The 121,308-nt window shown below is 36.5% G+C and overlaps 8 protein-coding genes and 1 pseudogene across 16 annotated transcripts; 3 read left to right on the top strand and 6 right to left on the bottom strand.

The window, feature by feature from the left end:
• The first annotated feature begins 2,952 nt into the window (after positions 1-2,952).
• On the top strand, positions 2,953-6,538 carry LOC119991083 (ABC transporter G family member 15-like). 2 transcript variants are annotated; one of them, XM_038837284.1, is made up of 9 exons: positions 2,953-3,570; positions 3,770-3,849; positions 3,932-4,393; positions 4,473-4,580; positions 4,684-5,178; positions 5,253-5,394; positions 5,485-5,525; positions 5,603-5,710; positions 5,870-6,538. In XM_038837284.1, exons 1-9 carry the CDS (start codon positions 3,354-3,356, stop codon positions 6,152-6,154), a joined length of 1,938 nt encoding a protein of 645 aa, XP_038693212.1. In that variant the 5' UTR covers positions 2,953-3,353; the 3' UTR covers positions 6,155-6,538. The 2 variants fall into 2 exon arrangements, with proteins under 2 accessions (XP_038693212.1, XP_038693205.1); XM_038837277.1 differs by having other exon boundaries at positions 2,955-3,570; positions 5,253-5,525.
• A 9,046-nt stretch (positions 6,539-15,584) lies between these two features.
• Positions 15,585-18,564, top strand: LOC119991093 (ABC transporter G family member 15-like). 2 transcript variants are annotated; one of them, XM_038837306.1, is made up of 9 exons: positions 15,585-15,825; positions 15,921-16,000; positions 16,083-16,544; positions 16,624-16,731; positions 16,837-16,968; positions 17,048-17,332; positions 17,407-17,679; positions 17,755-17,862; positions 18,035-18,564. In XM_038837306.1, exons 1-9 carry the CDS (start codon positions 15,609-15,611, stop codon positions 18,314-18,316), a joined length of 1,947 nt encoding a protein of 648 aa, XP_038693234.1. In that variant the 5' UTR covers positions 15,585-15,608; the 3' UTR covers positions 18,317-18,564. The 2 variants fall into 2 exon arrangements, with proteins under 2 accessions (XP_038693234.1, XP_038693225.1); XM_038837297.1 differs by having other exon boundaries at positions 16,624-16,746.
• Positions 18,565-18,774: 210 nt separating this feature from the next.
• On the bottom strand, positions 18,775-25,732 carry LOC119991102 (annotated as a pseudogene).
• Positions 25,733-27,697: 1,965 nt separating this feature from the next.
• On the top strand, positions 27,698-29,905 carry LOC119985163 (heat stress transcription factor B-3). Its single transcript, XM_038829368.1, has 2 exons — positions 27,698-28,364; positions 29,183-29,905. The coding sequence occupies exons 1-2, from the start codon at positions 28,119-28,121 to the stop codon at positions 29,654-29,656; spliced, it is 720 nt and encodes a 239-aa protein (XP_038685296.1). The 5' UTR covers positions 27,698-28,118; the 3' UTR covers positions 29,657-29,905.
• On the bottom strand, positions 28,187-71,165 carry LOC119985128 (ABC transporter A family member 1). 4 transcript variants are annotated; one of them, XM_038829319.1, is made up of 41 exons: positions 70,861-71,165; positions 70,257-70,336; positions 69,782-69,950; positions 69,271-69,353; positions 67,522-67,738; positions 66,678-66,907; positions 66,499-66,559; positions 66,245-66,331; positions 58,949-59,181; positions 58,731-58,845; positions 58,549-58,638; positions 57,560-57,780; positions 57,366-57,478; positions 56,029-56,135; positions 55,019-55,081; positions 48,261-48,347; positions 47,409-47,507; positions 47,154-47,338; positions 45,608-45,662; positions 45,420-45,491; positions 44,359-45,063; positions 44,027-44,205; positions 41,429-41,639; positions 40,949-41,032; positions 39,810-39,851; positions 39,624-39,720; positions 38,200-38,327; positions 38,010-38,114; positions 37,572-37,718; positions 36,261-36,521; positions 36,025-36,160; positions 35,595-35,674; positions 35,376-35,483; positions 34,823-34,973; positions 33,863-33,999; positions 33,699-33,773; positions 33,273-33,564; positions 32,401-32,534; positions 31,874-31,932; positions 31,665-31,767; positions 28,187-28,324 (listed from the first exon to the last, which is right to left on the bottom strand). In XM_038829319.1, the coding sequence occupies exons 1-40, from the start codon at positions 70,945-70,947 to the stop codon at positions 31,686-31,688; spliced, it is 5,667 nt and encodes a 1,888-aa protein (XP_038685247.1). In that variant the 5' UTR covers positions 70,948-71,165; the 3' UTR covers positions 28,187-28,324; positions 31,665-31,685. The 4 variants fall into 4 exon arrangements, with proteins under 4 accessions (XP_038685247.1, XP_038685237.1, XP_038685255.1 ...); XM_038829309.1 differs by lacking the exon at positions 28,187-28,324 and having other exon boundaries at positions 31,427-31,767; XM_038829327.1 differs by lacking the exon at positions 28,187-28,324 and having other exon boundaries at positions 31,427-31,767; positions 69,782-69,955; positions 70,861-70,921.
• A 2,389-nt stretch (positions 71,166-73,554) lies between these two features.
• LOC119992461 (AP2-like ethylene-responsive transcription factor At2g41710) lies at positions 73,555-77,295 on the bottom strand. The gene is made up of 9 exons (XM_038839161.1): positions 76,692-77,295; positions 76,143-76,225; positions 75,987-75,995; positions 75,798-75,886; positions 75,517-75,590; positions 75,392-75,442; positions 74,955-75,016; positions 74,081-74,706; positions 73,555-73,789 (listed from the first exon to the last, which is right to left on the bottom strand). The coding sequence occupies exons 1-9, from the start codon at positions 76,916-76,918 to the stop codon at positions 73,736-73,738; spliced, it is 1,275 nt and encodes a 424-aa protein (XP_038695089.1). The 5' UTR covers positions 76,919-77,295; the 3' UTR covers positions 73,555-73,735.
• A 154-nt stretch (positions 77,296-77,449) lies between these two features.
• Positions 77,450-84,404, bottom strand: LOC119992449 (pentatricopeptide repeat-containing protein At2g41720). 2 transcript variants are annotated; one of them, XM_038839139.1, is made up of 13 exons: positions 84,019-84,404; positions 83,290-83,462; positions 83,036-83,141; positions 81,083-82,192; positions 80,884-80,989; positions 80,539-80,743; positions 79,958-80,090; positions 79,667-79,771; positions 79,470-79,590; positions 78,822-79,039; positions 78,143-78,318; positions 77,913-78,017; positions 77,450-77,807 (listed from the first exon to the last, which is right to left on the bottom strand). In XM_038839139.1, exons 1-10 carry the CDS (start codon positions 84,361-84,363, stop codon positions 78,927-78,929), a joined length of 2,517 nt encoding a protein of 838 aa, XP_038695067.1. In that variant the 5' UTR covers positions 84,364-84,404; the 3' UTR covers positions 77,450-77,807; positions 77,913-78,017; positions 78,143-78,318; positions 78,822-78,926. The 2 variants fall into 2 exon arrangements, with proteins under 2 accessions (XP_038695067.1, XP_038695077.1); XM_038839149.1 differs by lacking the exons at positions 77,913-78,017; positions 78,822-79,039.
• Positions 84,405-85,078: 674 nt separating this feature from the next.
• LOC119995013 (RRP12-like protein) lies at positions 85,079-97,667 on the bottom strand. Of its 3 annotated transcripts, none has more exons than XM_038841370.1 (18): positions 97,082-97,667; positions 96,257-96,803; positions 95,816-96,067; positions 95,061-95,152; positions 94,435-94,645; positions 93,134-93,315; positions 92,419-92,640; positions 91,745-91,929; positions 91,091-91,184; positions 90,949-91,005; positions 90,643-90,795; positions 89,927-89,995; positions 89,048-89,161; positions 88,107-88,268; positions 87,874-88,002; positions 87,675-87,776; positions 86,118-86,197; positions 85,079-86,029 (listed from the first exon to the last, which is right to left on the bottom strand). In XM_038841370.1, the coding sequence occupies exons 1-18, from the start codon at positions 97,613-97,615 to the stop codon at positions 85,663-85,665; spliced, it is 3,552 nt and encodes a 1,183-aa protein (XP_038697298.1). In that variant the 5' UTR covers positions 97,616-97,667; the 3' UTR covers positions 85,079-85,662. The 3 variants fall into 3 exon arrangements, with proteins under 3 accessions (XP_038697298.1, XP_038697299.1, XP_038697300.1); XM_038841371.1 differs by having other exon boundaries at positions 90,661-90,795; XM_038841372.1 differs by having other exon boundaries at positions 93,134-93,291.
• A 13,324-nt stretch (positions 97,668-110,991) lies between these two features.
• LOC119985610 (protein MOS2-like) lies at positions 110,992-111,722 on the bottom strand. The gene has a single exon (XM_038829898.1). It carries the CDS (start codon positions 111,720-111,722, stop codon positions 111,156-111,158), a length of 567 nt encoding a protein of 188 aa, XP_038685826.1. The 3' UTR covers positions 110,992-111,155.
• Positions 111,723-121,308: the final 9,586 nt, after the last annotated feature.

Here is a 121,308-nt window from a genome sequence, read left to right as displayed (position 1 = left end):
AATTTGTTTGAAAAAATTAATTAACTAACAAACATTGCCCAAATAACATCTATATATATATATATCCAAGCAAAGAAAAGGCATTGTCTGGTAATATTTGATAGAGCACAAAATTAGGGATCCTGTAGTCACATCATATTCACTAGAGTCAATCGTATCTCCTTCATTGTAGTCACAAATTGATTCATATATAATTCAGTTTCCTATCCAGGGGCTGATTCAAGACAATTCTCATACAAATCTTCTAGTATTAAGTGTGCAATAATCTCCTGATGCATACTCCCAACCAAGGCCCAGCCCGCACCCAATACACACATGGGCCGGCTGTAACCAAGGCCCGGGGCCCAGTCCTCTCGAGGGCTGGCCCGAAAACCTTGGCTGGAAGATTAAGGTTCCCCTCGTGTATATATAGCACTTCACCAAGACCCATCTGCCCGATGTGGGATAAGAGAACCTGCAGCCTCACTGCATCAATTCCCCCCCTCCCCCAAGAGAACACGTGTCCCACGTGTGGCACCCCACCCCGTGGACCCACATGCACCCGCACCGTCAGCATGGGCACCCGCTCCGATACCAAATTGATGCATACTCCCAACCAAGGCCCAGCCCGCACCCAATACACACATGGGCCGGCTGTAACCAAGGCCCGGGGCCCAGTCCTCTCGAGGGCTGGCCCGAAAACCTTGGCTGGAAGATTAAGGTTCCCCTCGCGCATATATAGCACTTCACCAAACCCCATCTGCCCGATGTGAGATAAGGGAACCTGCAGCCTCACTGCATCAATTCCCCTTCAATTGTATGTTTAGTAGTAGTCTTGGCTTAACCTCTACCTGTCTTAACACTTGTTCTTTCTAATTACAACTACATAGACTTTGTTCTAACAAGGACAAGCACCCTATCCAAGTCACTCACCCCTAAGAATGCTCGGCATCAGAGTAATATAGTTTATATACTACTTTTAGAAAATAATTAATATTAATTATAAATAAATATAATTAATAATAAAATTTTACAATTAAGAAAAATTGATAATCATATAGTAACCCAATCAAACGATTTCTCTCATTATTGTGTCGTTTTTAGTCTCCATTTTAGTTACTTGCATTACTTTATAGATATTGATGCGAGGAAGTGATTTTGAGGTAAGCTAATAAAAATTAATATTATTTTGAGACGCATTAAAAACTTTTTGCAGGGATTGGGGTCAGCCCCTGGAATTTTTTTTAGAGTTACAACAGTACAACTCTTTGAGATAATATTTTCGATAAATATTCATCTTGATATTTAGTTTCATAAAGTAACTTAAAAAATTAACATAAATAAATAAATATATATTAATAATAATACAAATTTCATTTTAACGAGACGAGCACAAGTAGTCTTTCACTTCAAATAGCCAAGTCTAATTATATGGTTTATTAATGTTAGTTGTGCGGAGTTTTCATCTGGATAGATGTTAGAGGGTGAATTAGTTTCATATTAAATGGTTGAAATCTAAGTATATTATCTTATTACAAAATGTAGTTAAACTCCCACGACGAGCTGAAACACGTGATGTTGGAGACTATAAGAAAATACAATGCATTAAGTTAGGAAAAAGTTATTTTCATTCAATATTTTTTTCATCATCCAATTATTGTCAACAAGTGTGAGAGACCTTTGAGTGTATATAAATGCTTGAGTTTATTTAATTTTATATGTATATATAAAGACCGAGGAATTCTCATATGCACACTTAAATTGCACACTTAAAATACACACTTATATTTTCACCATTAATTTGAAATATGTGAGACCCTTATGTTTTCACTATTGATTTAACACCCTTAAAAATTGATGCGTATTTTAAATGCACAATTTAAGTGTGCATAGAAGAATTTCTGTACAAAGACCCGTCGCATATTTTGGGTTGGACTTGTGGCAACTTTAACTGGCCTCAAAATATTGGACTGACCCAAATGTCAAGTGCAATTTTAAAAATAAATAAATAAAATTGCATTGGGTAGTTGTTCCAGTACTATTTTGGACGACCAAATTGGTTTGGTCTCAACTTGGATCAGGCCCATGTAAATTGGACAACTTTCCATAAGGACAAATATGGACCACAACCCTGGGCACATCTCATCTCGCATGATCTCAAGGTCAAGGTCAAGGACTGGGTCTGCAGCGGCAACTCTCTCTTGTCATCGTCACCACGTCACAAACCAGCGTCGCAAATCGCTACCCACATGCCTCTTAACCACGGCACATCTCCCTACCATCTAAACCACGGCACTCAATAACCCCCACCAAAATCGAATGGCCGGTTCTTCGGAGGTTGTGTGGGTGACGCAATTACAATACTTTTTATCTTATGGAGATGACTCTAAAATAAATTAGCTAGTCGGAGTGCTCCAGATATTTTTATGCTTGAAAATAACTTACGTCTACCGACCACTCAACTTGAATTCCTCAAAATCAACATCCACCCAACTCTCCTTCTACTTGCTACCATACATTTGTTCTTAAAACGTACTCATTCCGTCCCAATTTGTCTATCATCATTTGAAAATCCAATTTCATAAGATATGATTTAATGTAATTTAACTATACAAAATAAAAATATTATTCCAAATTTGTCTTTATTTATGACAGTACTTTTTCCCCCCCTTAAAACAAGGGTAATTTTGAAATATATCAATAAAATTGTTAATTAATGAAGAAAAATAAGGCTAGTTTTGAGACCGACAATACTAGAGATCCCCAAAAATCCCCCAAATGTATGTGACATTAAAATAATCATTGATTAAAAACACACATGTAGAACCCACTTCACATCGAACACTCCACATTAAATGAGGGTATTTTGGAGGTCAGTTTTTGAGGATTATCCCTTTGAGACAGTCCAAAATAGAAAGAATGACAATTAAAATGAGATGGGGGGATTTCACATAGGAGAACTTCCTTCATTCATACTCTATTAACACAGTACAAAAGAAAACCAGAAGAGAACAAGGTTAATATCTCTCTCTAATCTATTACACTGCCAACAGGCACAACTACAAACACTTGATAAAATAAAATATAACCACATGACATGCAGATGCAGTAAACAATTTGAGTTAAAACACGACTTAGTCAAACAAGACCATGTCAACACAAACAACACAAGCATATAATACCTGCTTTACGTCTCATCCCCAACAATAACACTGTTTGTAAACAAGGGCGGACCTACTTGGAGAATTGCCCACCCTCGAAAAAAAAAAAAAGCCTGAAATTCTTTTTAGCCTTTTAGCCAAGTCTTTTGCCCACCCTCCAGTCCAATTCTTGCCCGCTCTGATAAGCTATTTGATCAAACTTTATCAGTGAAGATGGAGAACTGGAGAGGCAATGAGAGTAGTGATTATCGTGGTGACCTGGTTAGGGGAAAGAAAGTGAAATATTTAGTGTGGGAGGATGTAACAGTGATGGATGGTTCATCAAACAAGTTGCTCAGTGGACTTAGTGGGTATGCACAAGCTGATCGAATCATGGCCATCATGGGTCCTTCTGGCTCAGGCAAATCTACCCTACTTGATGCTTTGGCTGGTAGCTCTCTCTCTCAAACATACAAAACAACATACAAAACAAACTAAAATAGAAGAGATCACCGCCTTTACTTGATATATATACACAAATATATACATATACATACACACACACACATATATATCAGAAGAGTTTGCATGCATGGTTGTGTGCCACTTTCCTATTTTACATCTTTTCTGTTGTTCTTTTCCTGCAACAGGAAGGCTCTCTGGAAATCTCTGGATTACTGGGAATGTTCTATTGGATGGGAGAAAGAGGAGAAAACATGACAGAGACATTGTAAGTAGAGATAAATCCAATCTCCTTCAAGAGCCCTAATTTGCAAATCTTGTATTTTAATGTGTTTCTTGGATATTATCAGTCTTGTGTCACTCAAGAAGAAGTCTTCTTGGGAACTCTCACAGTCAAAGAAACCCTAACTTACTCTGCTCATTTGAGCCTTCCTTCCACAATGACTATGAAGGAGAGGAACAAGGTTGTTGAAGATACCATAACCAAGATGGGTCTTGAATACTGTGCTGATACTAGGATTGGAAATCGGAGTTCCAGAGGCATAAGCAGTGGGGAGAAGAGGAGGCTGAGCATAAGTGTCCAGATACTAAAGCGGCCGCGAGTCTTGTTCCTGGATGAACCCACGAGTGGCCTGGACAGTGCTGCAGCTTTCTTTGTGATTTGTACTCTCAGAAACATTGCTTGCAATGGAACGATCGTCGTTTGCTCCATTCATCAACCGAGCACCGATGTCTTCCAACTGTTCGATGATTTGCTTCTCCTGGCAAGTGGAGAAACTGTGTATTTGGGGGAGGCAGAGGCAGCTCTAGAGGTATAAATAAAACCACATTTTTCTAACACAAGTTTCTGAAGTTTGCTTCTGAACATTTAGTCTGATAATTCAACAACAGTTCTTTGCAGAAGCAGGGTTTCCTTGTCCGAGAAGAAGAGATCCGCCTGATCATTTCCTTCGATGTATTACATCAGACTTCAACAAAATAGTTGCAACTCTGAAGCAAGTAAACAGAGACACTGTGCTGTTTCTACCTCAAAAGCTACTACAATTTCCTGTCAAGAGCTAAAATTTCTCACTTCCTGATTAAGCAATCAAATCTCTTGCAGGGCGCTCCGAGCACATCAGATACTTCACAGCCTATGACAACAGCAGAGATCAAAGCAATACTGATAGATAAATACAAGTTTTCCAAGAATGCTCCAGATGCAAGAAAAATTATTCAACAAATATATATCACTGTATGCAATAAAATCATTTTCTCCCATTTCAAGATGTCAATTAATAACTCGAATCAATCAAAGTTGATAACCTTGCAGGAAGAAGATGACAGTGAATCAAACAATATTAGCTACCCCAGCTGGTGCAGACAGCTATGGACATTGACATGCCGTTCTTTCATGAACATGTCAAGAGATATTGGGTACTATTGGTTACGCATTGCTTTCTATGTACTCGTAGCGATATGTGCAGGGACTTTGGAGTTTGACGTAGGGACAGGAAGCCATGCACCCGCTTCGAGAGGGAAGTGCTACGGGTTTATCTTCGGCATCATGATCTGCTTATCAATTGGGGGATTACCATTCTTCACAGAGGAAATAAGGGTACAATTCTATAACTGCTAAGAGCTTCCCTATTTCACCTCTCCATGTTCTGAAACTTTTTGCTCAAAATCCAGGTTTTCACTCGCGAAAGGTTTTCCGGGGACTATGGAGAGGCTGTCTATGTAGTATCCCACTTCATCTCATCATTGCCTTTCGTGGTTGCCATATCTCTCTCTTCAGCAACAATACTTAACTATATGGTGAAGTTCCATCCAGGTTTCTCTCACTACTTGTATTTCTGTATTGTTTTCTTCTGCTGCGTTGCCATTACAGAGGCCTGTAATTTGGTAATAGCTGCACTAACAGACAACCCTCTAGTGGCACCTGGAATTTCAGCCAGCTACGGTGTAAGCATACTATTCCCTTGGTTTTCTCCATCCCTAAAATCAAACAAACTGACACGTTTCTCTTCTTGTCAATGTAGGTTTTCATGATAATGGCATCTAATGTTTTCAGACCAGTTTCTGAACTTCCTAAGATATTTTGGCGCTACCCAGTTTCATACATCAGCTATACCCAATGGGCAATACAGGTAAAGACTTTTATCTGATTCAGCTCACCAAACTCTCAATAGATATTCTCTGTCTAGTTGACAAGTTTAATAACTAGCAAAGCAAAAGAGATTAAAATCTGCCTAATCCCACAAATATTGACATCTGAGGGCGAGACTCTGTTCAACATCTGATAACAGGGTCAATTCAAGAATGACATGATTGGACTTCAATTCGACCCGCCAGTGCCTGGACAACCAAAGCTTCTAGGGGAAACAATTCTCCAGAATTTCATGGGGATTAACCCAAATATTTCAAAGTGGTGGGATGTCACGGCTCTCTTAGCTGAGATAATATGCTACAAATTACTCTTCTACATGGCACTACGGTACAAGGAAAGGGTGTCATCACTATTTCATAGCTTATGTGCCAAGAAAACTATCCTCCTACAACCTGCTCAAAGACCTTCCTCCAGTAGGGAGTGAATCACCTTCTCATTGGGATGCCATGCTAGAAACCGGGCATATTTAATTAAATTAAACCACATTCACTAGAATTGGAGCAATTCAGTTCATTCACTATCAAATCACTAGCCCAACTAAGAAAACATCATGTAGACACTACTACTGCAAATTGCAGTTGCAACACGGTTCAGGAATAGCATATGTATGTTGCCTGCCTTATCATCCAATTTCGGAGGAGGCAGTTTCCATAAAATAAATCTCAACACAGGCATCTATGCAGTTAAGCCACAGTTCCACAAGTAACACAATGATAAGTCCTTAAAAGATTTTTTTTTCTTCATATTCTATATTATATACCGGACCATAAGATCTCAAAAAACTGCATATTGGATGTAGAAAAAAAAATCAAACTTAATTCCAACAAAAGAAAAATCAATAGTTTGTCAACCATAAAATGATTTTAAATAAAGAAGGCATTAGGCATGGCTGCAAATTATTTTACAATGCATCCTTGGAGAAACCAGGCATACTTAATAAATTTTAAACTCAAATCAGTAGAATTGGAGCAATTTAGTTCATCTACAATGAAAATCACACTACTCCAGCGAGTTTCAGTTGCAGCACAGTTCAGGAATAGCATATGTATGTTGCCTTACCATCCAATTTTGAAGAAGGCATTTTCCATAAAATAAACCGCAATAGGCATCTGTGCAGTTAGGTTTGAAGATATACCCTTCTGCAAGTGCAATGCTAACGCAGCTTAATAGGAAAAACTACTCGAGAACTGTGAAACAGAAGCACTGAGAGACAACCAACAGTGTTAAGTATAATTGATATGAATCGTGGAAGAAAGGTTATTCTTCTGGTTCTAGGGTTGGTTGATGTTCGATCTGTGCAAAAGATGGAAGTTTCCTCGAATATTAATACTTGGTGTTGGGCTTCATTTTAGTTGGATCTTTTCCTTCTTGCTGGGCTTCCTTTCTTTTGAGTCCAACTCTCATTTGGGTCTTTTAAAGCCCACTTGCCTTTTATATGAATTAGATTAAATATTTGTATATTATTCAAATTTACTTTTACTGGTCATACACGGTTGCCTTGCCTCTGTACTGTTCTTGTATATAAACTTGTCCTTTGCCACCTGCTGGCTAGCTAGTAAGTGAATATATTCAATGTTCATTTGCTTTCTCTTTCTCTCTTCATCTTCTCTCTTCTCATCTTCGTTGCTTCAAACCTGTAAAACAGCTTCAATCATCAAATTATATAATACAGCACCACAAATAACACAATAATAAGTCCTTACAAGATTTCCATATATCGTCCAGATCATAATAAGATCACAAAAAGCTGCATAATTGTCTTCATCTTCTTCTCATGCTCTCTTATTAGTTGAAATGTTCTTTGTAGTAACTCATCACTAAAACACACTCGACTGTGAAGAGATTCAATCAATCGCCCATGCTTGAATCCAAGTTGCTTGATATCACAAGAAGAAGAAAATGTATAATGTATTGCGGCAATAGTTGTATAAAAACTTCATACATGAACACGGTTATACCTTGTAGAGATGGGCAAATATAAACTTATTGGGAAGGGAAGGGAAGGAATTTCTCTCTAAAGTTTTGGAGATAAGAAAAACATAAAATGGGTTTTATGAAACAAAAACAATGAAAACTGTCGTAAATATGTTTTCAGACTTTTGTTCTCTAAGAACAAAATATTTGATTTTGTTTTTTTTAATGAAAAAACTATAAGTACATGTAATCAAATATGTTTGTATGTGTGATTGATTTCAGAAAACCAAAAAAAATAAAAATTGTGGGAGAAAAATCGAAAAGGCCCTTGAACTTTGAGCACTTGGTCGATTGAGTCCATAAACTTCATTTCGAATCAAACAAGTTCCTGAACTATTATGAAGAGTAGCCGTTAGCCCTGACTCGCATTTATCATCCAAAATCGCTGATGTGGCATATTTTCTTTGACGTGGCACAATAATTAAAAAAAAACATGAAATGATATGGAAAATGTGAAATGTGACTCAGGGCTAACAGAGGGTATTCATCAAAGTTCAAGGGTTTGTTTGATCTGAAATGAAGTTCAAGAACTCAATCGACCTAATGATCAAAGTTTAGAGACCTTTTTCTATTCTTCTCCGTCTGATATAAGCTGAAAGTGCATCTAAAATAATATGAATATATGATGTTAAAGGTATTGATTAGGTATTTTATGACAAGAATTATTTCTTATAGTTTCTTATTTGGTGTTCAAATATGCACGAGCATATCACAGAATAAGTATTTCTATTATAATTATTCAATAAAAGACAAAACATGATCTTCCAACTATAGATCCTGTCAATTCTACATTCTTTAAATAAACATTCATTTATGGATGAGACATCGCCATGTTCACAATGAATCCAAGAAAATTGACCTCCATTGTCAAGAATCAGTTTGATGGGCACCAAAGAAGTTCTTTGGTTGATTTTGGTGATGTTTACTTATACCAAATCCATTTAGCATCTCTTGGAGTGGTGCACAAAGAGAGGAGGCCTGTTTTTCATTTGAGTTGTTGAGTTCCTTCTACAATCTACAAAGAGAGGAATCCTTTTTTTTTTCTTCTATGGTCTGCATTATAACCATTTTAGGAATGTACAAGAGTTTCATTGAATCATGATCACTTGTACAAGGGATTCTTTGACCCATTTTATGAAGTAAAAGGGCTTAAATGTATCGATTTTTCAAGTGGAATCCATGTTAGCAATACTATTAATATGTTTAACAGCAAGAACGTGGACGACAAATGTGAACTAGGGCTAACGACTTCTCTTTATAATAGTTCAGAGGCTTGTTTGGCTCAATCGACTTAGTGATTAAAGTTTAGGGGTCGTTTCGATTATTCTCTCTAAAAATTGCCAAACAAGCTAAAAGATGAGACAAAAGGCCAATTTTTTTGGCTTGGGCTTATGGTTTTTGGGCCTAGCATCCTCAAAATTTTGGTGGGCTAACTGACATTTTGGGCTTGGCTAATTTTTTTTGAGTATTAATTATGTAGAAAATTTTATTAACACATCAAAAAAATACTATCTTTACACCTTTTTTAGACATTATAAATTTACACCAAAAAAATTATAAGTCCACCCAGAAAATTATAATGAAAAGATCACTTTACCTTTACCCTTGATTTGTATAATATTAGAAATATTATTGTTAAGTTTACACGCACATTGTCTCTCTAACGCTCAATTCAATCTAATCCTCTCTTACCGATTTCACCATTGCCGTGACGATTGCTCTCACCGATTCTACCAAACAGATGTTGAGCAAGAAAGATCATGAATAAGCAATTTATGAGGGATCCCAGTGAAACGTCTTGGGATATAGTTAACAAGAAATTCAAAGAGATCGTCGCTGCTCATTGTCGGAGGGGAAACCGGAAAGTTTGAGCTTGTTGAGCAACTAAAATTCTTGACAAAGGTTGCTAAGACCCCTGCACAGAAGCTGGAGATTCTTTTTAGTGTTATTTCTGTTTCTATGCAGTTTGATGTTAATTTGGGTCGTAGCGGACACATGCCAATCAATGTGTGGAAGAAGTGTGTCCACAATATGCTTGTTATACTTGACATTCTGAACGTATATCCTAACATGGTGGTGGATGACATGGTGTAACCAGATGAGAATGAAACTCAGAAGGGGGCCGACTATGATGGGTAGAACCCATTATGTTTGACAAAGATATATCCCCATCCCCTTGGATTTTTCCTCCTCCCCCAGCTGCCCCTCTCAATTTTAATGCTTGAAAATAACGTACGTCTACCCACCACTCAACTTCAAATATAGCTTTGAATGGTTAGGCTACAGAATGTGCATGTGTTAATGTCTTTGTATAGTCAATTTATAGTTGAGTTCGTTTATATCACTTCTTATTTATAGTAAATTTATGCGTTAACACCTCTTAATGCGTTCATCTACCTACCTACCTTCTTAATCTCGTGGAGTTGAAACTGAAGAAAAAGATTTCATTGGAACCTACCCTTCTTGTTATGGTGGTTGGTGTTCCAAATGGGAAATCGGCTCTAATTAACTCAATCCATCAAATTGCATTCTCTCGCTTTCCTGGTAAGATGCTTCTACTTTGTCCAAAGACTCTCATGCTAAGCCTTTTATTTGGTGATGTAATACCCGGATTTTGTCCGAATCATTTTTTAATGAGTATTTTTCATGCGTGCATATATATTATTTAGTGTGTTCGACTCAATTTCTCTTAATCAATTTGATTATAAATCCAACTCCAAATCCAAATCTAAAGCTCAATTAATTGTAAACAAGCCCTACTCTCAAATAAGTCCAATCCATAGCCCAACCAACTTTAAACCTAACTATTAACCCAATCTATTTTGTCATATCCAAATGCCAACAAATTTAACCCAATACCTAATTAGTCCACAAAGTCCAAGAGCTCACAAGCTCATGACCCATAACCCAAGCCCCACAACCTAAATAAACTCTAAAAAATTTCTTAATATGATAATTTTATCTACACACCATTAAAATACTAACTTTACACCATTTTTAAAATTTTTATATTTTACATAAATATCCTTGTTTAAAATGACATATTGAGCTTTAACTAAAAATCAAAAATAAATTTATATATACATATTAAATTAGAAATTACTAAGGTTACACCAAAATTCTAATTTGATTCAAACTCAATTACTGCAAAACAAAGTTTATCTCATCCACTCTAATACAGATAGAGGAGAACAATCCAACATGAAACATTTTCAAAAAGAAGAAAATTAAACTTGCCCCAAAATATGGATCTTTGATACGTAAGTCAATACCTTTTAGTGATATGTTCCGCCTTGATGTTGAGAGTAATCTTTCATCAAGTCCATGGGAGTCATCTTGTGCCCAGGATTGGAATTCATTGATGATCCATTACTAGTCGGATTTTGTGAGTTGGGCATCACTAATTGGATTGATTTGTTTTGTGTTCACCGAGCACAATTCTTGCAAGCGCCTTCTATGTCAAGTGCTGGTGCTTCTACTGCTTCTCACTCCCTTGACGTTCGCTTTCACCAAGGTATACAATCTCAACAATCTCCGCTCCAATTGGGATGAGATTAAGGAGATTAGTTTGATTAAATCCTCAGTTTGCCAAATAACTAGATCCAACAATAGTACCAAGAGTAGTCATCTTTCTTATGCGCAATCCAATTCTTGCAAACCACCCGTTGATTGTTGATTTCTCTACAAGAGTGACACATTCTGGATCAGAAATCAAATTCAGGTCCGATGGTGAATAATATAATTAGTAGCGACTGCAACAAATGGAGCAATATATGATGAGCAGACCAAGCAGTGCTATGACGATATCAAGGAGGATTGGATTGTTCTCGCCGCAGCTCTTAGATTTCTCCTCCTCATATGGTCGTCGTCATGCTTTATGATAATATAAGTCCTCTAAATTATTTGAAATCCAATTATTTTACATTCATACCATAACCTAACCCAGAATAACAGTGGTTTGATGGAAAAATATTAACAGTGAGAGGGGAAGGAGAATTGTGGGTGGGTTATGTGTAAACTTAACAATATTCTTCTTAATATTATACAAATCAAGGGTATTTTGGTACATTCATCAAAATTTTGTGTGTAAACTTATAAATTTTTGGTATAAACTTATAATGCTTTAAAAATGGTGTTGAGCAAATATTAAAATGGCGTAAAGTTAATATTTTAGTGGTGTGTAGATAAAATTTCTGTTCTTAATATAAGAAATAAAGGGTTAGGGATTTCGGGGACAAATTAGAGGATATAGGGAGAGGCGGCAGTAAGGAGCAAAGGGAGGAAAGAGGGAACAAAAAAGAGACAAGTGGAGAACGATAGCGACAAGCAAGAAAAAAGAGAGAGGTGGGTTGGACGAAAGAAAGAGAGAGGAGGAAAAGAGAGTGAGTCTTGTGAGTGAAAGAGGAGAAGGAGAGAGAACTACTGGTGATAGACAAGAGAAAAATGGGAGGGGATTGTTGGTGAGAGACAAAAAGAAGAAACAAAAGAGAGAGTGGGGAGGCGTGAGAGAAAGAGAAGAAGAAAAGAAAGAGAGGAGTTGGTCTTCAGGTAGAGGAGTAAGAAAGAACAGAGGAGGAAAAAGAGAGGAAAAAGAGAGGAAAAGGAAAAGAAAAAGAAAAGAATTGACTCAAGGTACTCCATCAAAGAAACAAGCACACCTCCCATAAACTACATTTCTTTCTCTAGCTTCCTATTTTCACATTTACATTTTGATCTTGAGTATATTGGTTTCTTCGTTTTGGCTGTTGTGTTCGTTCTTGGGGCTCTCCTCCTTCATGGGGTTTTTGTTCCCCGTATAGGTGTGAAGTCTGCCAATAACAATAAGGTCCCCGAACTCTCAAGCTCTTTCCTTCTTGGAATTTTGTCCCCGCTAAGAGCTTCAATTTGGAGTTGGGTTTGTCGGAAGGTTGAAATATTTTGTGCTCTCTCTTTCATGGGATTCTGCCCCGTATACGAAAAATACCACCACCACCTTTGATATATGGGTTTATTTTATTTTGTGCTAATATTTGTTTTTCTTGATTTTGTTTTATTTTGGGCTAACACTTGATTTGTATTTGTTTTTAGTTTAAAAAATCGGAATAGTTGCCATTCGAAACAAAAATGATTTTTACCACCCACTCAAGAAAATGACTTTAATTCAAATGATTATTGTGAAATTAAAAAATAGGACATAAAAAAATACATTTTTATAAAAGTTTTGCAAACTTCTTCTTCATGGTATTCTGTACCCGCACAAGACAAGTTCATAAAAAATAAATTTTTGAAAGTGACTTTTACAAAATTTTGTAAATTTCTTCTTTGTGGTATTCTGTACCCGCACAGGAGGAGTTTTTAAAAAGTAAATTTTCAAAAATACTTTTGGTTGAATTTTTGTAAGCTTCTCTCTCGTGGTATTCTGTACCCTTACGGAAGAAGTTTTCGAAAATCAATTTTAAAGGAAAAAAAAATTAGCTCTTGTCCAAGTGTTGGTAACCATGTGAACGAGTGTTGTGGGGTGCTCATGAACATCCAAGCAAGGCTATGAAACAGGCTTACAACCGGGCAAGGAGACTCAAGATTAAGGAAGCCCAAGCTGCTAATTCAAGCAATAGAAGTCAGGCCCAGTTCGGTCCTGAATCAGCAACAGTAATTGTTACAGATTCAGCACCAGTCAAGGAGAAGTCTACAACCATTATAACTGACAACCCTATCATTAAGGAGAAGACAGTTGAATTCAAGAGATATTGGGACCAATAAGGGATTAGTATCCCGATAGTTATTATTGCATGGGCTATTTATGGAGCTCTAATTGTAAGCTACAGAAAATATTATCAAATCAATACAAATGAGATTTATTCTCAAACTCTCAGTCTGCTTCATCATCTTGAGGAGGTGAACTCAACCCAAATAGGTTCAAGGGTTCATCAGGTGCTAACATCTTCCTCACACTCAATCGACCACCGAACTCAATTTTTGTAATCGTATACCAGTATTTTAAAATGTGACCAATTGCACCTCTAAAACAATTGGTGAAGACTTCATTTTCTTTTGTAAATCCGTCAGCGTCACGATTCCGGTTACGAATCGTGATTTTCTTAAGATTTAAAATAATGCTTTAGTTATCCCTTGTTTTCAATGTCATTCCATTGTTTCTAATGTCAGACTCATGGTTTCCTTTTATTTAAAACAAATGCTTCAGTTATTCATTTGTTTTCAATGTCATTCCATTATTTTTAATGTGAAACATATCGTTATTCCATTTTATTTAAAACAATGTTTTATGTTAGGACTTTTTTCACTTTGCAAAAAATCTTTTCGTGAAATCTTATTTACAACGCAATGCTTTGAAAACCAGTTCTTTTTACAGCATTTTCCAATTTCAATTTTGCCCAATCATTTGCTGAGTCAGTTTGCCACATAGATTTAAGAAAAGTTGGAATATCTAGCACTAATGAACCGTTTTTAGGATGGTTAGCCATCACTGCTACTTCTTCACACAGAAATTAACTTGTCTTCTTCTCCCTAATCCACCCATGAGAACTACTTGCATTCTCTCTCAGTGGTGGAACCTAAATACCTAATAGGGTGGCTATCATAAATGTTCTCTCATCTTGCAAAATTCACCTGTCTGGTCATCATCACCACAACCTACTCACAAACCAGCATAGTAAATCGCCACCCACATGCATCTTAACCATGGCATATCTCCAATTACAGCCGTGATCTCCCTACCATCTTGACCACGGTACCAAATAACCGACGAAAATCGAATGGTCGATTATGACCGAATCTTTTAGATGAGCAACATATCATCGGTTTTTACATATGAAAAAAAATTGAAAATTCGGCCGGAGTGAAAATATTGGCAAAAATCGATCAAAACCGACCGTTGACAACCTTGCTACATGGTTTTTTTTCAAAATGGTTCAACAAAGAAATTTGGTGGAAACAACATTTGTTTTTATTAGTTTACTCTCTTCGGAGGTTGTGGGTGACACAATTACAAGACTTTTGATCTTATGGAAATGACTCTGACTCTAGTCAGAGTCCTCAATAATAGAATCCAGATTTCATTAATGTTTGACAAAGATGTATGTTCCCATATAAAATGGACATAGATCTAACTCTCCTTCTAATTGGTACACACGAATAGGAAATGACTCTGACTCTAGTCAGAGTCCTCAATAATGGAATCCAGATTTCATTAATGTTTGACAAAGATGTATGTTCCCATATAAAATGAACATAGATCTAACTCTCCTTCTAATTGCTACACACATTCGTTCTTAAACACTACTATTGTGGATGGGATGACCCACAAGTTGTTGACAATATTATTAGTTGACAATATTACATGAAAAGTCGTCCTCATTCAACCAACTATTCATTTTCAACAATATTGTTAGTCGTTAGTCACATATTTTTATAATTAATATGAAGTGTTGTAACGATCCATCGTGGAAGGGTCTACGAAATAACTAAACTAACTTCAACTATCTCAAAGTATTCAAAATCATTTATTTCAACCCAAAACTACATTAAGTCAACTAATAATCAATAAGTAACAAAAATTATGTCTCTACAAAAATTTTAATGCGAAAGCCGAAATGAGAAAACCCATAGAAACACACGACTCATAACCTTAAAGGATCCTAGTATCCATGAATAATTTGACCAACTTCAACTCGGTCATCCATTTTTCAAACGTTTCAAGTTGAATATCAAAATTTTCAATTTATTCCAACTTCGTCACTTGGACATAAAATCCCTACTTAGTTTTGTCCATCCTGCGTCCGCCCCTGTTTGAAATGAATATGAACGTACATGAATGATACACGTCATCTTCTTATTTGTAAGTTGTTAATATTATAGCACACAACACGTATTATATATATGGTGATGATCAAACTTTATCAGTGAAGATGGAGAACTGGAGAGGCTTCGAGAGTAGTGATGATGGTGGTGGCCTGGTTAGGGGAAAGAAAGTAAACTATTTGGTGTGGGAGGATGTAACAGTGATGGATGGTTCATCAAACAAGTTGCTAAGTGGACTTAGTGGGTATGCACAAACTGATCGAATCATGGCCATAATGGGTCCTTCTGGCTCAGGCAAATCTACCCTACTTGATGCTTTCGCTGGTAGCTCTCTCTCTCTCTGTCAGAAGAGTTTTCATGCATGGTTGTGTGCCACTTTTCTATTTCACAACTTTTCTTTTCTTCTTTTCCTGCAACAGGAAGGCTCTCTGGAAATCTCTGGATTACTGGGAATGTTCTATTGGATGGGAGAAAGAGGAGAAAAAATGACACAGATATTGTAAGTAGAGATAAATCCAATATCCTTCAAGAACCCTAATTTGCAAATCTTGTACTTTAATGTGTTTCTTGGATATTATCAGTCTTATGTCACTCAACAAGATGTCTTCTTGGGAACTCTCACAGTCAAAGAAACCCTAACTTACTCTGCCCATCTGAGGCTTCCTTCCACAATGACAATGAAGGAGAGGAACAAGGTTGTTGAAGATACCATAACCAAGATGGGTCTTGAATACTGTGCTGATACTAGGATTGGAAACTGGAGTTCCAGAGGCATAAGCAGTGGCGAGAAGAGGAGGCTGAGCATAAGTGTCCACATACTAACGCGGCCGCGAGTCTTGTTCCTGGATGAACCCACCACTGGCCTGGACAGTGCTGCAGCTTTCTTTGTGATTTGTACTCTGAGAAACATTGCTTGCGATGGAACTATCGTCGTTTGCTCCATTCATCAACCGAGCATCGATGTCTTCCAACTGTTTGATGATTTGTTTCTCCTGGCAAGTGGAGAAACTGTGTATTTGGGGGAGGCAGAGGCAGCTCTAGAGGTATAAATAAAACCACATTTTTCTAACACAAGTTTCTGAAGTTTGCTTCTGAACATCTAATCTGTTAAATCAACAACAGTTCTTTGCAGAAGCAGGGTTTCCTTGTCCGGTAAAAAGAGATCCTGCTGATCATTTCCTTCGATGTATAACATCCCACTTCAACAAAATAATTGCAACTCTGAAGCAAGTAAACAAAGATACTGTGCTGTGTTTCTACCTCAAAAGCTACTAAAACTTCCTGTCAAGAGCTAAAGGTTCTCACTTCCTGATTAATCAATCAAATCTCTTGCAGGGCGGTCCGAGCACATCAGATACTTCACAGCCTATGACAACAGCAGAGATCAAAGCAATACTGATAGATAACTACAAGTTTTCCAAGAATGCAACAGATGCAAGAAAAATGATTCAACAAATATATATCACTGTATGCAATAAAATCATTTTCACCCATTTTGAAGATGTCAATTAATAACTCGAATCATTCAAAGTTGATAACCTTGCAGGAAGAAGATGACAGTGAATCAAACAATATTAGCTACCCCAGCTGGTGGAGACAGCTATGGACATTGACATGCCGTTCTTCCATGAACATGTCAAGAGATATTGGGTACTATTGGTTACGTATGGCTTTCTATGTACTCGTATCGATATCTGCAGGGACTTTGGAGTTTGACGTAGGGACAGGAAGCCAAGCACTTGCTTCGAGAGGGAGGAGCTGCGGGTTTATCTTCGGCATCATGATCTGCTTATCAATTGGGGGATTACCATTCTTCACAGAGGAAATAAGGGTACAATTCTATAACTGCCAAGAGCTGCTCTATTTCACCTCTCCATCTTCTGAAACTTTTTGCTGAAAATCCAGGTTTTCACTCGCGAAAGGTTTTCCGGGGACTATGGAGAGGCTGTCTATGTAGTATCCAACTTCATCTCATCATTGCCTTTCGTGGTTGCCATATCTCTCTCTTCAGCAACAATACTAAACTATATGGTGAAGTTTCATCCAGGTTTCTCTCACTACTTGTATTTCTGTATCGTTCTCTTCTGCAGCATTGCCATTACAGAGGCCTGTAATTTGGTAATTGCTGCACTAATACACAATCCTCTATTGGCAGCCGGAATTTCAGCCAGCTATGGTGTAAGTAAACTATTCCCCTGGTTTTCTCCATCCCTAAAATCAACCAAACTGACATGTCTCTTCTTGTCAATGTAGGCTTTCATGATGATGGCATCTAATGTTTTCAGACCAGTTTCTGAACTTCCTAAGATATTTTGGCGCTACCCAGTTTCATACATCAGCCATACCCAATGGGCAGTACAGGTAAAGGCTTTTATCTGATTCAGCTCACCAAACTCTCAATAGATATTCTCTGTCTGGTTGACAAGTTTTTGAACACTAAATAATGACTAGCAAAGCAAAAGAGATTAAAATCTGCCTAATCCCACAAATATTGACATCTGAGGGTGAGACTCTGTTCAACATCTGATAACAGGGTCAGTTCAAGAATGACATGATTGGACTTCAATTCGACCCTCCAGTGCCTGGACTACCAAAGCTTCAAGGGGAAACAATTCTCCAGAATTCCTTGGGGATTAACCCAAATATTTCAAAGTGGTGGGATGTCATGGCTCTCTTAGCTGAGATAATATGCTACAAATTACTCTTCTACATGGCACTACGGTACAAGGAAAGGGTGTCATCACTATTTCATAGCTTATGTGCCAAGAAAACTATCCTACAACCTGCTCAAAGACCTTCCTCCAGTAGGGAGTGAATCACCTTCTCATTGGGATGCCATGCTAGAAACCGGGCATATTTAATTAAATTAAACTAAATTCACTAGAATTGGAGCAATTCAGTTCATTCACTATCAAATCACTAGATCATTCACTATCAAATCACTAGAATTGGAGCAATTCAGTTCATTCACTATCAAATCATAGCATATGTATGTTGCCTTATCATCCAATTTTGGAGGAGACAGTTTCAATAAAATAAATGCAACACAGGCATCTGTGTACTAAATTTTGGACAAGTTGTCATACCAGTCACCCTTGTGAAGTGCAATACTACTAATGCAGCTTTATTGGAATGACTACTCAAGTAATGTAACATAAGCACTGAGAGACAACCTACAGCACCACAAATAACACAACAATAAGTCCTTACAATATTTCCATCGTCTAGATTATAAACAGATCATAAGATGATAAGATCACAAAAAACTGCATATTGGACGAAGAAAAAAGGCTGAACTTCATTCCAACGGAAGAAAAACCAAGGTTTTGTCAACCATAAAGGTGTTTTACATAAAGAAGGTCTAGGCATGGCTGCAAATTATTTTACATTCATCCTTGGAGAAGAATTACACAGTTGAACTCTGCCTTCTAAAAGAGATGATAAAAATGCAAAAAAAGAAAAAGCAATTTGACTGTAAATTCAGTTGGATTTCTGCATGTACAATTCAGCTGATACAGGATTTCATTGACAAAAAAGAAGGTATTGTTGTACTAACCAATACATAATGAACAAGAATCACAGCCTGACAGCCCTCTGCCAAACAAGGATCTACCGTAATCTCATTTGTTTGCTTCAATGAAATCTCTATACTCTTTCTTCATTTTTACCCCCGACACAGTCCTGCATGTCAAGAAAAATAGAATTTACTGTGCTCATATTCATAATAGCAGCCATTGATGCACAAATACATATGTAGACATACAAGCGTACAAGAACATATTATTATGAAAGATGAGACAAAGAATAATTTCCCCTGAATCTCCAACCAATACCTTAGAAGTCATTAAACAATTTAAAAACACATGTTACACATTTCAAACAGCTAGTGAAGAGAAGATGTTTCCCCAAACCAGCAAGAGGAAGAGAAAACAAAGGAAAATATAAATATGCATGCCCAGGAACAATGAGACAGGAGACTAGAAATTAGCTAACCTAAGCATCTCCTTATTCTTGAAAAATTGCACACATGGTGTACCCATAATTCCTGCTGCTTCAGCTATTTCAGGATCTTCCTCAATATCAATCTCCACAAAATGTACATTTTGATCAAATTCATCTATCACCTGCAAATAAAAAACAGGTATCATAGGCTCAGCGATATAGCGAATTCAACAGAATTAATACTTGGATACAAAAATGTTATAGTATGCGAAGACGGATAGACAATATAGCCAATTGATGAAAATCTCCACCTGAACATTAAAAACAATTCGTAATCCACTTGTTCAACTGAAGCATACACTTAAAACTTAAACTTCAATGCTTTAAAACAAATCTTAATAATCAACGTAAGCTTATCAAAATAATGCAAATGGTATTTGTGAAATCTGACAAAAAAAATGTAATATCTATTTCAACTTCTTGCGAATAGTACTTTCAGAAGAAACCACAACACGTGGGTTTGTAGTAGATTTCAACACTTACTTTCATCACAGCAACATCTGGAAAAAAATTCCAGAAAAGTAATTAGATGCATGGATGTGTCTCAACAGGATATAGAAACTGTATAAAATAACCTTAGAAGAACTAAAATAAAATAAGAAACATATATATTAGCAATCACATTATGATGATGAGATGTTTGCCCAACAAGTTGGAAGCATACCTTGCTAAGAATCGGCTTCAAAGTCCGACATACCCACAAGTTGGGGCTGTATACAGGACACATAAAAGCCTTGGACTCTCGTGGTATAATTTTCGTAGGGCATACTGAACAGGAGTAAAAAGTTAAAGTGGTTTTGAGCTACATATATAATTAAAATCAAAGGCATAAAAGAGATGCCAAGACATGATTGATAAGATGCTAGTATCTCCAGGGAACACAAACCTGGCCCCTGTGCTTTGTTAGTGTGATGTCAAAGCCCTCTTTCACATCCCTGTCCATAAGGTCCTTTTTAACCTCCTCAGCTTTAGGCTGTCAAATTCATGTCCACAAAGGTAAAATTAGTCCAGAATTAAATGCCCAATTATGTATAATTGTATATCTCCATGAAAATAAAATGAAGCAGAATTAACACAGCTCATGAATTTATGGTACTAACTTTGAATTCTCTTGCTTGAAAAAAAAAATTGGATTCACATGACTTCATTAACAATTGGAGATAAAAATATTTAACTTCGGCTGACACCTTTATCCGAAAAGATTTAGCTGAAGAAAAATTCTATCTTCAGAAAGTAATAAGACAGTAAATAAAGGGAAAATGAAAACATAACTAGAGTAGCATGAACTTCAGTTCGGAACATTCCAAGAAAACATATTCTTTTGAATGGCAAAAGAATTTATTTAGAAGGGCCAAGGGGGCTCACCAATTAGAAATAATATGTGCAAAAAATATTTCGTGTGAAAACATATAATTCACTTGCACAATTGTTGTTAGAAAATGCATTATGCGGAAAATTGAGCCATTACCTCTTTCTTATAATGTTTTCAAATGTAATTAGACAGGACTTGCTTGCTTTGCATTATAAAACAATTAATTGGATAATGGATATATATGGTGCCCTATGCCCCTATTCACCATTCTTGTGATTCGATGAAAGCAAAAGATAAACCTTGTTATTTGTTAAACAGTGATATATGCACATGGTATGGAGTTCAATGACAATCTACCCAGGAAAACTAGGATCAGAAAGCAAATTATGAGGTAATATATCTTCATAAGAAAGTACAGCAGATGACCTCATTAGAAAGTTGCATAAATTGTGATACACTATTTACTTTGGGGATTCAGAAGGATTTTATCAAAGGAGCACCATGAGGGGGCAATTCAGGAAACAATTACAGGACTAGCAAACTACTGCCGTCAAAGAAATTTCTGTAAGAATCAATGAATATCAGGTGATACTCAACGAGGAGATTATTTCTCACAAGGTATCTCTCAACTGATGCAATACATCCTGATCCAGCTGCAGTTATGGCCTGCCTCCACTCATGGTCCTAATCAAATAAGAGAAAACTGAGTATCATCAAACTAATCATCATGAGTCATACTAAACAAAATACAATGACAAATCAAAAGGCGGTTCCGGTTTATGCAAAATAACTACCCCTGTCCCTAGGGGGTGACTTGGTACATAATATCTTTAGACTTCATTGATCATTCAGGTCACGAAGAAAAGTATTCACACTTCCACATAATGGTCCTCGGTTTTCCAGCCTAAACCTCAAGCTTTAATACTACGTAATCTCATTGATCTCTCGATGGGATATGACCATAGATAGCAAGACCCAATGTCATTGAGTTCATAAATATGCACATGTAATGTAAGATAGTCACGGTGATTCAGTTATTAGTATTATTTAAAGTTTAATGAGCCAGTTCATTTACCAGAATCCAGTTCCACAGTGCTTGTAAAAACTCGTATCCATTTCATCAGAAGAAAACTCATGAATCTTTGGTACCATTAATTCCAACAACACATCTAATCTTTCTGCTCCAGTAACAAGTATCATAACCATTTTTGATTTGTAGTATCCGACTGATGCACTTAAAAAGAAATTTCCCAAAAAGTCTCCCATTTCTTATTTAAGAAATTTCTATTTTCTATAAATTCCCAACAGTTAATTTACTTTTCAGCATTACTCATCTGGGCATGCATGTCTAACAACTTTAAAGAGAGAAGGCGAGAAATGTATTTCATCACCTCAAATAATAAATTCAGTAAGAGTTCTGAAAGAGACATGTGAGAGGCATAATGACAATGAACCCTTTGAGTCAAAATCAAGGAGGCATAAATGAACCTTGAAATATACAAGACAAAAAGAGTACTGATCCTGGAACCAAAAAAAAACTTGACAGGATTACCTACACATCTCCAGCAGCAAATACACCTTCCACAGAAGTTCTTGACGAACCGTCTTGAACCAGCACGTAGCCTGAGCTGTCCAGTTCAACTTGACCTTCCAACAACTCACTATTTGGTGAATGTCCTATACCGTAAAATAATCCCTTCGCCTCAAGCACCGATTCCTCACTAGTATCAACTTTTCTAAAAAAAATACCAGACATCTGGTCTTTGGTATTGCTAACCACATCCACAGTCTCTGTATTGAAGTGCACGGTGATAATGGGATTGTTGTACACTCTGAAACATTCGTGATAATTAACCTGTTAAACAAACATTCAGGGAGTTGAAAACTCGACATACAAATTGTTTATTAGCATATAACTCATCGCCATCAAAACAGCCAAATAGAAAATACAAGAATTCAACCACCATGAAGCAAACTTTCACACACATTACAGAAACTTACAATTAAAAATCATGAGAATGTGAATAAGGAGTGTTCACCTTCAGAAGAACAACATAAAGAAAACTTCCTTGCAACTCACCTATCTTGCATTGGCTTGGATGCCCTTAGTTGGTCCCTGCGTACTAATAAATGAACATGACGATCATATTTAGTTAAATATATCGCTTCCTCCGTTGCTGTATCACCTCCTCCAACCACAGCAAGAACTTGTCCCTTAAACAGTGGAGATGCTCCATCACATATTGCACAAGCACTAATTCCTCTACTCCAAAATTCATCTTCACGGGGTATTCTGAGCCTTCTTGCAGTAGCTCCTGTGGCAAAAATCAGAATGTGGCACTGAACCTGAACAGAAGTTGAGCAATAAAAAGATGAATAGACACTATTAATATGATATACAGGCTGAAACGCAAATACACTTTATGGCCAGCATGTGACAATGTCCGACATAAACACAGACTGGATATAGTCACATCATTTCCATTAAATCTCGATCATAACCTTGTAAACAGACATACAAATGCATTTAGAGCTTTAACGAGGCAAAACAAATCGTTTCTAATTTCAAAACATTGCAAGCAAAGATTTTACTGTTTCAACCGAAGTGCAAAACTTACAGTAGAATTATGTACAGTTATAGAACTAAGAACCTGGATGCCTCATATAAAAAAAAGAAGATAAGTTTTGAGTTCCAATAAGTCAGTCCAGAATCAGCTGACAGGATATTCATATGGCTCTGGCATATCATACCAAATAAACTTGTTTGCACCACAAAAGTGAATCAATGGATTTCAAGTCAATTGGCATTTCAAGGGGAAAAAACATTGCAACATGCTTCAACATCTGCACAATAGCAATCACAAAACCATATATCACCTTACGCTCACTACTCTGCACCGTAAATGGTTTATTTCTAACATCAATATGCTCTACATCTTCTTGGAACAGTTCCACTCCCCAACGTTCAGCTTGCCGCCGCATCCTAGTCAACACAAAAAATCAAAATTCTATCATACAATTTAATTTGAATCATTGATCGCTAGACATATTTACACAAACGATTTAGTAGAGAACAGTTCATTCCTCATTTCCGTTACCTATCCATCAAATCTGGACCAGTTATTCCATCAGGGAATCCGGGGAAATTCTCCACTTCAGTGTTAGTCATCAGCTGGCCCCCAGGAACGCCACCTACTTGATACCCTTCAAACACTATAGGCTTCAAATTAGCACGAGCTGAATATATTGCAGCCGTATACCCAGCAGGACCAGAACCTACAATTACTACATTCTCAACTCCTTTAACTGAAAAAATAAAAAGGTAAAATAATTAGTTAGATCTTCTAAACAACATTTTTTTCTTCCTCAAAAAAAAAAAAAGAAACTAAAGGCCAAATTTAAAATCCATCTATGATCTAACACATTAACAGCATCAAAGAAAAATGATAAGGAAACAAAACCCAAATTCCAAATTCCCTTGTATAAAAAGAGACTGCTCAGCTTAACACCTAACAAAAGCTAAAGGCACTCGGTGAAAAAACTTGAATGATAGAATAGAACAAATATAACATATTCGCATAAACGAGCTAATGTACATATGACAAACAATATGAATTGCTATTTTCATATCAATAAGTTGATAAGTTGGCGAGAAAGATAGTTCCATTACTTATAAGTCTTGTAAATTGCATTTCCTGATTCTGGGATTGGAAAGCTTTTCTATGTTTATGGACTTGTATTATAACCATTGAAAGTCAAAAAATTATATATAATGTGACTATTCTACAAAAAAAAGTTTTATTTTAGTTCAAAATGATTCAGAGCTTTCTACTAAATTGGATTGATTGCCTATGCTTTCTTCCCCTGTTAATGAATTATAAAACGCGGAACAAAAAACGATTGAACTTCCCCGGGATGTTTGTCAATTGCATGAATATAATAAACCTATACATGTCTACTAATTAAAGTTGCATCATTTCAAACAAAATAATGTATTTTCCTTCCATCTCCTTGATATGTTCGTAACAGACTCTGTCTCTCTACCTCGGTAGGTCTCTCTCAACTTCTCTCTCCTTGCAGCTGAACGACATCCCCCTAACCACTCAACCTCTCCATCCACCTACTTTATCTGTTATACATGTGCGGTTATATGTAAACATTGCAGTCATATATTAGTATACATTAGGTGCCAATGTAGTTCGGTCATTGGCAATACAAATGGCGGAAGCACCTGATGTCTGATGAAAGTTCCCTTTACCCACCACCAAACTGGAGATACACATTGGTTATATATACATACAGGCGAACTTATGTATAGTATAGTGTAGCTTGTCTCACTCAATTGGCTCAACTTGAATTAAACAATGAGTTGTTCCACAATAATCCACGGCGCCCCATAAACCTTTAATTAGTAATTACTCGAGCTGATTAATACACAACAAAAATAATTCGGTAACTAAACAAGCTTAGGTAAATATGAGTAACAGTGAAATTAAGCTATAGTTTACCAGCATTTCTAAAAAACATTCCAAACTCATAATTTCAAAACCAAAACTTATTTACTACAAACAGCCACTAAACTATAATTAGATAAGAAAAAGAAACTCCTCGAATTCACCGCTATTTACGTACATAGAGGCGTAAAATTCATGTGGGAACGCTTGTTTGGCGACTACCTGACGGCGACGAGGGCTCCTGGGAAGAGACGGCTCTGATGGGACGGCGACTAGAGTGATGAATAGTCAGGAAGCGTCGGCTAGTGGATAAGCCTTTGAAGACGATGAGAGAGTGGAGAGAAGGCGGAGTTGGAGGAGGAGATGATAGAGTGGATATGCAGACTCGGTGAGTCGGAACGGGGACGATTCCGAGTCCTATCTTGGGAGCGGAAGCCATTTCGTATGATGAAAAACTGCTGGATTGCACCGTGAATTATGGCCGTTTTTTAACATACTCATAGGTATAGGGGTGCAACGTGTACCGCCCCACAGGGTGGCCCGCAGCTGAGGTGGGCCGGGCCGCGAGGAAGGAGTGTACTGGGCAGGGCCTTGCTGACACAGCCCCAAATGGTTGGGCCGGTTTGACAGAGCTAGGGGGCTCACTTCATTTATTCACTTTGATTGATATAAGTAATAAGATAGGGCATCTTTCATTTAATTATGCCAGTGAAATGGTGAAGAAAGAGTTATGAAAGATGTCCTGATATAATTTACAAAATTAGCTAGGAGGAGAGATTATTAGCCAAATCTAAAAGCACAGTTAGCCAAATCTAAAAGAATAAGGTCACATTCAATAATTAGAGTTAAAGAGAGAAGATGATCAACATTATTAACTCAACATTTGATTACAATACAAATTAACCTCACTTCACCTATTTAAAATATGCACTTGCTAATTAATCATGGAAAAACAATTATTTTTATTCTATTTAATTAATTTATTACTAATGAACTTGGTCGTTGTACCGAACCCTAAACTAAAAATCTTAAATATATATAAAAAAATGTTAGAGATCTCAGTCATTTCAATAATTCATCTTGTCCCTCAATTGATGTAAGTATAAGCGTCCATAAAACTTGATGATTAAATCAGTCATTGAGTGGGATCCCCGTCACTTTTGAATATATATATATATATTGTAACATAAGTAGATGTAATAAAATTCCTTCACCAAGGCGAGTACTTATTACACACTATATATGTGTAATTCGTTTCACACTATCATAATTGTAATTGGTTCCTCAAATTGAAAACAAAATTGACAAAATGCTTGGTTGGTGAAGAGTGACAAATCAAGCACACATTTCTGACTTCTTCATTAATGTTGAAAAAAAAAACACACGCATGAACAAAAATTAAAATCAAAAGTCAAAGAAATCTCAGCCCATGAATCTGCTTTATAGTGAAAAAAAACCAAACAAAGCTAGGACTTAGTGATTTTTATCAACTGTTAGGTTAAAAACTGTTTCCTTAATACATATATAAGTGTTTTATTTGCAAGTCAAAAATGTTTGTGTAAAAAGGATTTTTGATTGAGAAACTAGATGCCACACAAAGTCAAGATAGTGGATTGCATCCTTGAATAACTACGAGAGATTCATATCAGGAGAGATGTATGAAAGATTTATACATAATTATATAAAACGAAATATAAGGAATAATAACTAATAACAATGTGAAAAGATATTCCACATAAAGTGGTCAATTTTTCTTTTATTTTCATAGGGGAAAAAAATAGTATCATTTGGAGAATTATTATTTGATTGATTAAAAATTAATTATGATACAATGACAGGAGTTGATGATGAATTGATGATTGACAAATACTCATGAATAATTAAAAAAATTTTAGAATAAGACAAAATTCCAAATGTCAAGGTCAATCTCGACTGCTACTGTTTCTACCTACAATAATACATAAAAAGTCCATGTAAACAAATTTTCAAATGAAGGAATTAATCTATATATATAGACACACACACATAACATGTATGTAATAGTGGGCTTGTATAGTATAAATTTTGATGAATAAATTTTTTTAGTCCGATAGAGAATTCATGTTACGACTTTAAGATAGTCTTATTTAACTGTATTAATGCAAGATCTTGATACTCTAATTAAATATTTTTTTGACCACCAAGATTGTTTGAGCCAAGTAAACCAAAAACATGAAAAAAATAATATTACATTACATACAAATTGCCACTGCAAGAACAGTAATAGTATAGTTAATTTTATTTATAGCACAATTGAATAGAAGTTGCATTGTTGTTCATTGACCGCCAACCCTATAACCAATGAAGAATTTACGTCACACTATATATATATAAGTATATATTTGCATGTAATAGTATATGGATTTACCAAAATTACACAAACGATAATGAATTTAATACAAGTAGTATGCTACTGCTGTTGTTCATTGACCAATTAAAACCTAGCCAACCATGAAAATAATCTATTGTTCTAATGTTAGTCCAGAAAATCTTATATCACACACACACACACACCTATGTTGACATATATGTACATGCATACACACACACACACACATGTGTGTGTGTATATATATATGCCCAATTAGTTTCTACATACGTTTCAACCATTTCTTTCTCTTGGAAGTCTAAGAGAGAGAAGGGCTTGAATATATTTCTCATGAACTGTGGAGTCGTATTGGGTTTCTATTGTTGGGGTTGGGAGTTCTTAACTGCTCTTCTTCTCTTCTCTTCTCTTCTCCACTCCTTTACTTAATTAGTAATTAAAAAAAAAATTTCACACACTACTCTTTTTCTCTTTTTCTTTCAATATGGAGTTCTCTACTGAGTGCCATGAAAAGGGTTTGTTAGAGTATGCAAGAAAATCAACACCACCACCATTTTTATTGAAGACATACATGCTCGTGGAAGATCCGGCGTCGGACGAGGTGATATCGTGGAACGAGGAGGGGACGGGGTTCGTGGTGTGGCAGCCGGCGGAGTTTGCCAGAGATCTCCTCCCAAAACTCTTCAAGCACTGCAATTTCTCAAGCTTTGTTAGGCAACTCAACACCTATGTATGTATATAAATACATCTTAAGCCTGCATCATCATATGTGTTTAATTATTTGTAGTTTAAATTTGTTCCTTTATTTTATGTTCTAAATTCTATGAGTCTTGTCTCCTGCCACTATCAATCTTCATACTTGAAAACTTGGTCAAGCTTACTTAATTAACTTCTTGTTGTGGGTTAAAAGTTTTGATTTTTGGGTTCTTGATATCAATTAATGATGATAAAGGTATAGAGGTAGCTTGTCCAATTACCTAACTAAGAAGAGTCTTTTTCCATTCTTTGGTTATGCATGGAAAGAGACAAATAAAATGACAACAATTTAAAATTTAAAAGATAGTCAAGTTTGTATTTTAATTAAGTACAAGTCAAATAAATTTTGTTGAAAATTTAATTAAAAGATACATGTTGGGTTAAATTCAGTCTAACATGGTGCGTGAAATTCAACCCCATCAAACTCATGAGATGATAGGCATGTATATCTATACATAATTAAAATGAAATAATCATTTAAAATGGAATTCAACTCCATCTAATTTCCACCGATGTGTCTCTAATACAAGGACATACATATACATATACATATATATATATATACACACACACACACACACACACACACACACAAACGCACTCACATGTACACAATAAAAAGCAATTAAAAATACTTTTGATGGATCGATTGGATTCATGATTATTTAAAGATTGATAATTTGATGAAATTGTTTGGTTCATGACAAGGAGAAATACCAAAAAAAAGGAAATCATGATTCATATATATATGAAGTCCCTTGAACACTATTTTCTTTGTTCATGTTATTGTAGGGTTTTCGTAAGGTGGCAACAAGTCGATGGGAGTTTTCAAACGACAAGTTTCAAAAGAACAAAAGAGATCAACTATCTCTAATCCGACGAAGAAAAGCATGGTCCAACAAACCCAACAAGTCCACACCACTACTACTACAACAACAACAACAACAACAACTAGACCCTGATCAAGAAGATCATCAAGAGTTCAATATTGTTGTTGATGAAGAACAAAGGTCATCTTCATCGACTTCAAATTCCTCATCCTCTGAATTCACGACGCTTGTCGACGAGAACAAGCGTCTCAAGATGGAAAATGGGTTGCTAAACAATGAGCTTAGTAGCATGAGAAACAAGAGCAAACAGCTTCTTGATTTGGTTACTAAGTATGCTAATCATTTGGACAAAAATCATGATCATGAAGATGATTATGATGAGAGGCCTAAGTTGTTTGGAGTAAGATTGGACGTTGAAGGGGAGAGGAAGAGATAGAGAGAGTTCATGATATTATTAGTGAAAATGAATCATGCAAGCTCTTTACCATCTCAATCATGCAAATAATCATCAAGACACAATAAATTTAATTACTTGTACGTATTTGTAGAATAAGTACTAAAGGGAGCTCCCTGAAATGAATATTGTAGCTTCTCTCTACACATACATATATGTATGTATAGAAGAGAGAGAAGGTACAATGTTCATGTGTAAACAAATGAAAACCGGCCTAGCTATTTTCACCTATATTTTTGCTTCTTTCATCCCCTTATCACATCATGATTGTGAAATAGCAAGACCCTTGGGGTACTCATCAATGGTACCGACCTACAGACTAGCCATGTCACGTCATGATGTGGTCATGATGTGGCAAGGGGGTAAAGAAGTAAAAATGGGGGTGAAAATAACAATACCTAATGAAAACCCACACAAATGTACACACTAATATTGAGTATGCATGTTTTCTTCAAAAGGTGACAAGTAGGATGTGAAATGATATCCGTTTGTACTTTGTTCAATAATTATGAAAACTTGATCTGAAAATTTCTACTTTCGTTGGTAAACTATTTTATGCTTACAGTTGAGGAGTGTTTTAGGCTTTTAATTGGAGTACTACTTAATAACATTACTTCCTAACACATTTTGTGGGTCATACTCATACCTAAAAACCTAAATTTTTGGACTAATAGTAGGGGAATTAATCAGTCGCATTGTAATTATAATGTTGAAACTCGACCAATTCTTCAAATTCAATCACAAAATACTTTGCAAGATATTTCAAAAAGTCAAGGTTTTCATGATACATGTGACACGTACACATGGTAGAGTCGAGTGACTGACTACCCATATGGTGGCATTTGAACAATCAGAAGAATACGGAAGTTCTTTTGGATAAAGCAGATTGAATGGAAAAAAAAATCAAAGACAACAACCTCCTACAAGATCATCCCACTTTGTCTTGAAGCTCCATCTCTACCCCACATATGAACCATTTTATATGTATAGAGACAATATCGGATTCTAATATGGATTCTTCTCTATTGTTTAGAGGTTAGATGAATACAGAGACAAAAAAATTCAAGTTTGAGATGTCATTACATGGAAAACCAAAGCCAAAATATGTTATCCGGTTTCAAAAAAGAACTACAATTGCAGAATAAAATTATATGTAGGGTTTGTATGTGTATGTATATGCATGCACACATCAGATTGCATCTTAGCCAATTAAGTTATGTTCATTCAAATAGAAAGTCTACACATGGTAAGGTGACAATGACCACTCTGCATGGGGAAGTCAAAAGTGTAGAAGTGGATTATGTTGAACGAAAGTTGCATAGGACTACCCTAATTCGGGAAGGTGACTGAACATTATAGGTAGTGTATATATGGAGCCATCTTTGGACTGATGAATAGTTAATGTTTGAACACTCAAAAAGAAATTGAAGACTTCCTAGACTAAAATACGAGTTACTAAGACTTCTGAGTCTCACCTTTCCTAATTTTTCCTCTTACCTCTTTATTATAAAACTCTCTTTTTTCTTCTTCCTTTCTGTCATTCCATGGTAGGATTTTCATCTCGCCTATGGATTTAGAAGATCAGCATGTGGTTCCATTTGATGCTAATCTAGATTTCTACTTTCATTAAGATTGATTGTAAACTTAATTAGGTGATAAGGGGTTTAAAGAACCACTGAATTTTTATTTTTATTTTCATTTCCTGTACATACACGTTATGTTATTGATTCGTTTATGTTCTTACTTGCATGCTTCAATAATTTCTTCTAATTTCATTTTCCCAATTTGTCAATGAGTACACCAGGAACAGAGTATTTTAATAAGAAACACTTAGCGTGAAAAGGTAGCAAAAGAGTTCTTTATTCTACAATTTGACTTGTAGGTATGTATATTTACTCTCCATATATATAAAAATGGCCTCAGGAACTTTCGAAAGGAATAGAATCAATCTTTTCAGAAGATAAAAAGAAGAGAGTTCCAGATAGCGTACAAGAACAAAATGGTGACGCCCTCACGGATTGGCCGCGAAATGGTTAAATATGGTTTCCAGGGTTGCCTGGCTAATACTGTATTCTGCTATTCCCAGTTGACTCCTGAATGAAAGATTGCCAAGAACACTGGTTAGTTTGATACGGAGAGAAAGGAAAGAGAAGGAAAAACAAAAACTAGCAAGGATAGGAAGGTGTTGATATACTCGACCTGTTTCGTTCAAGGTGTCCAAAGACATCTGCGAGAGAGAGGCCTTCTCCGTAGGGCAACTGCAACAAAAAACATGGTCATTCCCAAAGTGAACTTTGGAACATTGTACTGAAGGAATGAACTCACTCCAACAAATAATCAAGACAACTCCCCAGTCTCCCCGTCCTTCCGGGTAAAGAAAAAACAGATGTACCACTTCCCCTCACATATACATTTGGATTAGATTAACCAGTTCAGGCATACGTATCATAAAATAAGATGAACATTCTTTTGTTTCTCAAGAGATCTGCACCTGTCACGCTTCAGTGTTGCCAGAGTAGAGGCAAACAAAATCAAAGATAGATTAAAATATCGATTAGGGCATGACATAGATAGAATCTTCAAAGTAATACCAAGAGTAATTATCCGCGAATCATGCCCCTTAAAGTAATACTCGAAAACTCAGAGAAAATCAACACATATATGCACACATTCCTCTCTCTCTGTCCCAAAATGCAGAACATAGATTAGAGGATTATAAATCTTACCTGATATTTGACACTCAACCCATTGCACCCTTGGAATGTTGTGCCGGGAAATGAAGATACAACAAATGAATCAATGGTCAAAAATTTCTCTTTGGATAACCACCATTCTGAAAATATTGGCAGAGGTATCCCACCTAGGCAAACTCAAACAATAAGCCAAAGAGAAAGATGACACTTTCAATAAAGGCTAAGCTATCAGCAGAAACAACAAATGAGAAGAAAAAAAAGATAGCATTCCACAAGCATAAACGAAGTATGAGACTTAGAAGCAATTATTACATAAATGAATATCAAAGCTCCAGCAAGAGATCAACAAAGCACATGTATGAAATAACCATATCCTATGAAAATGGTATATGTTAAGCATTGCATTGATCACAAGAAAACACGTAAAACTTTCCCACTCTCTTAACATATCCACAGAACGTATGTATGCATCAGTCTTTAAATATAACAGAGACAAGGAAACCACAAACAAGGATGCTGCTTTTTCATTAAGATCAGGAGGGCCAGGTTGGCCCAAAAAAAATTCACTGTTCCAGACAATGACTTTCCATCATGAACAAGCTCCAACTATGAGAGTATCATGATGCATTGTCATGCTAAGCACAATGAAAAAAACCCTGCTTATTAAAAATGTAACAAATATGAGAGTCTAGAAACACAATCAAAAGGTGATATAACAAGTTAAAAATAATGTAAAAAGAAATGCACAAACAAGCTTCATAAGGAAAGCATGAGCGTGTGATCACTCCACACATGTACATCCCAATGTCAACAGTGCATACACAATAACTATCGTATTACCAATAACATGAAAGTTCTAAGAGTCATTACCAAAAGTTGAAAACAAAGATCAATATTATCATTACCATCTCGAAACAACTGTTCAAACAGAAATCCGTCGGATACGTGACTTGGAGATAGAAGTCTTTTTACTCTCTCTTCATTGCCAAGCCATCGACCAATAATAATGATCATTTCTTGAGACAACCTGATCTCGGCTGCTGATGCACCCTCAGAAGTAATGGAATCAATTCCCCCAATGCAAACTTCAAGATCGTCGAGCAAGCTTCTTGAATGAGGGGGAAAGTGAAAAAGCCTCTCTTGAATGATTTGACACAGGTTTTCTAGATCTACAGAGCTAACTTCAGTTGGTTTTACCTGAGTAAAGGGAAAAGATACTTGAGTTTGATCATTCACTCAAATAGACCTATACTACCTCTCTCAACAAGCCCTGGCTATTCCACGAATGAATTTACATTCATTATTAAATTTAAATACAAGTAATACAATACCTCCAGCTCAAGATGATTCGCAAAGCGTGTTTTTAAATGCTGAGGACTTCCGATGCATCTTAAATGGCCTCCAACCTACATTTTGAACAAGGCCAGGGGAGAGAAATCTCCGTCAGTGTTCACTAATAGGTGTCTAAAACTTGTGGGGTCAAAGTGATGAATACCATTATTCCAATTCGTGTGCACAGTGCCTGAGCTTCATTCATGCTGTGTGTTGTTAGAATAACTGCTGTCTTTCCTTGTCTAATTGATAAACGGGAAATCACTTCCCATATGAATCGTTTTCCTATAGGATCCATACCTAGAAATAGAAATAATTAGTAGCTTTATGTCAAAACACATAGCATGGAAATATAGTATGCTGTCTTCTTTCTCTCAGCACATTTCACACAATATCATGAAATCCGTAAAGCTGGAAAAAAGTAGATGATCTACTTAGGCATTGTTGAAAATCTACAAAATCTCGGGATGTAAGAAATGAAAATTTAGTTTTTACTTTCACCAGTCACTATACAGATGAGCATTATTCTCAAATTGTGCAGTGATAATAATAGATGTCCCAAAATTCAAGTGAAGCAGAGAAAAATTTAATAATGCAACTTCCATTCATGTAAATTTATTTTGATAATCATAGAAAAGTTGTGCAGGCAACCTTGCTTTGTGGCCATTGTGTTAATTCAAACCGATAATACATCATAATCATGGAAGAAGTTGCGACACCACAAGGAAAGTGGGAGAGAACAACACCGTGATGGTGGTAGCAAAATTAGGATGGCAGTGTAAGTTAGGATGATGGTGATGCTTATCATCATTGGTGTGGTAGCAACACATACATATGCACACACACACTTGAAATGACAGACACAACAACAATGTGATTTGGGACGTTTTAGCAGCAACAATATCACAGTTCTTTTTTATTTATTTTGTATCTTATTCCATCCTAATCAAATTCCCAATTTTCTGTTTCGTTCTTTGACTAAAATAATTTTCCTTAATATTGAATTAGAATGTGATTGATAGTTAGGAGACATCCACTGGATACACCATCCCAGTCATGTAGCAACTAGCTGGCAAGGAATTCCAATATGAGCTGAACCAAAAGAGAGATGCTGCATATATACCAGTTGATGGCTCATCAAGAATGACTATAGGAGGATCACCAATCATTGCAATTGCAACAGACAACTTGCGCTTGTTTCCCCCACTTAGTGTATATGATGGCTTGTTAGCATGCTTCAACAAGTCGAACTCCTTTAACTTCTCCTTAACAACCTGCCCATTAAAATCGTAAATCCACCAAGTGCTTCGAATTTACACCAACATAATGTAGTAAATGGTTACAAATCCAATTTATCTTTTTTTTTTTAAGGTTTTTCATAAAAATAAATCAGATTGAATAAAATTTAAAGGTTTTTTAGAAAACGAATTCAGATTGCAGATTTCAATCTCAAACTTGACAATCCAAGTATGCTGCAACCCTTAACAATATCATTTATACAATGCGTTCAACTATTACAGAAAGGAGACTACCAGTCATGCCTTTTATACAAAATAATTCAAACCAGCTTTAAATGTGTATTAGGAGTTAGGACTACTAATAGCAGAAAATAATTCTGATTCTGCCAACCATAAGGAACGATTTACAGTAGATGCATAAATTTAAGTGATACATACACTGTCTACCCTGTAACCTGGAACACTTTTGACTCTAGCGTAAAGCTCAAGATGCTCTTTGACAGTTAAAAACTCCAACAAAGCATCGAATTGGGGGCAATAACCAATCTGCATATGATAAATTATCAAATTTGAAAGGTCTCAGGAGTATATTCTTTGACAGTCAACCTAGATTCAATCAGACAAAAAGAGAATATAAAGAGAGCAATCATATCATACATGCCGACGAACCGCCCTGGGATTTGATCTAATATCCTTGCCAAAGATAAACGCATTTCCATCACTTGGTGATTCTTCTCCTGCACACTCGTAAAGATTCAATTGCCAGTGCAATTGAAATATAATGTGCTTGCAGATATTCAAACTTGAACGACAAAATATAACTACAGAATATCAGAATTTCTGGCAATTTAACTGTCTAATCTCTACAGCATTGTCATTCTGTCATGAATAAACTCTAGCATGGTTTCAATTATTATAGAACAAAAATTGATTTTGTAACGCATTTTGTTTAGAAGTTGGTTTCTTCAATGTCTCGAGGAAAAGCATACACAGCGAGCTCTTTAACATCCATTGCAGTAGAATATTATGCAAGTTGGATGCACCAAATCCTTATTAATGATATCTTGGTGCAAGAAGAGGTTCATACCCGATAACATAGATAGAGTGGTTGTCTTTCCAGCGCCATTTGTTCCTAAAAAGCCAAAACATTCTCCTGCCTGAACTGAGAAGGTCAACGAATCGACAGCAACTTTTGCCCCAGTGTTATTTCCTCCAGGAAAAACCTGTGATTGATGATATAAATAGCCACAAAATAATGTTAACTTGCGAAAATACAACAGCAAAAATGCTAGAGATGTTAGTTTGAGCTGAATAAAGAAATACCTTACGAAGATTGCGCAAATAGATGATGGCGCTATCAATGGAACCTGAAAGAACTCTGTTTCTTTCATTCCGAACATCTATGTCTTCATCAAGATCAAGAGCAGCATTTTCAGAAGAAAGCTTTAATAGGGGTTCTGTGATGCTAGATGTGTCACGAAGTAGGTTCAAAACATTACTACACCACTCCTTAAGTGAGAATGGAGCTAGTTTGTGAGAAGGAAAGAGTTCAAGCACAAGTGTTAAGAGGAAGAAACCGATGCTCTGCCAAGGGTAAGAATATTAAAACAAATCAGGTAGACCAACAAATATTATTTAGTACTAACTCAGAAAACAGGTGAAAAAAATAAGATCAACATACAAAGGCTAAGCCAGAGTTCAAGAGTGACTGATGCAAATTTAAAAGTAGAGAAAAAAGAATGAATCATTTCCTCCCTATACATTGCATTACATGAACTCTCAATGTGAATAAGACGGCAAAACTTTCGCACATTTTTTCATCAGAATCTTGGTTTATGTCACTATACATATGAATGAAAGGATAACTCTGTTTTGGTAAGTGAAAGGATAACTCAATGAAAGGTGTATTTTTGAATATGAACTGCAGCTCTGTGAAGAAAAAAATTAGCCATTAAGAAATTTAAGGAAGGTGTTTTTGAAATAAACTGCATCTCTGTGGACAAAAGTTAGCCATTACGAAATTTAAGGATGGTATTTTTTTTTTGAGGATTGGTTCTTGGTGGGGATCTGAAAGAAGGTCAGAATTGATATTAATAAGGATCTATAGATGGCCATCCCAAGAGGCCCCAGCTAAACCTTGTATTGGTACAAACAATCTCTTATCGACATGTTGCCTTGCACAAACTTTCATGTGTACCCTAAAGCAGAGAAAAAAATCACACCTTCACATGGCTTGCATCCACTGTCCTGCATGAAGTGTTACCTTTTTAAGGACAATGAGACCTTCCATTTTCCTTTTCTTGCTTCATCTTCTTGTTCATTTACATATTATCTTATAAATAAGCGGAATAATTGTTATCTACCATCTAAACTAATCAAGGCTCACTTTATGTAGTAGTATAATAGGTAAAAGAAAAATCCGTACGATATTAGTCTTAGAGAGAAGAATTTCGAGGATGTTTCTTAGTATCACAAAAAATGGGACCAAATTATAGTCGAAGCTACCCACATCATTTAAGTAGCATGATTCTTCTAATGGTACATGTTGGCCATGTCTCAAGACTTGCACTTGTCGATAAAATAAAATAAGGCATATGGTGGTTAAAAAGCTAAAAGTAGTAAATGAAATTAAACCTCAAGGCCAAGGTAGCAAATTGAAGCCCCTGTAGCATTCCAGTCAAAAACCTCATTACTTGATTTATCTTTCATTCCTTGCCGTAGAAGAGCCAGTGAAGCAAGTCCGTCGGCAAAACAAAAGCCCGGTGATAATCTGAAGAAGTTCTGGAGAAGAATATGCACATTTGTGAGGAAAAACAAGATCCTCATCACAGTATACAATTTGCAATGTATGGTAGAGGGGGGGGGGGGGGAGAACCTAGAAAACAGAAAGTGCATTATTGTATTCTAGGAAATGAAATATTCTTGAAAGCATGTCATTCTATCCAGACATAAGTTTTTCATCCATTTAATATAAGACCAATATTCAATTGATTCTGGAATAAAGATCACCATAACTAACATCATCTTCCAAGTGCAAATAATTATAAAAAATATTATTTAATGAAAATCAACCTTGAGGACGTCATTTGCCCTTGCTGTCGTCTCTATAAGGCCCATGATGAATGAGATAACCATAAGAACAAGTCCAGAGAAAATGTGGAACAAGAGAACCACATTCTGCATTATTGAGAAAACATCTATTGATCAGCATAAGCCTAAGTAAAGAAGTTGAAGAACAAGAAGGAAAAGGGCATTGCTTTGCCTGAGCTACTGTGTGGTCAGAAAAGAAGAATGTAAGGCAATATGTTGATGATGCAATTGCCAGTCCATACTCCAAAAACAATAGAATTGTTGGCCAGAAACAATCACTTCCAACAAACTGATCCAAACCTGGAAGCGCAAATCAACGCTGTTAAAATGTAAAATAGAAAAAGAAGGCCCAAGAGACAAACATTAAACATTATAGAAGTAAAATAATGTTACGAGCTAGGGAAAAGAAGCTATGGCATTAACTGGAGTCAATATGGAGCAAACAAAGGATATTAAATAGGGATAAATGAGAATAAAAGTTGAAAACATAATGATATACACGATTTACCTTTAACCAGCGAGTGCAAGACTCTAAAACAAACCTTATTCTGAACAAGGGGTTTATCAATTACGCCTCTCAAAATCTACTTTTAATTACAAGATGATGTCTCTTTGTATCTCTAAATAACATGCACCTCGCTCCAGGAAACTTCAGAGATTACCTTCAATGAGCCAAGTCAAAAAACAGGGAAACAGCCTAAGGAGGGGGGAGAGAGGGGGGGGGGGGGGAATCCTTAGCCGCTACTCAATCAAATCCCTGTAAGTAGGGTACAAGGACTTTTATACTAGTTGTAACTTATATGTCTAATGTTTGCGCTGTAATTTTTCTACCTTCCAAAATTTTTTCTTGAACTCTTATATGAATATCTACTTTAACCTCACCCCCCCCCCCCTGGTGCTTGTACTGCATACTCCTACTGTCATTAGCTGTGATTTTGAGCTTTAATTAATTCACTATTGCAAAAACCTCTAACAGGACACTAACTCTCAAACCCACCTCCACCCAAGTGCAGCCTCATCTTAGTGCATGAAAAAACATCAGAACCTCCCAATGCCGCATAAAGAGTTTTACAAGAAGTTATGTTCCATTTTGGTAGTATTGGATATTATCAAAACTACATCCACACCAATCCAAATTTCACATGAGCTCAGGTGCTTTTGCTTAACCAAGCCCATAAGAAAAGTAAGAAGGCATCTAACTGTCACAGTCTCATTCTAATTTTGTGCTTGAGAACCAACTTATTCTTTATCAGCTGCCAGCACTAAGATGATCAATATATAGCTAACTCTTCAATAGTAAGTCCGTATTTTAACATTTATTTTAATCGTTCACATATATGCTCCCGCATCCACGAGCAAACTAGCAATGTACAATATCTTGTCTTCAACATCCTTCAAAGAATCAAAGCATATATGATTATAACAGCAGATGAAGAAGTAAATTTTCACACAAACCTACGAGCACACACAATTCAGCTATGTTGTTAAGCCATATAAATTAGCTTAACATACTTGACACATAATTTTAACGTAGAAGTGAAATCCAAAGTTTAAACTCAACTAGATACGCATGAGAATTGAAGCTGAAGAACATACCAAAAATTTTAAAAAGAAGTACAGCAAAAGATGTAGGAAAAAGGAAGCTGACGAAATCCCAAGCATATGTAGAAGCCCAATATGAGAATATAGAAACCTGAACAGGTACAAATATTATGATGTTAAAATCACAGAAATTTCAGTTTGACAAAGTAAACATCATTTTGTTCTATTGAACAAACGTACTCCACTAAGTAGCTGCTGGTGTTTAGCCTTTACTTCACGTTCCTGAATCATGAAAGAGAGAGAGGGAAAGCCATAAGCCACTTGAAAAAAGAGAAAATTCCCTTGGGAAAAGATTCAAAAATGGTAACCTCCATTAGCAATATAAAGACCCTAGCATCTCAACAAGGAGCTTTTGGCCCCGTGGTAGCCACTCTTTAGGATTTCAAATAGATTGAAGGTTTGAATCTTACATGCTAAAAACATAATATAAAAATCAATATTATTGATGACAAGAAGACCCTAGCATCTCTGCTTGATAGTGCTAGATACGCAGATGAGATAAATAAGAACAAAGCACGCCTGACAGGATTCCTTAGTGAAAAAAGGATAGCAGCAGGCATTTAAAAAACCCACGGAACATACATAAAAGCCACTAGAAATACAAATAAAATAGCATCTATGTTTGGTAGGGGTAGAGACCAGGATAAGTACAAAAAAACACAAAGCATACCTGACATGGTTCCCATTCGAAAGAAAATATCAGGGGCGTGAAAAAGACCAACAGCCCATACATGAATGCACCGTTTTTGCATTTCAACCAGTGAAATAGTGGCCAGTTTAAAATATAAGCGCATCTAGAGATGCACTGGAAACATCTGATGAATACTCAATGCTTTATGAGATATCAGGACAGAAAGGCTAATTTAAAAAAATGAAACTCAACCATAGCGGACACAAACAAAACAAGGTTAAAGAACACTGTTTGGAATCTTGTCAGGATAAACTGGGTCATCAATGGTGCAATTGCAGATGAGCTTAAAGCCTGGAGCATGCTATGTACAGCCAGATATATAAGAAGGCTTATCTAGTCTATCCCAATGATCACAAGAAACAACAGAATTTTCAACATTTCTGAAACTAATAAAGAAACTTTTCTTGTAACCCGTCTTAATGTTCTGAGGTTCGGATTCTCATAACAAGTTTTTTGGGTTATTACTCTTGCCTCCTAATGCTCTTGTTTGCACCTCCTAGGTGCCTTCATAAGATTCCTTTCCATTCAAAAAAGAAATTAATTATAACTCATAGAGCAGGTTCAACAGTCAATCTTCAAAGACAGCTGCTAAAGTAAATATATTCAACCATTTCTCTGAGAAAGATACCTTTACAAGGGCAACAGCAAATGAAGCAGGAATGAAGGAGAAGGCAATATTAACAACAACTGCAGCAGAAAATGCATCCAGGTCCTAAAAATTTCAAAAAATCGTTTGAGGTATGAATCCATATGAAAATGATAAAGAAATTAAAACCATAAAGACTGATTACAACCAGGAACATGAACTTGTTTACAAGTACATGACCAGTTAAGTGCCATGGCGAAAATCTTTGACTAAAATTGTCATTCTTCTACTAGATTGGTTTGTAAATACAACAGCCATTTTTCTTTCTACTATGTTTGTTTAGTCTAACTTTCTGAATTTGTGTACCACAGCTGCCCTTTCAAAATGTAAAAAAAATTGGGGGGGGGGGGGGGTCTGTTAGCGTATCCAGCGGTACCTAAAAGTGGCCATAATTCATCTGAAATAATCTGCACCTAACAAAATTAGTACTTGACGATGACTTAAATGAAAAGGGAAGCATACACGACGTTGCAACCGCTGGCTTTCTGTCATTGGCAGAGGATGATTGCGCGTTCGAATCGTCATATTTCTATTACGAGTTGCCAATCTAAGAATTGCAGAATTCATTAAATTGATATAGGTTGGAGCAGCATGCTGGCAAGAACTGTTATGCAGTACAGTGTACCCTAAACTTCCATCAACATTCTGGTCGTCCATAACAATTGCTCCATACCTACAAATGAACATATATTTTTATTAAATTAACAACAGTTGTACTAAAAAGTCAGAAGGGAGAACACTGTATTACATTGAAAGTATACAAGAAAGCAACAAAAATAAAAAACCAAGAACGAAGCTGATGAAAAGGCAACAATAAAAGCATAAGTTAATAGACATGCCAATCAGGATCAACTGAACTTCCAGCTAGTTTTGAAGGAATTTAAAAATGCAACAACCCTGATGATTACAAAAAAACCAGAGCAATTTAATTGATACAACACCTGGAAAAATATATGTCCAGGAACGCTATGTGAATAGGGTCCTTGAGCTGTCACCCAGCATCTATTAGTTCAATCAACACATACTTCAAAAAGAATATTGGGCCGTCGGGTTGTCCAACCCACATGTGAGAGGTAATGTTAGAATATATATAATATAAAAGGTGTGAAACGCCCCAAAACAACAAGTTAACTTATTGGGTTGAATGGCAAAGTAACTAATCTTAACACCAACTATGCGCCGAGCAATACTCCAAAGTCTTCTTGTCCATTACATATTATGGACTGATTATGTTTCGTTACAAAAAAATATGTAATGGCTAGTATAGAACCCTTCTGTCTTCAATATTATCAATGGTAAACAGGAAAAGCTACCCGAGCAGTGAATCTCAGTTTGCAAATGAATGTTCGAGGAAAGGTTTTCCTTTTCCTCCCTCCCACAAACCCCACCCCAACCTCTTTACTTAAAAGCTTAAGGGCACCCCAGAGTGATCAATAACTCTAAAGTTTTCCTTCCATCAAGTTGCTCCAGCTGAAGCAGTTCTCAAGATTATGATTTGAAGATGATTTCTTAAAAAATTAATGCACATAGTTGCTTCCCAAGCCATAGCATTTATTGTCAAGCTAAAATCCAATTGACCAAACAATCGTCTCCCAAATCCCGAGCAAATTCATCCTCATAACAAAAGAGCACTACTTTAAAGGTTCCAATGCACACCACATACCATTCAGAGTACTAACAGTAGACCCATGCCCCACATCAGACAAAACCAATGAGACCAATATCGCTATTCTTCAAGCAATCTTTTCCAAATCCCAATCAATACGGTTATCTGTAATCCTCCAACATCTATCCATTATGCTCAACTCAAAAGCATATTTGACTACAATGGCTTTCCTCCACATCTTATCTATCTCTAGTGAATCTCGAAATCCACTTATGAAAGAAAGCTTGATTGGAATATCTAAATGATTTGAGATCCAAACTTCTTATTTCTCTCAGTTGCCAAATGACAGAAATAGGAATCATATTCTATTAAACGAGACACTTTCTCTCTTAATGAGACTTCCCAATGAAATCCTCCTTTAAATGCATTTCAATCTGAAGCTCCCCATACGGACACACACTTCTCTGGATTGTTTCTCTTCCACTCCAATAACTTACTTTCAACTATTTTCCACAAAAATATCCTTACCCTTTCTCCACAATCCTATGTCATAAACTACATTTTTATTTTGATGAACACGCGGCCCAATGGTAGAGTTCCAGATGTGGCCAAATGGTAGAATTGCTAATGTGGCCCAATGGTAGAGTTGTAGGGATGCAACGTAGAGGTCACATGTTCAATTCCTAGAAGCAACCTCTCCACATATTATGTGGGAGTAAGGCATCTTGCCTGTCTCCGACCCCCTCCACTGTGGGAGCCTTGTGCATGGGATTTGTTTACTTTTCTATCATAGTCAACAAATTGGCATCGTCAATGTTTGCAAGAGGGATAAACTCACTAGTCAGATTTACCTTGAGCATTAATATTTGCCTCCACTCAAAAGCAAAGAAAAGTAAGCTGTAAAGTTAGTACTCAATGAATCTCATTGCCAAACTATTATTATTGCCATGAAAAACTGAAAACTTAAAGTACGCCCATTTCCATCATTTTTTAATTATTTTTCCCGGTCTTCTCATGTTGTCACAAAGTTCATCAGTCATCTACCTTTTATATCTTCCACTGTAGCTAGACGGGTGGAATTGTCAAATCAATCACTGAGAAGTAATTTACTTAGAAACCATTGATAAATTCCCAACAAGATCGATTTGATGCTGAACCTAAAGGTGAGGTTAAGTTTCCCTTAGAAATTCTACTTTATGTAAAGGTAAACAACTCCCGAGAGCAAGACTCCGGCAGTAAGCAGGTCGACGACAAGCACAATGTACGCAAACCTTACACCCACATAATATGTAATTCTACATTATGTAATTTCTTCAAATTTTAGAAAGAAGACACGAGCATATGCAATTCAAGTATACATGATTTATTAACTTATGAGACAATCAAGTTCCAAATCTAATATATTTTGGAAATTCCAACAGAAACATGCACTACATGAATTCCAATGTACACACCTTGACTGGTAGGATTCATTAAAGCTAGACATCAAGAATTCACTCATTGAAAGTAAATCTGGTCCCAAGGTTGGTCCTGCTGCTTCGATTGCATCAGCTAATGCACCTTTTGAATTAGGGAATCTATATCCGCTCTGTTTAAAGTTTTGAATCCAACCTCCTTCTATATAGTCTGCAACCTGCAGGATACAAAGTTTTTAAGAGGGAAAAAACCATCCAGTAGCAAGTCAAGTTTGATTAAAAGGAAATTGTGTAAAATTTCTAATGCTACACTGCCTTATATCAAAAGAAAATCAGAGCAGACAGCTAGATCATAAAAACTGTTAACTAACCTCTTTGGCAATGGGACGGGAAAGATTGAAAGGAATGGGACCACCACCACCACCACTTATTAGAGGATTGAAATATGAAGTTGTCAAGGTGATAGATGGCTCATTAGGATGTGGCTTAAGCTTGAGAAGAAGAAGTCCAAGAAATAAGAAGAGAACAGGTATCAGAAGCTGGAAAACAATTGTTTTGCGGTCTCTCTGAGCAGATACTGCCCTCTTTATAAATAATGCTTTGCAGTGTTGCCAAAACGTTGACCTTGAAATGATACAACAGCTACAGCACTGCATTGTTAGAAACTTGAAAAAACTTAAAACTGCAGAGAAAATCAAGCTGCAGGCTCTCCCTACTGTGGCAAATACAATGCCAATGAGCTTTAAATAATCTCCAAAAATCTTTACGTGGAAATTTTTTTTGGGTGCTTGATCATATGAAGCTGAAGAAACCACTGAATCAGAAGAAAGAAAATCATTTCTCTGACCAGCGCATTCAGTTTCATAGTAGTCACATCCTGCAACTCTCAGAAATACCTCCTCCAATGTTGTGACAGATATACCATAACTTTCAATGCCACGATGATTCGTATCTTCCCTACCCATTCTTTCTGGAACGCAAATAGGTGATCTCATGCAACTTTCAATTTCTCTAAACATGTTTTCGAAAGCTGCTGATGATCCTAGAGGAAGCTTGAACGAAATTTCAGTTCCAACCTTGAAGCAAGATAAAATTTCATCACTACGAACAGCAAAGGAATACAACATTTACAATGTAAGGAATACATGATACTTCTAACTAATAAAGCTCATAAGAGTGGACAATCATACAATGTTACAGCATACAGATGGGGACAGAAACGCAGGTACTTAAAGCCATCAATTACATCTTACCAACTTTAACAGCAACAGCATATCAATTAAACGAATGCCAATGCTCATTTTTGCAAAATGGTACAAACGACTTCGCCTACCTAAGTACAAACATAAGTCAAGATGCTCCAAAACTATAAATAGGTGAGACTTGTATTTGTAAATAATTGAACAAGACCAATTTACAGAAAATAGCTTACCTCACTTACACACGTTGCCAACGGAATGTGACGGTAAACGATGTCCGCAGCAATAGAGGCATTAGGTGAAGACTGAGGGAGGAAAAAGAACATGGCCATTTCAATACATGTTGTGCAGGTAATTAGCAAGAAATTATCATTAAGAAAAACTCAAACAAACACCTAAATGAACAAAAGTAGAGGCAAACCTTGACTAATGTAAGAGTATAACCAACCCCATACTGATGCTTCAAGAAAAGCGAACTGTTAAAACAAGAAGATAGAAAAGGAGGGCATCAACAATAATAAAAACCATGTGTAGTATTAGGTATATTTCAAAGGACAAAAGGACAATAACGAGCTCAGTTGATTTTGTTAATACAATGCAATAAAATTTAAGAGACGGAATTAATTCCAAACAACTACTAACAGTGAACCAAACGTACTTTTCTTCCTTGTTTAGTATATGCAAGAAATTGAAGGAGGAATTTTCCGTCGATTAAAAACTGCTCATTAACTCATCCCTCGTCAACAAAGACATAAAAGCATCACCATATGATGCAAAGTCCACCGGGATTTATATCCTACTCTTTTGATGACAAAACAAATTCATATTTGAAAAAAACAACGGTAAAATGCATTTATTCGAGGAAGACATACAAGAAAGAGGATCTCTCTTCATAACAAAAAGGGGAGAAAATTATCGTGAGCACCTCATGATTCAGCCAACTATCAGGTTAAAGCGATGTAACCTTTTACTAAAGCACAAGCCTTAAATATTTTAGAGTCAACTAGGGAGTGCATGCGTCTCCTTGCCTAGATTCTCACAAGGAGGTGGCCTATAGAACTCTTTAGTTCTCCTACCACCAATAAGTCAATTGGCATTCCATCTCCGACAACAGAATTTAAGAAAGAGGATCATTCCTTTTACCAGACATTATGAAGACAAGGGATCTTCTATTCTTCTCCCAACTCAACTTCATCCAACCCCTTTCTCCCCCTTTGTAAAAGGTAAACAACACTCGTGTACAAGATTCCCGCAGTGGGCGCCTTTGGGGACAGACAAGATGTACGCAGAGCTTACCCCATATAATATGTGGAGAGGTTGTTTCTAGGAATTGAACATGTAACCTCTAGGTTGCACCCTACAACTCTACCTGGGCCACATGTTCACCTATCTCCTGCTATGTAATTGGCAAAATCTAGGATTGAGGACAGACTAGACTGACAAACTCTAATAAGATGAAAATGGAATCAAGGGTCTTTACAGAAAAAGTTCTGTCTCAGGGAACACGGAAGTATTGTGCTCAGTGAAGAACAAAAGTCCTTTATACAGCACAAAAGTTGACAGGAAACTAATTTTTGCAATAACCTCTTTTTACAAAGTACTACAAGCACATTAAGAAGCGTATGAACTGCAAGCTTAAGCAGTGAAACATTCTGAGCATTATGGCCTCAGAAAAAGAAGATTAATTGTACCAAATAATATAATGCATGGGAATACCAAGCTTAGGCATTCAAAATAATTAAAAAAGACTTCCAATGAAAATATTGAATTGAAGCAAAATATGTCTTTGACAATGCAGGTTGACAGCTGATTTCTCAAAGTATGAGCAGTTTACAGTTCGTTCTACGATAGTTTCAAGAAAAAAAATTCTTCCTACATGTATTAATTCTTCTTCAGTAACTCCGTTATGAAAAAAAAAAAAAAGATACTAGAGAAAGTAAAACACAATTTTCTTTAAAAGAACCAACCTTCCACAGCATTTCAAAGAGCCATTAGCCATGATAGCTATCCGATCTCCAAGTTCTTCTGCTTCATCCATCGAGTGTGTTGTCAGTAATATGATCCTTCCCTTTTTAATCTTTTTAATTAGCTGCCATGTCAAGCGCATCGAGTATGGATCCATTCCACTTGTAGGTTCATCAAGAATTATAACCTGTAATTGATAAATCAGAGACAATCCCAACAGAGAAACAGCTACCATGTGAACCAAATTTCAACATTACCTTACTATTTCCTATAAGTGCAATCCCAAGAGACAATTTCCTTTTCATGCCGCCAGAAAGAGCCCCAACAACAGTGTTTACTTTATCAGCTAAACCAACCTGACAATGAAAGATAATAATTAAACAATTCAAGTATTTATTCCCCAAACTAGAGCATATTGCAAAGAGAGAAAAGATAAACCAAAGAAGAAAATTTTTCCGGATTAAAGGTGAAACAGTTGTTTGAAAGTCGAACATTGCAGAATCTTCAATTTTCTGAAAGATAGTCTCCCTAACAAGAAAGTTAAAAACAATTACATGTTTTTATAGCATCAAAACAATAATACCATGAATGAAATCATGTTTATATGTTTGGTTATTTAGAGACAGAAAAGATAAGGCAACACCAGTTTATATTTTACCAAGGAGCTCTTGACCTAGTGGTAGCCTACTACTTAAGACTTGAATCAGGGCAAGGTTTCAGATTTGTGTCCCCTCTCATGCTAATTATAATAACAATAGAAAATACTTATAAAAAAATCAAATTTTGGAACCACAAACTATGTTTATGGCCATTCATTCTACAACTCATTTAAATCCATAGAAATTCAAGCTAAACACATTTTTCAAAGTAATCATTCTGTTTAATCAATTTCCTACCCTCTCACGCTAATAATAATATCAATAAAAAATAAAGAAAAAAAAATAAAATTGCAAAGGCATTAAGAAAGGACCAGATAATTAACAAGCTAGTAAAGTAACATCAGAGGGTAAAAATGTTGACAAGAATTAATTTTGAAGCTCAAATTGCAACTACCATACTACGGCATATATTAAGACAAATGCCACAAAACCCCAAGGAGATAAACTCACCTCATCAACCATATCAATCACAACGCTCTCAAGAACATCCTCCTCCACACCTTTCAACACAGCAAAAATCTCCAAATGCTCTCTCACCTGGATGCAGTAACAAAAACAAATTATAGTGCAATAATAAAATCACCACAAAGCCGGTGTCCAGAGCCAAGAAAGAATTATCCAAATTTTTAATGCCATAAACAATCATTCAAAATATAAGCAATAAAAGGAAATCCATAAAATAAAAAAAAATCTGAAGCTATAAAACCAACAAAAAATGATTTTGACTTGACTCATTGTGGAAATTTCAGGCTGATGGCAACAATAAGTGACTGGGTAAGGATTCATCAAATACAGCTAGCTACTCTACACTAATTGGAATAAGTGATATCGATATATTCCAAACAATATTAACTGACGAAATTAGTGATATCGACGTCAATAACTCAAAAGTTTCACCAGAACAAAGCGTGTCCCAAATGGTAAGGAAAGGGGACAGTGGGAACGGTCGTAAACTCAAAGGTAATGGATTAAAATCTCCCCTTGTGCAACTTGATTTTGTTTGTGGGTGATTACTAATTCAGCATCCGTGGCTTTACTCTATAAGGTTGGGTCCAATGCGGCTCTACCTTGGAGAGGTTCCCTATTTTGAAGAAGAAAAAAAATTTCAAAAATCTTCAAGTTTCTATGCGTCATCTTAACACAGGGAGCAGACCAGCCAAAAGCAAATGCAACTTTCCTTATGAAGCAGCGAGATCTAAGTAAAGCTCATGAAGACTAGAATCATGTCCTTTCTCAGCTGCAAAAATCTATGAGCTTAGGTTGTTGTATCAACAATGTCACCACTGATGCCGTTACTATTTTATCACCCCAGAATTCATACAGATCCATAACAAAATCCTAGAAATGCAAATATGTGCAACAATAGCACTTGATCATGTTCTCCAAAGGGGCCTAATATGCGTCTGTCGGGGTGTCATGAAGTTCTTTTATCTTTTTCTTTTGTCAAAGGTCTGTCTAGTTGCAGCCTTTTCTGTCCAGTTGTAGCCTTGTTCTTGTCAGAATAAAAAAGCAATTTTGCAAGAATTAACCACAGTTCAGACTCGGGATATGATACCATGTCAGAATACACAGCAGTTTGAGGAAAAGAAACACGTTCTTACTCCTTTGGAGTCCTTCATTATATATGACTTTACAGGGCTGGTTATTAGGAACCAAATAGCTAGTTAGCCTAGTTTACAGGGCTGTAATCTACCTAACAAGAAAAGTACATGTTAAATATTGTAAGGGTAATTTAGTCTTTGTCTGCGTATGTGTTGACTTATCAAGGGTTGGTGTAACAGAAGAAAAAGTAGATAAGAAAATACGAAAAGCTCTCTCTCTCTTCTCTGTGTTCATCTTCTTCTTCCTTTTTTATCAATTTCATCCTTTTGATTCATTAAGTTGGTATCGGAGCTGGTTAATTACCCAGCTACCAAGACAGTTTCAGCTTTCTCTACACATCCCTCACTCTAGCTACTGTTTCATGTACTGGTGACTCATGCGAGACCCCTGAAATTGCCGATGAGTGTTCTGCAACGATGAATGGAGTCTGAAACACGCATGGGTGCACCAAATCTTCGTCTTATCACCTGGCAGATCTCGATTTTTTTCTTAATCTGGGTTTTCAGATTGTGATGAACTCCAGCTCTTGAACTTTTCTGGGTTTTTTGCTTGCTGTTTTGTATCTTTGTAACCTGCAGTTAAAGATTCCTGCAGCATGTCTACTGCCGATTCTGATAGTAAATCTCTGGCGAAGGTGAGTGTCTCCCGGGATGATGATCTTCCTCGTTCTATTACTTCCAAGAAGCTCAATGGGTACAACTATATGTCATGGGCTCATGCTGTCAAGATTCACCTTCGAGGTAAAAAAAAATTGAAGTATATTACTGATGAACCTCCTGAAAAAGGAGATCTTAGTCTTGCTGATTGGGAAAGTGAAGATTCCCTCATTATGGGATGGTTGTGGCATAGTATGGAATCTCATATTATTTCCACTGTGGAATTTGCTAACACTTCAAAACAGATTTGGGATACTCTTGCTAGTGCTCATTCTCAACACTCAAATGTTTCTCGGGTGTATGAATTGTATGAACAAATTTTCTTTACTAAGCAAAATGGTATACCTCTCCCTGAACATTATAGTAAACTAAAGAGCTTGTGGGATCAGCTGTTGCAACATCGTCCTTTTACCCCTGATATTTCTGAACAAAAACGCTACTGGGAGGAATTTATGCTTGCTTCCCTTCTTGCAAGCTTAGATTCTGATTTCAAGGGGTTTAAAGATCAGATTTTGGCTAGTGAGAGTTTACCTACTGCTGCAAATGCATACTCTCGGTTGCTGCGTTCATCTTTGGGGCAAACTTCCTCTACCCAGTCTTCTACCCACTCTACTTCCGATGCTTCAATTTTACTCTCTACTCAAAACACCCGTGGTGGTGCCTTTCGTGGTCGTGGTAATCGTGGTCGTGGTAAAGGTCGCGGGGGTGGTCGTTCTCAGGGCCGTGGTGACAAACAATGTACACATTGTGGAGGGACAAATCACACCGAGCCATATTGTTGGGTTAAATATGGCAAACCAGATCATGTGAATCATGTAATAGCATCATCTTCCTCTGTTCCTTCACTTGGACCTGATGTGTCTACACCTCAAATGTCTAGCACTCCTGATATTGCTGCTCAACTTGGTCAACTCAGTCAAATTATTCAGACATTGCGTGCTTCCAGCCCAACCACCTCCACTGTCACGCTTGCCAAAACAGGTAACATTGCATGTTCTGTTCAAACCCCTTCTTGGATTATTGATTCTGGTGCAAACACACATATGTCTGGTAATTCCTCACTCTTTACTCACCTAAATTCTATCGATCATCATGTCATTCTGGCGGATGGTTCTTCACGACCTGTTTCTGGTAAAGGAATTCTGAATCCATATTCCTTAGGTTCTCTTCCAAATAGTCTTTATCTTAAAAACTTTCCTTTTAATCTTTTGTCAGTTAGTCAATTAACTCGTGCTCTGAATTGCTCCATTAATTTTACTCCAAATTCGTGTGTCTTTCAGGATCTTCAGAGCAAGAAGACGATTGGTTTGGGGCATGAGCGTGATGGTTTGTACTATTTGAATCCTCCACATTCTACTACTGCTCATTCCTTTCCAGCATTGGCTGCATCTCTCACTCCTCTCCAGTGGCATTTTCGTTTGGGACATCCATCACTGTCAAAGTTGAAGCTTGTGGTTCCTTCTCTTAGTTCCATTTCAACTCTTGATTGTGAAGCTTGTCAACTAGGAAAACACCATCGTAGTTCATTTCCTAGTCGTAATGCTCCTCGTGAGTCTGAATCTTTTGCTTTAGTTCATACTGATATCTGGGGACCTGCTCGTGTTTCTAGTGTTTCTGGTCATTTATATTTTGTGGTTTTTGTTGATGATCATTCTCGTATGACTTGGTTATTTTTAATGAAACATCGATCTGAATTACCATCTGTTCTTTTTCGTTTTTATAATGAAGTGTTTACTCAGTTTGAGAAGCGTATCAAAGTCATTCGTTCTGATAATGCACTTGAGTATATCCAAACTTCTGCCTCTAAATTTTGTATTGACAAAGGTATACTTCATCAAACTACCTGTGCTCACACTTCCCAACAAAATGGGGTTGCCGAACGCAAGCATCGACATTTGTTAGATGTAGCACGTACTATAATGTTTCATATGCATGTTCCAAAACATTTTTGGGGCGATGCGGTTCTCACTGCTTGCTATCTTGTTAATCGTATGCCTGCTGTATTATTAGGGAATAAAACTCCTTTCTCTATTTTATATCCTTCTCGATCTCCTTTTTCTGTCTCACCTCGAGTTTTTGGTTGTGTTGCCTTTGTTCATATTTTAGATGCAGGATTGGACAAATTGTCTCCTCGAGCACGGAAATGTATTTTCCTTGGCTACCCTCGTACTCAAAAGGGATATCGGTGTTATTGTCCTTCCTCTCGTCGTTACTTTGTCTGTGCTGATGTTACATTCTTCGAAACAGTTCCTTTTTATTCTGATGCAGGTTCTACCCTAGTTTTGGATGCCTTACATGCTCCTCCTGAGTCCACTTCTTCTGCCCCTGTTCTCCCTCTCTCGGATGGTCCACTTAGTGAGGGGGAATCTTCTGATTCTCCTTCTCCTCTAAGTGCAGGGGAGTCCATATCTGTTTCTTCTCCTTCCAAAGAATCTTCGTCTGAGCCTCCATTACAAGTTTATTCTCGGACTCCAAATAGGAAAATCATTTCGCATGGCCCAACCGAGTCATCTCTTGCTCCTGAAGTCCTACCCAGTGCTACTCAAGTTCCCATTTCTACAGATGACTTGCCTATTGCTCTCCGTCGCGGTAAGCGTGCTTGTACTAGACATCCTATTTCTAACTTTGTCTCATATCATCGTGTATCTCCTTGTTTCCACTCCTTTGTTCGTGCCTTGTCTACTATTTCTATTCCAGGAACCTATAAGGAAGCTGCCTCTTCTCCGGGATGGAAGAAAGCAATGGATGAAGAAATGAGTGCCCTTTATAAAAACCAGACCTGGGAGTTGACCACTCTTCCTTCGGGGAAGCACACGGTAGGATGTCGAGGGTGTATACTGTGAAATATTTACCGGATGGTTCTGTTGAACGCCTCAAGGCTAGATTGGTTGCAAAGGGGTATACTCAAACATATGGAATTGATTATATGGAAACCTTTTCGCCAGTAGCCCGTTTGAATTCAGTCCGTATCCTCTTTGCGGTTGCTGTTACTCGATCTTGGCCTTTATATCAACTTGACATTAAAAATGCTTTTCTTCATGGTGATCTCCAAGAAGAAGTGTACATGGACCAACCTCCAGGTTATGTTGTTCCTGGGAGTGGAAGTCTTGTTTGTCGCCTGCGAAAATCCTTGTATGGTTTGAAACAATCTCCTCGTGCCTGGTTTGATCGATTTAGCAAGGCTCTAGTGGATTATGGCTATAAGAGGTCGGTGTTTGATCATTCGGTTTTTGTTCGGCATAAACCATCTGGTAGTGTTATTCTTATTGTTTATGTTGATGATATTATTATATCTGGTGGTGATATGAAAGGCATTAGTGAGTTAAAAAGCTATCTGAGTAGCCAGTTTTGTACTAAAGACCTGGGAAACATTCGTTACTTTCTTGGCATAGAGGTGGCTCGATCCTCTAGTGGTCTTTTCTTGTCGCAGCGGAAGTATGTTATGGATCTTCTTACTGAGACAGGATTATTGGGTTCTCGTCCAGCAGACACACCTATAGATGCTACAACCAGGCTTGATCCCGATACTGGTGCTGTTTTCCGAGATGTAGGTCGATATCGTCGTCTGGTTGGTAAGTTAATGTATCTTACAGTTACTCGTCCTGATATTGCCTATGCAGTCAGTGTTGTTAGCAGATTTATGCAGGCCCCTCGGTCCCCACATTTTGCAGCAGTTTGGCGTATCATCCGCTACTTGAAAGGCACTGTCGGGCGTGGTTTATTTTATCGTATATCCTCTCTTTATGTGTCTGGGTATAGTGATGCAGATTGGGCTGGCTCTCGTTCTGATCGTCGTTCTACTTCTGGATATTGTACTTTTATTGGTGATAATCTGGTTACTTGGCGTTCTAAGAAGCAACAAGTTGTTGCTCGTTCTAGTGCAGAGGCAGAGTATCGTGCCATGGCCCACACCGCTTCTGAAATGTTATGGGTGTTTTTCATCCTCTCTGACTTTGGTGTTAAGGTGTCTCGCCCAATGCCCATGTATTGTGATAATCAAGCAGCCATTTATATTGCTAATAATCCCGTTTTTCATGAACGTACCAAACATATTGAAGTGGATTGTCACTTCATCCGAGATCTGTTGTTGAGAGGAGATATATGTACACCTTATGTCTCTTCCACTTCTCAGTTAGGAGATTTCTTCACAAAACCTTTGTTTCCTTCTATGTTTCATAAGTTCTGTACCAAGCTGATCATGTTCAATATGTATGCTCCAGCTTGAGGGGGGATGTTAAATATTGTAAGGGTAATTTAGTCTTTGTCTGCGTATGTGTTGACTTATCAAGGGTTGGTGTAACAGAAGAAAAAGTAGATAAGAAAATACGAAAAGCTCTCTCTCTCTTCTCTGTGTTCATCTTCTTCTTCCTTTTTTATCAATTTCATCCTTTTGATTCATTAAGTGTACATATACTATATGATCTATCTGATAACTGTACATATTTAGCAATAAATTATACAGCTAATATACATAACAATCAACCAAACTTTAGTGACATTAATATCCCTAAATTTATGCCATTAACAGTTCTCTCTAATTGGATTACATTATCTTTGGTCCCCTTAATAAAGTTCTTTTGCATTCACGTCATCACGTCTCAGAAAAGAGAAACACAGTACTTCATCTCAGGGGGAAACATGGTTATAAGCACACGATTTTTTTAAGACAGGGAAGCCCATTAAAAACAAGCATAAATGATAAGCAAAGGGTATACAAGATCATGAAGCTCATTTAATACAGCCCGAGAAGATGTCAAGGTCAACGTGGTAAAACAGTATGGATTTTTATCACAAGTCGTGAAAGCAATATTTCTCTTTGACACACAAAATATAGATTCAGAAGTATCTACGCTTCTGCTTAATAAACAAAAAAACGACACCAACGAAAAGCAATAATACATTTCATGCATACATGCATTTCAACTTGAAAAATAAAAATACACATCTTACCGTCAATTCCGGAAAAAGGATATCATTTTGAGGGCAAACACCAAGTCCCTTCCGTATCTCATCCTAAAAAAAATGTTCAAGTTAAGAACAGGATTAAACTTATAACTCTATCTGAGGTGGGGAGGTGGGGACAGAGAATGAAACAGATGCGATATATGACTAGTCGTACCACTACAAGAGTAATCACAAAGATGGTGAATGCAATGGACACCTAGCTTATAGAAAATCAATGAAGACTTGGTTCGTATCCCCAAAATGTTGAAATTTTTTCATTTATCCTGTTGTTAAAAAATCATTCACTTCATATTACGGTCATTAATATATTTATTCAATCTATATCTTTTTCTTAGCTTGAATTTTAGAGGAATCAAAGTTGCATACTAGGGAGCATCTTCAGTCATCATCGTCTTCAGCAACTCCGATAAAATTATAGTATAATTATGATTGTGTCACGAATATGTATATTTTGAACAGAATAGATTTGATCTTTGTAAGTACGATGACCTAAAACTGTATTCTATTATGACGCGTTTCGAATTTCTTCATTTAATCACTATAAACATGTATATATTGTATATTTTATAAATATGTGGTTTCCATTCATAAAGGATTAGATTTCCCAATCATTTATAGTTATTTTCAAATTCTCACCATAGTTAATAATTATGATTTTTAATATTTTCAGAAAACTCTATAATTCCATCTTCAATTTTACACACGTTTAATTTTTAAGAGTAATAATAATATATAATCATAGGTTTTTATAATGTCCATCACCCCTTCGTCCGCAAAATGCAAGAAAAGGCATTTAAGCCCATCGGTAAATGATCACAGAGCTTGCTACGGTCATATTAGCTTTTCACTAAGAGAAAACATGACTCATACCTCATTTGCATATCCAACTTCATAGTTACAACACATGTATAACAGTAGCATGTCTCATGAGGAATTTCATGCGAGCTTAAAATAGAAGCAAACAAACAATTAGAACAAGAAAATTGAACATCTACCATATCTGTAACAATATTCTTGCCAAACACCAGAGCATCCCCTGATGTAGGAGGAAGAAGGCCCACAAGCATTGAAATTGTTGTACTTTTACCAGCTCCATTGTGTCCTAAAACATAGAAATATTAAAATCAGTAAAATAAAATGAAGTATTATGCTTCAAAGCCACATGTGCAATAGTATACTTCAATAAACATCTAAGCAACCATAGAGGAGATGATCACCTTACACCACCCACCCCACCAGACAAACAAAGGAGAAAAGAAAGAAAGTTACTCCGGACTGACTGCAACTTCAAATGAAAGTAAGAACCATATATAACTCCATGATAAGCACATTTAAGTTCCAAAAGCATAAGGACAACAAAAATGAAGTCCAACAATTCCAATTATTTTGTTGGTATTATGAGTTCCTACCCCTTAACTTACTAAGCAATCAGTGAGTCAAAGAATTCCCAAGAGCCTAAAAATTGGGTTCTAATTTGCCAAAAAAAAAAGAAGTAAATGTAGTCATGAAGAAAAAGCTGGGAACTAGTGCAATACAAAATCGAATTCAACCGTATGATAGGAATGTCACGTAGGCAAGCCTAGATTTAGTATGAAGGCTTTGATGAATAATTTTTGCTAGCCTGTTCCCTTCGAGAAGTTAGAGGGTGCCCCATAATCATTACAAAGTAGAGGCTCTTTCCTTGGTTTCCACAAGATGAGCAGGCATGCTAAAGCATCAGTTGCTTATCTTAACTTCACAAGATAAGGCTTATGCTTCGCTGCATCACATCTCAAGGTCTTCTAATGGACCACAACCATTAGTCCAAATGTAATCTCTCTATTAGACTTTCTAGAATGTCTTGTTCTATAGCTAGTATATGCAGTACTTCCACAACCTCACTTTCCGTTGAGATCACAGCTCCACCACATCATCAGTGTCACACAAGACAAACAAATCCAAGAAATATCCACCAGGAATATCAGAAATGGTCGTGCAGACTAGGATCAGCTTTCTCATCTTTACGAGAAGGCAGAAGTGAAAGATGATGAGATTCCAACACTGTTTATTCCTAGCAAAAGCTGATTGGTACGATTTAAGAACCTTAGCAAAAGGCCAGACAAGTATAGTATACATAAAAATTTATCACACTGCCAGCCAAGAGCTACGTTGGTAAAAATAAATGAAACTATGTGCCAGAAGAGAATATGTCATAGCTCGACAGAAAAGCTCCCAAATGTCAAAGAAACATCCGTAATAGATCTATAGTTTTGTACAAGTTTAGAGTTAAAAGACTGGATTACAAATAATTATGAAGAAAATTCATGAAAGTGGAAAAAGTAAGCATAATTACCTAGAAGAGCAAGAATCTGGTTTTCATACAAGGTCAGCTGTAAAGAGTTAACAGCACAACTATTCCCTCTTCTGGTAGAGTACACCTTATGCAGGTTCCTCATCTGGATACATCTACAGGTCAAATAAAATCTGTGAGGAAAATCATAACAAAGATGCTTCAAAAGCTATAGAATAAAAAGTCTACAAACAAACCTGCCGTCAAGCTCTTGTTGCTTCATGTCCAAACTAATTGCTTCCACGATAGGTTCAACAGTATCTCCTCCATAAAAATTCGACTTGTTCTTGGAAAAATTATCATTAACTTTACCCTCCAAAGAAGAACTTTGATGTTTGATCTTCTTTTTTTTCCTCCAGAAGCAATTTTGGAATATGAAGTTCCAATGATAGCTTACTCCATTTTCCCTGGGAAGGACCTGATGCCAGCAAGTTTCATTACATACACAAGGCGCCGCAAATATGTATTTTTTTACAGTTAAAGCAAACTATAGTGAATGAGTAACTCTTGGATGGATCTCCTCCCCCATCAGTATCTCACATGCATTTTTTAGCAACAAAAGGAACTGTATATCACATGCTTTCTACCGAAGATAAGATAATACAATCCATTATCATGACGTAACAGTTCATTGGGCTTCTTTTTGAATGGGGAAATCTTAAAATTCCTTCAAAGACATCCAAAACGAACTAAGTTTTTGCTGGCTGCAATACCCAAATATTATCATTAATTTTTCTAATCGCAAACAAACTAAAAATTAACATAATTTGGAGAGATCAAAATCTACATATCATCTGAACCTATTAACAAGTATGACTAACATGCTACTGATACACATCCTAGTTCTCTGCAGTACGTTATGTCTGATCAAGAAGATGAAGAGGGCAAAAACATGCTATAAAACAATGGCAATAAAAACCAAAAAACTTGACATAACAGAAATGAAACTAAAAAAGAAATCACCTCACTTTTATCCAAAAAAAAACAACAGAGAAATTTACCCTCCTCAATCTAAAGCAGTCATTGTCATTGTCACGGAGCAGTAAAGTGTCTGAAATTAACCGTATTCCTTTCCCTCGTTTTTTTATTCGTTTTCTTTAAATGGAAAAAAAAAACCACATTCATTCATCAATAAAATTTGAAAATCATTAATGCTTTCAGATCTATGAGAATTCAATAGACATACCTTATCTAGGTAGAGACCAATGAGACAGTACAATAGTGTGTCAAGCAACATCATGAGAAGACAGACCAAAAAATTTACACCGGAATCAGCCTACACCAATGATTACCTTTACGAGTTTAGAACCAAGAAAGCATGTGGCATCAAATTAATTATTACCAGAGAAAAACCCAAATAAAACTTACTCGCCATATGTTGCTCCAACGAAGTCCAATGTGAGCACGCTCATAATCGGCAAAGTTAATCGATCCTAGAGCAAATGCTGTTGGTGACAGCAAAGAAGCAACAACCTTTAATATCCTACAAGAAAAAGAATATAATGACTTGAGATCAGGATTTCCAGTACCAATGCTTTCAAGTAAAATCAGAAAGCATAAAAATCGATCCTACCAAGAGTACTTACATGGGGACAGCTTCGTCGTTGACAGTGTAATAAGGAAAGAAGGCCCCAAGAAACGAAAGGGTTCCAACTGCAACAGCAGTTTTTGCTCGTGTGAAGAATGTAGATACCAGAAATGACAGCATGATTGCGCTGAGTCCAAACAAAAAGAAATACACGAACACCACGGACTTATCACTATACTTAAAAAGGCTACCCATGGTACAAGCTGTGATGATACCAGCTGATAATGCAAACTGCACAAGACATCAAACTACAGTGAAATGAGGAGGAAATATCTAGTAACAGGCACAGGCTGCTACTTATCAGAGGTCTTGTCAATGAGAAAACATTAACGAATATTTTACACATAAAAAAGGATATGACCACATGCCAGTATCAATTCGCCACCATACATAAGCAACTGTGACCACATTGAATGCGGATTGAAGACACAAAAAATTATAAAAGAAGAAACTGAAGACAGAATGTCATCCTTTCATAGTTTGATTTAGAGAATAAATACAGTAGCGAGATTTGGAAAGCCCAGGGGGAAGAAACTCCGCCACCGCACACTTTAACACAGACATGGGACTTAACATTTTCATCACATATCCAAATCGTTGTTCTGTGGTTGACTATAATACAAAAATACCATAATTCGCATAATCATTGCCATAGTGGTCATCGTCACAAAAACCACGGCAATTTGCTCGCCCAATATCACAACCACAATGACCATCTCCAAAACCACCCTATGACCATAACCATCTCAACCCCTCGATCACCAACTGAGCCCCTACCGCCACCTTCATAAATTAAATATCATTCTTACATAGGTTGATAAGGATTCATGCTCCGTTACAAGTCAATATAGAAGATGTTATGATATGAGTTTTGATGATGAAGTGTGCATTCTATATGTTGATCAAAATATGTGTTCTATGTTTGCTATGCATTCTTAATTATATTCTGAACTTGTTTCTATCCTTTAATGCTTTAATTTGCAAGGCTAACAAAGATCAAGACATGAAGCTTTTAATCAAGCTTACAAGTCACTAAGTTTCAGGTTTCAGATTTCATTATGATTTGTCTTGTTGTTTTGGCCATTACTAATCTTACACAAGTTAGCATATCACAAGTTGTCATCCTATAAAGTCAAAGCTTGCTGAAATTCAATGAATGAGTACAGAAAAGAAAGATTAGCAGCTGATTTGAAATGGCAGCTAGCAAAGCATGCTGAAAATTAAATTATGAAGACTTTCCTAGCACCTACAAACATCACATGTTCAAGTTACTGCAAAAAGTTAAAGATGGCTGCAATTGTTGAAAAGAAAAGCAATGAAGTAGGTGAAAGAGATAAGAAGTCAAAGTTGGCTGTAAAAGAAGTTGGAATTATTGAAGAGATGAAGAAATAAATGGAGAAGACAAGAAGTGAAATATAGCTGCAAATGGGAGCTGAAATCTTTCAAGATCACAAAGCCTTAAAAGTCAAAAAGGTCTAGCTCCATGCAACGGTCATGTTTAGGAATTCTAGTGCATATAAATGCTTCTATATACTCCATAGAACAACACAGAACTTGATTCCAATTCTCTGAGAGTTTTACAAGCATTCAAGCCTTCATTCTTACTCAGAAAATACTCGAGCTTCATTGTACACTCCTTGATCATTATAGAGTCACTTTGTACACACTGTTACGAGAGAGTTGTTGGCTTTGAAGAACTTGTATATTTCACACTCTTCTTCGTACAATCTTGCATACAAACCTAAATACAGCCTAGTGCATGTACAATGACTAAACTACCCTTATACATTCTAACACTCCCCCTCAAGTTGGAGCATAGATGTCAATCATGCCCAACTTGCTACAAATATCAGTTATTCGACTCCCTGGTAGAGCTTTAGTAAATACATCGGCTATTTGATCTTCCGTTCTAACATGGTTAAGTCGAACCATGCCTTGTTGGAGTTTCTCTCGAATGAAATGACAATCAACCTCAATATGTTTTGTACGCTCATGAAATACTGAGTTAGAAGCAATATGAATAGCTGCTTGATTATCACACCACAATTGCATAGGAGTTGAGTCCTTCATACCAATTTCCTCAAGTAAGTGACGAACCCACATAAGTTCACAAATAGACTGAGCCATGGCTCTATATTCAGATTCAGCACTTGACTTTGCAACCACACTTTGTTTCTTACTTTTCCATGATATCAAATTCCCTCCAACAAAGACACAATAACCTGTAGTAGACCTTCTGTCTATAGGACATCCCGCCCAATCAGCATCAGAGAATCCTTCCACCCCAAGGTTATTACGACCTTTACAAAGAACGCCACGACCTGCTCCTTCCACTCTATTGTGACCATGATCTTTATAAACAATACCGCGGCCTGGAGCACCCTTAAGATACTTCAAGATGTGAATAACTGCATCCCAGTGAGATGTCCGAGGAGACGACATAAACTGACTAACCACACTTACCGGGAAGGCAATATCTGGACGTGTCACTGTAAGATAATTAAGTTTCCCAACTAAACGCCGATATTGTTCTGGGTCACCAAGTGGAACACCATCTTCAGCCGAGAGTTTCACATTAGACACCATAGGTGCCTCACACGGTTTAACATCAGTCAAACCTGTCTCATTAAGTATATCAAGTACATATTTCCTCTGTGAAAGAAAGATACCTCGCTTACTCCGTGACACCTCAATGCCCAAGAAATACCTGAGAGATCCAAGATCCTTTGTTTGAAATTTGGTGTGAAGAAAAGACTTGAGCGCGGTAATACCTATACTATCACTCCCAGTAATCACAATATCATCAACATATACCACCAGAAGAATACAACCTAACTCAGATTGTTTGTAGAAAACAGAATGGTCAAGAGCACTCCGACACATCCCAAACTCAACAACCACTTCACTGAATCTACCAAACCAAGCACGAGGAGACTGTTTCAACCCATATAATGATTTCCGAAGAAAACATACTTTCCCAGACTCCCCCTGAGCAACAAACCCAGGTGGTTGCTCCATGTAGACTTCTTCAACCAAATCACCATGCAAGAAAGCATTTGTAACATCTAACTGATGTAAGGGCCAGTGATAGATAGCAGCAAGAGAGATAAATAGGCGAATAGAAGTGATCTTGGCAACTGGAGAAAATGTCTCTAAATAATCAACACCATAAGTCTGAGCATAGCCTTTCGCCACTAATCGAGCCTTCAAACGGGCCACAGAACCATCAGGATTCACTTTAACAGTGAAAACCCACTTACAACCAATAGAACGTTTACCTTGGGGAAGAGAAACAAGATCCCAAGTACCATTCTTCTGAAGAGCAAACATCTCAACCGCCATTGCTTGGCGCCACCCAGGATGAGAAAAAGCCTCTGAAACAGACTTAGGAACAGAAACAGAGTCGAGAGAAGAAATAGTAGATCGGGAGACAAGAGAAAGATGATTATAAGACACAAAGGAAGATATAGGATAGGTACAAGAACGTTTACCTTTACGAAGAGCAATAGGTAAATCAAGACTATCATCAGGAGCAGGAGGACTCGGATCTGGTGAGGAAGATGCAGGCGAAAGTTGAGTGTCATGGTCTGTCATAGATGCTACTGGAGAATTCACTGGCGGTGATGCAGCAGAATGGTGCCAGGTATGTCGAGAATACGTTTGAGTGATGGGAGGTCGGGAGGACTCAATATGAAGATCATGTCCAAATACTCTGTAGACAAGGAACTCATCCTCAGGAGCAAAGGAGAACGTAGAAGAATCATTAACATAAGGAGTAGATTCAAAAAATGTAACATCAGCGGAAACTAAGTAGCGACCAATATCAGGAGAGAAACAACGATACCCCTTTTGATGACGAGAGTATCCCAAGAAAACACATTTCAGAGAACGCGGATCAAGTTTAGTAACTTTAGGTCGGACATCCTGCACAAAACACACACAACCAAATATACGCGGCGGAAGACAGAAGAGAGGCTGAGAGGGAAACAAAACAGAAAAAGGTATACCTCCATCCAGAATCGACGAGGGCATACGATTGATTAGATAACAGGCAGTATGAACCGCATCAGCCCAAAAAATCTTGGAAACTTTCATATGGAACAACAGAGCCCTGGCAACTTCCATCAAATGACGATTTTTTCGTTCGGCCACCCCATTTTGTTGTGGGGTGACAACACAGGATGACTGATGAACAATACCATTATGAACAAGATAAGAAGAAAGAGAGTCAGAAAAATACTCCTTGGCATTGTCACTACGGAAAATTCGAATAGAAGCATTATGTTGAGTTTTGACTTCAGCATGAAATGCACAAAATATAGAATATAACTCGGAACGCTTTTTCATTAAATATAACCAAGTCACTCGGGTAAAGTCATCAACAAAAGTAACAAAGTAACGAAATCCAGATTGAGACACAATTGGACAAGGGGCCCAATATGTTAACATGGTATCGGAGCTGATGGTAGTCGCGAGCCTATGTCGATCTCAGCAGTCCTAGTTCTGATCCTGCTGCCTGGTGCGATGAGCGATGAGCTGCTCTCAGAGTCTGGCTCTAGTTCTGCTACCTGGTGCAGTGAAATCAAGGTCTGGTTCCAGTTTCAAAGGTGAAATCGAGTCGTTATCTTGTTTTGTTTTGTGAATCTAGGCTCTATATTCAGAGTGGGAGTCGATTCCAGATCGGTGCTTGGTGTGACTGGTCGGGTCTGGGCAGCTGGTGCGACTGGTCTGGCCTGGGCAGCGTGTGGTTCTGGTCTGGGCAGCTGGTGCGACTGGTCTGGTCTGGGCAGCTGGTGCGATTGGTCTGGCCTGGGCAGCGTGTGGCTTTGGTCTGTAAGTTTTTTTTTGGTTCCCGTAAGTCTATTTTTTTTTGGTATTCTGGGATGCAAGAATTCATAAAATGGAAGTATGAATTGCTGGAGTAGTATTTCTGTCATTACTGGGAAAACATTCTGCTGGTTCCCGTGAGTAGATCCATGAGAGAGTTGCTGTCAGAGTAAAAAAAAAAAAAAAAAAAAAAAAAAAAAAAAGTTGCTTTCTGTTGATTTCTTTGAGCTGATTACAATGGCTGGTCCTAGTGAAACTAAGGCATTCACTGAAATTGTAACAACTGGGCATCGCATTACAGATAGGAAACTGAATGGTACTAATTATAGTCAATGGAAACGGGTCATTAGACGGTACTTGTCAGGTATTGATATGGAGAAGCACTTAACTGATCATCCACCAATAGAGCCTGCAGCAAGGGCTCAATGGCAGAAAGAAGATGATAAATTGTTCACTATAATTCAACATACTATGGAGCACACTGTTGATGACATGGTTGGTCATTGTGATACTGTCCGAGAGTTGTGGGAATATTTGGAGTCCTTGTATTCCAGTAAGCAGAACTTATCTCATGTTCATGATCTATTATCTGGTTTGTATCGAGCTGATCAGAAGGGACGCACTTTAGTTGAGTATTATACTGATTTTAAGCGGATGTTTGAGGAGAAGAAGACCTTGTATCCTATATTAGCTGATGTGAAGAAAATGCAGGAACAGGAAGAGGAGATCATGGTTCAGTGTTTTCTTGCAGGATTAGAATCCGAGTATGAAGTGGCTCGATCTCAAATTCTTACAGGGTCTACTCTTCCTTCACTTGCTGAGGTGTTTTCTCGGTTGCGCAAAGTTTGTAAGGATGGTAAAGAATCCTCTGGAGTATCTACGTTCTCTGGCGATACTTCTGCTTTATTGGGTTGGACACCACCAGCTGGTGGTAATAGAGGTGGTAATAGAGGTGGTCGTAGTAGTGGTCGAGGAGTGCGTGGGGGTGGCCATGATAATGGAGGGCGTGGAGGTCCTAGGATATGTTATCACTGTGGGGAGCAGGGTCATTTGAAGAAATATTGTTGGAAATTGCATGGTAAACCATCTGCACCTCCGCAGTTCGCCAATGTTGCTACCCAGGAGGGTATATTATGATCTCGGCTGATGAGTATGCTCGGTTTGCTCAATTTCAGGCTACCCAATCGACTGTCAATCTGGTTCAGTCAGGTAATGCAACTGCCTGCCTTTCCTCATCCTCCGGTAATTGGGTCATTGACTCTGGAGCCACCGATCATATGACTAGCAATCCAGGTATCCTTTCTTCATTTCAGTCATCTCCCACTCTACCAAATGTCACTCTAGCCGATGGCTCTAATGTTCCTGTACTTGGGAGTGGTACAGCCTTACCTACATCCACTTTATCTCTCTCTTCCGTCTTATGCTTGCCTCACTTTCCTTTTAACTTATTATCTGTGAGTAGAATTACTCATGCTTTACATTGTTCTGTTCATTTCTTTCCTGATCGCCCAACTCCGAGAAGCCCACCACGTGAAAGCCCATCGCGTTGGACTGGCTCCGATACCATGTTAACATATTGGGCCCCTTGTCCAACCCCTTAAAAGGCCTATTAGGAGGTAGGAGGAAACCCTCATTTAAACCACACACCAGCCCTCTTTCCAACCGATGTGGGATACTCAACATCCCCCCTCACGTGTGGGTTGGTCCAACTCCGAGAAGCCCACCACGTGAAAGCCCATCGCGTTGGACTGGCTCCGATACCATGTTACGAGAGAGTTGTTGGCTTTGAAGAACTTGTATATTTCACACTCTTCTTCGTACAATCTTGCATACAAACCTAAATACAGCCTAGTGCATGTACAATGACTAAACTACCCTTATACATTCTAACACACACAATTAAGAGTCTAAGTGCTGGTGGTTAGCTTACAAAATCACAAGAAAGTGAGGCTGGCACTTGGTAAGCCAAAACAGCCATTGTAAAGTGAAGTTGGCACTTTAAACAACAGCTGGTGTAAAGAGAGAGGCTTGGCTCTTCAACAAGCAAATCATAGTGGATTCAAACTCTCAAGGAGGAGCCTTGAGGAGTGGATGTAGGACTATACGTAGCCGAACCACTATAAATCTGTTTGCACTCTCTTACCCTACTCTTTACTTGTTTATTTGTGTGTGTGCTTGTTGTATTTAGTTCTAGTACTTGATTCCTACTCAAACTAACCTAGACCTCAAGCTTATATTCACTAATATCAAGTTTCTATAAGATTTAAAGTAATCTGAAATCAGTAGGTTTAAACTCAAATTTGACATATTTTTAAGGGTAAAACAATTCACCCCCCCCTCTTGTGTTACCTAGATTCTTTCAGAAGAGACAACAGTTCAGAATTCAGATGGACTCTCCTGGTCTTAACAAAAAAGAACACAGCATGCGATAATATTGCTTCAACAAAGGGAGAAAGAGAAAAACTACCTGCAAAGCATAGGTAATAAACCAAGAAAGATGAAATATCCCCTCTTTCAAGCCCATCATGCAAAGACCTTCTCTTATCTTCTGCTCCTGAAATGTTTAAAATTCAAAGAATGTTTAGGTGACAAAATGAAAGGCTAAATCATTCGCTTCCTCTCTTTTAAAGTTGACAAAGAAAGAGTGTCACAGCCAGAAATAATACAGCAAACATTTAAACTGTCAGAATTGTATTTCTTATCATCACACTGATCACAAACCTTCTCAAACACTGAATAGCTGATTAGGCGGGATATCGGGTAGAGAAATCCTAAGAGATACCTGCTCATCGTTCACAGGTAAACCAAATAAGTTTTCAAAGAGAAATATCAAAAGGAATCAACTTTGTTCATAATATAAAAAAGGGAGAATAAAGAAATTAAAAGCAAGAGATACATACAATACTCCCATGACACTTTTAATGATGGACTGAAACTCATCATCAGTGTATTCACGAGTAGGGAAAGGAGCTATTCTGATATTTGCAGGGCTATATTGTGTCCATGGAAGCTTGAGGGAAGATTGCCTGCTGAATGAATCTGATGAGGGGCTTTTTATGTATTCAATAGCAATGTTGCTTTCAGTTTGCTGAGCAACATATATTATGAACGAATCCACCACCTGCTGAAGCTGCAGAAGACAAAGGGGCCAAATAAATTTATCTTTCATCCAAAAAAAATTAGAAAAAGAAAAGGATAGTCCTGGAATTCCTTTGTCTTTCAACAAAGTGCATTGACAAAAACGATGCTCCATGACCATGAAGTGAAGTAAATTGATTCTACAGCTAAAATAGCGACAATTATTCAGGAGGATCTAAAGCAGTAGTCTTAATGATATCACTGTGCCTACCCATCTTGCTTGCAGTGTAATAGCAGACAATTTGACCATAAAAAAACTCTAGCAGAATTTTTTTGCTTCATTGTTTCTCATTGTCAGATATACATCTTAGCTAAAGGTAATCATTTTAAAAGGAAGCACAACAAGAATAGTCACATTTGCAGACCTTAATCTGTTCAGAAAACTGAAATTAACAATACCCAGTGGCAAAATGGTGAAATTTTCAGAAACACGATAAAGCAACATCATAATTCATGAAACATTTTAGCTGCTCAAAAAATAATAGTTAAGGCACCACAAACCATCGGCGATATAGGAGATAAATAAAACCTATTTGCTCACCAAAGAACCTTAAAGGACCAAAAACGCTGAAGTGATAGCAAAGAAAGAAACACATGTAATCATACAGTCAAAAATCCGCTGAAGCTGTACTGCAACATCGGTATAATATTGAAGCCCAATTCCAAGTCTTTGACAAAAGGTCCATTCACGGCCATGATTGACTTAACATTAGGAAATCCAGAAAAAGCCCAAGTGTGGTTGAGGCGAATACTATAATCAAATAACTGAGGACCTTGTCCATGAAATACTACTGCTCCCTTGATTTTTGGATAAGAACAGTTCCTAATGAAAAAAGAAAGAAAGAAAAACTCCATTAGTAGCACTGTAGCAGTGTTATGACATCATATCAATAGTGTGACACAAAATTGAGCAGATCTCAACACCAACAAGTGATTTCGCATGTTGTTCCAACATTAATTTCTCATATCAGATAAGGGTATCAAACAAAGGTAACAAAATTTCAAAAAGCTCAGACTTACACACTCATGTGAAATTTCAAATTTTACAGTAATCAAACATGATCACAAACTAATATCATGCAATTTCTACCTGACAACTAAAGTGGCTCCTATCTCGTATCTACTAGCAGTGGCACATGGCCAAGATGTAGAAAAACAACAATTAAGAAAACCGCACAATATTACAAGATCTAAGGTGCACACTACACAGAAACAATCCATTGACCATTATCCATGTAAAGTAAACAAATCTCATGCACAAGGCTCATGCAGTGGGCGGAGTCACCGAGTCAAAGACACGTAGGATTTACGCAGACCTTACCCCCAAATAATATGTGAAGAGGCTGTTTTCAGGAACTGAACTTGCGAACATTATCCATGTGTTCTAAAAAAAAATTTGTTTCTTCTCATTGGTGCTGCAATATGACAATCAAATTCAACTACAAAATTGAAGACACAAAAGCCCCGCCTCCAAAACTCAAACAAATGTTGGTTAACTTAAATCTTGTTACAAGGATAATGTTGTTACAAAATTAGCATCTTTGAGATTAACTTCCATTTTCTAGAAGATCTAGCCAGCACATCAGATATCTAAAAAACACAAGATCGGTTCTTTTTCCCCTTGCGAAATCATTTAACCTCGGCCATTGTAATACACCGCCCCACCCTAGACCTAGTACGATATTGTCCACTTTGGGCCAGCCCATACTAGCCTGCACGGTTTTGCTTCTCAAGGGCCATCTTTGAGCCTTGAAAACCAGTCTTACTAGATTGGAAAGTTTGGCTTATCATATCATGCACTACACTTCATCCCTTGGGAAATGTGGAATTTAAAGCACTAAGTCCCTTCACCACTTGGTAGCTCTCCTCGTGCCACTAAGCTTGACATTGAGGAGGCTTGTGGCCCTGCTCACTCGAGCTTGGTGTTACAGTTTCCTTCCTTAAAGGCTCACGTCCTCTGAGTTCCACACCTCTGAGGCTCCAACCATGGGGCCTTGCTTAGATACCAACTGTAACAGCTCGCCCCTCTCTAGACCTAGTAAGACATTGTCTGCTCTGGGCCAACCCATAGTAGCCCCCACGGTTTTGCTTTCAAGGCCCATCTTTGAACTCTGAAAAGCGCTCTTACTAGGTTGGGAAGTTTTGCCTATTATATTCTGCATTTCACTTCTTTCTTTGGGCAATGTGGGTTTTGCACTAAGCTCCTTCGCCACTCGGTAGCTCACAAGTACCATCAAGCTTGACACCGCAGAGACTTGTGGCCCCGCCCACACGAGCTAGGTGCTACAGGCACATACAACCTTTTCTAGAGCATATTGCCAGCAATCATAACACAAGGCAGAAAGTATGGCTTACTTGGCTTCATTATAAGTACTGTAGAGATTGGAGGAGATGTAGGTTTCAAGCTCAAGTTCATCTTCATAGACCTTAGCAACTCGCTGTAAACAAGTAAAAAAAACTCCAACTTCAATATAAACATCCTTATGATTGCTTCCGTTAAATTACCAAATTAACAATGCTATAATTGAAGGATTGAAAACTCAAAATCTAAGAATGTTAATCTAAGTGCCGAGTTATATCCACTTCAAGATTGTCAAAAGATCTAATGTTGTTCTTCTTCCAAATTATCATACAATGGCAAGAGCAAAAAACATACTATTGTCCCCTTTCTTTTGTCACTCCCTATGCTTTCTTTGAAAATGTTAGCCATCAAGACACCTAATGCTTTCTTTCAATAATAAAATGTTGGTCACCAAGACAGATAATATAAACCACAAAGTGGCATGTAACTAAAGAATAGGAAACAATACTTATACACAAACAATAAAAGATATTTAAAATTTAAAAAAAAAAAAAAAACAGTTACCTTCAGTAAAGGAAATTTTATAGACATCAAATCGATCATCATCCGTGTTTCTTCTGTATCAGGAGCAAATGCCAAATACTCTCTCTTGGCCAACAATAATTCTAAAACTTGTTGAAAATTAGGAGATATGCCTTTTCCCACTTCCACAAACTTATCTTTTTGTATATACCTGGACTTCAAAAGTCAGCATCACTTAAAATGATAAGCCAAAAGCCATAAATTCTTTCAAATTTAAGAAAGCAATTGGTTTTTCAAGATAATTTAATGTTTCTCAGCCAGTGAGCTTAGGAAACCAACATCAAACAATTAACGCCATTGTGGGTACCTCGAAAATTTTATAAATGCAAGACACAATATTTAAGACTACAAGTCTACCATTTCTTCCTGTTCTTTTGTTCCCTGCTTTCTCAGTAACCAAAGAGAGTGTGTCACATAAGAAACATGAAAACATAGCAAAGGTTTTCAATTAACTTACGGTTGAGCTGGGTGAATTTGTGTATCAACTTGTGTCCTAACAGCTATCAACAACAACATTACAATTGTAGGAAGCAAAATCTGCAACAAATAAAAGAACATGTCATTATCTGTTCTTTTTCTTTTCCTCTATTTGACAAGGATTCTAAAATATCTAGATACAAAACTTAAAAATCGATTTTACATGACAAGTGACGGAAAAAAACACTATAAACTAGAAACACCAGCGAAATTGGATATCTGAGAACAATGCTAATAAATGTTCTTAATTTCTATTACTAATTCCCAAATAGAAGAAACCACAATATTAAGCCAATTTCAGTTACAAAATTAAAATAAATATAAAAACAAACAATTAATAAAACAAAGACTGAACAGTAGTTCCTAATGATCAGTGAGTAAATACGAGATACATCGAAGAGAAAACAACAAGAAAAAATCAGAAATTCAAAAGTAATCAAACAGTCTAACAAGAGTCCTAATCCAAAAAGCAAGTGCCAAAAGTTTAGAATTCAACTCTCCATTAAGATACAGCCACCAAATTAAGTAACCCCGCCCGCTCACTGGCTAGCGCCATAGCTCGAGAAGAGAAACAGAGAGCAAACCTCGGCGAGAGTAACAAAAGGATGACGAATTTTGAGAAGCCAGTTCTTCCGAAGCATAGCTTTCAACTGCCTCCGTGCAGTCCCCATCTCTTCTCCTCTGGAAGCGCAGAATTCCAATCGGCTCCAAAACCCTACCGATAGAAAGCGAATTCAGAGAGAAAAGAAAGGAAAGTGGCAGAGGTGGAGGTGGCGACGAGACGGAAGGAAACGAAGACAGTTTCCTTATATTGAAGCCATATGGAGCTGTGCACCGTTGCAGATTCTCTCTTTCTTGTTTCTCTCTTTTTGACGTTTCATTGGACAGAATTAGGAGATTGGAAAATTCGCACTAACTACCAAACGTGCAAGTTGTAACCGCGAGAAGAGTTAATGGTACGAGATTTATGCAAATGAGCAATTAATTGAACGGAAATCACATTGTATTTAAATGATCATCCACCCATCCGATTATGGATTCGAATTCTCCCCTCCTCAAACCCCCTATTTAAAAAATAATGATACGAGATTTATGTGACTATAAAAACATATTTCTTGAAAACAATTAACCCTAGCTTTCTTTAAATTTAATCATCATAACTAATCAATTTTAATTTGTTAACATTAATTTCATCTATTGTAATATCCAGTGGTGAAGCCACGGTGTGGTGAGGTCAGCTGACTCCCTCAAAAAAAAAATTATACCCTAATTATATAGTGATTTATGTAAACGATCCTCCTGAATTTTCAATTTAGACCCCGATTGTTGTAAAAAATCATGTTTATAATTGAAACAATAAGACATATGACAAATATTACTTATTATATTTTATAAATTTTTAATTTTTAGTGTTATTTCTTATCCTTCCGAATGTATAACTAATAGATAATCCAAAAAAATTTAGAGAGACACTAATTTGGATCTTCTTGAACCTCTCGCATCATGTAAATTTAAGTTCCCAAGAACCTTGGCGCGGCTTATTGAACTTGGGCAAGATTGGGTTAGTTCCACAGACAACAAAATCAAACATTATCTAGAGCATCACTATTGTGGGACCCATTATCATCCCAACAAAATCAAGTTGGGATGATAAGTATTAGTACTAATTAATCAATTTGGAGCCATATTACCATATGTAAGAAGGAAAAAAAATCACCAAAACTTTTTAATAATATATAATAAAATGAGTTGAATTTGAATGATTATTGTCCTAATCACAAGTGGGGGCTTTAATCACTTTGGGACAAAGCATGGTGGCTTGAAGTCATTATCAGGGCAAGATTAAAGAGCATAGAAAAGGATTAGGGGCCACACAAACCCCACAAACATTCTTACTTATACTATGGGTTAGGCGCTTAATTTGACCGACCGCCGACCATCTCATGTGATTGTGAGGTCTTCAAATACTCGTGGGATGAGAATTTAACATTGCATACTTTTTTGAGATATTTCTATGCACACTTAAAATACCAATCTTAAAAACATCACTTTTTAAAAGTATGATACTTTTTAGAGTATGGATAAGACCGACCCTAGCCAATTTGATGCCCAAAGTTGCACAGTAAATTATTGCCCTTCTACGATTTTTTTCTTCTATATTTAGGGCCCGTGAAGCATTCGGGCTTTGTTGGTTTTATATGGAACAAGTCATACCGAAGCCTCGTTTTACTTCGATGTGGGATACAAGAAGAGAGAAAGAGACTGTCAGAGTCCTTGTTTCCGAGTCTCGAAGAAAGAAATGACGTAGAAAAATTGAAAAAATTGTGTTACTTGTTTTGCACATTCTGACTTTGTGGGTCCCATGTTAAAAAAATTTGCTTGTCATTTTGTGGCTTTTTCAGTTGTTTACTTCTTTCGTTTTTTTTTTTTATCAAAAACAAATATATAATTTTTTTTAGGGATTATGGTGCCCCCAAGGTGCCCAAAGCAGTAGTTTTGATTGCTTTGGGTTAGGGTCTGTCCTAAATATGAATAAGTGAAATGATAAATGAAACTCATTATTTTAAGCAATTTAAATGTGCATAAAAGAATATTCTATATATATATATATGAATTGTCACATCAGAGTTGAAGGGTATGGTGTAAAATAATGGTTTATGTTTAGATTTGAAATATGTAGGCTTAAAAGCAATGTGATGCACTTGTCATCTCACTCATCCACATATATATTAATAGCATGCACACACTCAAGGTACTAGTTGGAGTAGCAAAGATGATGTGTATTATTTTGATGATCAGGGTTTGAATTCTCCTATTCTGTTTCAAAAAATATATTTAATAACATGCAAAAAAGTTGCATAAATTTATAAGAACCTAAAGACGAAACGGAGACAATTCACAGTTATACATTGGGTTCAGGGAGTTTCCCAGTGAGGTTCAGCCAAATCCACCCATGGCCCACCCACCCCACCATCCCAAACCAAGTGTTAATAATGTCTTTGTTATCTTTGCATCCTGAAGTATTTATTGTCTATTAGCTCTCTGAAACCTTCTTTATTTATTTGTTTTTACTTCTTGAGTTCATTTTGTTCTTCTTAATTTTCCTATCTATTAAGCTTATTGCATGGGCGCTTCCAGTAGAACAGTTTGTTTCTTTTGGGCAAAGATGATCTGCTGCATATGCAGATAAACTCTTAGAATATCATGACAGCAACATTCCATTTTAGGCTAGCACTGTCTTCTGTAATGCAAACTCATGAGATCAATTGTATGAGATATGTCATAATGCAGAGGTATCAATTGTATTCCATCAACTTGTCCAGCTTACAAAGAAACCTATATTTTTCTTATACCATCTATGTGATTGCCCTCCATTGCCCAAGAAGCCAACCACACCACTCACAATCATGAGATTCAATAGAAACATAATCTAAAGTCATCCAAACAAGGTGTACGCTATCATTCCTCTGGCTGGAAAAAAGTATAAGTTGAACTAGTTTCTGTCTTCATAACCTGCAATGTAAAATTTCAGATTGTTACGGGGTTATATTTGTTGGAAAAGGATAGGGTAGTTCACCTGTGCATAAACACCTTGTTTGGATGGTAAAACTTCGAAAGCCTAAGTTGGTGGGACTAAGACTAGTTGCATGGTAACATTTACTTTAGAAAGACACAAAGCAACTAAAAACTAAAAACATGTCCAGTGGATTGTGAACTTAAACCATCATCTGCCAGCATATTTTAGAAGATTTCATTTGTTTAATTATTTCTGGAAAAAAAAGTTCTGATAGAGAATTAACAGACCTCAGGATTACGAGAAAGTCCAGCTGGTGGAACCAGAACAAGGGACGCCCAAAGGATGTTGGGATCTACCAAGGGATCAAGTGTATTATACGTGGTCAGAAGTGGAGCTGACAAGAAAGGAGTCAATTGATACACATTTCTCTGGTGAGACAATCCCTCACCCATTCCTAATGCACGTCCAAGTCTCTCGTTGCCAGCATCTTGCATTGTGGATTTTTCAATTGCCTTTCCATAGTCCATTTTGTTGACAGTATTCTTGTTTTCATTCTCATCAGTTTTGTCTTGCTTATTTGATGCTTTATCTTGCAAGCTCTTGAAAGCAGCTGACCGAGACAAAGTGCTCAAGGCAGAGACCGTGGAACCTTTATGCCTTTTCCCTTCAACAGACATGCCCAAATGAGGCATCTGGTATGGCTCGGTAGACTGAACTCCCCATTCTGATATTTTAAGTTCACTATCAATATCTTCATCACAACCATGTTTTGTTTCTCCTGAGGACTTTGATGTAGATTCTGCTTGACAAGATTTGTTGGAGGCCCACCATTTGATGTAACTTGTTAAATCAATCTTTTTATCAATGCAAAAACTGCCAACATATTCACCTTCTGTTGTATCATCACCTGCACCTTTTGGAGAAAGATTAAAGAATAATTCAATAGTTTTTTTGGACCATGATCTAGGGTCAGGATGATGAGGTGCCAGGCCACAGGCCACCTCGGAACTATTCAATTGTTAGAATCAGTTCATTAGAGATGATTCAAGTGGGAATTTTGCGGTTCATGAGACTAGTGCCAATTCTTCCAAATATGAATCATCAGCTTTCAGAAAAAAAGGATCTTTGGATATAGAAACAAAAATACGAGGGGAAACTAACCATAATGGATGTTGTTGAAATATTCAGATCCAGCCATACGACCAAAAGATGTATCCCATCTGCTACTTGTGATAAAGATTATAAAATCAGAAACAATCCAAAAACAAAAATGTAAACTACTTCACACATCTAAGTAGGAGAAACAACACAGTATAAGGAAAGCAGCAATATAAATACTAGAGAGCGAAGTACAATGTTCCCATGGTGGGGATAAATTCTGCCAACCAGCAATCCTCTCGGATTGTTGAAGGTGAGTAAATGGATTTAAGACGCCCAGAAATATTTAAAAATCCTTAATGGATATGCACGTGTAAAACAATGAAAAAGATACCACTTCAACCCAAAACTTCCCGACTAGAGAAACAAAAATATTGTACCAATCCTCTGTAACTTGGATTGCAATGTTATGGTTGGAATGTGTTCATACAATAACATACCTTGAAAGCCCACGGTATTTGGAAAGACCCCTTGAGAAACCACTACTTTTTCTGCACGGAGAGAATGCAATAAGCAACAGAACATTTTTCATACTTAAGTACACATCTTCAGATTACATGCATACCTTCGAAGAGATGCAAGGTAATCCTCTCTTGAGACATTCTGCATTTCTTCAAGATCTCTTGTATAATCAGTAACCTGCAGGTCACAAATATTACATTTAGAACATATATCGAAAGATAAGCGATCAATGTAGTGCCGCAATGGGCAGCAGGGGGCTGGGGAGGAGGATGCCTTTGGCTGCCAAAATGCTTTAGTTTTCCTCAATAAGAAATACAACATTTATACATTACATCGATAAGTGTATCCTACAAGGTCCAAATGTTAAGTAAGTGATTGTCTCACAGGAAAGTTGATGACTGTCCCGGGACCCCAATATTTTAAGGCAGCAAGATCATAAACTCTAGCTGCAGCCTCTTCATCATCATATGCCCCTGTAAAAATATGTATTCAGACCCTCGTATATAGGAATGAAGTAATAGAGAGAACTAGCATTGCCAAAGAAAATAGATGATTCACAAATGACCAACTTACCCAAGTATACTGGCGTAGTGGGATGTGCAGCAACCATAACATGCACAAGAAAATCACATTAATTTCAGTTAACACAACACACCTCCAGTTCCTTGTTATTCGTTCACAGTAGCATGTAAACTATATATAAATTAAGAAAAAGACTGGGAGAAATACCTTGCTTTCCTTTCTTGTTCTGATTCTGGTTCCATGTACTTTTATCCCAAAGGTGAGCTTCATAACGACCAGTCCATCTATGCCTGCAGTTTTGTTAACATTGAGATCAGAAATGCATTAGCCTGGGATCCTCAAATTTATTACAATGGAATCAGTTACAGAGCTTAAATGAGAAAATTTGCTACTCCTGTTCTAGATTAAGAACCCAGAAGGACTACCATGGCATGATCCATATGAAACAAGTGAGGAACTTTAGTTATCATCCAAACGAGCTAGAAGTGAAGATGATCACTGATCGCAATGCGGAAAATTTATTTCCACAAACAAGTTTATCATTTATGAATTTTATATTTGAGAAAATTATAATAAACCATGCCGACAACCAGAAAACTAGAAATCCCCATCTCAGCGTTGACTATTTAACATTTTTTTCAACTTCACTAATTCTAGAAAAACTAGCATAAAACCAGCGGATGACCAGTTGAATGACAGGATTAACTAGATATTGATCGAAAACACTTGATTGCTCCATGTTTATACAATGATCACCTGGTTACGCCACGGTAGATGGAGCTGCGCTTGCCGGCGGTACAGGGAGGCATCTTGCTGATGCGCTCTTTGGCAGTACAACCCCTCTCTTTCTTCGCTTTCTTCAAACCCCTGTACAGCAACAGCTGGTCATTAGCTACCATCGCCTCCGAGCTCTCTCCCCCACCTCCACCGCCACTGCCAACTTCCGGCTTCATCCCAAGATCCGACGAAGAAGACGCCGCCATCCTCAAATGGTCCGTACCGAAACTCAATAGAAGAAAATTGAAGCTCAAAAAACGCAGATAGAAGCGTAGTAGTAATGTGGTTTCTGCCAACAACCCACCACCTTGGTGGTGTACCCAAATTCGATTCCCAACCCTTGCCAAAAAAGAGTAATGTCGTTTCTCCGATTTCAGTTCACTGTGGAGGGGAAGCGGCCTAGTGACAGGAGCGAATTGACTTAAAAGACCTCAAGGTTTTTACAAAATGACTGAGAGTTGTGGAGCCATTCAAGGATAGAAAGGGTCGTAACGAGCCTAACGGCTAGGATTCGGTGGAGGGTATGAGTGTAAATTCGTGAGGTTTGAAAGTGTGTCACTGATAGACCGAGACATGGGCCATCATGTGGCCCATGTGTGATGTTGGTCTTATTCCGTCCCCCATACGACGTCGTTTTCTATCTTTACCCGTCTTCCCTTCTTATTTTCTTTGTAAAGTGAAAAACCATGATGGTGTTCATGGCAAATTAGTAATCACCATCATCAAATAAGACTCAATTTCAAACGTCACAAGCTGTCCTGTTTGCCTTTCACCTCCTATCATCCTTTCTTTTCTTCTTTATACAAAGCAAAAGATAAAATCTATATCCATAAAACATTAAAAATTACAGGACAAGCAAGTCTGTAACAGTCTCTATGCAGTAGCTAGAGGGGCTAACCATATATGCACTGAACAGCAGAGAGAGAACGAAAGAGGAACATAGTAACCATAAAAGGAACACTTCACGCCTTCAGAAACCACGGGCATCAATGACAACATTGGGATCCTGAGTAAAGAGTGGCTGAGGTGGTGTGAAGATCATGGCAGAATTCCACCACCTGCTAGCTTTGTCCGATGACAAAAGAACATCAGACCCTGCAAAAGCATATATGTTGGCTCAACAGGTTTTCCCAATAAAAGGTAAAATTATGAAAGAGAGCTGTTTGTGACCCTGTCCTAATTTCCCCGAATTCAACGTACTTTGTGATAGTTCATGCTGATGATACTACAGAGCGTAGACTTTAACTTCTAATCTATATGTCCAAATCCCAATTTTGCTATTCTTTATTGTTGTCTAAATTTTTCCTGCATCAATAAAGCGTAGATATTGTCCTCTACAACAATGTTTCATGTTTGAATCAGCTATACTTTATTCTTTCCTAATGCTACAGGTACAGGTGGTTTTGATAAACTGAAAATAGCAGTGATACCTGATTTCATCTACCAACATTGAAACGTGCCAAGCTTTTGATCTCTGTAGTATCTCAGAGCGGAGATTAATGTATCTGGAGAGACGTTTAGCATATCCAGAACTCGTGGCTTTTACTCATACCTCTATTACATCAAACAATGGATGTTTGGCTGCCCGGCTGACTTCTTAATGAATCTGTAGCATTCATGACATGAGAGGAACGTGCGTTAACTACGAAATGAATCATCAGACTGGAGCATGGAATAAATAATATAAAAAAAAAGAAGATATTAGTGGCTTAAGTGCTTAACCATAACAAGAAACGGCCAAACCATTGCGACACAAAATGGTAATCCCAACTCAGAACCTTGTCAAAAGTTTATTGTCAAAACCCTAATAAACCAAAATTACAAAAGTAAATGACTCTACACAGACACGATCCTTTTATTTCAACTATAAACTAAAAGGCACCATAAACTAAAAGGCACCGGGCCTCCACCCCAACCTCCATTTTAATTTTCAAATTCCCGAGTGCGTCGATTTTGCATTAGCTTGTGTGCACAGAGACACGAAATATTTATTTACAGACTGAAACTGTTATGAACTGAGATAAAAGCATGCTTCTTCAATCAAGTCTAAGCAAGGACAAGTTAAAACACAAATTTTTAATCAGTTTTCAAAATTAAATTTTAACCTACCAAATATCCTATGTAACTCAAGCTGGATAGTCTTTCAACCTCTAAACTCTTTTTACGTCTGCATTGGAACCGTTCGATATGAAATACTATGCAATTCCTTTTCTTTTAAAAGGCAAATCCCACTGCTTTCCTCAAGTGACTTGAATCTGAGTATTGCCATGTGATAGCATTCCACAAAAGCTTATGGCATTCATCATGCAACTCAATTGTGAATCCACCTAAATATTTAAAATTTGTAAATAATGAATTGGAAATGGATCCCACCGAAAAATATGAATTGAATTCAACCCAAAAATATAAATTGGAACTGGATTCCAAAATGAGTTAGAAATAATGAACTGAATTAGGAATAGAACTCCAATATAAATCATAAAGATGGCCCACAGAAGCATTTGGTGCTTTGGTTCCCTTTAAAAAAAACATTTGGTGCTCGGGTCTAAGTTTATTTCATGTAAAAGAGATGTTGTGCTCGGGTCTTAGTTTATTTTAAGTAAAAGAGATGTTATACTTGGGTCTAAGTTATTTCATGTAAAAGAGATGTTCTTTTATTTATGGACATCTGTATGGGATATATTCCAGAAAGAAGCATGTCCAAGGAACGTTGATCAGCAAAAAAAAATTCCTGACAGGTAATCAAAATTTGCTTACCAACTTTTTCTCGAATTACAGCAGCATATTGAACCCCAGCACTCCTTTGTGCAAAGGATATTATATCACGATACATTCCATTCGAGGGCTTAATTCCTGCATCCTCCATCCATTGCAATACCTGCATAAACACGTTAGTTACTGCTTTTATTTCAAATTCTACACTATTTAAGAGATAAAGCTTATAGAATGATTACCTCAATATATTTTCTCCAGTTTCCAACAGCCAAAAGATTTTTCAACAAAACTGAGTAAGTATTGAAGTTTATTTCAGCACCAGACTCCACAATCTTGTAAAACAACTGTATTTATAACAAGAGAAACAAATTATAATGCACGATCAACCATGAAAACATGCTATGCATTTGCTTGCTCATACAATATCCGAGAAAATAAGGTCCTATATCAATTTCTAAGTGCAAACAACCTTAGATGGACTCTATGGAGAGCCTTATGGCATTAAGTTAAGTAAGAAGAAACATCAGAACCTTTATCATAGACTCAATCTTCCCACTTTTCCCAAGAAAACGAAGAAGCTGATTGAGAAGTCCAATCGAAAATACAGGAAATGAGGGCTCCATTATTTTGATCAGGTCAGTTATCGTTCTCCAGTCTCGTAACCTTCAGCCAATGTTCCTATGTTACTTTCTTTACAAATAAGAATACAGAGAGAAACTAACTGAAAAACAGGAAACCTTTGAACATCAAAGGAAAGACAAATAGACATAAAACAAAATAGAAATGAAGACCTATTCCATACAAGAAGGCATATCTAGAAAGCAATTGGAAATAAGATTAAAGCACGCTGTACTATTACTGAGCTGCAGTAAAGATTTCATGATTGACATGTTATCTACTATAAAGAAAAGTACAAAGAACTTTGAGTGCTTTCACACGTTTCAAATTCAGAATTACCCTTACAATTGCAACTCTTTCCCAAAGAAATAGTAATAAATACAATAACTCAAATCATTACTTTCTTACAAAGATTATCTTAAGCATCAAAGACCTATACAGCAAGCATTAAAGCACAAACACTTTCAAGGAGTCAGGTAAGTAAAATACTTACAGGCTGCAGGCTGACACCATTTCATACAAGATGGCATCACTGAAGGGGATATTTTTTTCTCTTAAGAACTCCGCCATAACAAGGACTTTGGATGGTTCGCCTCCTTTATTGAAAGCTCTCATCAGAACTGAACATGCCATAGCATCGGGTTCGACATTATTTGCTTCCATTTCTTGAAGAATGGTATAGGCTTTTATCCAGTCCCCTGAAATTAAAGCCATAATTATATAGTTAAAGAAGAAAGATCACAAGAACTGTAACCTCAGGGTAGGGGTTGAATCCCCCCATCCCCAAGATGATTTTCCCTGGTCGTTCTCTAATCAAAAAATTGGTTCAAAAATGCACCTGCAGCATTATAGGCATGTAGCATTGCTGTATATGTAATAACATCAGGACAACAACCTTCCATCTTCATCATGTTGAACACAGATTCTGCTTCTTTTAGTTGGCCCTGAAATAGTATTAAAAAGAAGAGGAAAACCAAAAACATGAGTACACTGAGTTATAATACACTATTAAGAGAAATGCCTTACAATCTACTTGCCTGCTTGCCGTAGGCACAGATAACAGATGAGTAGACCTCCTTGGTCAAAGGAATCCTCAAATCCATCATATCAGCAAAGAACTCAAGTGCTTCGGTGTACTTTGACATTTTGCAGCAACCACTTATCAAGACAGTGTAGGTAACAGAATCTGATTTGACTCTCTTTTTTCTCATCAATCTGTACAGAGATATTGCCTTATCATATTCCCCAATATTTATATAGCTCCCAATAGCTGAATTATATGCTATTGTGTTCAATTCGATGCCTCGCATCTCCGCTGCGTAAAGCACAGCCTCAATGTTCACCTTCTGACAACAGCGGCCACAGGCAGCCAAGAGGGTGCATATTGATACAATGTTTGGCTTAATCCCATATCGCTCCATTTCACGCAATACTTCCACAGCTTCAGCTAACAAACCTTTGGATCCATAGGCATCAATCAGTGCATTGTAGCTAACAATATTTGGCTTCAATTTGTTTTTCCTCATCATGATAAATGCTTCCCTAGCTTTAGCAGGTTGCTGTGATCTTCCATAAGCATTGAGTAGAGAAGTATATGAGACAACATCAGGGCGCATACCATTTTGTTTTATTTCATTAAAAACTGAGAGTGCCTCTTCACTCATTCCATGTGAAGCATATGCGCCAATTAGTGCATTATATGACACAATATTAGGTTTAAGTCCTTCTGCAAGCATTGTGTGAAACACAGCCTTACAATTTTCAATCTGTCCACTCACAGAATACAAATGGATGATGCTTGTAAATGTTACAACGTCAGGGCGGCACTCCGATCTCTTTTCCCTCATGGAGTTAAAAATATCAATGGCTTTCCCATATTGTCCAAGTTTTACTGAGCAATAAATAACAATATTGTACGTGGTTGTGTCAGGACGGATGCCTGTCCCTTTCATTAGCTCAAAGTAAGACAATGCCTTTGAATATTGAGTCCCTGTCTTGTATGCAGATAAAATAATGTTGTGAGTCACCAGATCAGGCCCAACCCCATTTTCTGTCATTTTTTTGGAAACGTTAAGGGCTTCTCTCCAATTCCCGGTAGATCCACAAGCATTGATCAAATTGTTATATGTTGACCGACTAGGGGCAATCTGCATACACAATTTTAGGTTCAAATTCCAAAAGGCTGGGTTTCCAGTAACAGTAACACAAAAATATTAGAATATAAAATTCGTTGCAGTACCACATGTCAAAGTTTCATTGCAATTAATCTTTTAACAGTTATCCACAGAGCACTACAGCAAACAAATTTTCAATGACTAAATCATAGATTGTAGAAGATTAACGGATAAAATCCTTGCATTACCACTATATTTGGAAATAGACTTCAAATTAATAGCATAAAGAATCAAACTTCATTTTCTTATCTCTCCTTTTTTCCCTTTCTTTTTCCCCTCCTTTAAAGAATGTCAATTAGCATGTACCAGTGGGCCTTATTAATTGGTCTGCGAAGTCTTCTGCACATCAAGTCAATTTGTACAGTGGTAAACTATCTATCTTAGCAAATATTGTGTGCAAATAGAACAAAAAAATCCATAAAAGATTATATATACAAGTACCTTAAAGAAAGCACCAATAAGAGAAAGAGAAGTCGAAACTATATCCTTTGTGTGCGTGATCCATTAAAGATAAAACTTTATAATGATCAGTGTCATCAACTGAAACTATCTAATACTACCATGACAAGTAAAATTCATAAACAATTCCCTACCTACTTCAGAAAAGGAATACTGCCCAAGAAAAAAAAGGCATGCAGAAAAAAGAACTAAGAAATTCATAACGACAGTTATTACATAAAAGCCACAATGATGAAGTTGCACGCAACACAAAAAAAATTCATCTGCAAATACCAGTTAACGTGATTAGCAAAAAAAGGAAGCACACCAAGCTAGAACCACTAAGATTGAGTAAGGAAGAAAAGTACAAATACACACAGCTGAACGCAGCATGTCTTCCAGTATATTCATAGCCCAACGCCATTGACCAGCTCGACCATGTGCATTAATCAGAGAATTGTAAGTTTCAACATTCGGCTTGCACCTGGCAACAAAAACAATAGATGGATTGCAACAATTATGAGCTCACAAATCACAATAATGGCATCCTTGTAATCCCATTGTAGTTATTAGATTCACTCTCTCTTGATGAGCATTAACCATGTAAAATGATCGAAAAGTAATAAGCATACCTCCACTCTTGCATCTCAAAAAACAAGCCGCGGGCTTGATCTGTCCGGTTATGTCGAGCATGCAACCTGATCATCATGTTGTAGATATCTGTTCTCGCACAGTAGTTTTTCTGCTGTTTCATCCAATTAAAAACTCGTATGCTGTGCTCAATAGAACCCTTTTGAGTAATTTCCTACACCAAAGAATTAGAGACAATGAAATGTGATCGCAGCTTTCGTTTTCTTGTCACAATCCCCATTTGCCACATTATTCTTTACAATGTCTAAATAATTAATCCATAATGCACACTGATTTCTCAAGAAGTTGCTTAAGGGAGTTCATATTTCCGCTAAGCTTCTTTGATCAAGCTAGAAGCAACCACAGACAGGTGTCAACCCACCAGAGTGAACTTCGTGGAAAATTAGACCAATTAAGTACATTATGAGAGGTACGCAAGTTTCTAAGTCAAACTAAAGACCGATCATCCTACGGCAATGCTGCTAAAAATTGAAAACCCAAAAGAGCTCAAAATTGATCAAACAAACAAGAGAGAAACTTGCTCGATAGCAACAATTCCGTCTATTTTTTCGTTTCAATAATGTAGGCCTAAACATTACACATACATATGTAATTAAACCCATAATTTCAAGCTCCCAACAGAGTAGTTTCTGCACCTCGCTCATTCCTCCACTCTTTCGCATTTATAGTTAAGAAAGAGAGAGGACTAGGAAGAGATATCTGTAACATACCCTAATGAGAACCGGGAAATTCTTCCTGGCGAACCTGCCGAGCCACCGGTTCAACAAGCCGTCGATATCATCCCAGTGGCCTAGCTTGAGAACCTTCTCGACCACCTGAGACACGGACCAGTCCTTCTGGAACCGGTCGCTCTCGTGTCGAAGCCGATGCCTCTTGGGTATCTCGGCCTTCCCAAAACCGTTGATGCTAGTGGAGACCTCATGGATTCCCTTGTCATAGTCCACGAACACCGACTTCTTCTCCTCAAAAGCGGCATCGTTTCTGGAGCTCTTCTTCGCGCCAACAATTGGAGTCCTGAAGCTGAGAGGAGTCGGGTGATGGCAAAATGTGGCCATCTGAATGGGCAGGGAAAGAGAGAGAGGAATGTGTTTGGATAAACCCCTGTGATTCTAAATGGGTTTATGGCTTTATGCTATTGTCCGAAATAGGCCCACAAAGCCAATTTGGATCAAGTGGGCCAGAAAAGAAAGAAAAACAGTCTAAAGACTCATAATAGCGGCCCCAGTGGGCCAACCAACCAGTACAGTGGTCAGAAACTGAAAGGGGCTATATTGATCCAATAAGAGGTCCAGGCCCATCAATCAACAACGCTGGGCTCTGACAACGCTGGCACTTGAAATGTAATGTTATAGACGGTGTAGATCAATTGATATCTTGCAAATTAGATATATCTTTATATATCATATTTGATAAATCTATCCTAAACCCTAAATTTCTTGATTTCGGATACCTATTTTCCTAGGCCTGAGTTTATAATTTCTTGCTACCAACATATTTCTTGCTACTAAAGTAAATTTCTTGATTTCGGATGCCTATTTTCCCTAGGCTTGAGTTTGTAATTTCTTACTACCAACGTATTTCCTGCTACTAATGTAAATTTCTTGATTTCAGATGCCTATTTTCCTAAGCTTGAGTTCATAATTCCTGCTACTAAGGTAATGCTAGATGTAATTTTTACTTTCATAGAATGAATCGTAGGGACTTATACCCTTTTCAAAAACCTTTAAACAAAAAAAGAGAAACTAGAAGCAAATTGCACTTAAACCAATCTCACATAAAGTTACCAGTCTATAGATGCAAAACTCAATTTGTTAACCATGAACGTCATCCAACAAAGTCAAACTGATGGTCTTGAGAGTCGGCACTAGTTCTAAACAAATTCACCATCCAATTGATTATACATATATAACTGGGAGTCATATCAGTTCTCTATTGGTGAGGTATGTAACATTTTAAGGAGCTAGGCACCACACCAAAAACATTATCAACCTCCTCCCTCCCCACAACTTCCAAAAGAAAGTATGAACCCAAAGAGAAGGCACAATGTTGATTTTCAATTACCGTGCCAATAACCTGGAGTGTTAAATTTGGCTTAAAATTGATGATCAGGATCAGTTCCAAATGCTTCGAAGGCCATGGAACCACACGAGCTCCTACTCAAAAGATTGGCAATTCTCCACTTCTTATACCCTCCCCATCCAGAGTTTTTTTATGACAAGTGACTTCACGACAAAAATCTCTGAAGCTAGAGAGGTTGCTCTTATGAATGAAATGAACTCTCTACCTTATCAGCAGAATTTCTCCTTTCAAAAGCAAAGTATAGAGACACATATTCCTACTCAAAAAAATTTCAATCATTCGGAACCAACCCGTCTCTTCTTGTAGAGTCTGGAAGCAGATACAGGTTTATGAACTGCACTCCCATTCTTATTCATGTTTCTCAGCCCAATCCTTCTCTTAGCACCACTTGAAGGGCTCTTGTAGAAATCTCTTTTGTTCTTCTTACCAATATCTTCTGATTCATGATCCAATGATTTTCTATGATTAGCCTTATTAGCCCATTTTGATCTTCCATTGCTACCATCACCAGAAAACTTATGTGGCTCCCTTGAGTTAGGAAATGCAGGATTGTATTTCTTCTCCTTATTTCTCTTTCTAGGATTTATAGAAACATCTTCAGCATGTGGGGCACCCAGTTCCTTGTGTTTCCTCTTCTTTGACCTAAGAAGTTTCCGCTCAAGATTATGCAAAAGATGCAGTCATTTGACAGATCAAAGAGAATAAAACCAAGGGCACAACGAAATCTAACCTGTCTGAAGGTGAATCTTCAAGCACTGTGTCTGCATCAGTAGTACCAGCTTCGTTTGAACTTGACTTGCCATGGCGATTCTGTAACAAGACAGCACATAATGAAGTGATCTTGCACAACAAATGGGAATGCTTTTAGCGAATCAATGAAAAAAAATGGTTCACCACAACTTCACCAACAGGGGGCATAATAGAATTCTTTAAAGTTCTAACATAAACACTAAACTTGCACATAAATGATAAAAACTGTCTCTGCATTGCAGGCTAAATTTAAAGAAGCAACTTACTTTTTTCATATCTTATGGTGAATTTCATCAGGACAGATAATATATTATACAGCTTAGGACATACAGAACAATCATAATACGGGCTACAAAAACTAAAGAAATAACACCACCGAATTAGGTGCCCTGGGTCGCGTCTTGATAATTTTATTTTTCAAAGAAATGACCAATTTATAACATAATAATTAATCATACATTTAAGTGGCCAAAACAAGGAAAAACAATCAGCAATCTAAAAGATTCTAGATCATTTCCTACTTACGTGTCACCAAATCCATAAGAAGACAACGTGATAAATTGCCATAATGATTCAAAAAAAAAGTGAAAACCCACTCATAAGACTACCATAGAGGGTGCAAGGTTTATAAAGAGCAGATTGTCTGCAGCCTCAGTCATGTAGTTTATTTCTCTCATACTTCAGAACTACACTTGAAGAAGGACAGGCGGGTCTGTTGACACTGGATTGTGGCAAATAAGTTGTTCAACCAGTTCAAACTGGTTTGTGTTGGATTCTGAATGTTTTGGAGCAGTACCAAAACCAAAGAGAGGACTAGCTCTTTGTTCAACTCTTTGATCGCCCAATCTTTCAGACCTCTCAATTGCCTAAATGTAGCCTTTTATCTAATTTTGCAACAAACATTAAAAACCCCTAAGGCCCTAACCACTTCTACAAGTAGAAAGCTCTAAAAAAATTTCAATTACCATTTTCAGCTAGGAGTTGCAACCCACATAATCCTTTCGTTGTTATAATAACAGTATTTGGAGAGTAAATAAGCCTAAAGTGTAGTCGACCTCAAACTTTTGGGATTGGGATAAAGGCTCAGATGAAGAAAGAACAACTTTGAGAAAGAATACGAGCTAGACAAGTTTATAGATAAATAGTAATCCATGACCAAATTCTGGTTGTCAAGACAAAAGCAATCTCTTTGAAATTTAATGTCACCAGACTACTGCCACCCTGGACTATAAAACCCTATGTAGATACCATTTCACCCTTCCCTTTCGACCCTTTCCATGACAACAGAATGATTATTTGGTCAAAGTAAGATAGCAGAAGATTCTAATATTTCATAATTGGAGCTGCATTTGCACCAGAATGCCAATTTTAGAGGCTAATTAGAAACTCGAATTTGGTAATTTCAAGTGCATCGAGTTACCCACTCCCAGGAAAGTTTTTGACCAAACGCTAAACAAAGTGACATGGCTGATTGCCTGAGGCATCCATATGGTGTAATTACTCAAGCAGGAATATTTATAAAAATCGACAAAGTTACCTGCGATACAGTTTTGATAAAACCTTTATATTTGCCAGGAGTTACAAACTCAACTGCAGCAAACCCACACTTCCGTATAAGTATCTCTATTACAACTGTCACCTGCAGATAAACAAGTACGTTCATGTTTGAACTCATCTCAGACATGAAAACACCCTATGCACAAAATGTGCACATATATCACCAAATATGTTCTTACCTTTGACCTGAAATGATGTCTAGATACAGATGACCATGGGAGGACTCCACTTAAAACATCAGACAGAATATTCTGCAGGTCATTTGCTTGTAAGCAAGACACCAACACTTTAACAAAGCCCAAAGCAGCCTGTTTAATGTGCAAAAATTTACTCACTAGCATACAACATCTTGAAAAGAAAAAAAAGGTGGAGGGGGGAAGCAATCTGAATCCGTGGTAGTGGAAAGACTCACTTTAATAACTTCAACAGCTTTGCTTGAAAGCAAAGATAAGATAGAGGAAACAATATCAGGCACACAGAGACAAATATCTGCATCTTGGTAAACCAGTACAGACAGTGCCGAAACTGCTCCACTTGTTATGTGAGGTGATGAACCAGAAAGATATCCCATCATCTGAATGTTATCAAACATAATCAACAAGTAGCCGTCGTATAATACTAGCAAAGAAGTTTAAATGATCATCATCAAATATATCACCACAATGTTTCTCAACCATTTGGAAATTGGAATAGAAAAATGTTAAACTTATAGGTGCATATTTCAGAAGGAATGATGCAAAACAAAAATCAAAACAACTTAGGTTGATGGGAAGTTTCGTAAAGCAAAATGGGGTGATGTCAAAACAGAGTGACACATAACTCGTCGTGTCGGGCTGCTGAGGCAAGTGGAAAGGGGTTAATTTTACATCAGAAGGCTTAAAATAAAATATAAGAGGAATGAAATTATTTTAAGCCTTAGCACTCTACTAAGCTCCCTATTACAGGCCATACCGTACTGAACTTCGGAGTCTTCTGTACTTGAGTAAAATTGAATGATGTTACCTCTTGCCAAAACTTTTTCACCAATGTATTCAGAGTCAAAGAGAGATTTATTTCCCACTCTGATTCGCTCTTGTCATACTTGTATGAAATCCTACCCTCATAAAAATCACAGCTTTGGATCAAAGTATGCATGCCACTTCCAGTGGATTTAGTAATTAGCAAGTTATCATTTTCGCCTATATTGGCACTTCATATGATGCTAATCCCAAGGAGATTCAAGACAAAAGACTGGCATGCAAAGGCAACCCAAAAAAAGAGCAGCTCTCATAAATATAACCTCCATATAAAGATATCATATTCGCTAATCAAAAAATATACATCCAATTCAATGAAAAATGCCAATGCACTTACCATGTTAATCAGTTTCTGGTAAGGATCATTGGAAGTGACATTTGATGAGCGTTTTAAGGTGTGACATATAGTAATGAGTACATCATAAGCCACTTTCCTCCCTTCGTCATCCGACTACATAAATCACACAGAACATAAAACACGTAATCATCACATAGATGTTCAACAGGCAAACCTTATGAAAAATAAGAAAATTCTGACAATTAAAATTCATGCTTATGATAACAAATTAAAAACAAAAAATGTTACAAACTATAAAACAGCGTGCTCCATTTCAAAGTACAACAGGAGAGTGATATTGGCCAAACTTAGAGTGCAGGCTCAACATAGTAACATCAAATCGAAAAGAGAAACCATATTAACCATTGTCTCAAAGATTTTGTTGCACACAACTAGAGAAGTTGCTAAATTCACTCTCTCCCGTTGGCCAGATAACTGAACCTAGCTGGTCACTACGTGTAGAATATTAACATGATGTTAAACCCCTAAAAATGATATAATTCATAACAAAAAAGATCCCGTACTGAGACAAATTTCAACACCTTACAATTGGATGTTTTTGGCAATATAGATTTTTTCATTGATCTTAAATTAAGGAAAAAACAATAACTATTAAATTACATTAGATGTATTTTTCTGATGTATTCTCATAAATCACACCTTAAAGAACTCTAAAGTAAGGCAACAAATTTCATTGAACCACAGTACAGAAGAAGGCCAAGCATAGAATGGATATTGAGCTTCCCATGAGAAGTATAAATCATGCTAGAGATATGATATTGACAGACTAGAGAGATCAAGAAGTAATAAATCCCCTTGCACATAGAAAGAATAGAAGTATCACAGTCCTTTCAAAAAATTTCTTTAAGCAGCCCTTACATCCTTCAGCGTAATTATAATCTCATTTAAAATGCAAAATGCCTTGGTATCTTCCGCTTCCAAGCTCATCTGGACAAAACAACATAAAACATATCAGTAGCTGTTCAATAATTATAAAACAGTCTCATTATAAAGCTCAAAATAACTGTTCCCCTCAGAAGTGAATTTTTTTTATGTAGTCCACAGTTCTTTCCAATATATAGTTTGAGCATCTCCATGAATGTCCAGATCATAAAAGGCTTGTTACAACGTTTGTGATAGCGTGTGAAGTGTGATTCTGACCTAAGAATGTGATTAGTGAGTCTAAGAAAGAAGGGTGACCATTCACCAAGGGGAGGGGAAAAAAAGGGACGTGCGGCAGATAATTTTGGTGCAGTTTCCTGAAAAGGACGACAGAGTAGCAAAAATAACACAAGCCCCGGCAAATGCCCTAAACTGTGCCAGTTCATAAGACAGTGCAGTGTGTCAGAATCAAAAAATCAACAACACTGTCATCCCCATTATGACAAGCTTGTATTATAGTGATGACTGCCATTCATCTTGAGTTCAGAAGAAAGGAAATAAACACAAAAGAGACAACTATAAATATACAGTGCTATAAGACCACTATTAATCCACGATGATCTGCCAAGTGACCTGCCTAGCTGCTCCTATGCCTATATGGAGAACAAAAATATGTAGCCAGATAACTAAAATTAAATAAGCTAGTCATTGACCGGAAGAGAGGTTTCAACCTTCAGCAAGTTAAACATGAGAGGCTGGAAACAAGCAAATCGATTTCTAAGAGATACGACATCAACTGGAGGTTTTAGGCGAAGCAATAAATCAATAAGCTCTGTAGATCGCAAAGCACAAAACCAAGCATGTTCCTGCACCACAAAATAGAGACAGAAGCACTGGAACTTAGTTTAGGAAAATAAAATCTTCTATAGCTAACAATTTTAAGCGCAGAAACACCGATTAGGCATATGAAAGGTCTTGTATAAGTAACAATAATAGATAAAGGAAATGGCAACACAAACCTCTAAAATTCTACTTAAAGAGTGGTAAGCTTCACAGTGGCCAACTGTTTCAGTTTCCTAAATAGGAAAAGTTCACAGTAGTGAGATAAACAAAAAAAAAAGTATTATTTCTTCACATCGCTGTTTCCAATTGAGTAATTACCTGGAAAGTGTACACAATGAAATCATATATTAAATGAATAAGATCCTCATTGGCGCCTTCAACTAGAGAAGAAGCCACATTCATTATTATACACCTGTATGAAGTCAAATTTTCCACATGGTGAGATCAGCTTATTCATAAATAGGAAAAGCAAGAGAAATCGCTTAGCTCAGTAAAATATTTTACAAAGTTCAAAGGGTCTAGGTAAAAGTTAATACTACTTCAGCCCCACCATATAGTTTAGCTACAGAGTTGTCCGAAAATTAAGGCTTAATTGTGTTTGTTGTGGTGTTGTTGAAGCTTCTTGTCAAAATTATAATCACACTACCATCATACCACATTGACTAGTCACAAAAACTGAAGTACACTTGAGAGGCCAAACATGTCAACGTAAGATAAACGACTCTCATGCACAAGGCTCCCGCATGGGCGGGGCCCGGGATAGACAGGATGTACGCAAACCTCACCCCCACGTATATATGGAAAGGTTGTTTTCAAGGAATTGATCCTGTGACCAGGTTGCACCCCTGCAACTCTACCACTAGGTTTACATGTTTGCTTGCTAACATAACATAATTGAAAAGAAACAAACAGAGCTTGCCGTATCTATGCATTTCCCAACCCCCTGCCCCCAAAAACAAGAAACTAAGTCACCTCTGTGAATGTTTCTGAGTAGCTTTTAGGTCGCCTTGTGCTTTAGCAATCATCTCCGGATTTTCACCCCCTAACTTCTCAAATTCACCTTTACTATTAATGAACTGGAACCTTTCCAGCAGTAACGTTAAGATCTTCTTTGTAGTAGATGAATCAGTGATAGAAGCCAAACATCCAATGGCATCCTGAAATTAGAATGTTGATGTCATATGAAGTTGACAGTCAAAGACATATGTCCCACTACCATAATACCACATTGACTAAGTTTGCATTGGCACCAATACACATGATTGAAAAAGAAGAAAGACAACCAAAATGCACACAACTAAGGGAAGCTCCTATTACATCTCCAGTTTTAATTTCAAAGCAATGAAGGAACTTAACTCTATAAATTACTTACTATGTAGCAGAATACGTCTAACTGTGCTCCCGCACCCTCATAGAAAAGTAATTGCCATTTCAGACTAAAGTAAGAACTGCAAATGCTCCTCAATAGGTGTGGGCAATGGCCATATCTTGCCACATCATGATTGAGGTTTTAACATACATGCTGCATTACTGTTTTTTTGAAAGGTACATGCTGCATTACTTAGGAAACTGAAAGCAACCAATGACTAGGCAGGTTACAGAATCGGTCAGACAAAGCTAACATATTGAGACAAAATTCTGCTAACCTTTAAATACGATTGCTTCTCAGGACGAGATTTAATAAATAGATTTATTAGAGCCTGAAGCAATTTGGTAGACGATGATGCCAAAGCCCTGATGTTTCTGGTTGCAGTTTTCTTTGAATAAAAGGGGACTATTCGGACTTCCAAGGTAGAATCTTTAATTTCATCGGTACAAGGCTTGTCCGCTTCAGAACAAAGTACACTTCTGTTTTGATTCACCAGTACCTAAGCAATGAAAATGATCAAATATATAAAAGGAGTGAAATGCCCCAAACCAACAAATTAACTTATTGGGTTGAAAGGCAAAGTAACAAATATTAACATGGTATTGGAGCAGGACGTCTTGGCTTCAAACCTAGCTTCTGCAATTTATAAAACCCCCATTTATTATTCCCCAAGTGAGAACCTTTGTGTGTTTGTTGTTGTCCTAGTGTTGGGTCTCGTTTATTGTGGACATGTTGGGCCGTCGGAGTTGTCCAGCCCACACGTGCACACGTGAGAGGGAGTGTTGGAATATATATAAAAGGTGTGAAACGTCCCAAACCAACAATTTAACTTATTGGGTTGAATGGCAAAGTAACAAATGCTAACAATATCAATGCAAATGTTATCAACTACTAGTGGATTCAAAACAAACCCCCATCCAATACCCCAACAAAGAGTACGGAAAGAATTTTGGGATCTGTTCATTACTTTAAAAGGCTAGACAAACAAATACCTGTAAAGCAACAGCTACGCTTTCATGCATGAAAGAGCGCTTCCTAAGGAAAGTAACCAAAACCTCAGCCAGAAGACCAAAGTTTTGATGAGTATCAACAGGATAGCGACAGAACGCAGGAAGAAGCCCCCATAGAACATGAGCATGATCCTGCAGATCTTGACCAATTACTGACTTTTTAGCTGGAAAAGCAGCAAAAATGAGAAAAAGGGAGGAAACAAAAAGGATAAACTTAAGGAATTCAACTTCTATATGCCAACAGATAATAAAGAATTTTAAAAAAATTAATGAAAAGACAAAAGAACAGTTTGAACTTTGAAGCATCCTAGCTACATATACTCATGCAACTTAACAGCTCAACTTACAGGATCAGCTGCAAATACAAGGGATAAAGAAGAAAATCACGTGCAAAATTTTAGGTTATCATTTCAGCAGTTAAACCGTAACTTCAAATTTTTTTATGGTGGTTAACTGGTTATATAAGGCTGGAGCTCTTAAACCCTGGCTAAGGGGGTTGAACTGCAGCTTCAACAATGGTTATATGAGCCTGGAGCTCTTGGACCATGGATAAAAAGGTAGAAGAGGAAAGAGAGGATGATGTCTCATATCTGAGTCTAACCAAGCAAAAACATGCTATCTTACTCAAGCAGATGACAAAATGATCAAACAGGAGAGGGAATGAATTCGATCACTGATGAAACAACCCAGTTTTATAACAATTGAGAGCAGAAAATGTTGTCAGATCTCAAACAGGCTTAGAAGGTGAAGATAATTTAGATCACAAGAGCTCCATAAATGTAATAGGTCCCCAACGCACAGAAAACAAAAAATTTGAATCTAGTCAGCTATGGTTATCAATCAATCGGGAAATTACAAGGCAAATAATTAATAGGATGGTTAGCAAAGAGATCAGATGCGACTAAATGGAGGACTAAGAAAAAAGGAATCTAGATCAACAAACCATACTTAACATACAATGACAATTTTCATATTCTAGACCATTCGCAGTCTATGTTACCATGGGTTCTTGGAAAATGAAAAGTCATCAGCGATTTCTATCATCTGTGCGCAACATGTGTGAACAAAATATCCTCACAGAGAATGTATATGCTTTCACATACATCATATATTCACCTAGATAAAACCAAAAACTGACTAAAATTTTTATCCATATTGATTTTCCTACATTTGATTTCTACAAGCACTATGTAGGTTGAAAGACAAACTTCAAAAGAATATATAACGGAGTACGTAAAAGCTGAAGCCTGGACCTCAATTGCATTGAGAATGTAACAATGTACCTCTACGACTAGCCTGCTGAAAGGATTTTGCAAGAGGCACGATATGCTCCATGTAATATCCCAGTGATGCTCCAACAATATGATCTTTTAGTATTGGTATTAACCAAGTGTTTGAATAAGTGACCTCATCCGCGTGAAGAGATATAGGTAAGATGTTAAGCATGCTTTCTGGACCCAATGCAGTTACTGCTGATCCGATACAGCTCTGAAGCTGCAGATTATCATGAGTGAGAATAATATCAAATTTTCAAGTAGACCCACTAAAAAGATAGAAGTCTGACAAGCCTAAAACGAATAAAGAAAACATTCATATATTCTTTTGCCTCAGAAAAATGTGTGCACAAAAACTCAGAGGAGAAAGAACCCATTGTACCATGAAACTAGGTCACTTATGGATCAACATACAAAAGTTTTGGTTAATTCTCAGCCCTCAAAATTGTTATCCATAATTTTATTCCTTTCAGGAAAAAATGACAAAAAAGAGTCCCCAAAATTTTCATTTATCAGTAGAAGAAAACATAATCAACAACAATATTAGGAGATTACTAATTTACTATAAAAGTTATTCTGCACCAGATCAACAGTTAGTATGGAGAAAATCACAAGAAACTTCTATAGATGCTTACATGAGCAGTTTTAGATGTGTTTCCACAAGCTATATCCATCAAGTCGCCAAGTTTAATAACAATACCCTTCATAAAGATGACGGCGAGCTTTCCTACAACCACATAGCATAATAATGATCAAAAAGAATCGGCACTAAATTAAACAAAGTTAAGTAAATGAGAATGTTACATCAGTATATTTAGGCACACCATTTTTCATTGTAGCTATGCATACTTTCAATAATATATAACCGAAGCATGGATATGGAGAAGTTTGCCTTTTGTTCCCCTTTATTCCAAAGTCAAGACAAATCAATAATGAAGAGAAAAACTCAAATGAATACCCAAAACATATCCTATTTTTTGGAAAAAAAAAAATTAAGCAGCAATGAATACCTAGTATGCATTAATGCCACACTAAAAATTCAGTTTGCTAGCAATACATGCTCCAAATTTGTGGTAGCACATACCAGTGAGTGCTTAATTCAATAAGCAACAAAGCATCTCAGTGAGAACAGTCGCATGAAGCCGTAAAATACCAAAAAGATAAACATTTAAATGAAGGAATCAATGGTAAGACTGGCTGGCTGCTGCTAACCGATGCCTAGAATCAATATCTCAATGTTAATCTCCATAAGGAATAGTTGTGTTCCAAATATTCCCTTTTCTAAAACATTTATATATTGAAACAATTTAGATGGATCTCGTGAAGCAAAGTTGACTGCATCAATACCCTTACTACAAAGGAGGCAGTAAGTCCACAAAAATTTACATACCAAGCTTGCAAAACAACGCAGAAAGGACACCCAAAATATGCTCATTTGGAATCCCGTCGCATGAGCTAAGAGTGTTCTCAAGGATAATGCAAATGGATTGTATAATGCCCGCTCCTTCACTCTCTTGACTTACATCCTCAAGTGATTGGTTTTCATCAGGAATGAATACTTTTGGGTCGATGTGGTGGTCAATCAACTCTTTCATGATACCTGAAGCCCACGAGGCAGTGCTAGCCTCAGAAGTCAGAAGACCTAGAACAGCATTGCAAAATGACTGAGATTATCTTCCAAAACGAAGCCAATGCATCTATAACCAAGAATTAGATGATAACAAGTTTTGCCGCTATAGACATAATCAAAATGGCACTATGATGGCACGCCCCAAAACCAATAAAATAAATAATGCTCCAAGATAGATCATTTAGATATCGAGAAGCCTACCTGTAATAGTTTCCCAAACTAAACGAATGTTCTTAAACCATGAGGTTGATTCAGCAGAATGAGCTTGGTCCAAAGTGCTTTTTAGCAAGGTTGCTGCAGCCAAGACGGTGTCTGCTGGATTCTTCTCCCACAAAAATACGTAAGCAGCAAGGGAAGCTATAATTTTATCTGCCTTTGGAATAATACCTTCAACTTTTGAAGTCTCATAGAACACTCCGATAATGTTGAAAACATGCCTTGTAACTAGTGAAAACTCTGAATTCATGATCTGATGAAGCTCAGATAGAACTTTACAACTGATTTTTGCAGAAAGATAGGGAACTGTAAGCTTCACCACATTTAGCGTATGGAGGAGCTCCAAATGTTCAGCTCTTGATAACATTTCATCTCTAGAAGCATTTAACACCTTTATATTACTTATTTCAACTGCAAGAGGCATGTAACTCTTGAACAGAGACAGTATCAATTTGCTCGCCTCCTGGATAGCGCCTGAGCTCGAAAATGACCTAAAAACCTTCTCTAGACAATCTTGAGCACATTTTCGCACCTAAAACAACCAAGTGAGAAGATTCATAAGCACGATTTCCCATAACATCCATCATTAAAATCTGGATAATAAAAAGATGATAAAATTTTGGTTACGCTTAATGATAATTTAATAAAAATGTCTCTAAACTTATAGCTATGCTGTCATAAGCTCAATGCTAACGGCCAACTACCCATTACATCAATCAAGTCCAATCAACACTCTACAAACATGCACATGCGTAGTAAGTGTCTATACACATTGAGATACATTTAATCATGGAGATTTTGATTTCTGACCTTGGGACGCTTATCAATAGAGAATTTAAGCAGCGTCTGAAACCCCAGCTCCACGGAATCCCAATCCTCCAAATCGCAAAACCCCACCATCAAAGCCCCCAAACACTTCACTACACCCTTCACACTAGCCACCCCCAATCCCTCCCTCTCCACCACAGCTACAAGCACGCCCACCGCATCCCTCGCCTTCTCTGCCTTAATCCCCTCCTTGGGGATCATCAATGGCACCACAATCCCCAAAAACGACAGCAGAGCAGAAACCGCCGTCGCGTCCAGGGATTCAACGTCGGAGAGGTTGTTGACGGCAGCGAGAAAGTAGGAATTGGGGGTAAAAGAAAGGGTTTCGGAGTCAAGCATCGCGCGTAGGGCGGCAGCAGTCGCAAGGAGGTGGCGGTGCTGTGGTGCTGCCGAGGCTGCGTAACGAACCATGAGTTGCTCACAAATATCAGTACCATCGTCGTTTAAGATATCTTCTTCTTCGGCTTCTCTGGTACTTTGTAGCTTCTGGTGATGCAGTTCCGGTTTCATTGTCATCGATTATTCCGATTTCGAGAGAAGAATCTCTGGGTTTTAGGATGTATCGGGGTTTAAGGGTTTTTTTCAGGTTTTCTCGCACTTTTGGGGGCCTTTTGATATGGGCTTCGGGCCTTCAGCTTGGGTTTCTTCTGAGAGCCTCCTGGCCCACCTAAAAACGAGCTAGTTATCATTCTGTAATCTGTATCTACTTTTTGGGTGGACTTTAAAATTGGGCTTGGGCTTTAATTAATCAAAGGAAAACCATACGATAAAGAGAGATCAAATAATTACAACTTTGCTAGATAATTATAATATATTTAATTGATAATAACCATTTTGCATTTTTTTTTGTCACAACATCATTATTATTCCGCAACAACATTATTAACATATAATAACCAGTAACCTTAGAAACATTATTTTTGGCCAATAAATAGTGGATATGGATCTAAATCTACTTCTAGATCTAATTGGAGGATTGCTTAAAATACCATATCTCATTTGCTCAAGTAGTTTTTTAAGTTTGTTTGTCAGGCGTAATCCGTTGTGTTCAAGTTGTTTTTTGTTTACTCTATTCGGGTATATCTGGATGTAGTTCGTAATATGGTGTTTTGTCAGTATAGTCGTTTTTTTTGTGTAATATATCTTTATGGTTTCTCAAGTGTCTATGAGTCTCTTACCTAAGTTATTGGGTATATGAAAACAATTCGATCGATGACCATTTAAAAAAAATTAATCAAAGGAAACCGTACAATAAAGATAAAAAAAAAACCAAATAATTACAACTTTGCTAGATAATTATGATATATTTTATCGATAATAACCATCTTGCATTTTTTTTTTGTCACAATATCATTATTAATTATTATTCCATAATAACAACAGGACTAACATATATAATAACCAATAACCTTAGAGACATTATTGTTGGGCAGTAAATAGTGAACTTATTATTTAAGGTTGATGCAGCAGCAAGTGCTTCCTTGACTTGGATGACTTGGGTTTGGAACACACAAGACAGCACCAGCAGATAAGCCAGCCTTGCCGCACTGTGATGAACAATCTGTTGGACCAAGACTTAGTGTCTAGTCAACATTGTGTTTTTGATGATTGTGTATGATTGTATACTAAAATGTGTGTGAGCATGCTTGACTTGAACATATCCTAAAATGCTAGAAAACATGCTTAAATGGTTATTTGGTTAATTGTTTAATATCTTAATTGTGCATATACAAATGAAGGCTTATGCATATCTCTATGTGAATTTGGTATCTATATATTTTTGAGATAGTGCTGGAAATTAAGTTTTGAAAATAAATATACATGGACTAAGTTAGGGTATTAATCTTCTAATGATCATAATTTATCTTACTTATGTCCAAATTACTTGAAACTTGAACCACATGCACATGAAGGTTTAATATATGTTCTAGGACTATAATCATGAGAAATTAAGTGCATCACATATATATTTGGTCATATGCTTAAATTCCGCCAAAACTAGGTTTTACCTAATTTTGTGCATATGTGTTCTTTGTGAACGTAGTGAACCAAATGAACTCCGATTTAAATGAAATTTCGTGTGCATCTTAGTTTCATCACTATGAACATATTTGACTTAGTAAAGTTCAAGAGAAAATGTCATTTACACTAAGTTTGCAAAATAACATTGAATTTACACTTAGAATTTATCGGTTTCACTATTAGTGACTTATTTGCTTGGTTGAGTGACCAAACGATTTCCGATTGTTATGAAATTTTATGTGGACATTCTAATATATATAAAATGATTTATCATGCAGTAATACGAATTTTCTGGGTTGTTTTTCTAATGTAATTAACCTATGCGCTCTATATGAAGCTCTTTGAGCTTACATGCAATTGGGGAGTTCTACCTCCTATTTCTTTGTAGGTTAATCATCATGAGGATGTTATATCACTCAGAATTCAGTTTGCTCAAGTGAATTGAAGTCCGGTTTTCAAGTATGAGCTTGGATCTCTAGAAAACCAAGAAAAACCTATGTTCATCAACCTTCCACTAAGGCATTTTGATTGATGATTGGAACTAGCCTTAGGGCTGTATAATATGGATATATTGGTGCTGCCAAATTCAGAGTTTGAAGTCAAGATTGGAGGGACATGTTTGGTCATGTGAAGGATCTCTTATCTTCATCAAACAAGATCTTGCACATGCTTCCTTTATTGAGGTCAATGATAAGATTTTTGTGAGAAGAAAATTGATGAAGCTAAAGGACAAATGCAATGGTTGAAATTTGTAAGAGATGAGAAAGTATATTTTGCAACTAGACAAGACTTAGATTATGAAGATATTCTTGAAGACTACAAGCTCCAACGGTACACTAATCTATGGCCGAGATTGAATTGTTTTGAATTATGAATGGATCAGATTACAACAAGACTTGAAGGGTTAAGATGACCATTTAAAAGGTGAATCCAATGGTTGTGCATAAGACCATATTCTTGCTTGCAATTTTTGACTTAAAAGAAGATCTTACTTGATTTTTGGAGTCAAAGATGGTTGCAAGTTGCTACACATTTTGTAGGAAATCATTGGAGATACCAAGGCCAAGATTTGGTGTAAGTTTGATCAAATGGTCAAAGATGACAAAAATGTTGGAGATACCAAGGTCAAGATTTGGTGCAAGTTTGATCAAATTGTCAAAGATGGCTGCAAGTGCACATGACAACTCAAATCTTGGAAAGCTAGACTTGGAAAATAATGCAAGTGCAACGGCTACATATTGTAAGGTCAAGATTTAATGATCTATTCATTCAATGGCCAAGATTTGCACATGTAATTGAAGGTCGAGATTTGAAGATAGAAAAAGATCCAATGGTGGAAATCACAAGAGCTTGGTAAATTATAAAGAGGGGTTCTTCCTCATTCCAACTTGGAGAAGCCAAAATTATATTGAAGAAATTCTTGCTCTCAAAGCTTTCAAGCTAGTTTGTGCCATTGAATCCAAGCTTCTACCCAAGCCACTCTAAAGGCTTCCTCACTATTTTGCTTTTGCAAAGAGGGAATGCTTCTCATTTGGCTTCTTATTTTCAGATTCGAAAATCCTCATTATTCTTCATTTTCTATCCAACCCGTGAGGTGATATTGTGATTCTTGAGTGTTCCTCAACCCCATTTGCTTAGTGCAAACCTTGAGTGAACCATTTATACCGAACACTTGTAAAAGTCCCTTCATTGGGCAAAAACCTTGTTGAGGTTGAGTTTAAGGGAGTGCTTGAAACCCTTGGTTGTAAAGTTTGAAGATTATCTTGAAATCTTCAGTTTTGAGGGTGACCTAAAAACCCTTGTGAGTTTTGTGGAGCTCTTGAGAAAACCACATCCTTAGTGGAGGTTGGAAAATCCTGGGTTGGTGAACCTAGGTAGTAGATGTAGGAGAAGAGTCTCCGAACTACTATAAATTGCTGTGTGGACTTTCTTGATTGCATTGCTTGCTTGTTGATTGATTAAGTGTTTTGATTGCAGAATTTTTTGAACCACTAGTCTGTCCGTGCACTGTTCACATAGCTAAACTTTGAATTTTAATCTGAATTTTTGATATAGTATTCATTAGGGTGTTGTGATACTGCATACCAAATTTCATTGAATTCTGACTTGATTTGCTAGGTGAAATTTGAGTTGTAAAATCTGTGCGCAGTGTGTTGTTTGAAAAAAAAACTGTTTTTGCAATTCCTTGATTATTTGATAATTGATCATTCACCATATTGTATCACATCTTGCATTGAAATGAATGTTGATTAGGATAATCATTAGAGTTCAAATTTGTGTGCTAATTGTTAATTGACATTGATTTCCTTTTAAATTATAAAAAGAGATTCCTATCGGAATTTGGGGACACAATTCACCCCACTCTTGTGTTAAGTACGATCCATCACAATCTGTCTTTGTATGACACTCTCCAAAAAAGGTGCAATCACTCCCTGGGTCTTCTGGCATAATCCCTATATCATATACCATATATATATATATATATATCAAATTAATCAATATTCTACACAAAAAACAATTAGACTATAATCCTATATATTGGAAAATATTAAATTGAAAGGAGAGTAAGAAGTTGCTGGCAGAATGAGCAAGAGCAATAAGGGAGAGAATGAGAAAAGTAGCCAATTGAAGCTTTGTTGATGATGATGATGCCATTGCTTTTGCCCTTTTAATTCTATTGTGTTTTATTGTTATTTGTAATTATTAAGATTGGGAGGGTAACACTTGTTTATATAGTTGTCTCCTATAGTAACCCCAATTGTATTATAAGTGGTAATTAATTAAATGAATCAAAGAAATTATCATGAGAGTATTTAAATTGACAACAAATCAATGCATCAAAGTCAAAATTACAAATAACCAAAAAAAAAAAGTCAAAATAATATATCGAAAATGCATCTCAATTTATTTAATAGATACAATGTGTATAATGATTTATTTCCATCTTTTAATTCTGATCCATCTATCTATCTATCTATTACTTATAGTTAAAATTGGTAGAATTTGCATGATTTCCTGGTGAGTTGCCTTCTTTATTTCGTACTCGCGCGTCTGGTCATTGATGGCTTTTGATTAATTTGTGTTGTCTGATGACAAACGATGGATTTTAATTGTGCGGTTCATGTGTTTTCTCGTTGGATATATAATTCTGTTCCAAAACTAATTGATAAAAAAGAATTAATTATGTAACAAATTAATTCATGGATTTGGTCAATTACTCAATTTGATAGAGGTACATTAGTTCATGAAAATAAAATTATATATTCTTTTTTGTACAGGAATAAAATTATATATTCCCTTATATCTTTATATATTTTTTTTCATCACTAATTTTATTTTAGATCAAGCCTATTAATTAATTAACCAATTTGAAATCAAAGAATTGTATTTAGTGAGAAGAATTCAATGTTTCTCTTCAAAAGGCATTATAAATTAGGCCCTGAAACTCAGGTCTCAATTACAATTAATTTGGACAAGATGATCAACTTATAGGGGGAAAAAGACATATTAGCTTTTACTGAAAATATATTTGGCAACCCTATATAGTATATACATATTCCTCTATATAGTATATACATATTCCTCTATGGCATCGTTTGGAGCTCCGTATAAGATAGTATAATTTTACTATTCAATGTAAAAGTTAATCATTGGATAAGTGGATGTGTAATTTAATCATATCTAATGTTTGGAAAAAAATCTAGGCTTGTATAGTATAATTCTTATACAATACAATGTTTGATTTATTGTTAGACAAAATGATAGCATATGATATGGGTTAATATGTCTGAACCACCCTAAACTAAAATTTTTAATTATTTTTTATGAAAAAATAAAGATAAAAAATCACTAGATTTTTGTGGCTAGTATGGTTAATTTTTTTTAAGTGGTAAGTGACTAGGGTTTTTTTAAGAGGGTGTTTTTATCATTTGTCATGTTATCTCTTATCCTATATGCTTTGTATAAAATTAAAACGAATTGGAGGTGTTTTAATACTATACGGCTTGCATCGTATAAGAGTCTCAATTTGTATAAAGTTATACTATCTTGAATTTTTTAAAAACCATCAAACACCTCATAATTTCATTAAAGGATAATTTTATACTATACATGACCTTATCCTTTGCTCCAAACGGACCCTATATGTCTCGTAAGAGGCAAATTGGACAAAAGAGTTACCAAGCACTATTAGAAACAACTTCTTCACTCTCCATAATTATGTTAAGGTAAATAATTTTGTCTAATATCATGAGAATTAATCAAAGGTAGCGTGAAACATATAATTACCATGTATTATACTATAAAGTTCTGTTTTTTAAAGCATGGGACAATGGGTATCCCTATGGTCATGCCTAGTACTTTTATTTATTTAAATGCTAACGATTGATTTCTCATTTCTCACACTTAAAAAAAAATAAAATCTAGGAATGACTAGGGATACCCATAATCCCATCCACTTTGAAATATCCGGTTTAAATCATAACTATACTTTAACTGCCCCATTTTCTCTAAGTATGTCAATAAATTCAAGATCTTTGTCGAAAATCTACTTGGATCCTCCAATCGATTGGATTCATTTCTGACCAACTCGACTATCCCAAGTAAAATGTGATTTAAAAATTTTCATAATAAGATTCTAGTAAACCCCAATTCAAATTGTTGGTATGGGAGAACATTCTTATTCTTATTATTTTTTTTTGAGAAAAAGACGAATATTTCATTAACGAAGATCAAATTCTACATAAGGTAGTCGGTAGAATCAAAGGAGGACATTTCTCAATCAAATAAACATCATCAGAAGATGTCTGTTTCAGCTAGACTAGTTAAATGGTGGGTCACACAATTGGCTGACCTCTTATTCTTATTATTAATATTAATTGCATTACATCACCATGATCATAATAAATTAAATAAAAATATTGTAGGCATCATAAATCATTTTGTTTTTGGGAAGCAACAACAATATTGTGGGCCGTATCCACCGGAAGATTTTGGCATACACAAAACAGCACTAGGATTGAAACCAGCCGCCGCGCACGGACCAAAACAATCCTCTTTGGTTTGGCACTGACCAAGGAATGTGCACTGACCGTATCCAGTACCTATACATACAACACAAAAAAAAAAATTGAAAATTAATTAATTCCATATCATTGCAAAATGATATTAGATTTCTCAAAAGTTATAATGGAGAAACTGAATTAAAGAGAAAAAGGATAAAGATTAATATATACTGGTGGATTGAGCAAGGACAATGATGGAGAGAATTAGAAGAGTAGCTAATTGGAGCTTTGTCGATGCCATTGTCTCACAAATCTTCTTTTAATCTTTCAATTTTTATTATGAACTAAGATGGATTCCACACCCTCTTATATAGTCGTATTCTACCAACTCAAAATCCTGAAAATTGGATTACAAAAGGGAAGAAAAAGTAATAGGCTATCGAAATCTTGAAAATTGAATCAAAAGTAGAAGAGTAATTAATAGGGTAACAGAATTCTCAAAATTTAATCGAAAGTACTCGAGAAATTAATAGGGTACCAAAATCCTGAAAACTGAGTCAAAAGTAAACGATATAAAACTCGAGTGCTTTGTAAGCAAGGGGTAGAGTCAAGAATTAATGTTTGGGTGTGCTAATTCTAAAATAATATTACTTTGGTATTTTCCAAAAATCTTCTACATAGGTTCAAGGAAACTGCTCCCTAATTTTTTTAGGTCTATTTACATTAGCAAAACTACTTGAAATGATATTATCTATCAAATTAAATGTAATGAAATGTTAGTTTTATATAGTACATAGATAGTGCTCGTCACATTTTTAAATATTCCAATTACGTGCTAACTGCATTTAAATTGAATCGATCTTATTAATGTAGGAGTTCTACTTATCAGACCTAATAAAAACAGAAGAGTAGTGATCGATTTAGATTATTTTTGATTTTTAATAACCGTACTATTTTAATTTAAAATAATTTTAAAAATAACATTCGTCACAACTTTAGTTCCTTTTTTAAACAGGTATAAATCCCAGCATTTCATTTCATGATAGCAAACGTTACACCTAACGTCGCGAAAACAGCTTAGAAAAATTCGGACTACATCGGAATGAAACCGGATAAACACTGTATCGGGATAAACCCAAACAAAAAAACAAACAAATACAGATGGTCTGAAATATAAATCAAGTGTCTTAATTGTCCCTTCATCAAGATTTGACGGTGGAAAAGATCAATTTTAGTACTTAATAAAAAGTCGCGTGATACATTTTATGTATGTTATATTATATGAATATATATAGAGAGAAATATCTGCTTCTACTCATTCTCTCGACCAGCCTGGATGAAATATGATCTTAAAATTTTCATAAAATTATAGTAAAGCCGAATCCAAATTGATAACCTTATTATTATTATTAATATTGCATTACAACATCACCATGATCATAATAAATTAAATAAAAATATTATGGGCATCATAGATCAATATGGTAAGCAACAACAAGTCCCGGAAATACACGAAGCTTTATTCCAAGCAAAACCAGCCTCCGCGCACGGACCATAACATTCCTTAGGATAATCCGAAGCCCCCCGACATTTGTGATCAATTAATGTGCAGTCACCTTGTGCCGTACCTATACGTACAACAAAAAAAATGTTAAATTAAATTTCTTATAATTGAAAATATAATATTAATTTTTTTTAAAAAAATATTATAATGGAGAAACTAAATTAAAAATAAAAAGAGAAATACTGGTGGATGGAGCAAGAACAAGGACGAAGATGATTAGAAGAGTGGTTAATTGGAGCTTTGTCGATGCCATTGTTTCACACCTTTTTCTTTTAATCTTTCAATTTTTGTTACTAATTGAGATGGTTTTCACTCCCTCTTATATAGTGGTATTCTAGCTACTCAAAATCCTGAAAATTGGATTAAAAAAGGAAGAGAAATTAAAGTGCATTTCTTTCCATCTTGTAGGATATGATCATCGGTCATCTATATATATATATATATATATAATAATTCAACCAAAACATGGAATAGAAAAGAAATAAAAAAATTAAAATTAGGTAATAATTTAATTTTTAGATTGGGCCAATTTGATAGAGGTACATGCCCTGAAAATAAAAAGTATTCACTTGTATCTTTACATATACTTTCTTATACAAGGTATATATATATATATATCCAATTTAATTGTGGTATAAAATTTAATGCATGATTTTCATCGAGGATTTTATTTTGGATCAAGCCTATTAGTTAACCAATTTGAAATCAATGAATTATATATAGTGAGAAGAATTCAATGTTTCTCTTCAAAGGCATTATAAATTAGGCCCTGAAACTCAGGTCTCAATTACAATTAATTTGGACAAGATGGCCAACCTAGGGGGAAGACATATTAGCTTTTACTGAAAATATATATATTAGCAACCCTATACATATTGCTCCATACGTCTCGCAAGGCGCAAATTGGACACAAAAGTTACCAAGCACTGTTAAAACAACTTCTTTATTCTGCATAACTATGTTAAGTATTTTTGTCTAATATCATCATACTTAATCAAAGGTAGGAAGAAACGTATAATTACAATGTATTACTACAATTGAAGGAAACCATCACCACTTTTAGTCTTCCCGAAATAAGACGCTTCTGTTCCATCCATTTTCCGACCGAAACGACTACCAAAAAGAGAGATGGAAGAAAGAGAGAGTGAAGGTGAGTGGACGGTAGAGTTAATATAAGAGAGAGGGTGTCAAATTTTTGAATTAAAATTTTTTTACACTTACAATGACATGGACATACCACTTAAGTGTCACAGAGACTTGGCTATGTTGGATTGCCACATGTGTTTTTTTTCTTTCCATTTTCGTTAATAAAAAGTCAGTGGCACACCCACTTTAATATATTTGTCTCCACTTCCATTTTTTTTTATAAAAAGTCAATTGCATACTTTCTTTCGGCATAAAATATCTAAAATATGATCATGGTGATGTAATGCAATTAATATTAATAATAAGAAGGTTGTCCTAAACCAACAATTTGGATTTGGATTTGGATTTGGCTTTATTAGACATCTCTTTGTATCCGTGTGGTATTGTTCTTCATAAAATAACACTACGCTTAATCTAAGGTAGGCCCTAATCAAAAGCAGAATCAAGATTCCTACTTTGGCACATTATCTAAATTGACAATAAGGCAGATATCAAAAGCAGAAAAAATATATTTGGACTACGGCATCCATGTGATACTTGGCTAGTGCATAAACTGACTCACAACACTTACAACGTAGGCAATATCTGAGCGAGTATGAGATAGATTAATCAGCTTAATTATGAACTAACCTTTTATATTTTTTGTTATTTGTTGGTACTTGATCTGTATGATCTCCAAGTTTATGATTCTAAATGATCGAAGAATCTACTGGCTTACAATCCAATAATCCAACTTTTGACAGTATGTCTAGTACCTATTTCCTATGAGAAAAAAATATTCCTTGTTTTGATCTCGCCACTTCAATTCCTAATGAAGATCTCCTAGTCCTTCTTCGTAGTCGCCTAACATAGCCTTTGTCATTCCTCTAATTCTTTATCCTTGAATGACAAAGGTCATGTTAGGCGACTACGAAGAAGGACCAGGAAATTTCTGATCGATCGGAAATGGATTCTGTCTCCACGAATTCAAGGGTGTTTTGGTAGGTCCGATTGATCGGGGGTCCCTTCCTTTCGCTCGGAAATCGCTTCTAGAATCCAAATCTTCATTTTGCACTCTTTTCCTCGATTGCTTGCCTTGGCACCTACAATATGCAAATATGGCTTTCTTAGGCATTATCAACTCTTAATCAACTCAAAATGTGATGAACTTATGTGTAAAGGATACACAAATGCATGTATATATTTGGCACATCGCGACACTATTTTTTGGTTTGAAGAACGTGTGAAGACTGGTAGCTCCCCAACTCCGGTATACTCTCTTTATTGTAGGCAAGGGCGAATAAAGCTTCCGCACCTAAAAGAAGCACCTGAGCCACTGAAATATTTATTAGATTATAATGGGGGCAATGTTTCAAAGCTCTTTCGGTAGCAAATAAGGAGCTACAATTCCATATTTGCATTCACTTCTACTGACAGCAAAATTGACCAAACTACTAATGATGGTGATGCACCTTACATACTTCGGTTACATGGTCAAAATCACCATATGATCGGATCATTACTTCCATTGGATGGTTAAAGGCCTCAATTCGCTCAACTATACATATATGATACTGAGAATGAAGTGGCTAATCGAGTGGCTGCCCTCGGTGATTCCAGCATACAAACTCAGATTGATGGTGATATTGTCTCACAACTTATAAATATGTTTGATAGCCGGCTTGATCTCAAAATTAGTAGCATTGATAGGAGGATAGCGGATGCTTGAAGGGTTTGTATCCCAAGTAGGCTTAGCACAATCCTCAAGAGATCGAGGATCAAATTGCCTAGGAGGGTTTTCAACCGCTTCATCACCATTTCTTCCATTAGCACCTCCACCATTACCATTACCATCATTCACAATTAAAGCTCCACCAAGATCACCAACATTCCCCCTTTCTTGATTGTCTCTCATGCCTTCCATTTGATTATTAGTAAGCTCCCGTCTAAGATTGTGAAGAGTCCTTTCAATCTCCAAATCAATACCAATTAATTCCGGATTAATAGAACGCCTTCCCAAGCTCATACAAGAGAAAGAATTTCTACAGAAAAATAAAAACCAATTAACACAATTGAAAACCTAATTTGACACAAAAAACAATTGCCTCAATCCCCGGCAACGGCGCCAAAAACTTGATATGGATTTAATTGCAAGCGCACAAATCGCACAAGTAATATAAAGATGAATAAATTATCGTTTCCACTAGGGATGTGTTGGCAAAAGAAATCAATGTCAAACAAGCTACAATTATGTAAATTGGAGAAAATGATTAGCGATTGGTTTTGATTTTTACTAAACTAATTAAAAAGAACAAAAACAAATCAAACACAAATATGAAATCAAGGATGGAAAGCACTAGGGTACTTAACTTCACCTCACCTATCCAATTCAATTCCCTTGATTCCTTAATCCCTAATTCATCTCTCAATAATGACAATCGATTTCTCAACCTATTCAATGTTCTATTCCTAGATACATCAAATGTATTTTCAATATAAATCCCTGTTATTCCTAACAATTGGATTAATATATCAAAAACTCATTACGAATTATGGAAATCATTTAGCAATTGCATAAGTCACAAACCTATATTCCTATGGTTCATGCACCCTATGTCATCTATGGCTTGAGGCAAACCCTAGATATCTCCTTCCGGTCTCAATCTAGGCAGCAAATCAATTGAATGATGGCCAAACACTCAAAAGCATTAATCACACCCATAGACAATCAAGAGAGAAAGAGAAATCAAGAAATAAGGAAATCAAGTTTATTGAATCTTCAAGGTTTGGTTACATTAAGACCCTAGTAGGAAATCTAGCCACTCATGGAAGCAAAATACATCATTAAACAAAGGAAATCAACCATAGAAACTAGGATAGAAAAGGAGAGAGGAAACCCCCTTGTAGATCCTCTTCTTCTCCAAGCTCCAAGGTGACCTCCAAGCTCTCCCATGGAGGCAGCACGAAATCCAGCTCCCCAGCCTCCCAACTCTCCTCCAAAACCCTATCTTATGCCCTTTTATACTTCTCCAAACTCTTATGTCGTTTCCAAAACAAGTTGGGGTCGTTTTGGCTTAGAAACACGTGAATTCGGGTCTTTTCCGCGAAACTGCCATTGCTGTGAATAGTACTCCGATCGATCGGGAATAGTCCGATCGATCGGAAATACAATCTGTCTCGATGATATTTTTAGGTGTTTTGGCAGGTCTGATCGATCGGAAATTATGGCCGATCAATCGGAAATTAGTCCTGGGCTCCAAGTCTTCATTTTGCACTCTTTTCCTCCCTTTCTTGCCTTGACACCTACAATATGCAAATATAGCTTTCTTAGGCAATATTAACTCTTAATCAACTCAAAATGCAATGAACTTATGTGCAAAGGATGCACAAATGTATGTATATATTTGACACATCACCTGTTCCGGGACGTACGTCCCAATTCGGAGTACGAGGGGGCATTGACCATCCCGGTAACTATGAACGAAACTATGTCAGCCAGAATTTTGGGGATAGGTATTGTTTGTTTATTGATTTTCTTAGCAAGGTTTATTTGATGCTTTCTTATGTGTTATCTGAAGCATTTATATGCATTAATTTTGTTTGCTTATGCAGTCCTTTCTATACAAAAGCACACAAGTACAGATTACAATGCTACTACACTGAACCAGGTACCATCTTGCTTTTTGTTTTTTGTTTACATAGACAAGCGTATAGAGGATCATCCCGGCCACCTCGTGTCTTTTCCTATAGTGGAAGTATAATAGTTGAAGTTGAAGTGAAACCACTCACCCTAAGCTTTCTTGTTTTTTTCTAACCTTTCTTTTTTTTTTCCCCAGCACTCCAACATTCTCTTTTATCCCTAGATTTAACCTTAGAGATTGACCCATAATGTTCTAAGATCCAAACCTCAATTAACTTGCAACTTGAAAGTTCACTTGACAGTGTGTCACAAGGTGCAAATTGCAAAATTATGCACATATATTGGTTGTTACATAAATCCAGTAAATCTTCAATAATTAAAAGACAAATTCAGCTTCAATTTTGGAGACGATGAATTATATTTATATAAAAAATTGAATACATAAACAAATACGATAAGATATATCAAACCTTGAACAATTCCCATAGTACCATAAGACCAAAAATCACAAAGATGAAACTTGCATTTTAATTTAAAGTATCAAATAAAACTCAACGAAAACAAAGAAAATTGGCATCAATAGTGTACCGAGATATATAGCATAACATATAGATAATTTGTTATCAGCAATCAATTTTCCAAAATCCTTCCACATCGCTACCTGCAATCACCATCTCATCCTTACCCAAGATAAACCCACCTTTATCTTTCTCTTTCTTCTTCGTATTTCTCTCTTTCCCTTCTATTCTCTTGTGATGCGAAGCCAACTCCTTGCCTACCAATATGTCTACGGATCTTCTTCACTTTGACTTCTTCTTTCGCGTTCTTGCCAATCCCTCCCCCTTCATACCAGCCATATCTAGCAAGATAAGCGGCACCGAAACCCTCCACCGGCACCTCTGCAAACTGCTCGAACCCTGGATCCTCTTGCAAGTTCAACCTATCCACAGAAATATTATCCACCGACGGTGGCCATTCATCACGACGAGATCCGTGCGTTTTGCTCGCTCCATCCACGGACGCATCGGTTTTCACGGACGCATCGGTTTTCATTGATTGCTGGAGATTCCAAGCATATGAGTTATTCAAACCAGGTAATAACTTCAAGGGTTGCCCTTCATACTCCTTGGGAGGAATGACATGTATAGGCTGAGGCTTAGATGGGTCGAATTCTGAGATGAATTTTCGGTCTTCATCTGTGAAGAACAGATCTTCATCGCAGAAGGCTGGGGTATCTTTTGAGGAGGGCTTGGGGAAGGAGAGTTTCATGTCGAGACAACAGGGATGTTAAAAGAAAAGAGTGAGGGATTGAATACAAATTTAAAGAGAGGTCTTATTTATAAGGGAATAGAGTTAGAAAACTAATAAAATTAGGAAAACTTATAAGTTAAGGATTTACTAAACCTAAATCAATATAAATTAGGTAATTAAATCAACATGAACTAAGGAATAAATTAATAATTATAATATATATATATCTATATATTTATTTATATTTATACAATACTATAGACTTAGATTTGAAACTGAGAGAAAGTTCACTCACAATTTTGTTATGCCACATAAAAACAGTCTAGTGCCTATAGCCTAATGATTAATTGTATTAAATTCAAGTTATTGGTTGCCGTGTGACTCTCCACTTGCCCTCCTGTTAATCTTCTGCCTTCTGCTGCCTTTTAATGTCTTCCAGGAAATGCCACTTCGATCCGTTACAAGTAACCTTACTGTTTCATAGTCACTTTCTCATCTCCCTCACTCTTATATCAGTACGAAAATGCGGGTTATTGGGAGTAGTTCTTGTTGTTTGGCTGCATATCGGTACGAAGCTATCTCTCTACTTTAAGCTTCTATATGGGTTTATCGAGTTCCTCCGTCCGTTGGATCTGCCCTAAATTTTTGGTTCCGCTGAATGGCCTATTTTTTTTTCCGTGTTCGTGTGTGCTGCCAATATCTACCCCTTTTTAGGTTTCCAGGCTCCCTTCATCGTAGATTTGAAACCTTCAGGACTGAAGTTTTTCGATGTTAGAACCTTTGCAAGGAGACGGTTTGGGAGGGCTTTATCCATAGCCGAGAGCGATTCAGAGTTGAACACCACCTTGCTACCTTCCACCTCTGTTAGATGGAATTGAGACCACATTGATGTCATATCATCATCCATCATTAAACGAATCAAAGCCAGTGACCAAAATCAATGAAAAGTGGGAAGAAAATCTCTCCCATAGGAAACCCTAGAAGGAGGAGAAAACTTATCCAAGAGGACAAGAGAAATGTGATTGGATTCATTTCTGACCAACTAGAATACCCCAAGTGAAATGTGATTTTAAAATTTTTATAAGATTCTTTTTGAGAAGAAGAAAATATTTTATTAATGAAGATCAGTTTCTACATAAGGTAGAATCGAGAGATGACACTTCTCAAACAAATAGACATATTCTGAAGATGAATGAGCTACATCTAGCTAGGTGATGTGCCACAAAATTGACAGATCGTTTGACATGTGTAAAGTCGAGCACGATTCTGGATATCATGAAAAACAACACCACACGGATACAAAGAGACATCTAGTAAAGCCAAATCCAAATTCTTGGTTCAGGACAACATTCTTATTATTAATATTAATTGAATTACATCTCCATGATCATAATAAATAAAATAAAAATATGATGGGCATCATAGATCATTTTGTTTTTGGGAAGCAACAACAATATTGCGGACCGTATCCACCGGGAGGTTTTGGCATACACAAAACAGCACTAGGATTGAAACCAGCCGCCGCGCACGGACCAAAACAATCCTCCTTGGTTTCGCACCCACCAAGGAACGTGCACTGACCGTATCCAGTACCTATACATACAAGAAAAAAAAAATGTTAAATTAAATTCCTTATAATTGAAAAAATGATATTTAAAAATTATAATGGAGGAAATTAATTAAAAAGAAAAAGAGAAAGATTAATACTGGTGGATTGAGCAAGGACGACGATGGAGAGAATTAGAAGAGTGGTTAATTGGAGCTTTGTCGATGCCATTGTTTCACTCTCTCTTTTCTTTTTTTTTTTTCCTCTTTTAATTTTTGAATTCCACACCCTCTTATATAGTGGTATCCTAGCAACTCAAAATCCTGAAAATTGAATCAAAGGTAGAAGATGAATTAATAGGGTATAGGGTAACAAAATACTGAAAATTGTATCAAAAATAGAAGAAAAATTAATAGGGTACCAAAATCCTAAAAATTGAATCAAAAGTAGAAGATAAATTAGTAGATAATGAAATCTTGAAAATTGTATAAAAATATAAGAGAAATTAATAGGGTACCAAAATCATGAAAATTGTATCAAAAATGGAAGAGAAAATGATAGGGTATCAGAATCCTGAAAATTGAGTCAAAAGTAAACGATAAATTAATAGGGTACAAAATCCTGAAAATTGTATCAAAAATAGAAGAGAAATTAATAGGGCACCAAAATCCTTAATATTGTATCAAAAATGGGAGAGAAAATAATAGGATACCCAAATCCTAAAAATTGAATCAAAAGTAGAAGATAAATTAGTAGGATAACGACATCTTGAAAATCGTATAAAAATATAAGAGAAATTAATAGGGTACCAAAATCCTGAAAATTTTATCAAAAATGGAAGAGAAAATAATAGGTTACCAAAATCTTGAAAATTGTATCAAAAATAGAAGACAAATTAATAGGGCGCCAAAATCCTGAACATTGTATCAAAAATGGAAGACAAAATTATAGGATACCAAAATATAATTAATAGGATATCATAAATAACTAATTATTGTTCCTTAATACTTGAAAACTCAAAATATAACTACCGTTTTATCTTCAAATCTATGTGACATGTAAAATCATCATTGATTATAAACATACATGCAGAATCCACTTAATAGATTCGGTGGTAAAATGTGGGGTCATATTTTGGTTAGCTATCCGAAAGACATACTGAACTTGGTGGTTCCTTGGTCACCAAAAACAAATTAAAGAGAAAAACGGTTTTAATCGATGTAAAACTCGAGTAAGTTCTCAATTTGAACTTGAATCTCTTAAATAAAAGTTTTTATTTTTCTCAATCCAATTCGACCATTCCTGAGCAATTAATAAAATGTGTGTATGAGCACATAAATTTCATCTACTAAAGTCTTCCTCAGTAAATCTTTAATCAATAGAAGTTTATTCTCTCTTAATTAACTCTAAACAAATCTGTTTCCATGTGGAAGTGGGATTGGGATGAATTTTTAATTTAGTTTTATATAATAAAGAGATAGTACTCATCATATTCTTAAATAAATATTCCAATTACGTGTTAATTACATTTGAATTGAATCGATCTTATAATTTTTCTTTTTTTGAAACGGGAGGATTGCATTTTATTAAGTAGAAGATGACAATAAATCTGCCAATACAACCTTCTGGAACCAACGAGGCTCATAATATTGCCAGTAAAAGGAAATCCATATGCTCAGATGAAAGAGTGTCCTTCAAACTAGCAAGACAATCAAGAAAACTACCAATCGATCTTATATTCTTATTAATGTAGGAGTTCTACTTATTATCTAATTATCATAACTCAAAAGGACAGAAGAGTAATAATCGATTTAGTTTACTTTTGATTTTTAATAATTATACTAATTTAATTTAAAATATTTTTTAAATTAACATTTGTCACAACTTTAGTATTTAATAAAAAATCACCTGGCACATTTTATATACATATGTTATATAATATGAATAGAGAGAGATATTTGCCTCTTTTTTTCAAAAAAGATCAACTGCATAACGGGTTATTTGGTTCGTAAGTGTGTGAGATGGGCATGAGATGAGGAGTAGATGAGTGTGAGATGAGCATGATCACGTTTGGTATAAAATAAGGAGTGAACACAAGTGTGAGAATATTAATATATTAATAGTACAATTTCAATATTACCATTTTTTCTTTTTAGAAAATAAAATAATATTTTCTAACAAGGATAAAAGAGTTTTTTATACATCAAAACTCAAACTCACTTGTAGAGAATATTCTCGCCATTTTGGTGATCTTGACTATTCTCCACAAAGGGAGAATAAAAGGTGAAATGAGTTTAGAATTCCACCCTCCAAAACTCAACCAAACAAGAGAATATCTTATCTCACCCTCATTCTCCCGTAAAACACCAACCAAATGCCCCGTAAATGTCTGGAGTATTTAAATCGCCCCACTTTCACATAGTATGTTAGACAAATTCGGAGTGATTTGAAAATTTGAACTTGGATTCTCCAATTAACTGGATTCATTCCTGACAACTCGACCAATCATAATTCATAAATGTAATTAATATGATGTCAAAATTTTCATAAGATTGTAGTAAAGCTAAATCCAAATTGTTGGTATAAGATAACCTTCTTGTTATTAATATTTCATTACATCACCTTCACCATGCATGATGATAATAAGTAAAAATATTATGGGCATCATATATATCATTATCGGGAGCAACAAGTGAATGGTGGCCCATATAGACCGGCATGTTCTGGTTTACTGATGAGTATCCCATATCGAAAAAATATGACTACCAACTTTAGTTTATAAAGATCCAAGGCTCCCTCACCTAGTAAGCCGGTTTTCTAGGTTGTAGTTCTATCTTGGGCCTTATGGGCCGGTGTGGGTATTCATCATTGGTGCTTTCATTGAGAGAGTCGCGTTTGCGGAGAGGGCTGCCGTCTGAAGGGCAAGCGTAGCCGCCGTGGACGTCGACTGTCCAAGGGGGGAGGTTTGATGAGTATTCCACATCGAAAAAATATGACTACAAACTCTAGTTTATAAGGATCCAAGACACCCTCACCTAGTAAGCCGGTTTTCTGGGTTGTAGTTCTACCTTGAGCCTTATGGGCCGGTGTGGGTATTCATCATTTACACAAAGCATGAAGAAATGCGAAACCAGCCTTCATGCATGGAAGATAACAATTCTCCTTGAGTTCACACCATTTATCAATGAATGTGCACTCACCTTCTGCATTACCTATACATACAACACAAAAATGTAAGATTTAATTCCTTATAAAATAATATTACATTTTAAAAATCATAGTGGAGAAACTAAATAACAAAAGAAAAAAAAGAGAAAGATGAATTAATACTGGTGGACTGAGCAAGGACAATGATGGAGAGAATTAGTAGACTAGTAGTTAATCGGAGCTTTGTCGATGCCATTGTTTCACACTTTTTTTTTTTCCCTTTTAATCTTTCAATTTTTGTCACTTATTGAGATGGATTTCACTCCCTCTTATATATAGTGGTATTCTAGCAACTCAAAATCTGGAAAATTATATTTAAAAAAATGGAAGATAAATTAATAGGGACTCAAAATTATGAAAATTGGATCAAAAGTAGTATAAAAATTAATAGGGTGCCATAAATGACTAAATATTGTTCCTTTTAAAAATCTTTATGCTACATAATCAAGTCACTTATGAGTTATTAATTTACCTGCCATTTAATCCTGTATATGAGTTATTGAGGATTTCTCACGTAAGGGTCCATTGTAAAGGTGTAAAATAAAGGTTACATTTTAATAGTGTGGATAAATGAGATGACAAGTGGAGTGCACTGCTTTGGGTCCCACATGTTTCAAATCAATGCTATAAACATAGATCATTATTTTACATCCTTCTATTAAACTCTTATATGAGAATTCATCATGAGTTATTATGACATATAGATGTATTTTCCTACGTGTGAAATTTTTTTATGGTGAATGTAAAGCTCGAGTATTAGCAGCAACGAGAAAACAAAAGAAGAACCAAAACAAACTTGCCTAAGGTAGTATGGTCGTTTAGATTATTAAATAATAGATCTGTTTGTTTCTATTATATCAATAATTATGAGAAAAATAATGCAAGCATATTTGAGCAATCCCACATGTCGCAGATCTGGAGGTTCCACAATTCGTTTAAAATTGTAATGTCTATAATTTGAATCGTTTGAAAGGTGTGTCATATCACACCATATTTTATTTTTAAAACTTACATGACTTTTTTTTGTTGACAATATGGATCTAATTGTTGGACCAAGACTTAGTGTCTAGTCAACATTGTGTTTTTGATGATTGTGTATGATTGTATACTAAAATGTGTGTGAGTATGCTTGACTTGAACATATCCTAAAATGCTAGAAAACATGCTTAAATGGTTATTTGGTTAATTGTTTAATATCTTAATTGTGCATATACAAATGAAGGCTTATGCATATCTCTATGTGAATTTGATATCTATATATTTTTGAGATAGTGCTGGAAATTAAGTTTTGAAAATAAATATACATGGACTAAGTTAGGGTATTAATCTTCTAATGATCATAATTTATCTTACTTAGGTCCAAATTACTTGAAACTTGAACCACATGCACATGAAGGTTTAATATATGTTCTAGGACTATAATCATGAGAAATTAAGTGCATCACATATATATATTTGGTCATATGCTTAAATTCCGCCAAAACTAGGTTTTACCTAATTTTGTGCATATGTGTTCTTTGTGAACGTAGTGAACCAAATGAACTCCGATTTAAATGAAATTTCGTGTGCATCTTAGTTTCATCACTATGAACATATTTGATTTAGTAAAGTTCAAGAGAAAAGGTCATTTACACTGAGTTTGCAAAATGACTTTGAATTTACACTTAGAATTTATCGGTTTCACTATTAGTGACCTAATTGCTTGGTTGAGTGACCAGACGATTTCCGATTATTATGAAATTTTACATGGACATTCTAATACATATAAAATGATTTATCATGCAGTAATATAAATTTTCTGGGTTGTTTTTCTAATGTAATTAACTTATGCGCTCTATATGAAGCTCTTTGAGCTTACATGCAATTGGGGAGTTCTACCTCCTATTTCCTTGTAGGTTAATCATCATTGTGGTCTCATATTACTCAGAATTCAGTATGCTCAAGTGAATTGAAGTCCGGTTTTCAAGTATGAGCTTGGATCTCTAGAAAACCAAGAAAAACCTATGTTCATCAACCTTCCACTAAGGCATTTTGATTGATGTTTGGAATTAGCCTTGGAGCTGTATAATATGGATATATTGGTGCTGCCAAATTCAGAGTTTGAAGTCAAGATTGGAGGGACATGTTTGGTCACGTGAAGGATCTCTTGTCTTCATCAAACAAGATCTTGCACATGCTTCCTTTATTGAGGTCAATGATAAGATTTTTGTGAGAAGACAATTGATGAAACTAAAGGACAAATGCAATGGTTGAAATTTGTAAGAGATGAGAAAGTATATTTTGCAACTAGACAAGACTTAGATTATGAAGATATTCTTGAAGACTACAAGCTCCAACGGTACTCTAATCTATGGCCGAGATTTAATTGTTTTGAATTATGAATGGATTAGATTACAACAAGACTTGAAGGGTTAAGATGACCATTTAAAAGGTGAATCCAATGGTTGTGCATAAGACCATATTCTTGCTTGCAATTTTTGACTTAAAAGAAGATCTTACTTGATTTTTGGAGTCAAAGATGGTTGCAAGTTGCTACACATTTTGTAGGAAATCATTGGAGATACCAAGGCCAAGATTTGGTGTAAGTTTGATCAAATGGTCAAAGATGACAAAATTGTTGGAGATACCAAGGTCAAGATTTGGTGCAAGTTTGATCAAATTGTCAAAGATGGCTGCAAGTGCACATGACAACTCAAATCTTGGAAAGCTAGACTTGGAAAATGATGCAAGTGCAACGGCTACATATTGCAAGGTTGAGATTTAATGATCTATTCATTCAATGGCCAAGATTTGCACATGTAATTGAAGGTCGAGATTTGAAGATAGAAAAAGATCCAATGGTGGAAATCACAAGAGCTTGGTAAATTATAAAGAGGGGTTCTTCCTCATTCCAAATTGGAGAAGCCAAAATTACATTGAAGAAATTCTTGCTCTCAAAACTTTCAAGCTAGTTTGTGCCATTGAATCCAAGCTTCTACCCAAGCCACTCTAAAGGCTTCCTCACTATTTTGCTTTTGCAAAGAGGGAGTGCTTCTCATTTGGCTTCTTATTTTCAGATTCGAAAATCCTCATTATTCTTCATTTTCTATCCAACCCGTGAGGTGATATTGTGATTCTTGAGTGTTCCTCAACCCTATTTGCTTAGTGCAAACCTTGAGTGAACCATTTATACCGAACACTTGTAAAAGTCCCTTCATTGGGCAAAAACCTTGTTGAGGTTGAGTTTAAGGGAGTGCTTGAAACCCTTGGTTGTAAAGTTTGAAGATTGTCTTGAAATCTTCAGTTTTAAGGGTGACCTAAAAACCCTTGTGAGTTTTGTGGAGCTCTTGAGAAAACCACATCCTTAGTGGAGGTTGGAAAATCCTAGGTTGGTGAACCTAGGTAGTAGATGTAGGAGAAGAGTCTCCGAACTACTATAAATTGCTGTGTGGACTTTCTTGATTGCATTGTTTGCTTGTTGATTGATTAAGTGTTTTGATTGCAGAATTTTCTGAACCACTAGTCTGTCCGTGCACTGTTCACATAGCTAAACTTTGAATTTTAATCTGAATTTTTGATATAGTATTCATTAGGGTGTTGTGATACTGCATACCAAATTTCATTGAATTCTGACTTGATTTGCTAGGTGAAATTTGAGTTGTAAAATCTGTGCGCAGTGTGTTGTTTGAAAAAAATCTGTTTTTGCAATTCCTTGATTATTTGATAATTGATCATTCACCATATTGTATCACATCTTGCATTGAAATGAATGTTGATTAGGATAATCATTAGAGTTCAAATTTGTGTGCTAATTGTTAATTGACATTGATTTCCTTTTAAATTATAAAAAGAGATTCCTATCGGAATTTGGGGACACAATTCACCCCCCCTCTTGTGTTAAGTACGATCCATCACTAATGTCCAGCCCACATACTTGTACAAATTGAACCATAAATACAAGTCTGGAACCCTCCAACTCAAAAGCTTAAGATCATGAGTTTAGGTCCAATTACTTGTATAATAAACCATTCATCTCTTTCTTTCTTTCTTTTTTCAATTTGAGACATTTGGTGTGGGTTTGATGAGAATCCCACATTGAGAGATGGTGGGTTTAGAGTCTCAACAGTCCCTCTCACACGGTCACACCAAAGTGTTCCCAAATATTGATCCTCTCATTGGACTCTTCAAATATGTGTGACCACTTTCGGCCAACACCAAATATGTGCAGCCTCATTTGGGCTTACACCAAATCTACCCACCTTTGGGCCTTTTTTTTTTCAAATGGGCCTCTTACTTTCCCATGTCCATTAAGAATCGAACTTCGATACCATATTGAAAATATGGATCTAAGATACAACCCACACACTTGACAAATTAGGTCATGATATAATCTTGCAACCTTCCAATTCAAAAACTTAAGCTCATGAGTCTAGGTCCAATTACATGTATTATAAACCACTCCATCTCTTTCATTTTTTTTTTTTTCCAATGTAGGATATTTGGTGTGAGTTCTCCAACATTGTCTTTACCATTAGATGTGAATTGTAGATTTTAGAGAATTACGGAGTCTCCAAATTCACATGTAATGTTCAATATGCGTAGAACAAGCCCACTCCGCGCATGTTAGCAGTAATGGAAAAGCAAAATAAGAACCAAAATGAAACTCGCCTAAAAAAAATGAAACTTACCTTAAGTTATTGACCAATCAAGCCGAGAAAAGTAGATTGGCAATCACCAAGAACATCAAAAAGACTTTTTTAAAAAAACCTAATAAATGAATATTTGATTCCTATATATAAATCTACTTGTGCTGGTGCATGCATTAGAGAGTCCACCCATTTGGCATCTTCTTGACAGCAAAAATCCACCAGT

This window comes from Tripterygium wilfordii, chromosome 3 (genome assembly GCF_013401445.1).
Source record: "Tripterygium wilfordii isolate XIE 37 chromosome 3, ASM1340144v1, whole genome shotgun sequence".
Taxonomy (NCBI): domain Eukaryota; kingdom Viridiplantae; phylum Streptophyta; class Magnoliopsida; order Celastrales; family Celastraceae; genus Tripterygium; species Tripterygium wilfordii.
Note: the sequence above shows the minus strand (reverse complement) of the source record. Positions and strands in the feature narration are given on the sequence as shown.

What these genes read in the sequence shown, in the direction of transcription:
- LOC119985128 (XM_038829319.1), bottom strand. Translation starts at nt 70,947, where the DNA reads ATGGGGACTGCACGGAGGCAGTTGAAAGCTATGCTTCGGAAGAACTGG. An exon ending in TCCTTTTTCCGGAATTGACG is followed by an intron (nt 48,348 to 55,018) that starts GTAAGATGTGTA and finishes TACTGCATCCAG; the next exon opens with GTGAGAGAGCATTTGGAGAT. An exon ending in CACTTATAGGAAATAGTAAG is followed by an intron (nt 47,339 to 47,408) that starts GTAATGTTGAAA and finishes TATCAATTACAG; the next exon opens with GTTATAATTCTTGATGAACC.
- LOC119985610 (XM_038829898.1), bottom strand. Translation starts at nt 111,722, where the DNA reads ATGAAACTCTCCTTCCCCAAGCCCTCCTCAAAAGATACCCCAGCCTTC.
- LOC119991093 (XM_038837297.1), top strand. Translation starts at nt 15,609, where the DNA reads ATGGAGAACTGGAGAGGCTTCGAGAGTAGTGATGATGGTGGTGGCCTG. An exon ending in CCTACTTGATGCTTTCGCTG is followed by an intron (nt 15,826 to 15,920) that starts GTAGCTCTCTCT and finishes TTCCTGCAACAG; the next exon opens with GAAGGCTCTCTGGAAATCTC. An exon ending in AGCAAGTAAACAAAGATACT is followed by an intron (nt 16,747 to 16,836) that starts GTGCTGTGTTTC and finishes AATCTCTTGCAG; the next exon opens with GGCGGTCCGAGCACATCAGA.
- LOC119985163 (XM_038829368.1), top strand. Translation starts at nt 28,119, where the DNA reads ATGGAGTTCTCTACTGAGTGCCATGAAAAGGGTTTGTTAGAGTATGCA. An exon ending in TTAGGCAACTCAACACCTAT is followed by an intron (nt 28,365 to 29,182) that starts GTATGTATATAA and finishes ATGTTATTGTAG; the next exon opens with GGTTTTCGTAAGGTGGCAAC.
- LOC119991083 (XM_038837277.1), top strand. Translation starts at nt 3,354, where the DNA reads ATGGAGAACTGGAGAGGCAATGAGAGTAGTGATTATCGTGGTGACCTG. An exon ending in GAAAACATGACAGAGACATT is followed by an intron (nt 3,850 to 3,931) that starts GTAAGTAGAGAT and finishes GGATATTATCAG; the next exon opens with TCTTGTGTCACTCAAGAAGA. An exon ending in GAATTTCAGCCAGCTACGGT is followed by an intron (nt 5,526 to 5,602) that starts GTAAGCATACTA and finishes TTGTCAATGTAG; the next exon opens with GTTTTCATGATAATGGCATC.
- LOC119992461 (XM_038839161.1), bottom strand. Translation starts at nt 76,918, where the DNA reads ATGGCGGCGTCTTCTTCGTCGGATCTTGGGATGAAGCCGGAAGTTGGC. An exon ending in GGACAGTCATCAACTTTCCT is followed by an intron (nt 75,591 to 75,797) that starts GTGAGACAATCA and finishes TGTGACCTGCAG; the next exon opens with GTTACTGATTATACAAGAGA. An exon ending in GACTTTCTCGTAATCCTGAG is followed by an intron (nt 73,790 to 74,080) that starts GTCTGTTAATTC and finishes TTTACATTGCAG; the next exon opens with GTTATGAAGACAGAAACTAG.
- LOC119992449 (XM_038839139.1), bottom strand. Translation starts at nt 84,363, where the DNA reads ATGGCCACATTTTGCCATCACCCGACTCCTCTCAGCTTCAGGACTCCA. An exon ending in ATGGTGTCAGCCTGCAGCCT is followed by an intron (nt 80,091 to 80,538) that starts GTAAGTATTTTA and finishes CATTGGCTGAAG; the next exon opens with GTTACGAGACTGGAGAACGA. An exon ending in AGATTGAGTCTATGATAAAG is followed by an intron (nt 79,772 to 79,957) that starts GTTCTGATGTTT and finishes TTATAAATACAG; the next exon opens with TTGTTTTACAAGATTGTGGA.
- LOC119995013 (XM_038841370.1), bottom strand. Translation starts at nt 97,615, where the DNA reads ATGACAATGAAACCGGAACTGCATCACCAGAAGCTACAAAGTACCAGA. An exon ending in GCGTAGCTGTTGCTTTACAG is followed by an intron (nt 92,641 to 93,133) that starts GTATTTGTTTGT and finishes TTCATTGCTTAG; the next exon opens with GTACTGGTGAATCAAAACAG. An exon ending in ACTCAGAAACATTCACAGAG is followed by an intron (nt 91,185 to 91,744) that starts GTGACTTAGTTT and finishes GACTTCATACAG; the next exon opens with GTGTATAATAATGAATGTGG.